At 38.7% G+C, this 144,179-nt stretch overlaps 1 protein-coding gene and 1 long non-coding RNA gene across 2 annotated transcripts in view; one reads left to right on the top strand and one right to left on the bottom strand.

The window, feature by feature from the left end:
* The window catches only part of LOC136866950 (uncharacterized), a 19,573-nt gene extending 17,735 nt beyond the window's left edge, over nt 1–1,838 (bottom strand). The window contains exon 1 of the long non-coding RNA XR_010859594.2: nt 1,685–1,838. This is a non-coding gene — a long non-coding RNA (uncharacterized lncRNA). The remainder of the gene's footprint in view (nt 1–1,684) is intronic.
* Nucleotides 1,839–53,212: 51,374 nt separating this feature from the next.
* On the top strand, nt 53,213–119,190 carry LOC136866949 (gastrula zinc finger protein XlCGF46.1). Its single transcript, XM_067144042.2, has 5 exons — nt 53,213–53,380; nt 58,332–58,455; nt 74,406–74,501; nt 98,202–98,284; nt 118,268–119,190. Exons 2-5 carry the CDS (start codon nt 58,402–58,404, stop codon nt 119,049–119,051), a joined length of 1,017 nt encoding a protein of 338 aa, XP_067000143.2. The 5' UTR covers nt 53,213–53,380; nt 58,332–58,401; the 3' UTR covers nt 119,052–119,190.
* The last annotated feature ends 24,989 nt before the right edge of the window (nt 119,191–144,179 follow it).

Below are 144,179 nucleotides of genomic sequence, written 5' to 3'. Positions count from 1 at the left end.
CAGAATGGTGACCGAAGTAAATTTTCTTCTTCTAGGGGTTTCAAATGTTGACTGTGGGTCCGGTGAGGAAAGGGGTGGGAAATGTTGTGGGTGGAGTTGGGGGTTATATGGTGAAGGGTGTAAATTCTCATTAGCCTCTTTGAAGGAATGTTATCTGTACACATGAGTTTCTTGATACTGACCTGATATTCAAGCACAGAACATTCTAGAGAGCCTGGGATGTAGGCCGGCAACATTTTTATTTGCCATGGATTCTACATTACCAAGGACCATAATGCATGCGGGGATAGATTTCCAGTTCTACATCGGGAGGATTATTCTCCTGATACATATTGGTAGATTGGTCAGTACTATTTAAATTATTAGTAGGAGGCGAGGTAGGAGGATTGAGATTAGAACTGGTATCTACTACTTCTTTGCGTTCAACGACAAGATTCGGCGGTCTATTGGTCCCACCACATCCACCTTCGGAATCCATCATCTAAAACACAGCACAGAAGGGCTCTGTTTCACAAATCAATTGCCAGAAAAGGACACTAGTATGGGTCTAAACTCCACTACACACTCACACGCACAAGAGAGCCTTACTCTTCCAGAACACTCGAAGAACTGTGAAGCACTTGTACATCATTAAAATTTTGTACAGAACATTACCAAAAACTCCAACCGATTAAAAAACTTCAGATATCGTACATAAACTTACGCGAACATGCAACCAAAGTCGACTGGAGCATTGCGTAGTGGAGAATGCCAACCCAATCTGTATTCAATAGGCCTACATGCTATGAGGGAGATAACACTTATTTTTTCTATTCGTTATGAAGCTAGTTATAAGTGTATAGATCTAGCACAAAATATGCGGAATTCTGAAACAGGTTAGCATGATTTCTGAGTGAGAATGATTATTATTTATTTCTTACCTCTACTGAGATCTAGAGCCTACTTTATGGTTATCCTGACAATGAAGGCAGAGTCTTGTTGACACTCTTTAGTGAGGTGTGGTGAGGAACATCTTCCACATCAAGGGGTTCTTGCCCTACAATGCACAGCCAAATGCCCATAATGTTGGCAAGTGTGACATATTAGTGGATTGAAAATGAAGGGTTGAACGTCCAGGACGACACTGAAAAGGGAAATCTGATGAGGTAATTTTTGAGAGCAAAAGGTCACCTTCACAGAACTCATTGGCAAATATTCAATGCCATTTTCAGTGACAACTCGTCGATTTAATCTTTGCACTCGTTTCCCTGGAAAAATCGACTCAATGTGCTCTTTAATTTAATGAATGGTCAAGGATTTGTCGACTCCTCTTACTAATCCAACCCTCAAGACATTTGAGGTTGGAATATAGGCTTTGAGATGATTGGCACATAATATGGGGTGATTTAGAAACTCACTTGCTTGATTAGCACATTGAAAGACTACGTTAGGAAAGCTCTTTTACGATACTAAAATTCCGGGCATTAAAACTATTGTAAGGAAAGGGCGGAATAGAGACCAGGTTGTCTGTTGTAGCGGAGAATGCCAACCCATTCCGTATTAAATAGGCCTACATGCTACTGAGGGAGATAACACTTATTTTTTCTATTCGTTATGAAGCTAGTTATAAGTGTATAGATTCTAGCACAAAATATGCGGAATTCTGGAACAGGTTAGCATGATTTCTGAGTGAGTTATTTCTTACCTCTACTGAGATCTAGAAGATTGGCCAAATTAAATTATTGAGACCTGAACTTTACCGTAAGTTGAGGACACGTTGTAAAATGACAGAAACCACAATTGCTTTGTGAAGAAAATCGTATGAGAAAAAACAGTTGACGGAATAAAACTGTGCAAGTCTAGCGATATGCCTAAGAGTAACACACATCATGCAAAACAATTACGGTTCAACATTTAACTAACAACGTACACACCACTTCGAAACAAAAACCGGACATAGTGACGTTTTGTCTATCAAAATATTCGCACACGAGTTTGGAGGTTGTTTTTCAAATAACCAAAAGGCCTGCGATAAATTCAATCACTCTATAATTTTCCTCGTTTCCTTTCACTTGAGGTCATATGGGTTAGAATTTTTAATTTACGGTATATTTTGTATCGCAGGTGGAAGTTGCCAGTTTTTAAACGAGTCAACTTTAAGAAATTGCTTCTCAAAACTCATTATCTGATCGAATCAATATTTTAACACGATAAATAATTAAATATCGCATATATTGTTTATATGTTTCCAAGAAAAAGCTGTTATCGGTTTTGTATGGGAACTTCTCGCCTCAGTGTGATTGGAATATTGTGTTCTTCATCGTTCTTATATACCCAATGGTTATTTCGTATGGCTGTCAACTACGTGAATTAATTTATATATTGTTGCATTCGTAGTAACGGGGTTGTGGGGCGCTACCATACGTAAAGTACGACCAACTACAATTACATCAGACCGTAATCCAGCAAATACATGGCGGACATCGGTGTACGATATTGGAGGTTGAGGGAAAGGTTATTCCGAGTCACCCAAAACAAAGATCGCAAGTCGAACGTCATGGAATGCAACTCACTAACTCAAAATATGAATAATTAAGCACCAAAACTAGCGTTATCGCGTATTGTAAGTCTAAATGAAATTTCAGATTGGAAAATAACGAAGGGAGAATTTAGGGGCTGACATGGGAAAGCACCTAAGTCCAAAACTGCAATTTTACAGGAGAAGCAAAAAAACTGTTTCAAAGGTCTTGTTTGAATGATTTATTCAAAAAACTGTTTCAAAGCCCATGTTTGAATGGTTTGTTCATTATAAAAATAATACCAAAACCATTGTTAAGTTTGAGAACACACCAAAACCATTGTAAAGTTCAAAAACATGAAAAATAGACAACGGATTGCATAAATAATTTGAATTTTAAACAAATGTTGCGGTAAAATTCCTTTTACTCATCATGTGAGTAATCCACCATCGAAAGTAAGTCCTTCTTCTTGGCCTCATTGATTGTTGGAGTAGGTACTCTGGATTGGTGGAAGATCTCGAAGATCATCATTAAGGGAACTGTTTTTCTTGAAGATCCTGTATCGCTTCCACTCCTCAATTGAGTTGAAAGTTTGTCGAGTTAGGATGATAGGGAATCCAATTTTCGTAATTTTCACCGACGATAGTACCGTATGCTTATTTTCATCTTGGTCGTGTCCAGAAGTCAGCCACATACCAAAGACAAGTCACGAAAATCTTCAAGAGTCATCTCAACAACATTGAAAGGGGTTGTCGAATTTGCAGTCTCGGACCATGTCTCCCAACTCGCTTGGAAACATTGCTCTGCAGATTCGTTTCCGCTTTTCAATGATTCAGAAATCCTGGTCACAAGGCATGTAAGAATGACCAGAAACTAAACATTTTAGTTCAATAGTTTCAAGGTAGTTTATCGCAACCAAATAAATTAGAGCCATCAGGACTGTTCCGTAAATATTCTTCCAATAGCAGCGTTATAAGAAGCGGTAGGCCTAGGGGCTGGATATTAAGGAGGCATAAACAAAATATGCTCAAAGTTTTATTTTATAAACAAATAAATTGCCTTCCTCCGTTTTCACAGAATTGACGTTATTTAACATCATTAAACCACTCACATTTAAGGAATGCTAAAACACGATAATACATAATAACCACCTTAAAACCACGAGGGAACCAGCCCTCATGAACAGGTACCAATAAACGAGGGAAGGTTTCTTTCTGCAAACAATTAGGGCATACTCTGGCTATCTGACCACATTACTCCAGAACTTACAAGGCGCTCCAAACTAAGCGGAGAACACTAAAAAATTGCATACCAAAGTGGAAGCAGGGTTTCCACTGAACTAAGTTAGTTAATAGCCTCCGTTTTTTTTGAACTTCAATTATCCAAGGTATAAGTTTATAGTAAATAACATTCTACACTAAAATGAACCTCGATGTAGACCTAGCAGAGGATTACCGTACTCCTCTACATACGGAGGTTACAGACTGCCCATAGCACAGACACTTACCTGAAGGGGAAAACCTTAAAAATATCAGTTGTTTCTAAACACCAATGAGTTTACCCCCTTAGAGCACTGAAAGAATAGCTACAAACGTTACCAGTTTACAATAGATACATGTTAATAAAAGGCGTTTTCTAATACCTCAGGCCTATCCAATACGTAAACATTACAAGGAAGGAAACGAAGTCCCACTCTCTTACCTTCACGCTACGTGACCGGGGACGAAAGGCTAGAGAAAAGAGCCCGTCAAGGGAGCTCACAGCTCAAGTGCCAGCAAGCAATTGCACGAGGCAGAGGCTACACCACAAGTCGCCGCCAAGGTCAAGTCTGACACCACTCCTCAAGGGGCGAGGAGAGAGGGGAACAAGGGCAAAATTTATTATTTAAAAGGTAACCGCATAGCTGAATAACAAATGCTAGCATGTTTTGATTTCTGTAAGCCGTGTTGTTATCAAATATTTACGGAAATTTGAGTATTATTAATCGTACATTATATTTATTTATGGTCTTAAGAATATTATAGATCCTCTTTCAGGGCCGTAAGAAGCTGTTTGTTCTCAAAGAGCTTATTTATTCCAACAATATCGGTGGTGATTAGGTTAATGTTGATTATCGTGTTCTTGTCTGAAAGTATTTTCGTCCTTTTTAGTTACCTATGCAATATGTTTACAGTTTAACCCCTCAGCTGCCGCCATTATGAACAGTTTCGATAGGTCGGTTAAGGTCTGAGATATTGTAGTTGGTCTAGTGTAAAGGGGGCGCGTTGCCACGCCTACATTTATTTTACAGTGGGTACTAAGTATAAAACCAAACCAGACCCAATGGCTCAGCAAGCCCGAAGGGCCAAGGTCTTCCAAGCGACAACGCCACAGTACAAAGGCATGCAGATTACGAGGTACCGTGAGGCTGTCAAGACGAATCCTCTCAGCCGTTATTCTTGGAGCAGCTATCTCACCGTCGATTAGCTCCACAGTCCTCAGTTCTCACGTAGGCTGAGCAGACCTGAAATCATCCGACAAATCCATACAAGAATCCCTGACCTGGCCGGAATTCGAACCCCGGCCTTCAGGTAAGAGACAGGCACGCTACCCCTGCACCGATACTAAGTACAAGACTAGAAATTATCACGCTTCCGTATGTTTATCACAGGCATGCCTAATTGTAGTATCCAAAAGAGGGAGGATAATTAACCATATATTCAAATGTAACAAGAAATGTCAGCACTCTAGTACCCCAGACTCTAAAGACCTAAGTTCATGACGAAGTCATCATGCGCAGGTGTGAACATAATATCAAGATCTTCAAGCAGAGTTCTTTAAGTATAATGCCTGTTGCTCACGAAATAATTTTCTGTCACATTTCTTGTAACATAATTTAATTTTATAAAATGTCTCTTGCTCACGTCCGAATTCCAGTTTTAGAAAAACCTTTCATAAAACTTTTCATAACATAGGACATGTTCTACTTTGTAAAATTAATTTTGCGAAACGAATCAATCAGCGAAGGTGACATCACGATGACGCTGGCGGTACGTCGTGAGAAGATTGTGAAGCTCGAATGTAAACAAACATGTTTTTCCAAAATGTTTTACTAGATAAATACCAAAATTATCCTTTGTTTGTATGAGGTTCAAACGCCACTTTAGCATAAGAGAAATGCAAGAAGAGAGGCAGACAACGCAATCACCAAATTTGTGTCACCAGTTCGGTAGAACACAGGCCAGACTAATGTGAAGAAAAAAAATAAACAGGCTTCGAACTCAGTTCACTAATGTGAGGTTAGTACTAAATTGGATCAAACGTATTTTTTGAGATTGAATTATTTTTCATTAACTTTGACATGAAGTTTATAATGAGGCAGGAAAAATTTCTGTTACTGCAACACTTCTTGAGTGCAGACAACTGGGCGAGATTGCACTGTTATTTATTTCCCGCCGATTTCAATAAATCACTATTGATCTGCATTTAGGACGGTCGCCCAGGTGGCAGATTCCCTTAATGTTGTTTTCCAGGCCTTTTCTTAAATGATTGCAAAGAAATTGGAAATTTATTGAACATCTCCTTCGGTAGGTTAATCCAATCTCTAAATCTCCTTTCTATAAACGAATATTTGCCCCAATATCCCTCTTGAATTCCAATTTTATTTTCCATGCCATCTCTCCACTGACAGTTCGGAACATACCACTTACTTGAGCAGCTCGTCTCCTTTCTCCCAAGCCAAAAACTTTGCAACATTTTTGTAACGCTACTCTTTGGTCATAAATCATCCAGAACAAATCAAGCTATATTTCTTTGGACTTTTCCGATTCTTGAATCAACTAATCCCGGTGAGTTTCCCATACACTGGAACCATACTCTAAATGGGGTCTAACCTGAGACTTATATGCTCTCTCCCTTACATCCTCACTACCACCCCTAAGTTCCCTCATAAGCATGTGCAGAGATCTGTGCCGTTATTTACAGTCATATTTATGTGATTACCCCAATGAAGATATTTACTTATATTAACACCTAGGTACTTACAATGGTCAACCAAAAGGAACTTTCACCCCATCAACGCAGTAATTAAAACTTACAGGACATCTCCTAATTGTGAAACTCACAACCTTACTTTTAACCCCGTTTATCATCATATCATTGCCTACTGTCCATCTGGCAACATTATCGAGGTCATTTTGCAGTTGCTCACAATCTTGTAACTTATTTATTACTCTGTACAGAATAACATCATCTGCAGAAAAGCCTCACCTCAGATTCCACTTCTTTACACATATATCATTGATATATACATATGTACCGTAAGGAAAAGTAAAGGTCCAATAGTACTGCCTTCAAACATTCCCTTTTTTAATTATTACAGGGACAGATAAAGCTTGGCCTACTCTAAATCTCCGAGTTCTATTTTCCAGAAACACCCATAGAGTCACTCTTTTTTCAAGTCCAATTGCAATTTGTTTTGCCAGTAGTCTCCCATGATCTACCCTATCAAATACCTTGGACAGGTCAATCGCGATACGGTCCATTTGACCTCCTGAATCCAGCCTACCTGCTATATCTTGCTGGAAGACTACAAGTTGAGCTTCGGTGGAATAACCTGTCCTAAACCCAAGTTGCCTTGTATAAGAACCAGTTATTAATTCCGCAAACATGTCTATTATAATAAAAATAATGCTTTCCCAAAGCTTACTTGCAATGCATGTCAAACTGACTGGTCTGTAATTTTCAGCTTTATGCCTATCACCCTTTCATTATGCAGACGGGCTACTATAGCAAATCTCCATTCATTTGGTATAGCTGCTCGTTGCAAACAATAATTAAATAGGTACTTCAGATATGGTACTATATCCAAACACATTGTTTTTAGTATATCCTCAGGAATCTTATGAATTCCATCTGCTTTTCTAGTTTTTTAACTTTTGTATCTTACTGTAAATGTCATTGTTGTCATGGGTAAATTTTACTACTTCTTTAGTATTAGTCACCTCCTCTATCTAGACATTATCCTTGTAACCAACAATCTTTACATATTGTTGACTGATTACTTCTGCCTTTGGAAGATCCTCGCATACACACTCCCCTTGTTCATTAATGATTCCTGGAATGTCCTTCTTGGAACTTGTTTCTGCCTTAAAGTACCTACACATACTCTTCCATTTTTCACAAAATTTGTATGACCGTCAGTTATGCTTGCCATCATGTTATCCTTTGCTGACTTCTTTGCTAGATTCAATTTCTTGGTGAGTTAATTCAATTTCTCTTTACTTCCACAGCCATTTCTAACTCTCTCTCTTTCAAAACTGCACCTCCTTCTTAGACTCTTCGCTTCTCTGTTGTAATATAGTGGATCTTTACCACTCCTTATCACATTTAAAGGAACCAAGGACTTCTCGCGATGGTCGTGACCGTGCGGTGCACAGGGCTATCAACTCAGGACTGGATTGGTTAGGTCCACCTAGTGAAGAAACCATTGTTCTGGATTGGTATTAATTTGGTATTCATTCTTTGTATTCATTTTTTGCATTAAAATATCTATTGCCCGTATTTGAAGCATCTCCTGAAACTGATAATGTTCATATGTTAGTGTTTACACCACTTCCTGGAGACAAATTTCAACAGATATTGGTCACGATATATTCTGTACATCTCTTTTAGAATCCCCGCAGTGTGCTTTTCCAGATCAGTTCCGGATGTTGGTAACGAACTTGGAAGTGCTCTCTCCTCTCTCTCTCTCTCTCTCTCTCTCTCTCTCTCTCTCTCTGTAACTGGCGATGCCTTGTGATTACAGTTTCTGATGTATTTAGGCAGGAGGTTAGTCTGCTGACAACACCTCTCTTTCCGGGTGTTCTTCCTTGAAGATCTTCTTGCAGCAGATGGTCTCTACTCCTCTTGTTGTGACCGAGGTGCTGAAACATTCTTTTCTTTACAGTGCGCAGTACTGGCTCATTTCTTTTCGTCCTTCGAATGATCTGTTAATTTGTGGGATAGGCATGAGACTCTTAGCATTCTTCTCAAAGCCTGTGATATTTAACCTTTTAAGTGCTGAGTTACCAATTGACGGTTTGGTACCTAAGTGCTGAGTTTTTTCATTCGTGTGTAAAAAAATTTGTAGAAGCCTCAATTTTTAACTTATCAGTTCTGTGATTACCTTAAAATGTTATAAATGCTGGTTGTTTATAAATCTAAATGCAAATGGCAAATCCTACACTTATGTTCAATATTATTTTTTGAGAGAAAACAAAATTACACTTATGTGCACATGCCTGCATTACCTTTATACAAAGTAAAGAGCCCAAAATAATATTATTTCCGAAAATCTGTAGGCAACTAATACATGCAAGTTCTTAGGAGTATATAAGTTGATATTTTAAAATAATTTCCAAACCTGGAATGTGGTGATAGTTAAATGTTTCCTACTGGTTCTTTGTGATGCCGATTTGTTCAACTATCTGCACCAACTCCACTGACACAAAAGTTTAAAAACGTCAATGATTTTCGGGTTGTCATCAAACACTACTTGGCCCTCGGATCCTGTCACAGTTACTTGAATCTCTGGTGAAGAAAAGTAATCCGTCCGCCACGAAAATAGTGATAAAATAGCTTTTGTACTCACTGTGTTTTTCTTCTTTCGTTTAGAAGCAGACTCTGCTTCTCTCTCACATACAATATTTTCGGCACTCTCTCTACCACTCTCACTTTCAAAATCGCTTAACAATTCATTAAGATGATCATCTCCATCATCACTTTCCACTGTGGATAATAACTGAAAGATTCTGTGATCCGAAATAACATCGCTGCAAGAACAAATAGATTGTTGTTCTGCCATGTTTGTTTTCATTACAGATGAACTCCACAGTCGTCTACGAAAAGCTCTGTAAGTTACTTCGCGAAGCTATAATCTCTGATTAATTAGTTCTACATAATGCCCAACAGATGGCAGAACATGCCAGAGATCAAAATCGCACTCGAAAGTGAACCGGGCAACTCAAAAAATTAAAATTCTCGCCCACCGTCTACAGTCGGGCATAGCACTCATCGGGTTAATTGAACGACTATGTCGAAGTCCATGTTTCAACACTGTAATAGAAAGAAAAACACATTGTAGCGAAGGAGTCTCTTTCCTGTTACTAATATTAATTGGCAAATTTAAAATAATTCCCGTTTTTTTCATTACTGTAGAGTCCTGCCTTTTCCAGTGCGCTACTCCACTTTATCCGGATTCTCCCACTCATCGTTAACACGAGGTTTCTGGTCGATTGTTAGATGACAAGTAGGGATAAAGTTGTTGCTAATGACCATATATTTGTTTCTTAATTACAGTAATTGCGAAACCACATTCTTGGCTAATCATTGCTACTCGTTCGATGAGCTACTGTAAACTTTCTGGACTATTTGAAAAACAACCGCATATCGAACGTTGTTTACATTTGGCGATTTGAAAGCACTCCCGTTTTCATCATTTCCCTGAAGATATATTCCGATCCCATACTGTTAAATAGAATTGGAGACAGTATAGAACCTCGCCTCACACCCTATTGAATATGTATATATTTTGTACTAGCAAATGTACCCGTGCTTCGCTACGGTATTCTGCACTGTATACGAATATTGAAGTAAATACTGTACATGCAGTAAATAAGATTGTTTTAAAATAGCATGTCTCTTAGCGTTATCCGAGAAACAATATGGAGAGGTCCCCATACGTTGTTTCCAGTGTAAAGTGCTTGCTACGGATTTGTGATGATAACGACAGGCTCACTTGCCTACTGCCATTCACAATCGAGTTGGGAAGTTTACATTATAATTGCAGGCCCCATTGCCTACTGCGCGGTCACAATCGATTTGGGGAGTTTCCGTTACAATGGCAGCCCCCTTTCCTACTTCCAGACATATTACAAATTGAGGAGTTTTTATTATAATGGCAGGAAACTTCCCTAGAACCACTCAAAATTGAGTTGTGCAGTTATCATTATAATGATTGGCCCCTTTTCCAACTGCCAGCCAGCTTCCTGCCAGTCACACCAAGTTGATGAGTTTCCATCAAAATAGCAAGCCAGTATGCCTAATGCCAGTCACATTTTAGATGGGTACATCTGTTTATAACTGCTGGAACGCTTGCCTACAGCCAAAGACTGTATGCTGCATGCTCCCTTGCCTTCTGAAAGTAAAATCGAGAAGTGAATTATTCATTACAATGGTAGGCCAGCCTCATTAATGCCAGTTACACAGGAATTAGAGAAGGACTCCATTCCTACTGCCAGTCATAGTCGGTGTGCGGAGTACTGATTACAATAGCAGACACATCCTTTCTCGATCGCTACAAAATCGACATCAGTGAATATATATAGTTCGACATACGAAAGTATGTGCTTGATTACAATATTGCAGACCTTCATTTATAGATTAACTGCTTCTAAACGGTACATCATATCGAGAAAGGATTGTACCATAAGACGCCGGATTTAGCGGCCTAAATTGCTGGTCTTATGGTATCTCATCTATTCATGGGTCAGATTGAGTTAGAAACTTGGAATAGGGTAAAATTTGTGTAAGATTATCTCACATTGCATTGCTTTTCGGATAATTAAGTGACTGCTAAATACATAGCATTTGGCTCACATATGGCTACTTGGTGGACCAATTTTCGTGTAGAGTATGATGATTCTATCTTTCCTCTAAGTGATGGAAGGTATGAATTATGTATGTGAAAAGTACAACTTTACTTAACATCGAGAAATACAGAAAAATCAAACGTAAAATGGATATAAATACGACAAAAAGTCGTAAGAGCAAGGTTGTAGATCACTCCAAATTGAACGGGGATTGTGCCATCCGTTATGTGATAATACTTCCCGAAGGTCTGCACGATCATTAAAATTGCCTCCATATTTCGATATTCTTCGGGATAGAAAGGGAAAAATTTAAAGCTCTTGGAAGTTTCCCGCCCGTTACAGGCTAAAACGTAAAATTTTGCCAAATTTCAGTTTTCTTTCTCGACTGACAGATTATGCCGCAATCTGGGTTTTCGGTGAGAAGTGTAAAAAGTAGGACTTTCAAGAAACTAAACCAAAAAATATGCAGAAGGTCATTATTACCCCTTAAGCGTGTAGCTGTACGAAAATTTCGACAAAATAGTCAATGTACAGGCACACAGTAGTTACGATTTTGTTTACATAAGGAACCTGCTCCACGTACAACACCTTGTGGGCTATATCCGCTGGACTTAAACGGAAAAACGGACCGTTTATGATATCTCCCTTATTAATCCTCCTGTCGAAAAAATGCACATGAAAAAAGTTTTAGAGATGGAATTCCATCACGTTTGGTCGATTTCCAGTCAGGTTGGTCTTGTACTGTATATATTGTGTAAGAGTAAAATCACCATTTCGGTTCCCTATAAACCGCCAGTCCATTCCGGGAACATGAAATGTTATTGACGATTAACACGTAGCGTTTGACAGGTGGATGTTAATGTAAAGTTTGACTCAAATATCTTCAGTAGTTTTCAAGTTGTGAAACATACGCTTTACACGTACCCGCTCTTGAGTTAAGTCCGGTGGGACTTGTACCGGAAAACGGTCCGTTAATGATATCTCCCTTATTAAACCTCGTATTGAAATGATGCACATGAGGAAAAAGGCTTAGAAATGAATTTCCATTGAGGCAGGTAAATTTACATTAAGTTTGGTTGTCTATATTTTGTGAGAATGCAAAATGACGGTTTCGGTTTCGTATAATCCCCCAGTCAATTCAGGGATTTAGAAACAATATTTGCCCTAAAACCTACCAAAGGACAGGTGGATTCTAAATATCAAGTTTGGTGGAATTATATCCAGTAGTTTCCAAGTTATAGACAAACAGACAAACAAACAAACAAACAGACAGACACCAAAACTGAATGTATGCAGATGGTCATTATTACACCTGAAACGGTTAACTGTACGGAAATTTCGCCAAAATTGTCAATGTACAGACACACTCTAGAAGTGCAGACCTTTATTTCGATAGTTACTGCTTTGTAACTGTACGACGTATCTACAAACGGACTTCACCATCAGACGCCCCTTTCAGTGCTCTACATGGTTGGTCCTATGACATCTTCTCGTATCTCCTATATTCATGGGTTATATTGAGTTAGTGTCATTGAATGGGGTGAAATCTTGTACAGTTTTTGGATGCTACTTTATATTTTTGATTCTCATGTGACAGCTAGAATCATAAAATTTGGCTATAACATTGCCAATGGTCATGTCAATGTGCGTGCCGAATGTCATGATTCTACCTTTCCTGTAAGTGTGCCAAATGATAACATATACGTGTAAAAGTACAAAATCAACTTGTATTTAATGTATTAGGGATTGAAATACGACGAAAAGTCATAGGACAAAAGTTGTAGATCTCTCCAAAATGAAACGCCATTTGCTTTGTGACTTGTGATACGACTTACTGATTAGCCACCAATTACCCCGAAACGAAGGTCTGCACCGCCGTTAAAATTGCATCCATATTTTGGAATTTTCCTGGGCCAAAAGTTATACATTTGCATAGCTTAGAATATTTCCTCAAAGGAAAGAGTGTACAGCATTCGGGATTAGCACTCGCATACATACGTGGTAATTAAGGAAGAAAATAATACAGTTTAGTAAGTTGAAATTAATAGAAAATGGATTATAACTGAGGACATCCGGATGACGACAAATATATAAATACCAAGTGAATGTATTGGAAAATCAAATGCTCCTCAATAAATTATGCCGGTGTGAGTTATGGATATAAGAAAGCGGTAATCGGAGAGAAATTTAGGGGCAGGGATTCTTAGGTAATCAGATAAGAAGATGAATATTTGTGTTATTACTTAAGCTATTCGAGGACGGTTATAACCTCCAATGATATTCCGCCAATATCCCGCAGAATGGCCGATTGACGACTCTCTTGCTTTCTACCCAAGGAACAACCACGAATTTAAAGGAATGATGAGGAAAATGGCAATACGTTATTTCCCTGCTGGCAAGCAGTCAGAGACGTTGCCATGGTAACCCATATATTCGTTATCGCTCTGTCGGTCACTCAATGCCGAGCATGGTATCGGCAGAAAATAGTAAATTTCTCCGTCATTTGAAGAGTAAGGTAAATTATGAACATAACGAAAGTTGTTTATGATGAAGAGACCTTTCACATACGGTCCACAGAGTTTGCAGAAAATCAATAGTATAAGAGAAAATGGAGGAAAACCGTTGTGGTTTTCCTATAAAACCCCCGTCTTTTCAAAGATTTTAAAATGATATGCATATCGAAACCTTCCCCGGGGTGAGTATACTTTAAATATGAAGTTTGGTTGAGATCTATCCAGCCCTTTCGACGTGATGGTGGAACAAACAAACATTTTTATTTTTTATTTTGCTAGTTGCTTGACGTCGCACCGACACAGATAGGTCTTATGGCGACAATGGGACAGGGAAGGGATACGAGTTGGAAGGAATCGGCTATGGCCTTAATTAAGGTACAGCCCCAGCATTTGCCTGGTGTGAAAATGGGAAACCACGGAAAGCCATTTTAGGGCTGCCGACAGTGGGGTTCGAACCTACTATCTCCCGAATACTGGATACTGGCCGCATTTAAGCCAAACAAACAAACAAACAAACAAAAAAATAAACAAACAGAAACGAACTTTATTTATAAGATTATTTTTATACCACCCCCCTCGCCCCCTGCCCATAAGGGTGCTAGGGGTGTCTTACCCTCACGCGGTTTGTCTCCTGATACTAACTGATAAGTGTACCACGTTTGGTGAAATTGCTCCAGTGGTTTAGGAGGAGATGTGTCATATACACACGCACACCCACACACCCACGCACACACATACATCAATTTTTATATATAGTAAGAAGAAGACGATAACATTTTATATATAGTTTTTCGATTAATTTTATATCTCACACCCTTCGCTCCCCACTTGGATTTGCAAAAAAATCCGGAGTAATACTATTCATCTCAGAGACCCTGAAATCTATGGATTCGAAACTGTTTTTAATTATTTCTATATCTCACCCCCCACCCTTTGCTCCCCACCTAAAAGGGGGCTGGACTTTAAAAAATTCTAGAGTATTACTTTTCAACTCAGCGACCCCGAAAACTATGAATTCGACACTATTCTCGATTATTATTGTAACTACCCCCCCCCCCCCGACCCTCTCCCTTAAGGGCGCTAGGGATGGCTTAACCCCCACAGTGCTCGTCTCCCGATAGTAAGTGATACGTGTACCAAGTTTGGTTGAAATTGCCCCAGTGGTTTAGTTGGAGATGTGTCATTTACACACACACTTCCATTTCTACATATAGTAAGATTTTTACACTCGTACTTCACCCCCTTTCCATTCCCGCCCAAAGGAGTCCTATGAGTGCCTTACACAACAGTGTATTTTTTTCCAGATATTAAGTCTTATTTGTACCAGTTTTGGTTGGCAGCTATGCCCAAACGTACATGCATAATCTCACTGCTCTAGAATCCTGGAGCTGACGTTGCCATGGTTACGGCAGTTCATTTCTTTATCCGATTCCTAGAGCAGGGGTAGTGTGGTGCCAATATCTCCGTAACGGTTGGTTTTAGGGCCTTAAAACATGGTTTTCGGGCCGTAGGGCTTACCGAGTTTTGTTCTTTGCGTCAAGAGGATTAAATTGAGCTTTGTCTCGTCCTTATACGACAAATTCGATATTTTGTCTATAATAGTATAAGAGAAAATGGAGGAAAACCGTTTTTCCTATAAAACCCCCGTCTTTTCAAAGATTTTAAAATGATATGCATATAGAAACCTTCCCTGGGGTCAGTATACTCTAAATATGAAGTTTGGTTGAGATCTATCGAGCCGTTTCGACGTGATGGTGGAACAGACAAACAGATAAACAGACACGAACAAATTTATTTATAAGAAGATTATCACCTCCCAGCCTTACAGAAGTAGTCTGAATCGAGTATTAGTTGGGAATCATTCTCAGATCATTGTGATATAGTACACCCTTCCTAGGCTTGACTAGGAGACCCACGCATAATAATGCATCAGTGTAATCTGACGAACAACCACGGATGAAGCTACATCGAAGAACGACCGGAATCGCCAGCACAGGCTTCGAACCAAACTCTTCGTACTTTCTTTCTGAGTCTCTGTATACTTGGGCACTTGGGGGTTGGTGACGTTTTAAGAAAATAACGAATAAGAAAAATACTTAGAAGGAGTCTTATCTAATGTGAAAGTAAGATTTTTGGCTCAACTATTTACAGGATACTGCTTAACACTGCTAGAAATGACAAGATTCATGTAATGGGGTCATGAATACCAATTTGTTCCTGGATTGCGACATAAGGAGGAAAACAAATACTATCACACTGAGCTCAACTCATCATATACATCATCTGGCAATGAAGTATAATCGAAATCTCGAAATTAAATATCATATATCTTTTTATCCTTTCTTTCGGTAGATCACCATCATACTATTTGGGAAGATGTCCCCTATATAATACACTCTATTCTCAGTACGGAATCAATCGGTCCCTACGCTACATAATTAACACATAAGAAAAATATTTGCATAAGAGAACACTACTATGAGCAAAATTCTCCGGACTCTAATCCCTGACACCAAGACCAACAACGATGAACATCGGTTGTTTGAACTCAAAGAAATGAAATAATACACTGAACAAATCCTATGTACAATTTATGTACAAATGGGGCAATTCCTGTAAGAAAAACACGGATATTACTCTCCTCCGCCCCTACGCCCTGGCGACATCTTGAGGCAAGCTTGCTCATTCCAGCTCATCCTGGCCGCAACCTTGGTTGGAATAGGGCTCCTTCTGACTGAGGGGTACACATCTGAAACTCCCTTACTATCTGTTGCTAGTCTGAAATCCAATGGTCGACGGCCTTAAACGATAATAACACGGCATGCCGCTCTGCACACAGGAAGAAAGAACGAAAGAAAACGTTTATCCTCTATAGTGCTCGGCTAGATCAGTGGGGAGGTCCTTCCGACTTAATGGCTATATGGGCCCTAAGCCTTCAAAATTGCAGGGGCTAGGTTTCCTCCAAGGATACACTTATAATCGCCCCAATTCTTTTATTTATCCCATTTATTTCGTATCACCGCAAAGTTCCCAAGAAATAAAATTCAATTACTCTCTATTCTCTCATTCTTCAAGTCGATTAACTTGGGGCATTATAACATTCGAATTCTTCATTTCATATTCCATCGTAGACTCTTTTGGGCATTCGGCCTTCTCGCTAGATATCATATCGTGTATCCTCGTTCCTTGGGCATAGGGTTTTCACTATTCCTTTCTCAACCCTTCATATTTCTCTTCGCTCACTTTCTCAAGCCCCCGATACCACAGCACTTCACACTGGTTTCGCACAAAAATAGAACACTACAGACAGATTCTAGAAAAATCAAAAATCAAGGGCAATTTGGTGTATTGTCCCTAACACTATCTACCTTAATAACACAATTTTGTACCCACCACAGTCATAACACTTCACTCTTGATGTTCATGCCTTAATGCTAATGTACGTGCCAGCTAGGCATGCATCATGATGAATAGAATAACAAGTCTGATAACTCAGCCGTTATAGCATGGTAGTTTGTGGGTGCACCACTGCAAGCACTGCAAGCGACGGTGTCCAACACGTGCTCCAGTATTATCGGGAAGCCATGTGTAGGAAAGTGCGGGAGACGTTATTTTGCGAGGTATTTCAAGTCAATGAGTTGAATTTTCTTTGCATTCAGTTTCTAAACTCAGTTCATTGTGTGTTGTGCACTTAAAGGACGTGTGTTACGTGGCTTGATTAAATTAATATTTCAACATGCCCAACTATTTTGTGCCTGGCTGTAAGTCAGGCTATGGTAGAGTAGTTAATGGCATTAAGATTATTTTCACCACCGAAGGATATAAATAAAATTGAAAAAATGGGCCAGAGCTATTCGACGAAAGGATACTGTGTTAACGCGTAATAGTAGAATTTGTCAAGTTCATTTCTCTGATGATTTCATAGTAAAATCAGATAATTTTTAGTGAATGGTGTAAAAGTCTTGTGTGAGATGGATATTACGTCCAGGAGCAGTGTCTCGCATTTTCCCTAATTTGCCGAAATACCTTTCAAGTGAGATTAAGTCCCGGGAAACTCCCAACAGGAAAAGAATCTAGACACCACTAGGAAAAGAAGAGAGAAAATTGAAGACGGGAGTGCATCAGGGAATGGCGAATTAAAAGGCAGTCTAATGTTGAGCAAATTTGGGGTATTATTTTAGTGTGCTTTCTGATACCAAAAAGATCTTTTCATGGCCATTCGTTTTAGATTCTAGTTGATACATCTTGAATTTTCAATTTTAATTTGCTTTTCGTTGCACCTCGTACCATTAGGGGCAGATGACCTAGCTGTTAGGCCCATTTAAACAACAATCATCATCTTTCTAATACCTATATCAGTGTTCGAAATGAGTAAACTTCTTTTCGTAAGAAGGCTCTTCCTTGCTCGTGCATGTCCTTACTTCTGTGATCGTTACTACCCAAGTAACAATATACATTTAAGGCTTCGTTTCCTAATCAAATATTGCCTAGATCACCTGACAAGGTACGACTGCACTCCATTACTTTTGTAAAATCTTGTACTCCTTACCCAAGACTCCGTCCACATCATTAAGCAATTTCTCCAGGCCTTGACTGGGTGCGTTGTTCGCCCTGTGCCCATTCTCTACGTGACAATAATCAAAGTTCATTCTCAGTTCTCCCCGAAATAACAAACTACGGTTCAAGCAAGACCGACTACAATATATCAGACCTTAATGCTACTATCGATTGGGAGGAAAATGGCGACTTCGTGGGCGAGCTTTTGAGACATGTGGTTGGTTCATATCTGTGTTTACATTCTGTTAAAGAGTGTTATTTTGATCGAGTTATTGAAGTATAAAGTATATGTTTGGTAAAATAGCAATCTATAACGATTTATCAGTATGGTGTTTTGTTAGAAGTTTATTTGATGGTATTTTTAATGTAGGCTATAATAGTGTTTATATTGCCGTGCTGTAACATAGCACAAAATAGGTCGTTCCTGCTGAGTTCGTGGTTGTAGATCTAATTATACCGTTGCTGAAGGTTTTAAATTCCCTGAAGATAGATCTCTACATGAGAAATGGATAAGGAATATTCACCGGGGAAATTTGGAAGTCAAAGACCAAACTATCGTAGGCTATGTGTGTAACCAAAATTTGTGGTTAGGGAAGATCTCTTTCCAACCGATAATGGTGAGCCTATTCGTTTTTGTTTTCTTATTCAGTCGGAGTAATTTCATGTAAGTTGACGATAAGTATTAGTAGAATACAAGTGTGTGAGTGTATTTATATGGGTCATTGGTCAATAAGATCTGTAATTACACGCAGTCATGTGAGAATATGTTTGTTTTTGATCGTGTTGTGAACCGGATTTAAATCGAACTATGGCAATGCCTCTCGTATTTTTTTTTTTTTTTTTTTTTGCTAGGGGCTTTACGTCGCACCGACACAGATAGGTCTTATGGCGACGATGGGATAGGAAAGGCCTAGGAATTGGAAGGAAGCGGCCGTGGCCTTAATTAAGGTACAGCCCCAGCATTTGCCTGGTGTGAAAATGGGAAACCACGGAAAACCATCTTCAGGGCTGCCGATAGTGGGATTCGAACCTACTATCTCCCGGATGCAAGCTCACAGCCACGCGCCTCTACGAGCACGGCCAACTCGCCCGGTATGCCTCTCGTACATCTGTTCTTAAGTTCGATAAGGAATGAAACATTAAGAGAGAAGTGGATCAGGAACATACATCGTGAATATTTCTACAAAACAGTAGTGTGCATATGTCATCTGACAGTAAGTCTGAAATTAGGGAAAACTATTTTTCTAATTCTAAATGGTGGACCTATTCGTATTCTTCTACCAAAACAAATCATTTAGATAGTGATAATTGATATAGTGTCTATGTGCTTCAAAGTGTCGTGTGATTTAGATGCAATTGTATTTTGAAAGAATCTGTGCTTGCCTGCGGGAACATTTGGCTAGATCTTGGTGTATAACAAAACTTATAGTGTGACAGATGGAGCAATCTGTACACTGTTACACAGAAGAAATAGTGACTTGCAGGAATGGTGGTGGTGGTGATTATTGTTTTAAGAGGAAGTACAACTAGGCAACCATCCTCTATATAACACTAATCACAGAGAAAGAATGGAAGGGGTCCGACACTTCGAAAAATGAAGGTATCGACCGAAGGAAGACAAGGGGCACGAAGGGCATGAAAATGAAAGACTCCCTAGGAATCCATACGTAATACCGTTGGGGTCTGAAAAGAACAAGTGTTGACCAAGGGAGGTCGGATAGGATAGATGAAAGTGAGGAGCCAGACACAAGTGGAAGCAATGCCAGGACTCAGCTGAGGGCCCCGTGATCGCCAACCCACGCTCCATAGTTCAGAGCCCCTAGGGCCCCTTTTAGTCGCCTCTTACAACAGGCAGGGGATACCGTGGGTGTTATTCTACCGCCCCCACCCACAGGGGGGACTTGCAGGGATTAGCTTTGTTTGTAACTCAGGGGTTTTATTGTACCAATACCTTCCGATTCATGCTGTGGAAATCTGCTATCAAGCAGTCTAAACCAAATTGTAGCTCGTCCATGTAGGTTAAAGACATCATTGTTTAGAGTCAATAGAGTTGTTTTACTCATGTTCTTCAATGGGGAAAATCCTACTATATCTTTAGTGTTTGAACGCTTCATTTCTAAGTTTACCATCATGGTTGGAAGTGCTACTATATCATATGTCAACATACGATTTAAGAGTTTCCAGTAAGGAAGGCTTAACATCACCGGGGCTGTTCATTGAGCTGGCGTAATCATTTCGGGTGTACTTCATTTTCATCAAGTGCTGAACATCAGAAATTGTCCAACACTTCGAAACTAAGGCAACACGTTATGTTTCATAGTTCTTATGAGAGTGAATAAATTGAGGAATTTCGAACCTTAAATTATTTGTAAACATTCCAAATGATGTTATAAATATCATTTTAACAGTTTTATAATGTATTTCCATCTATCCAGTGAAGTGTAATCTAAGAGAAAACGTTATTTGACTAAGTGAAATTTCGAAATAATCAGCTTGTTGTTCTCTTTTGCTGTGGGGTTGTCCATCTATTCTAGCACAATATGTGTGATTCTAGTTGTTTATATGTGATGAGTACTTGTTCGCGAAGCGTTTTCATCGGTGCAACAGTGATTTTCCCTATGATGTGGTAGAGTGTCTGCCTCCGGATCCCAAGATAGCGGGTTCAAACCCGGCAGAGGTAGTCGGATTTTTGAAGGGCGGAAAAAAGTCCAATCGACACTCCATGTCGTACGATGTCGGCATGTAAAAGATCTCTGGTGATACATTTGGTATTTACCCGACAAAATTAATTAAAATCTCAGCCATAGACGCCCAAGAGAGATCCGGTTTACTCTAGGTCCGCTAGATGGCAGACAGAGTAAACCGGAACGTCGGAATTGACGAGCAGACAGCCAGATGGCGTCAAATCGAAATGTCTGCAAACGGTAGCTGAGGCCATACGATATTATTATTAATATTATTATTATTATTACCTACCACCGTTTGCAAAATATGTACGTGATCTTTTCGTAATTTATGGCTGATTGAACCAGATATTGTGTAGCTCTTTCAGTGGTATCAACACAATAATTTAATGTGACGCTGGGCTGAGTGGCTCAGACGGTTGAAGCTCTGGCCTTCTGACCCCAACTTGGCGGGTTTGATTCCGGCTCAGTCCGGTAGTATTTGAAGGTGCTCAAATACGTCAGCCTCGTGTCGGTAAATTTACTGGCAGGTAAAACAACTCCTGCGGCACTAAATTCCGACATCTCCGAAAATCGTTGAGTTGGGTTATCGTCGAAATGAAGTTTTGCGTGCTACCCTAACCTTCATCAGTCGGCAGCTACTGCGCCCACGACGTCCACCATCTTGGTTTTGATATTACGGTCTGATATATTGTAGTCGGTCTTGGTTCAAGCAATAATGGAGTACATTTAACATGCCCTTCGAAAAGTATATGTGACATTCTTTTCCAGGCCGAGAAAGTAATTCGTGAAAAAATGAACTTAAAATCGATGTGGGGCGAAATATTTTAATTGTATCGATTCTATAGACAATATTTCAATTGATCTTCAGAAGCTGGCTGTTGTCTTCAACATGTTATGGATATGTGCTGGGAGTTATGTGTTATTTATGTATATGTAACTTACACTCGAGTAACTTGTGCTTTTCTCAACATGTCATGAAGGTCGTGGCTCTTATTTCCGTGTATGCTATTTTTCCGTTGTTCTCTGCCGTGGTATTTTAATTGTAATCTCTCATTTTTTAAAAAGACAGCGTATATACTTATCAGTTACGGAGTAATACGTTTCCTGTGCCACCATTTCTAACACCAGCTTATCGGTACTGTGGACTTACCACACTCTAGCGATGCCTGGCAGGGCGCGCTTGAACTCGATGAATCATCACACTTGATTCTTCTATTCGTCATGCATGCATTGTGTGAATGACCCGTGAGCTCCCGGCTGTCTGTCTTCGCACGACAACCATATTGAACATGAACAGCAACTTCTTGAACATGGAATCCCTCATTCATCCCTCACTACTGTTTCCATACCGCTTCGGGAAGCTCGAGGTGTTGTTCTATCCCTGTTTCCCATACTCACTTGCATATTGCTATTACTAGCAGCGAAACTACTACTCATGAAATACCACCAAGAAAAATGTGGTTTCATTCGGAATATTTAGCTCTCTTAATTTTATGTTTACATGACATGACATTTTCCATATTACGACATGCATTAGTTACAGTATTTATCTACTAAACACAAGGAAATCCTACATTTTGTCATCCCGGTTATCTTTATAGCGCTGGAAAATAAAATGACATCAACACATCTGTTTGGTTGTCGTTTATCCTCCCACGGAAAACCCACGGTAGAGTTCTACTCGTTCATCCTCTCGGTGCTGTAGAGTATTAGACTTCGAACCTGGTCTGCGACGGTCAATCATGAAGATCAGCTCGTCCGACTGCTACAAATCTTGAAATAATCCAATATCCCATCAAATTCAGCACTCGTCACACGTTCATTTCTGTCTACACCGACACATGCACAGAATTTAAGACATGTGGAGGCAGGTCACTCTAGTCGAGGATGGCACACACTGACTAGAATGAGTGGGGTGACTCATAAGACTTGAGAAACCCTTACTCTGAACAGTGAAATTGTCCCTGTCGGCGCTATTCTACCACCGAATTTTACTACTCTGAATTTGATATCACTAACTGACTAATATCGGGTTGTAATTTTACGCCGGGCATTGTTCATATTCAAGCCTCGCTATTTAATTTTTCAAATACTTGTAGCAGCCTACTTAACTATGCACAGCAACTCAGACGTTTGGTAGGTTCGATCGGCTGCTGTTCAAGAACCAAGTACACAATTTACAAGACGCACTCCCGTATTATCTCCTTTACGATCGTGACGGACAGTAACTTCGTATTTTGTTAGCTGCACAAAGACTCGCAAGCGTGGGCCGGAACGCCGCCTTATATTGTCAAATCGCTGGCCCTTGCGATGGGAAGCTCCTTCACACTGAATTAAGAAAATCTGCTCCGTTAAAACTGGAGTTCAAGACTTGTAATGGATGCGTATTATAGACCTCCAGTTCCTCTTACACATGAGCCTTTTGCGATCGCAATTCCATCAGGCATTTTTGGGGGAATCAAGGTCCAGCCTTTAATTAGAGAAGTCGCCTCCCTTTGTGGGTGGAGTTATTTGGGCGCAATTCTTGACTTAGGGGCGTTTTATTTACCCGTATTAGCAATACATTATAGCCGGACACCTGGTGGCCTCAATTCGCCCCGTGGCTGAAGTATTTCATATCTTCAATCCAGAATACACAGAAAATTCAACTCTATTATTTGATGTGCCGTACACAGTTTCCCTGTGTCTGGATCAGAATATCACATAATTTTGTGCGCCGAATTTTGTCGTTGGCACTCGTGAAACATGCAGGAAGTTTCTTCTGTTAGTGTAGAGCCCTGTAAATAACCCACATCTCTGGGCGTATTACACTGTTCATTGTGTCGAGTCTTATTCCCTACTCTGTCTTGCAATAGAGAGCGCTTTTCTCGCGGGGGCTAATTTCAGTTCCAACTTTCCATTGTCTACTGGGCTATCTTCCGCGGGTCCGGATCTAGATACACGCCGATCGAGCACAGGGGATGGTCCTTTTGCCCAACCAGTTGCAAGTAACCCGATTTCTTAAGTGATTTTACGGGATGCAAATATGCAGATTCTCCCTATGAGCTGTACAGGACACTGTACGGGTTCGGTAGGCCGATACATTTCAATATTTCGATTACTTTGTGATGTTGCATTATATCAAAGGCCTTTTCATAGTCAATTAAACAAGCACGAATGTCATACTTTCTACCTCTCTACTGTTAAAATGATAAACATAAGCTGAATAGAGCTTCCTGTGTTTGGGGATCCAAACCATGTAGTTGAAATTCTTTCTTCACAGAACTTGAATATTCCAACCTGAGTTTTAGTGCTACGGTTTTCCGATTTTAGCCAGTCACGAGCAATATTGCGAAAATAGTGGATGTCATTGAATAATACAGCCATCCGCTTCACATGGCCCTATTGGAAAGTTTTCCATTCATGTTTTCTGGGCCTGGGTATGCCATCATGAATTTCTTTCTTTCTTTCTTTCTTTCTTTCTTTCTTTCTTTCTTTCTTTATTCTTACTTCCTTTACCAAATTAATCGTCCCTGCTTCACGGGTTATCTTTGGCGGTTTTAAAGAAACAGTTGTTTTATGTAACCCTTACATGTAATGCTTGGTTTTCTTCCGGGTTAGCAAAGACTTTCCCTTCGCTATCTACCAATTTTCTTGCTGTCCTTTCTTTATATTTTCTGTCAGCTCCCTAACTTTGCGAAGTATGTTGTAAGTGTTATGTTTTTTGTTTTAACAATTTCAGCACCTTCAGCCTGCATACCGTGCACCGAACATGACGCATTCAGAGCAAGTATGCATGCACTACGCAAGCAAATTAAATTACTGTGAAGAAAGCGATCACCAGCTACATTCTGGAGACTTTAGCAGAACAATTGGGACATGACATATATCTCTCCTATTGAAGGAGGAATTATTTTATATGGGCTCGATCGCCTAAAATCTGCACCTCAGATATTTCTGACATGAAAGGTGCTATTGGTGTGTTGTTTTCGTAGAAATGAAGTGTAACCATCGACTCACAATATTATCTAATATACAGATTTTAGTAACTATTAGAATGTTACGTGCTTAAAGTGTGTGAAGACTGGCATTAAGAAGATAAAAGTGAAAGAAAATTAAATTAAAATGGCAATGACCGGGCAAGTTGGCCGTGCGGTTAGGAGCGCATAGCTCTAAGCTTGCATCCTGGAGATAGAGAGTTCGAATCCCACTGTGGGCAGCTCTGAAGATCGTTTTCCGTGGTTTCCCATTTTCACACCAGGCAAATGCTGGGGCTGTACCTTAAGAAATGCCACGGCTGCTTCCTTCCCATTCCTAGACCTTTCCTCTGACATCGTCGCCATAAGATCTATCTGTGTCGGTGCGACGTAAAGCAAAATAGCAAAAAAATGGCAATGGAGTTATTTTCAGGATTCTAGTACAAGTATTTTACGACTTATCATAGTATGAATATGGTAGATACCAGCAAATGTCCGCTCCATGTGTCTACACTAACTTAAGGAAAACAGTGTATTAGTAAATTCCATGGATTCTAATGAAGACAGAAAATTCGCCTTGATATGTTGTATTCAAAACGACGATCATCAGATCCAGTAAAGCTTCCAGTCTGTCATTCGAGAGATATTGAGTTCGAGCGACACTGTCGGCAGCCCATTTTAAATCCGAGTAATTGCTGGGTCTGTACTTTAATCGAATTGTGAAATAAGTTCAGTGGTTTGATTTTGATCCATTGTTATATTTATGTACATTAAGCAACAGTCATTAGAACAAATCAATAACAATTATTATTGTATATCTGCTAAGTTTATGGATAATTCTCTGCAAAGTGATGCAAAGGGATCAAATTTGAAAGTTCTAATAAATGCGTTTCTACATTTCAATAGAAAATTCGAAAAATCATAATTTGGAACCAAAATAAACATAAATCATTTTACCAATTTATAGAATACACATGTTTATAAAAAGTGGTTTTATTAGAAGTTGGAGAAGTATATTTATTTCTAAAAATCTATAAATGTTATCCGTAGTAATATTATTAAGTAATTTTATACATTGTGAAAACACAAGAAATTGTGGTTTCATACATAATAAATCGATATTTTTTTATGTGCGTAACTCACTCTTAGGTCTATTTTCTCTTTTCGTGCATTTCGAAGACATTAAACACAGGCCTGTCAATTGATCCATTACTCTAAAACGGGAGTTTCCTTTCCTCAGGTTGGGAGGTCAAAGATGGCAGTTTGTTTTTAAAAGCCGTGTCTCATTGTCTCTGAAGAGACAAAACAAAAATCCAGAAATGAAGGAGAACTTCACAATCAGTACCTTTTACTATTTATTTACTCCAATGAAAGAAATGTTCACATCGAGGGGTATCTTACTGTAACCCGTATTAAGGACACAACACTATTATCATCACCATTATACCCAACTGGAAAATTTCCCATTGAAAACGGCAAAGAAAAAGAACTGGTGGAAATCCAGACCTACATTCCTTACGAGCACAAATACTTCTGCACAGAATCCTTTCTTAGCCAACCGAGCAAGAATAGGGCACAGAATAATAACACTAATAAAAGAGCAGTTTGGAAAAAATATTTCTGTTTATATTATTTTGCTGTCTGATTCGTTCTTTATAGTTGAAGCAACAGTGATATCAAAGTATTAGTTTCTTTTGCTGAATTTAAATCTTACGCGAACATCTTTTCAGAAAATTTGGGACTGAAGAAGAGTATGTTTCTAAGTACTAAAATGTGAGGCTGAATAATAAGTTATTTATTACCTAGAATCCTCCGAATGTATCGCCAACTTGACGAATGCAAAATACATTTTGCCGGGTATTTTGGAGGCTTGCGTGTTCTAATGATCGTTAGAGCTATGCCGGCGGGAGCATTTGCCCCAGGTAGGACCACTTAAGGCGGACAGCTCTAAGGTGATGATTCAGACTATGAGTGATAACCTGGCCCTCCAGGGTGGCGTTTGAGCATAAGGTTAACCCCCCTACTGCGTAAAAAGTAAACTGTAGCAGAAACCGTATGATTGCCTAAAATAAAATTGGAAAACTTCGTGACGACTCGGCGAGAAAAACGGCTTAAGAGAAGGAAAACTCATATCGTCTTAGCAACTTGGAGTGTGAGGAGTTGAAGAGACCTGGCAAGTTGAAGGCATTAGGGAATGAATTGGATAAGTATGGGGTGAAGATAGCAGCATTGCAGGAAACAAAGAGGAACGGACACGGGACGATAGTGGCTGGACAATATATCCCGATGTATAGTGGAGGAGAAGATGGCTATAACAGCAAACGATTTTTCATACAAAATTCTGTAAAGCAAAGCAATCAATGATAGGATGTGCTCTTTGAGACTTCGTTCATAATTCCTCAATGTTACAGTGTTCTGTGTGTATGCCCCCAGAGAGGAGGCAGAACGTGAGGAAAGAGATGCATTTTACACCAAATTTGAGGAAGAAATCAACAAAGTTTGAAGACATGACGTGAAAATGTCGCTTGGAATTATAAATACAAAGGTTGGAAGAGAAGAGATGTATAAGCACATAGTAGGAAAAGAAAGCCCGCACGAAGTCAGTAATACTAATGGATTGAGACTGATTTACTTTGCGAGTGGAAAACACATGATAATCAAAGGTACTTGATGTCATCGGAAAAAGATAAGGGAGGAGACGTGGATATCCCCAGTTGGAAAGAGAAGAAATCATATAGACTATGTTATTATAGACAGGTGGCAAGCACCAGACTCACGGATGTCAGAACTTGCAGAGGTGCTGATGCTGACTCAAACCACTATCTTGCTAGAGTCAAGTACAGAGAAAAAAATAGACTTGGAAAGAATCATAAATTGATCATATATCATATCATGAACAATTATTAGCACGTTCTTTTTATTTACCTTATTATTAGGTTTATATCACGAATGAAATCAAGGTGCTTTACAATGAACATATTAGGGTTGTAGTTAACTGAAACATTTGATTTGCACTCAAAAAGTATGCAGATTATTGGTGATCAGTAGCATGATCCGTTTCTTAATTTACCAAGCTGGTCTAAACTGTGAAACTGCATTTGGCTGAAATCACTGGTTTAAATTATTGAGCCACAATATACATCGCCCCCCAGGAGTTCATCTTCCTACTATTTCATTGTTTCATATCATATGACCAAATTATTGAAGTTTTCTTTCTTTGATCGTATTCAGAATTTCAACTGTTTATTCATAAGATCCAAACCTTCTACATTGCAGCTTTCCATGGCATAATACCCTGTGATAGTATTTTAATTTCCATGTAACACAACATCGTACTTCTACTGAAATCTGTTTGATATTTTCATGCTTTGGTCAAACGCTACCGTTCTTACCCCCTATGCTTCCCTCGGAAAGTGACTGCTTTTTTCCTGGGTATCTTCTGACGTGCCCTAATCGTTCCTTCTTCTGGACAAAACTTGCAAATCATTCTCCTATCACCAATCCGATACAGTATCATTTCATTCGTGGTTCCATCCCCCTGTTTCACCTTAACCATTCTTCAGTAACACTGCATTTCAAAGGCTCTTATTCTCTCTCTATCTGAGCTGCTTCATCTCCATAAATATCCACGTTACACACACACATTATTTCTAATTTGCGTATCGATATTTGCTTGTGCTGGCCTGTATTTTGTGTCTTCGTTACTTTTGCTGTCTTTAGTCCTAATAACCGAAGTAACTACGAGGGCAGATCAGAAAATAAGTTGCACTTCCCAGTTATGGCCATTTATTACACCACCTATACAATAGCAACACGACTATAACGACATACACTGTAACGTCACTTTTCCACATAGTTTCCAAGAGACTCCAAACATTTCTGCGAACGCACAACCACTTGTCGATGCCGGATGCATAGAAATTTCCTCCAGCGTTCTGTAACCACTCGGGGACAGCGGCCTTCATCTCCTCATCGGTCTGGAAAAGTCGACTACCGAGCTCCGTTTTGAGCATACCGAACAGATGAAAGTCACATGGCGCTAGGTCGGGACTGTAGGGTGGATGTTGCCAGACCTCCCACTTGAAGCGCTGCAGCAGTTCTCTCGTTTGGCGGTCCTTGTGAGGTGTTGCGTTATCGAGCAACAAAATCACACCGGCGCTCAATTCCCCCCGGCGCTTCTCTTTAATCGCCTTATGCAACCGGTGCAACGTTTCTGGTAAGACCCCAACTAGAGTATGGTTCCAGTGTATGGGACCCTCACCAGGATTACCTGATTCAAGAACTGGAAAAAAACCAAAGAAAAGCAGCTCGATTTGTTCTGGGTGATTTCCGACAAAACAGTAGCGTTACAAAAATGTTGCAATGTTTGGGTTGGGAAGAATTGAGAGAAAGAAGAAGAGCTGCTCGACTAAGTGGTATGTTCCGAGCTGTCAGCGGAGAGATGGCGTGGAATGACATTAGTAGACGAATAGGTTTGAATGGCGTCTATAAAAGTAGGAAAGATCACAATATGAAGATAATGTTGGAATTCAAGAGGACAAACTGGGGCAAATATTCATTTATAGGAAGGGGAGTTAGGGATTGGAATAACTTACCAAGGGAGATGTTCAATAAATTTCCAATTTCTTTGAAATCATTTAGGAAAAGGCTAGGAAAGCAACAGATAGGGAATCTGCCACCTGGGCGGCTGCCCTAAATGCAGATCAGTATTGATTGATTGATTGATTGATGTTTGACAATACGACGCCGCGTTGATATTGTTGTTCCTTTCGGCATGAATTACACGTGCAGCAAACCCTCCATGTCAAATAATACTGTCGCCATAACCTTACCCGCTGAAGGTTAAACCTTGGCCTTCTTTCGTTGTGGTGATGAGGAGTGCACCCATCCATTGATGTTCGCTTCGTTTCAGGGGTAAAATGGTGGACCCACGTTTCGTCGTCTGTGACGATTCGCCGCAGAAACCCGTTGCCGTCTGCGGCATAGCATTGCAAATATGCCAGGGAAGATTGGAAACTTTGTCCCTTGTGCTCATCGGCGAGAAGACGTGGGACCCATCTTTGACACAGCTCACTATATCCAAGGTCCTCGTGAGCAATGGCGAACACACTGCCATACGACATGTTCAGCAGCGTCACGATTTATCTCAGTTTAATGCCCCGGTTCTGTCTAATGATCGCATTCACACTGTTGACCTTTGCACGGGTCCTATACGTTGCGGGCCTGTCTTCGCGATGGTTGTATGTGATATCCGTGCGTCCGGCTTCGAATTGCTGACACCACTTTACGATTCCTTGCCAGGAAATGGCCCGCTCCGCATACACAGCACTAATTTCGCGGTTAATGTCCGTGCACTTCCTCCTTTTGGCCCATAGGAATCGGATTGTCGCACGCACCACATATTTGGAGTGAACGTCCAGTTGACGCGCCAATGCATTTGACCGCTATTCACACAATACTAGACGAGACACCACAGGGACCTGCCTAACAGACGTGTGGGCAGTGTCTGTCCCTTTCTCCGCTGTGCCCACGCTTGCGACACACAGCGCGCTGCTGCGGCGTGTTAGTGCAACTAACCTTTTGATCCACCTACGTATATTCATCTACTTCCATTAAGATTTCAGTGCCAATTGTAATATTTCTTGCATCACCTTACTTTCTTCGACTGCTAAAACTAAATACATAAAAAATGTCCTTGCAATGCAAGCTACTCAGAAATATTACTTTTTTTGTATTGTCAGTTCCAATGCACTTTTAGCAAATTCAGTAGAGACAATACGCGACACTTCCGGATTTAGCCTTGTTAAAATGGGAGACAAGTCGCAAGTGGCGCTCATAGTGGCTTGACATGAAAATTCGCGCTAAATTCAAATATCAATGGAAATGCATATACGGAAATGGATAAATAAATCACGTCTATAAAGAAAGTATTACTAAGATATTAACTTCAAAGTTTCTAAAGCAATTCTGGATAAATGAATGAAGAATTATTTAACAAGTTATTATTTAAAGACTTAATTAGCCATGTAATCAAGATGTGAAGTGGACTGCTGTTCAAGGGCTTGATCCTTCATTTATGGATTGCGTTTTTAGCTTTAGAATTTCTGCCTGAACGTTCACGGCTACATGTTTTTTTCTCATTTAAAAGCACAGTGTCATGATATTAAAGCACAAAAATATCGCCACATTCCTTACACACATGATTCAATGAATTTACATTTAAGAGCTGGACAATTTTCCTTTTAACTTGAAGCCTACTAACAGAACGCAAATCTATAAATTTAGCCTCAAAAATATTCAAACTTTCCCTATAAGCAATACTTGCCATAATGCCATTACATTAGAGTAATGCAAATTTGCATCATCATATTGTTTCAACAAAATATGTACATTTCTTAAATCACTCATATTTTCTTCAGTGCATGACAACGCATTACGGCATTCCAAATGGGGTAATTTGGAACACAACCAGCCACACTCATATGCATATGTATTTTACTGAATTAAATCAAACCCCCAGATCACACCTACAACAACACATCGGTATTGAAGGTTAACTTCTGCACTATACAATAAAATATGCGTATTATATTTTAAGCCAGTTAAAATATGGGTCGAGCAGGTCAGAAGATTATGAAGTACTATCAAAATTTCTTTGTCACTGGAAGAATATATATGCAAACACAATAGTACTTATATACATTTTCTTGTCAGTAGGGGAACGGAAGAAAGACTGCGCATCTTCTCTACTTCATAGTTACTGCAGCCAAACAGAGCACACACCTTTCCCCTCATGTTGAGAGGAGATATCAAGGAGTGACACACGCTACTATTTAATTACGTCAACTGACTGGAAACGCATAAATAACACCAAAAACTTCACACACCAATACACGTGCTCTTATGACAGAATCAGTGGTTCTCAGATCAATCCGCTAGGGAGAGCTCGATATCTCGCTGAGTGTCGCGTATTATCTCTACTGTATTTGCTTTTAGTGATAAGTATGAAATGCCGGGGAGATTATTTCAGGGTAATGTTGTGTGCATTATCCTTTTTGTGAATATATTTTTTGATCCACTGGACCGTGATATGATACGATTCATCACATTAATGCAGGCTGGATTGTTATCCTTGGTAAATGTTAGATTAATATTAAAGTATTAAAGATAGCTGACTCCATGACTGAATAGTCAGCGTTGAGGCTTTCGTTTCAGAGGGTCCTGAGCTTGATTCGGGGTCGTGTTAGTGATTTTAATCTCCTGTGATTGATTCTTCTGCTTTGGGGACTGGGTGTTTACGTTTGTCCCAAAATTCCCCCTTCATATTCAAAAAACACACTACACTACCAACCAGAACAGAAAGACGCAAAGCTTTACGTAATAAGGATTACATTTCTCTTCATATGGTTAGCATCAGGAACGGCATCGGTCGAGAAACAGGGCCAATCAGCATGTGCGACGAAGTTCCCATCCGCGATCACACAGGTGCGGAAAAGTTGATATATTCAGTGAAGTGTAACCTCAGTGTCAAGCTCTCGCGAATAAGTTATGTTAGAATCGTTACATAGCTTGCAATAATTGACAGTGTGTATAAATCAGAATACGATGTAATAAGTATGGTAATCTTGCTATTGATATCAGGAAATAGCAGAATTTACTATGACAGAAACAGATCAGTTATTGAGAAGTGGATGTTATAAAAGGATCGAGCAGCCTAACAAGTATTTGGAAATCAGAATGATATGGTTAGGTAGAGATATGCAGTAGATATGTGTTGTTTTCGTCAATGGGCAAACAAGAAGGAATATTATGGTAGACTAGAAAGTTAAATATCGTCATGATGAGATAATATGTGATCCAGTAAAGTGAAGATAGATTTATTTGAGTACTAGCTGATGTACCCGTGCATCGCTACGGGATTCTCAGAAGGGCTGTTTTTGTGGTTTTCTTAACTAAAGTCAACTTAGGCCATTACAAAAACGTCAGTAGGAATATAGCATTTAAAAGCAATGTTATCATATAAAATACTCGATCAAATGAAAAACCGCACATTTTCTCACATTTAACGAACAGTTCTACGGTGCCGAACTAACAGTCCAAAGTTCCAGTGCTGGAATGACCAGGCCGCAGACAGCCGTGAACACTCCTCTGCCATTGTTCTGTTAAATGTACACACTGCTCATTCCAATCAGTGCCTCAGAGTAGGGATTGAATAGCTCGAATGCTATGATGAACCAGTTTGTTACGTACCAGTAGCATCAGAACATTTTTGAACCAGAGAATTTGCATGCTAAAGAAGAAAGTTATCTAACTCCCCAGCTACCTCCAGCCAATATTCAGACAGGCTGTTTTACTTGGTACGACCTGGCGAGCTGGTCGTGCGGTTAGGGGCGCACAGCTGTGAGCTTGCATCCGGGAGGTGGTGGGTTCGAACCCCACTGTCGACAGCCCTGAAGATGGTTTCCTGTGGCCTCCTATTTTCACACCATGCAAATGCTGGGGCTGTACCGTAATATAGGCTAGTTCCTTTTCCTTCCCACTCCTAGCCCTGTCCTACCCCATCGTCGCTATAAGAACTACCCGTATCTATGTCAGTGAGACGTAAAGCAAATTTTAAAAAATAGTCGGTACACAACAGTAATCCCATCTATCGGAGATGAGTGTCAAGAGAACATAACAACAAACAATGGTAAATGTGATGTTATTGTCGATCAATGTTATAAGCTTTCTCTATTGTAGGTCTTCACATTTAGTTTTCTTTCGACTCTCTGATATTAGGGTGTCTTACAAAATTATTTACGGCATAGACTGTAGTTCCTTATTCCCCTACTTTACATACCAATTTTCATTAAATTCTGTTCACCCATTTTCTCGTGACTCTGCGCTGATATGGACTTAGCAACAAAATCCGAATTTATGCATATCTCTGTTATTATAGTCGGTATGGTAAAAATGTATAAGACATAAATGATCGATAATCTATAGGTATGTAGTATTTGTCGATATGACCTCTAATAACACAAATATTTGAGAATTACATTTTAGGCCTTCCTCTAAACTACCATTTCACTCAGCGTGAATAAAATTATTTGTAGCCTAGATTGTAGCGACTTATTCCCCGACTTTTCATACTGATTTTCATTAACGTAAGACCACTAATAACAAATATTTGAGAATTAAATTTTAGGCCTTCCCCTAAACTACCATTTCTATCAGTGTGAATAAGATTATTTTCGGCCTAGATTGTAGTGACTTATTCCCGGACTTTACATACCGACTTTCATTAGGATAGCACCACTAATAACATAAATATTTGAGAATTATTTTTAGGCCCTCCCCTAAGCTACAATTTCCCTCAGCCTGAATAAGATTATTTATGGCCTAGATTGTAGCGGCTTAATCCTTTACTTTTCATACCGATTTTCATGAAATTCTCTTGAGACGTTTCCTCGTGATGCGTGTACAGACAGACAGAGAAAAATTACGGAAAATTAAAAAGTGCATTTCCTAGTTACTATGGACACGACCGATACAGAAATACAATCATTTTTAAATTCTGAGCAATGTACAGAGAAAACTCTTATTATATATATATAGATTATACGTCGACAGAAATGTGTCTATGAGAATAGATTAAGATATTTAAGAGGAAATGGCTACGTTAAGAGAGTGTAATGGTTGAAATAAGTGAACTATGAATTATCGGCGAAGAGAACTGATGTGAGAAAGGCACAGAAGAGATGGAATTTATGCGAAATATGTGTAGCTTAAGACTGGATTTTGTACAGGCTCTACTGAGATGAAAGGAAATCTCATCGAGGGAGCACAGAAGTATAATGTTGACATATCTAACCTATATTACGGAACGTAAAGCCAAGTCCATCTTATTACAACCACATTCATGAAATAATGTTATGTAAGCTAGGAGTTATCCATGATAAACATCCCATATGTTTGTTTCATATGATAGTACACAGAGTATACGGTTGAAATGATCAATATTGATATCAGCAGTCATAGTTAAGCTCTTCAATGGATTTAAAGAACTGAATATATGTTAGAGGAAAATTATACTGCATTGATAGTTGAGCATACGTTATTAGATGAGAGCTGTAATCAATTAAGAATGAATAGAATCAGAATTCCGTAACAGATTTCATTTTCTGAGGTTATGGCATATGATTCAAGTAGTCAAATAAACTACGGTTAGGCTAATAGATGCAATACTTTTGCTTGGAAAGGAAAACTATGAGACTTAGCATATCATTCGAAGGTAGTCATGATAAATAATCATGTTTGGAAAATAATTTAGCGGTCAAGACTAATTTCAGATTTAGAAAACTGGTAGACGTATGGAAAATAAGGTTGTTTGAAGTTCCTGTTTTGGAGACATTTTAAAGATTTGTTCGTATCTTATTTTAATCATTTTCAAATTATCAAGACACTTTGCCGTTTTCTTATTTTTATATTTTTACAAATATAAGATAATTATCAAGGCTGTATCTGTTCAGTTTTTACTGAATACTGGATTTGCAGCTAAAACCTGTCATTTGGTCAGACTTCGATCTTTCTAATTGTAATTACTTAATCGCCAACTTGTGACTAATATTCTCTGTTACTCATTTTTGGAACCAAACGTAGCTTTCCAGTGTCAGGCATCGGTATTTATACTGTAATTGTAACAATCGCTGATCTTCAGCTCAAGATTAAGTTTATTATCAAACTCCATTTTCTAGGCCATGCATAGTCGATTTTAGAAATCAAGTCTTTATCAGAGTCAAGTATTTAATAAATTGTATATATTGCACCTGTCCAGGGCTCCAGTGCATAGGTAATCATTCGAGTTCATAAGAACGGCGGCTGAATGGAATATGTTAGATGAGAACTTCGGAAAAACCCAGGCATCGAAGTCCCATCGCTCCTACTTCGTAGTATCCGCGACTGAGCTCGAGAGCAAACGGGTCGATGGTCTGTTCATATAAGTGGGCACTATATTAAATATCTATGAAGTAAGGGAGTCTAAATATAAGAGGAATACAACTTCATTACTAAATTAGAAGAATGGCGACCTTCAAAATACAACCTTTAATGAAACTGAGGAAACACACATAAAATTCTATATGGAAAGAGGTGCCATAGAAATTTACACTGAAAAATATATGTTGGATTTAAGGTCGGTAATTCAATGTCTATTGTCCTTTCTGAATCGCATTTTGTATCTTATAACTTTATAACACTGTAGAGGCTTTCCGCTTATAATTAACACTCGCTAACGCTCTTCATATAATTACACATTAATTAATGAACAGATACACATAATAAAGAGGCACATTTCGCAAATATACATTCTCTCTGTATCATGAATTCATATTTTGGAAATTCATAATAATTCATGGTGTCATGATATCATTATGATTGAGACGTTCGACAAAGCTATAATAAGTACACTTCGGGACACTTGAAAATCATATCATAATATTAGCCTGTTAAACCCTATCTGAATATTATTTACAAATGATCAAACTGTTGTAAACGCTTATTTCACCAGGATATTAATAAATACTGTTTGACAAGACAAATTCCAAACAACACATTCGACAAACAATACCAGAACACAATGTACAACATGGACAATAACACTAATCTGAAAGAGAAACACATAGAGCAATACATTTTACGTATACAAAGGCGTATGGAAAGTATGATCCCTCCATGATCAATAACAATGTCTGTGGTCGTCACTGTCGAATGGGATCAAATCCACGCTCCTCAGACATTCAGGGTGCATGTCCTAAAAATTCCTATGCTGATTTAATTAAATAAAGAGAAAAATTGGGAGGAATTCATTCATCTCTTGAAGTATCGATCCTATCACGACGGCGGTAATCCATGATTTTGCATGTAAAAATTATATCGTGATCAGTCAGAAAGAAATGTTCCACTTAGCGGTAAGGCAAACATCTACCAGTCGCCCCTTTCTCAGACAAAAGGCCATAAATCCTTCAAGGCTCTCCCAGCTGATGGGCACTTTCACTGTCATTCCCTGAATACAACGGCAGTTACAATACTGCTATTATTATTATTATTATTATTATTATTATTATTATTATTATTATTATTATTATTCTCACTGTAGAATATCTCTCTTCCTTTAATCATGCGGCTTTTATCAGCTTCAATTTTATTAAGCCTAATTACCATTATCATCGTTGTGGAATGACACTTCGCCCTTAACATAAATTCACTCGGGAGACTCACATTTTTATTTACGATTCAGCTTACCAGACTTTGACACGCAAGCCGACTCCTGCTCACATCCCGATATCTCAAACACATGCACATTTATATAGAAGAATCTACACTTAACACTGCCATTCATGAATCTAGTCGTTTTACTCCCGCCGAACTATTTTTGAGCAGAATACCTAATGATCCGCGTATATTGCAGTGGAATATTGAATATTTATCTACTCCTTCCCGTCACATGACTGTCCAAGAGAAATGGAAATTAGCCCCAGCACATCTAACCAAGGTGGCCCAGGGATGCAATGAAGGAAAAAAACTCGTTCATTTTCAAGTTGGAGACCTTTTCCTGTTAAAAATGTTCCCCGTCAGTTCTGCAGTTGACCACGTCAGTGGGTGCGATTGCAAAGCCGGACTTTCACAATGCTGTAATCATATTGGTGCCTTGTGAATTTATATCAATACTGAGAGGTAACGTTTCTTCCCTACTATTTTGCTTTTATTATCTCCTTGAAAAGGAGGGGAGATTTTAACAAAAAATGGTGAGACGGTCTTATGAAATGTGTATGATTTGGTACAAATGGTTTTTTGAATGAGATGCAAACCTTGCCTTACTTAATTCCCTGTCCTGACTTTATGTTCAGGATCACTTAATGTGTACGGAATATGACCCCAGGTATTTGTTATTTTAGCTTTTCCTTGGGTTGCCACGTCTACTTGGTTTAATGTATTCGTGGTCCCGTTTGTGTCATTTCTCATTTTATCTTTGCGATGTGATATTCTGTTTTCCTTTCGCATTATTATTAGTCCTGAATGTATTTATACTGTTATGTAAGGACAAGAAGGTAATGCAGACCCATTTTGTGTGTATGGGTGCACGTAATGGTCTGTCTGCCTTGGTTGTGTATTCGAGACTTGTACCTATTTCTCCTTCCTCAACGTCTCATCTTGGGCACATTAAGTAATGTGTGCATATAACGTTATCTTGGGTCAATTCATTTTCGCCACTAGAGCAGATATGAATGTGTCCCATAGCGTGATTGTTCTGTGATGTTATACGATGGGGTGAGCCTTGTCTTATATTTACGGCCACCCTGAAACTTGAATCTAATCTGTCAGATCGAGCCCATGCTTGTGCTGCTACGATTTCATCGTAGTGTGTCTCTGTTTGTCTATAATGATACCTTGGACATTTGGTCTACGTGTATTCTTGTATGTATGGATAGTATGAATGACGGGTTAGTGCTATCTTGATTTCTCGTATTACCTTACGGGTGTTATTTTCTTTGTGTGTTTGGGTGGGCATGTTGCTTGTATTATTCACCGTCTTCGGCTGATTCCGCCATTTCTATTTGTAGTTTGGGACTTCATCCATTTCTATTATTTTATGCTCTGGGAGTATGTTTATTTTCTGTGTAGCTGTAGCAGCCCTTGGACCAAAAATCTCCCTGGATAAGGAGACATACTTCCATCACATACCAACAGCCTCTTCGGAGGGTGGAAGAGCTGGTGCAAGGTTTGGGCACTTCCTTGTACAAGGGGTGAGAAATAGCCTTTCAAGGCCAACGGCATGGGAATGCAGAAAGCAAAGAGAAACTACTGCATTCAAGATCCAAATGGATTTCTCTAATGTCAAATATAACAACAACATCCGATATTCGGACGACACAGGCGTCTTTTCTGATACTGAGGATAGTTTACAGTACCTTGTAGATAGACTTACACAAACGAGCTCTGAGTATGGTCTAGATGTCAACAATCAAAAAACGAAAACAATGATAATCAGTAAAAACACTGTTCTGGCATGTCATCTTAAGCTAGACCAGAACAACATTGAACAAGTTCGTAAGTACACGTATCTTGGTACCACCATAAATGACCAGTGGGATTTTTCTGATGAGGCGAAGACCAAAATTTGAAAAGACAGGGCTGTTTAAGAATTACGCGCTAGAAATGTCGACGAAGATCAGACTTCTGCGCTGCTATGTGTTCTGCACTCTCTTCTATGGTGTTGCAACATGGACTCTGGCAGAATCACTGGGTAAACGTTTGGAGGCTTTTTAGATGTGGCTATATAGCGGAATGTTAAAAATACCGTGGACATCGCATGCCAAAAATTTCGAGATTCTACGAAAAATTAAGAAAGAGAAAGAAGTATTGACCACTGTGAAAGCAAGAAAGATCCAGTACCTGGGACATATCATGTGGAATGACAGCAGATACATTCTCCTTCAGACCATTCTGCAAGGAAAAATTCCAGCAAAAATAAGCGTTGGCAGAAGATTATCGAATATTTAGGACCAGTCACCGTCAGACTGGAGGACGTCGCAGGCCAGCTTTAATCTAAGGCTCATACTTCACAACTAAAAGATTGTATCTGCTACTAAGTTTTCAGCCCACTGAAATTCTTGTAACACTCCAAAGATATGTTTTAAGAGAGAAACAGCATAACTGTCACCGCTTACATCACTGAATCTGGTAAAATTCTTGAATTTCGCCTTTGGGACTACATACCTAAATAGAGTCTAAAGATTTCCTCTGTTAGAGACGTCTGTACTTTCATCCTAAATAACGGAAGTCAAGTTTCCTTCCTTAACCACGTACTTAATTTCGCTGGTCATAAAAGTAGCTATATTTAGCCTCCGTGATTCACGCGGCAGCGCGACGGCCTCTCACCGCTGGGTTCCGTGGTTCAAATCACGGCAGCCGGCACAATTCCTATCCTCGAAGCTAGATGGGGGCCTCATTGATTCCATTCCTGACCCGGTCGAATGACTGGAAACAGGCTGTGGATTTTCATAAATGTAGCTATGGCGTCTATAATATCTTGTTGAATGTATGATGAAAGTTCTGAGAACACTGTAGATGTTTCTAAGTTGTGCCAAAAAGTCATCTTGCTTAGCAATTAATGCTGCAGTAGTAAATACTCCCTGTAATTACCCCTGTTATCAGCTTCTTCAGTTTCTCGATGACCAATGAAAGGAAGAAAACACACAGCAGCCTATCTATTAAAGTGCTGATAATGTATGTTATTTTTACTAGTTCATTATGCTCGTTATTTTCCTTTCTGTGAGCTGTACTCTATTGTGGACCTTCCGAACTGAATCATATCGGTACTAGTAACAACGTTGATATGTGCTGGAGACAATTCATGGCTTCTCTTTAAAGCTCTGAAACTACCGTTTTGATTCCAAGCATTCTTTCCTGAGGAAAATAGAATGCATGGCCAACCCTACGGTTTATTCATTTTCGCACAACCACATAACCAATCCAGATCTATGCACCACGAGTCATGAAAATATCGTACTGTTCTTTTCGATTCATTGACTAAATTTTTAAGAGAAGGCATGGGTCTAGACTTTTCGAACTATGATTTTTTTTTCTTCAAAAGTTCTTAACGAAAATGGCGTGTTCATTAAGATTTCTATTACACATGAATATTTTGGGCCCGCCAACTCACTTACTGTATTTTCGAGGTGGAAGTGACAGCACTTATGTTAATATTTAATACGTTTTGCAATACTATAGGCCAGGGCCTCTCAAACGCTCAAAATCTTACGCGTGCATATCCAGGCGCAGAGACTCCGTGCACTGTGCATCGTTCCGACTCGACTCAACTCGGCTTGACGCGGATGGTGTAGTGCGCTGAGAGCGACAAAGCGTTCGGTGAAATAGATAAGCGCAAGACAACAGCATAATAATAGAGCAACCAGTTTCAAAGAAAGCAAAGACTTCCGAAAGTACATTTCACTCGAACTGCGAACTTTCGTATTTCTTTGTCAGGTGTGACGATAAAGCCAAATGCTTAATCCGTGGGACAATAATTATGTGATAAGTTAATCAAAAAGGTATATTTTCCAATACAAAGGCTTTGTTCAAATTCTACAAGAATTTTTCGAAGGAAGATTTTCCTAAGCTGCATCGAGAAGCAGCTAATATTATTTCAATATTTGTTTCCACATGCATATGTGAAAGGTATTTTTCCTGCTTTGACTTGTACGAAAACTAGATTGCGTGCGATTAGTCCTATTTTTGATTGTAATTTAAAGAAGGCCCTCAAATTGCTGTCAGCATGTCCCTTGTTGCAGGCATAACTGGTATCATTGCAAAGATAAAAGAAAAAAGAACTAGAGAAGATAAATTGTCTGCTCGAACCAAATTGAAAGAAGAGTGTTTTAACACAGCTAACGTTGTCCCATACAACAGTGTCACCGCTCACCGCACATAAACATTTCGCTGTGAGGGGAGGATCAGCGGGGAAGGTGGAGAAGGCGAAGACAGGCCGAACGGGTGAGACAGGTGTAGGGGAAGCGGAGTGGGGGTTTGCACTCTGGTAAACCTAGTGAAGTCGTCTCCTGCACCTTGCGCCCGTGCACTGCACGGCGCATGCACCCTGAGAGGCCCTACTACAGGCTATCCTTACCTAACTTAAAGAAAATATAAATGCTCACTTTTACAAGAAAAGTCACATCGTATTATAATATAAAACAGTACCGGTAACAATAATATAAAAATGCATTGTCGAGCGTGGCGGAACGAACGGACGGAGAGGCTCAAAGCTTGTGTTTCCATTTTCGACAGTGGTAACACGACCGGAGAAGGTAGCAGGACACATCTCAGTATCGAGGGGAGAGGGGTCCTAATGTTGGTGTCAGGAAGGGCATCCTGCCGTAACATTGTGATGAATTCACACAAGTGCCGAAGCAACATTCCCTAGTTCGGTATACGGGGTTAAAGGGGCGCAATATGATCACTTGAAGTGAAATCTTGGAATCATGGCTAATCACAGTGATAGCGAATAAATTAACAGTCGTTACTCGTAATTTGTTGATATCAATTAAAAAAATCACAGTTCGCGAAATATCGGCCACCACTAGTAACTACACCTTATATTCCCTGTATTTCATTTCTCATGGTTTTGTTAACTTTTTCGAGCTGCAGCCTTGTACCTTCGAAGGTAAGTTACCTTTCTAGACAAACAATGTCCCTATTTTGAGCCTCCAGGTAGTTTATCCACGCGCCGCCGCTGGTAGGTGATGTTAGCTCCATCGGCCATTATTCCTCTTGACTCCTATGAAAGCTTCCCGAAAGCGTATTCGAAAGTTATGAGGGCTGAGTTTACGAGAAATTCTATTTCTCTGACGCGACACCTCTTTTCACTGGTATCTTGTTCCGAGCTGTCAGCGGAGAGATGGCGTGGAATGATATTAGTAGACGAATAAGTTTGAGTGGCGCCTTTAAAGTAGGAAAGATCACAATATGAAGGTAAAGTTGGAATTCAAGAGGACAAATTGGGGCAAATATTCATTTATAGGAAGGGGAGTCGGTGATCTGAATAACTTACCAGGGGAAATGTTCTATACATTTCCAATTTCTTTGAATTAATTTAAGAAAAGGCTAGGAAAACAACAGATAGGGAATCTGCCACCCGACGACTGCCCTAAATGCAGATCAGTATTGATTGAGTAGGACTCGAGTCACTGTCAGGTTTGACATAAAGTTCAGATATTCATTATGTTTTCTGACGAGCTTTGTGTAACTGGAGTCGATTCCTGCCTGTTCCATTGCTGTGAACACCTCCCGTGTTTCAACTGAATCGAATGCTTTCTGGCAGTCAATGTAGGTAGTCTAGACGGAGGGATATAGAGTTCGTGCGCATCATGTTATTTTAGTTGCTGGCGCTCGTAGTGCTGACTTGTGTAGTCTTTCAGGTGGTCGATAGTATCTTGCGCAACTACAAGCACAGGGAAGAATTGAATGTTCAAATGTCGTCTCTAGATATTTGTGTAGGATTTCGAGAAGTTCAGTGGGATGCATCGTATTTCAGATCTTCTACTTTAAAGAAGGGTGCAAAACTCTGTGACAGTCATCACACATTACAAGCAAGAGGAGAGTTGCGAGAGACAAACACCCATCAGCCGCCTTATGCTGTTAAAATTAAAGTAAACATACGTTTTCTCTTTCTGTATAATGACGTAGCATAGTATTTGTGTCTATTGCAGTTTTATCTGTTTTTACAATTAATGTACACAAGATTAAAACCTAAGCTGAAAAAGGCAAGGCAAGAGTTCCAAAGAGTCTGGTTGCAATGATGAAAGGCCGTTAGACACGTCGTAAGGTTTCGATGGAATAAGGCTCAGGATGGTAGGGGATGAGCCGGAAATGCTTTACGCCCCAAGAAATACACAAGTGACACAGGTAAAAACAGAAGAATTTTCTGACACCAATATCTTGGGAGGGCCAAAATTAGCAAAGATTGATTAGATAACAATTTCACCGTGACAGTAGAATTAATTTTCTGCACAGAGGAAAGCCAGACAAACTTGGAAAAGCCGTTGATGGCAGAAAGAATGCCAATATTCCCGTTTGTTGATCTTGCAAGAGGCCCGAAGGAATCAACAAATCATTTCTCCCCCAGGAGAGTTTGCAATGTCAGCAGAATGGAAACCGTCATTAGAGTTTTGAGCAGGTTTGAATTTCTGGCAAACTTCATAACTCGTAACGTATTCGAAGACGTTCTATTTTAGAGTAGGCCAGTTTTAATTTCGAGCAATACTGAGAGATTCTTCCCAGACTTCCTCTCTGCAACTATGGGAGAAATCTAAGAATATTGTTGAGGAGTATTTTAAAGGAGGAAGTATAGAAGAAATACTAAATGGACTACCAAATAATAGACCAATTTATTACGCGTCGGAAGTTAAAACGCTGAATCCTTAAGTAAAAGAAAATGATTCGAAGAAATTAAGGTAATAGACTGTGCTTTCTCAAAAATTTTGAAAGCAGAGTGTGAAGGCGAATCTTTCTTTATCTCAACTTGCAATGTTCAAAACATCGTTGGAAGCGCCGTAGAGCTAAGCGAAAAGAACCTCTTATTTCAGTGTCTTAACCAATTGGACAAGCAAAGAGTTAATAAACTATTTAGATGCTAGGTCGGGAATAATTTGCCCGGTTGTAACATATCACTAGCTTCCTCAAATTATGAGTGCATGTTGTCAAATAATATATTGAAGTTTTATTGTGAAAAGGTTGAAGTAACAAATTCACAGAAGCATGCAATTGCAGTTGAGACAAGGGAACAATCTTTATGTCCTTCCTGGTTCCAGCAAAGGAAGTTACGCATTTCGGCCAGCCAGAATGTACCCCAGATCAAACCCCTACAGAGTGGAGATTACGGAAGGCTGACATCAGCGTTTCCTTTATCTAAGTATTTAAACACTCCTGCAGTGAGATATGGCAGAGTTAATGAACGGAAGGCACTTGAGGAGTAGCTTATTAAACGAATGTCGTGTGGTTTAACTCGGGTTGTTTATAGAAGAACAACAACCATAGTTAAGTTGCAGTCGAGATGGGATAGTTGTAGGTCAGGATTTTGTTAATCTTCTCGAGATTAAGTGCCCTTATTCATGTCGAGGAAACCCATAGTTGAAGGCAAAAGTTGCAATATTCCGTATTTATATATAACTACTGGTGCTAACGTATTTATTCTACAAAGGGAAGTGTTAAAGTGAACGTTTCCAGAAATGATGACTTCCTTCCCAGTACTATTCCTTCAGTATAGACATTTTATTTTGAACATTACTTTTCAGTAATATTTAAAGATGCTACAGTGATGGCACTATAACTATATTAAAGTGTGAATTATCACTAAACGGATAATGGCTGATGTACGAATTGTGTTTCTCAATACTGAGAATTCAGCTTGAATTTATTATGTTGATAGCATAATTCAAGCACAAATTATCTTGCTGTTGCAAATTCCATTACAATATCGAATTTTATGACATTTATCTCAAAAATATTTAGTAAGCCTAACAAAAATAGTTTTGTGATTTAATTATTAGAGTTTACCAAGACACCTATGATATGAACAATTTTGTCTATATGAGGAAGTAAATCCGTAGTGAGTTTGTTGCTTAATATTTTTTAAATTTTCATTCTCTGAATAGCTCCTTCAACATGACTTCTTATTCTTACTGATGCAAAGTCGTATGTTGTTTCAATTTCTACAGCTGAGAACTGAGGGTTGAACGTAAAAGTTGGCATTACCATTACAGCATTTCTGTTCTCAATACTGTTTCTTATCTGCCAGTATCATTTGTCACACATAACTATATCCGCTGGCTGAATAAAGTTTAATATACCGGAATTAACGGTGATGCAGCTGTCAGTAGCTCTTCCACCATAGCATTTGGATATAAAACAAATATAACCTGATGGAGTAATGGAAACAAGAAATTTTACCGAAAATGAATTCTTGTAATGAGGAAACGTTAACATTCTTTGACGAACACCGTTAGGTAGTTCACAGGGCACTTCACTGCAATCTATAATGCACCTGAAATTTTCATAGTGTTTTTAAAAGCATTAGGCATTGTGCTTTAGATAGTGGATCGCTTTAGCCAGCAAATCCACTCCTGGTTTTTCTCGAAAAATATGATGGAGAGCGAATTTAAAAGTAGCAGAGGCAGTTAAAAATTACGCCTAGAGCGGTGAAACTAATACCGAGTTTACATTTCATTATCAGTAGAAGCAGAATGTTTTCTTTAGTAAATGTACAGTTCTGAGGAAGAGAGGGTAACAAGCATAACAGGATATGAAACACTGCAACCTTGCTACTTCAAAAAGATGCTGTTCGTTGTCTTTCACTGAACTGTAGATTTGGTGTCAACGAAGTACACGTGAATACCGCAATCTCTCTTAAAGCAAGTGTCAGTCGTCGTCTGTTTATTCACTTGAGGCAGTGGCAAATTAGTTTGAACTTCCGCTTCACAATTATTTTTCAGAGCAGAAAATAACACGTTCACACTGGTTTTGTTACCATCGGTGGTCATCACTTCAGTCTGCGTGCTTGAATCACTGTATGATTTCGAAAAGTCTTCCATGGTACTAGTTTCAACATGTTTATGTTCCGTCTTCACCAATCGGTGCTGACGTTCGATCGAAACAAGCTGTTTTATAAACATTCTCGGTACATAACCAGGACTGTCAGGATCCCTCGAAGGCATTCCATTCACAACATGCCAACTACAAACCGTCGCTTACGAGATATACAAGGCCGAGACATAGCTATTAATTTGCCGCTGAAAACACGGACCGACCGTGTTCACGGTTTGGCCGCTAGATGTCAGGTTTCGATTATGCTCTTGGCGGACTTTAACATTATAATGTACGGGGTAATTGTGATTTTGAGTTGATTTTATGCAATTTAGTGTGCGTATCTTTCCTGTCAGTGAGTGTCCGTGAGGTTGAATAGCATGGTGCAATGTTGTGTACCGATACCTCTATATACTTCGGATACCGCTGAAAAGCAAGAAAATGTGACGTTCCATTATTTACCTTCGGAGTACGGTTTAAGAGAGAAATGCAGGCAAGCTATTTCGAGGCACGAGCTTGCATTTTAATACATCAGATTTCATTGTGAGCATATCAATCAAACGAATTTTCCCCAGCGAAGTTCCTTCTGTTTTCAGTGTATATCCTGTTCACAACAGAAACGTGTCATACGCATTAAGGCTCCACCTCCAAGAGATGACGTATTGCCATCATAATGTAGTAAATTTTTCAATTCTGATAACGATGAGCATACCATATCTTCAGCATGTAACTGATCTACGTCACCCGCAAACAAACAAAAAAAAAGTACAAGTCTCGTGTCAATGTCAAGGAAAAGCTACGAGTATCTCTGTTAAATTTAAATATATAACGATGAGATTTCAAATGCCAGATTACGGGAAACAATCTTTATATTGAGAAGTAGGATTCCGTTCGGTAACGAAATTAGAAAAATGCTCTAAGGTATTTGAACTTGACCATAAAGTAAACCAAATTGAAAATAATGGTACAAATGATCATTTAGGAGCTTTATTCCTGTTAGAACAAACTGAATCTTACGGGAAGAAAGAGTGAAATACGGAGAATCGACGCTAAAAATTTGCGTCCTCTGGCATAGGAAAGCACCTACCGGCTACAGATTTGAGATCCTTGCACTGCCTAACTGTACCACATCGGAAGATGCTGGAAAATTATATATAGGATTTTCTAATGGCGAAACGGGCATAACATCGCTCTCCAAACAGCGGTTTCAGTACGAATGTCGAAACATCAGATGTGTGGAGGAAAAGGTAGGGAATTTATAAGACAGTGATTAAACCTAAAGTTATTTATGACCGCAATCCCGATCAGTTTATCGGAGACACTGAGGTAGAATTAGAGAAAACGGGAAGAAGCGACAAACTGGCTAACAGACTTCTCTGCTTATTTCGTGAATTACTTACCGTATTTCGTTTAAGCAAAGTGTAAGAAATACATTGTAGAAAGTAAGGCATACAACTGCTCTTGATTTATTTTTTCTCTCACATCTGTTTGGTGTCTTGTGAAATTGCTAGTTTTGATGAATTTTTATAGGTTTTCGTACTGGAACGTGTTGCAATGACCGGGCAAGACCAAGGTCTGTCTAGGGAGGTCTGGTCACGCTACCACAATCCTTTGCGGTGGCGGCCATATTGGGTCTCAAATATCGTTATGTGGGCGTGCCTGATGTAATGATGTGAGTTATTACTTGTATTTTGAAGGAAAAAGGGATACTGCGCCGCTCCAAATTGTCAAAATAAGACAACTGACGGAATTAGAGTGTTTCCCTTCCCGAGAGATAAATAAAGGAGAGCTCAGTGGGTACAAAATTGTAGGAGTGACAAATGGCAACCTACAGATAATTACTTCTTGTGCGAGGTTAGCGAAGCTATACATTCGTATTATTCCTGAATAATAATGTTTATATTTATAGATCGTATTATGTATTTTCTTCTAGCTTCATTTTGAAGAATCGCAATTTGAACTAAAGAGAGCAGATGGACGGAAACTACTCAAGTGGAATTCCATCCCAACAATTTTCAACGTCCCTAATCCACCTAAGTCTTGGCATATAATAGGAAACCTCCCAATGAAAGAGAATTGTCTTTCAAAACAAGCAAGAAAAGTAACAGGAAATGTGTAATAGTAGTATTGATGTTTATGAAAATTTCCTTTTCATATGTCCGGCTCCATGGCTAAATGGTTAGTGTGCTGGCCTTTGGTCACAGGGGACCCAGGTTCGATTCCCGGCAGGTTCAGGAATTTTAACCATAATTGATCAATTTCGCTGGCACGGGGGCTGGGTGTATGTGTCGTCTTCATCTTCACTTTATCCTCATCACGACGCGCAGGTCGCCTACGGGGGTCAGATCAAGAGACCTGCACTTGGCGAGCCGAACTTGTCCTCAGACGCTCCTGGCACTAAAAGCCAAACGCCATTTCATTCCATTCCTTTTCATGTAAACTACAGACAGTATCATTCTAACCCTACATGCAACGCAGAAATGTTTCACAGATATTTGAAATGCTTGTTCCTGTTCATTTACGAATTATAATCACAACAAACAATAGGCCTATCATTTCAAACCAACAATTTTTGTCCAGCTGGCCATCATTACAACAGTTTTATTGATAATAGCAGTCTCATACTGTACTGTAGTTATTTCTTACAGCTAAATTTCATTCATCTTAAATGCTTTATAGAGTACATTATATGGCTGGACAAATACTTAAAGATCGCAACACTCGCACTAACCAACTACTGTAATTTAATATACCGTAGCCTAACATAATATCCTAATGTAATCCCTAAAATAGCCTAACCTAGGTTAACTCAACTTAATAATGACTGAATTTCTATTTCTTATGGAATCGTGTCTACCAATGGCATTAATTTTCTTAACCATTATTATTATATGCATGAATATTAGGACTCAGCTAAGAGCTCCGTGGTCGCCAACCCACGCTCCCTAGTTAGGAGCGCCTGACGCCCCTTTCAGTCGCCTCTTATGACAGGCAGGGGAGACCGTGTGTGTTCTTCTATTGCCCCCACCCACGGGGGAAATCTATTTGGGTTGTGACTACGAGGCCCTTAGCTGAGTCTTGCAATTGCTTTCACTATTCTAGCCCATCCGACCTCCCCTGGTCAACACGTGTTCTTTTCCGACCGCGACGGCATTAGCGCATTGGAGGGCTAGGAAGTTTTTCATTTCCACGCACTTTGTGGCCTTCATCTTTCTTTTGCCGATACCTTCATTTTTCGAAGTGTTGGTCCCCTTCCATTTGTTTTCTTCTGATTAGTGTTTATAGAGGAACTTCCTCTTAAAACAATAATCACCACCACCACTTTGTACTATATAGATGCATGGGTTATCATTAAACTAGTTAAGAGTAGCTAAGAACATCACTCTTGTTGCATATGTGCAGAATATTTTTGCCTTAGAACCCAAAGAAATACCACATGAATGGATAACAACAGTTACCATAATTTAATGCACTCAACTCAAGAGGCATTCAGTGTTAGTCAACATACTGGGGTAACCTTTTAGAAACTGGTACCGGAAATTACTTTCTTAATAAAGAAAATGCTGAAGGTAATTTATTACAACCGTCGTTTAGTACTTTAAATACAGTACTTCAAGTTCAGTATTTCATGTACCAGAAATCGTAATATGACAGGTATTGTACAGATTTCTGTGTTTCAGTCAGTAAGATTACGTATTTGACAGATGATATTAATAAGAAACACAGTAAGACCAAATTGTAAAGAAGTAAAAGAGAAGAACATCAGCTTTTCTGTTGATTCTTGTTTCTCAAAAAAAAAAAAAAAAAAAAGAAAAAAAAAGAAAAGAAAGAATTTCAGGCTCTTAATTATCTTCCTATTCAAATAGCTGTGAATCTATTAATATCATTTAAGTGTTATACAGTTACATATACATGACCAGTAGATGCCCAATTAAATTCTTTATGAAAAATTGTTGGTATTTTGTTCTTATTTCGATGTACGATACTAAAATCCTCTAAATTCAAATACACTTGCCTTTGGTTATGCTCGCTTAAAGACCCAATATGGCGGCTCCACAAGTAGCATTCGTGACTTGACCTCCCTAGACAGCCCTTGGGCGAGACCAAGGTCTGTCTAGGGAGGTCTGGTCACGCTACCACAATCCTTTGCGGTGGCGGCCATATTGGGTCTCAAATATCGTTGTAATGTGGGCGTGCCCGATGTAATGATGCGAGTTATTACTTGTATTTTGAAGGAAAAACGGGATACTGCACAGCACCAAATTGTCAAAATAAGACAACTGACGGAATTAGTGTTTCGCTTCCCGAGAGATAAGCAGAGGAGAGCTCAGTGGGTACAAAACTGTAGGCGTGACAAATGTCAACCTACAGATAATTCTTCTTGTGCTAGGTTAGTCAAGTTATACATTCGTATTATTCCTGAATAATAGTATGTTTATATGAACGATGTTCTATATTTATAGGTCTTATGTATTTTCTTCTAGCATCATTTTGAAGTATCGCAATTTGAACTAAAGAGGGCAGATGGACGGAATCTACTCAAGTGGAATTCCATCCCAGCAATTTTCAACGTCCCTAGTCCACCTAAGTCTTTGACATATAATAGGAACCTCCCAAAGAAAGAGAATTGTCTTTCAAAACAAGCAAGAAAAGTAACAGGAAGTGTGTAATAGTAGTATTGATGTTTATGAAAATTTCCTTTTCATGTGTCCGACTCCATGGCTAAATGGTTAGTGTGCTGGCCTTTGGTCACAGGGGTCCCAGGCTCGATTCCCGGCAGGTTCAGGAATTTTAACCATAATTGTTCAATTTCGCTGGCACGGGGGCTGGGCGTATGTGTCGTCTTCATCTTCATTTCATCCTCATTACGACTCGCAGGTCGCCTACGGGAGTCAGATCAAAAGATCTGCACCTGGTGAGCCGAACTTGTCCTCAGACGCTCCTGGCACTAAAAGTCAAACGCCATTTCATTCCATTCCTTTTCATGTAAACTACAGACAGTATCTTTCTAACCCTACATGCAAGATAGAAATGTTTCACAGATATTTGAAATGCTTGTTCCTGTTCATTTACCAATTATAATCAAAACAAAGAATAAGCCTATCACTTCAAACCAACAATTTATGTCCAGCTGGCCATCATTACAACAATTTTATTGATAATAGCAGTCTTATACTGTACTGTAGTTATTATTTACAGCTAATCATTCATCTTAAATGCTCTATAGGGTACATTATATGGCTGGACAAATACTTAAAGATCACAACACTCGCTTAACTCGCACTAACCTACTACTGTAATTTATATCCTAATGTAATCCCTAAGAATGGAGGAACGGAAAGGAACTGGCCACCCTACTGCATGTAAACTCCGGCTCAGGAACACCTCTGCGGAGGTTCGGACCTGCCTTCGGGCAGAATAACCCTTACCTACCTAATCCCTAAAATAGCCTAACCTAACTCAACTTAATAGCGACTGAATTTCTATTTCTGATGGAATCGTGTCTATCAATGGCTTTAATGTTCTTAACCATTATTATTATTATTATTATTATTATTATTATTATTATTATTATTATTAGTATTAGTATATGCATGAATATTAGCACTCGGCTAAGAGCCCCGTGGTCGACAACCCACGCTCCCTAGTTAGGAGCGCCTGACGCCCCTTTCAGTCGCCTCTTATGACAGGCAGCGGAGACCGTAGGTGTTGTTCTATTGCCCCACCCACGGGGGGAAATCTATTTTGGGTTGTGACTACGAGGCCCTTAGCTGAGTCTTTACATGGTTTTCACTATTCTAGCCCATCCGACCTCCCCTGGTTAACACTTGTTCTTTTCCGACCGCGACGGCATTAGCGCATTCAAGGCCTAGGAAGTTTTTCATTTCCACGCACTTTGTGGCCTTCATCTTTCTTTTGCCGATACCTTCATTTTTCGAAGTGTAGGTCACCTTCCATTTGTTTTCTTCTGATTAGTGTTTATAGAGGATGGTTGTCCAGTTGTAGTTCCTCTTAAAACAATAATCACCACCACCACTTTGTACTAATACAGCTGCATGGGTTATCAATAAACTAGTTAAGAGTAGCTAAGAACATCACTCTTGTTGCATATGTGCAGAATATTTTTGCCTTAGAACCCAAAGAAATACCATATGAATAGATAACAACAGTTAGCATACATAATTTAATGCACTCAACTCAAGAGGCATTCAGTGTTTGTCAGCATACTGGGGTAACATTTAGAAACGCAGTAGATATCGGCAATTACTTTCTTAATAAAGAAAACGCTGAAGGTAATTTATTACAACCGTCGTTAATTACTTTAAACACAGTACTTCAAGTTCAGTATTTCATGTCCCGGTAATCATAATATGACACAGGTACTGTACAGATTTCTATGTTTCTGTCAATAAGACTACGTACTTGACAGATGATATTAATAAGAAACACAGTAAGACCAAATTGTAAGGAAGTAAAAGAGAAGAACATGAGTTTTTCTGTTGATTCATGTTTCTCAAAAAAGAATTTCAAGCTCTGTTAATTATCTTCCTATGCAAATAGCTGTGAATGTATTCATATCATTTAAGTGTTATACAGTTATATATACATGACCAATAGATGCCAAATTAATTTTTTTATGAAAAATAGTTGGTATTTTGTTTTTATTTTAATGTACGGTACAGAAATCCTCTAAATTCGAATACACTTGCCTTTGGTTACGCTCGCTTAAAGACGCAATATGGCGGCTCCATAAGTAGCATTCGTGACTTGACCTCCCTTGACAGACCTTGGGCGAGACAGCTCAGTAAAGAGAAATCTAGCGACGCTTTGCGGAAGTATCTCGAAGCCAAGTATAGTGTGGTGTATTTCCCGGCCTTATGTATCTCGTAGGCAACGCTACAAACACACGTGGGTTCCCATGGTTTACCATCACTCGTCCCTCGTTTCAGTGCCGCAATCCAGGCATTTCTTCTAACTTCATGCTGCTTTTTATTCGGAAACACAAAAAACATAGTTCTTGGAGGACAATTAATATACCGTACTGTACGTGAAGTTGCAACCAACCACAGAACAAGTTTTTCTACTGTTTCGAAAACCTTTTTCCATGTCTTAGTTGAATCAAGCATATACAAGACCATTCAACACAGACACATGCACTCGACTGCGACTCCCCCCTTACTGTTTAAGTGACTTGCAGCCAGAGCGTAGCACCCGTCATTCGCACGAGGTTTATAGTAGACCTACTCGGTGCTGTTTTCACTAAATGTTCGGATACTCTGGAGGTGGCCAGTGTTTATAATAATTCCTTTTCTAAATACATCCTCTTCTACTGGTTGATAGAAATCAGATTTGTTCGTGAAGGTTTTGGTTTCAGTGATAGTAGGTTACAATTCACGATTCCTGTCCTACATCACAATATCCGGTTTGGTTTCGAAGTGGTTGGTATGTTGCAATTGTTTGTAATATGCGCTTTAGACATAAATTGCGATACGTTGTAAAGTTTTATTTCGTTAATCATTTAACTTCTCTAAGATATTAATTAATGAATACCTAGTTACCGGTATTTCTATCATTTTACTCTGTATCCTCTACGTGTTAGGTAAGCAAAACTCTGCCTAGTTGAAGTCTCATTCATTTACTTTTGCTAACCACGTACTGTAGATCTCATTAGAGATATTGCGCGTCGCAAGAATCAAGAATCATTATAGTTGCAGAATTATATACATTTTTTTGTAAGCTGCGTTTTATTTTTGGTTGAGCATTAAAAATGTGTACCCATATGACTTAACTTTCTCTTTGAAAATTCATAGCTTTTGCGTTACAAGTGCCTTCTTGTGTTGTACCGGTAACAATGTAGCGGTATACCGGTACCTGAGTTTCACTCCATGATATAGGCTACTATCTACATTTAATGATATGGAGACAGTGGCGTATACTGAGTGCTACCAACCAACACCTAGATATAAGGCCTCACAACCGTTCTGGGAATATACTGTGACGTCAGCATCGGCAGGCAAGCTTGAACCTTTTAAGTAATAACACAGCAGTGAGTTTGGCCATGTAACGCTGAAATTAGAAGAGTTGTAATTCGTTTAATGGTGCCAATTGCTAATACCGTTGTACATAATGGTACTGATGTGTTGGGTACTCAACTGTAAGGAGAAACTTGTGAAAATTTAGATTTTATAATTCCACCGTTACAATCTAAATTTTCACAAGTTGTTACTTTGACAATGCAGGCTCTAATATGAAATTTAAAACGTGCAATGTAAGGAGAAATGTGACAGTGATAACGAAGTGCATGCATTAAGTTTCTGAAAGACGAGGTTATGCGGCAGATTTGTTTACGTGCAATTCTGAGACAAGACTACAGATTTATTAATAACTCAGTGGTGAATAACTATTATTATTACATTCTCACACAGTCATAATGAGCATAGGCCTATGACGTATTTAACTACACGCAACAGCTGGTGATATGTAGGCATATTTACTCTTCAGTGATATAAAGTTATGTTGGCTCACAATCATGGAATACAGTATTTGAACGGTATAATTTTTTATTAATATTATATGCATTAAAACATACCACCTACAAGAGCTGCTGGTGTAGGCCGATTCACTCCATAAATGCATGAATTTTGCTCACGGTGATACATTATTTTAAGGTATGCCACAGACATTTCAAAGTCGGTGATATTTTATGGGAAATAACTGGTAGGCTACTGATTGTCAGGAAAAACGTTTAACTACTCCTCGTCCTAGACCATGACTGCCCATCATATTTATCGTCACATTCTGCCAGGTGAAGAGAAGAACCAGGCAAAAAAGTAGAATAGAAAGAGAAGCAATAAACAGAGCCGTTGAAGGTAGTACATATCTCATACCTTACACAGAATTTCAATCCACAATCTTACACAGCTGAAAAGTACAATAAACATGTTGTTACCTGATGGTGGCTGCACTGTAATGAAGGGAACGTAAGTAATTTTTCTGTATGTCGATATGTCAAGGCATATAGTATATGTAATCATCTAATAAGACGTGGCCTTTATTCTAAACGGGTTTTATTAAACTATAAAATATTTCTAATGTATATGTGAACAAAATTACTAATACAAATGCGGTATATTCTTTAGTTCCAAAACATCATAGCTGCATTACAAGGAATGAGTGTAACAATGTGTAGAAAGATTCAAGAAATAAGTTAATTCTAGTCCTAGTTGGTGAATTGAACACCGAGGATGATGTCCCCACAGTGAATTTAATAGTCGCAGTTAAAACATTTCTTAGTTCATAAAGGAGTATGTGTATGATTTTCTTGTTATTTGTTCAACCTTCTGCTTGATATCTCCTCATGTTTACAAATTTACGGCCGACCCCGTGGTGAAGGGATATAATGCCTGCCTCTTACCCGAGGCCCCGAGTTTGATTCCCGGCCAAGTCAGGGATTGTTACCTAGATCTGAGGGCTGGTTCAAGGTCGACTCAGCCTAAGTGATTACATTTGCGAGCTATCGTACAGTGAGATAGCGGCCTGGTCTAGAAAGCCAAAAATAACGGCTGGGAGGATTCGTCCTGCCGAACACAAAACACCTCGTAATCTGCAGGCCTTCGGGCTGAGCAGGGCTGTTGCGCCGTGCGATTTTTACAAATATATAAGACATAGTAGCAATTTAATGTTGCCACATGTCAGTACTTTTAAAAGAGTAGGCTCCGGTCTGAATGGTAGTCCAATATTTGGACAGAAACTTTCTGAAATGCATAAAACATAAAGTTCAAGGTTTCGAACAGAAAGACAAATTGGTAACATCGATGGTAGGTGAAATTCTCATTAAGCCATACATGAACTTCAAGGGAGGAAACATTGTAGGCTCATGTGCAAATGCTGCCAGTGATGCTACGTCAGTTTAGATGTTAGGCCTATGCTAATATTATACGTGCTAGTTTTCTTTTAAGGTCATGTAATGCCTATTTAAATTGAAATATATTTGTAACATCCTGTTGTGCTGTTAGCAATTCGGCTTAAGTAAGTTAACATTGCAAGATGCTGTCATGTTTTACAACTGTTTGCTGTTTATCTTTAATGGCAGAGTCTCTAAAGTACGGTAATAATGTCAGTATAATTCAGTATACTTTAAATTTTAAACGCTATTTGTTATTAAATAAATTATTCCATTGGCAAAAAATATTAAAATCATGTCTGTGTTTAACTATGTTCCGCGTTTCTCTGCATTGCCATCGCCTCCGTAGTGTGATGTCACCACGCTGTTGTTAGGCCTTATTATCTAGGAGGTGTTGTACCAACGCTATCAGTGAACCCTGAACCTCAATTGAGAATGATGGAAATGGGACACATCTGACACATTGTTCCTTTTACAAAACTTGAATGCAATGAGAAAAAGCTCCACACGTATTTCTGAGAGCAACACAGCGGAGACTGAAATTGCAGCCCACACTCTCGTCCCTCTCCCCTTGACTCACCACGCGCGGCTTGCTGCTGTATGATATAGATGTTGAGTCCCATTGGGAACCTGAAATATTTGTCCCGAATGAGTAAATTTATAATACTTATATAAATGGTCCATTATTTGACATAAAATATCATGTCCAATAATGAACTGTTTTTATTGGTAATTATTCCTGCTGTATATTGGACAGGAGCGGGGACCGGTGAGGGATAGGTGTTGTAGGCTTCCTTCTGTCAGATTGCCACTGCTAACTATCAACCATGCGCTACTCATCATATATACTTCCTCATCTCATACTTCTGACTTAATTATATAGATAACAGAGTGCTGGTATTTAACTCACATTTACTCTACATCATAGGAAGACACTGCAGGGCTGCTGTTATAGGAACAATATAGTTTTCTTTTTATTGGCTGATATGCTAAAAAGAAACACAATGTTTCAGATTTAGTGTTCTCTTTTGTTGGTTGAAATCGAACCCGTGATCATGGATTCAACACCACCACTGATCTTCTGAGGAAGCTAATTAAGCAGTGAATCATAGGTACGACCTCTGTAAAATTCAACATTTTTATTTAATAATAATTGTGCATGGCATCTGCATAGGTTTGGTGGTGACATTATGAGCATAAAATGAATGACAAAGACGTCAGAAACACCCAGTCCCCAAGCCAGGGGAATTAACAGTATGAAAGGGTTGATCCTAAAAATTGGACCATGGCACCAGACCAAAGGAAAACATTTTATCCATTTAACAACAGAGCCTGACTTTAATTTGCTAAATCTTGGGCTACTATCTCCACTGATCAGGGGTTGAACATTGGCATTAGCAGAGGTGTGGGCAGTAGCTTCTGAAGCAGCCTTGACAACACAGCAGGCTTTTTGTAGGCTATTGACTGCAGCTCAAAACGCTGAAGGCTTGACGTTCACTAAACCAACCATCGAAAAGGAGTAACCTAAGTCTAGTGGTAGCCCAAGCAAACCAGATTAGAGTATATGTAGGGTCAAAAATAAGATTCCTAGATGGAAACTATAATTTAATTCTATCAATTGCAAATTTAAAAAACGTTAAAGCTCTTTACGCTTTTTGTAATTGATGAAATTATGTTGTGGTTTCCTTCTAGGAACCTTATTTTTGATATAAAGGCCAAAGGCAGGCATTTATACAAGTGGAGGTACATGGTTCCCCTAGAGCACCATCACTGCATTGTCCTACATGAGAAGCCTGCAATGGTGTCTCAACGGCCCACCAGCCGCCAGCATCTTGGAAAGGTGTAGCAATCCAATTGATGAGCCCACTGCTACACTGAGGAGAAATGCTGGTAATTTCACGATTGAAAGAACCTAAAGAGCTTAAATGTTTATATGCAGGATGTTATGCTTCTGTAAAAGTGAATATAATGTTGTAGAGAGCTGCATATGGACTGGGTGTACAGTGGCCTAGTCGTTGGACTTTCGTGAAGTTCGCTGCAATTCCATCTCCTAATCATTGCACAAGGATTTTTTAAAAAGAGAAAACATGTTCTTATGGTTTTAGTTCTGTGTAGAACTTAAGGTCATATGGTTATGATCGTTATATTAACAAGCTGCGTGAAAGTGTATGTCCTAGAGCAATAATCATGATATCAAACATAGATAACTTGAGGTCTGATAGCTATGATCATGATATTGACTGTCATTTAAAAATTTGGTCTTTTTGTTGCGATCATGAGATCAGCAGTTGTGTAAAACTTGAGGTCCTATGGCTGTGATCGTGGTATTGACTACCATGTAAAACTGTCACTTAGTATAAGTACTGATGATGATGATGCTTGTTGTTTTAAGGGGCCTAACATCGAAGGTCATCGGCCCCAGTATAAGTACTAATGTCCTAAACAACATTAGTAATTATGTTTATTGTAATGATATTTTTTTGGTCTCAGTTTCAGCATGGGGCCATTGGAAGTAAAATACAACCCCAGCACCTTCTAACTACTTCATTTGCAGTGTGCAATGGAGATCAAAGAGGAACCAATCTGGCTTGAAGAAACAACAAATAGTTCACTTGTAAGTGCTATTCCAGACAACTTAGATATTAGAATTTAACCCTTAGTAATTAAATAATGTTGGCAGGTTACTCTCAGTGTAGCATGTCTCAAAGCAAATACCCTGATGAAGACCAAGTTTCCGTGGGAGGTTCTGGAGAAAAAATTGAGATTAATTATCATTCATACTTCTTGATTGCACTTTTGAATGTTCGGCTGTTGAGAGTGCTCTTGTATTATTGTAGTGATAAAGTAGTTAAAAGCTATTGAAATTGTGTAATTTTGTGTGTGTGTGATCCATTTAGAGCTGTTTATGTATTGGTGTGTAATGCTTGTTGTTAGAAATTTGGAGTAGTGATATTTATTTGAATTTTATATCACGTAGTTCAGTTGGTGTTCAATAGATTATGTTTTCTAGGTTAAGTAGGCTAGCTAGATGTACTTTGTTTCGAATTTAGGTTTAGGTAATAATATTAACTCTTTTTTAAAATTATTTTTAAATATCATTAGGTTCGTTGGTATAATACTAACAAATGCAGATTATTATAAAGAGTTGTAACATCCACAGCTTTTCCGGTATTTCATATAGATATCTGTTCAAACTATCACAAAGTTAATTTATTCGATTAAATGACATGATACATCTCTAAACTTTTATTTAAAATGTTAAAGAGAATACATGGTATTTCACTGGACAATTACTCAACCGTCTTTGGATTGTTGATGATTGTTTGCTGCATTCCAATGAGATCAAAGTACATGAATCAGCTGATTACTGTATTCTGATAATTTGTAGGCTTTGTACCTTTGTTTATTCATCGAGTAAAAGTTAATAATGAAATTCCTGAATGAATAAAAACCTACAACCTGTTGTCCAGTCATTGACCGGGTCAGGGATGTAATGAATGAAACATATATAGGCTGTTATTACAATGGGGTTGCCACTTCCTAGGTGATTTATTAATGAGTGATAAATGCTATGAAATGATAATGGAGAGTGTTGCTGGAAAGAAAGATGACAGCAAAAACTGGAGTACCCAGAGAAAAACCTGTCCCGCCTCCGCTTTGTCCAGCACAAATCTCACATGGAGTGACCGGGACTTGAACCACGGTATCCAGCTGTGAGAGGCCGACACGCTGCCATTTGAGCCATGGAGGCTCCTAATTAAATTCTTATATCCCAACAGTATCACAATTCAAGCCCCTGGCGTAGTTTTGACAAAAATTATTGTAGACAACCTCTTTTTTATCAACACTTAAGGACACCTCTCTCTGTCCTGTGTAGTAGGGAAAATAATAGTAATTCACCATCTGTAAAAATCATATAACCACATTTCAATTGAGAATTGTTGTGTAAATATGGTATATTTAGTTAGTATCTTGCCTGCTACATATATTCGTGTGTACCGTATCTCTTGTGTTTACCTATGAGAGCATAGTAGGATAAAATAGTACTAATAATAATCTGTACAAATTTAACTTTGTTGGTAAGACATGTGGTTGACTGTTCTATTGGGAAGGAGATTGCAGGCTAAGGGCTCTATTCAGGATCAGTATTCAGGACAGGTGTCTGTGAGAAATTGGTACGAGTCACTGCAGGTAGAACTAAAGAAGGAAGATAAGGAACAGGGAACTATTGCTGAGAAGTTTGGAAGTATAATAAAGGGGAAAGATAGGAAAGGGAAATGTAGAGTAGAGGATAAGAAAAATCAGGCAGAGCAGGATCATGGGGTGGGGGGAGAAAATTTAGGAGGAAGTAGGTTCTGCAGCTGTCAGAAAAGATAGGGCTGAACAGGAGGGGATGGGATCAAATGAGGTTGGTAGGTTTGAGGCTATGGTCATGAGGGATTCCATTGTTAGACATGTGGGGAATGTGTGAGGAGGAAAGGGAACTAAGGTAGTGTGTTCTCCAGGAGTTAGGTTGAGGCACATATGGTAGTATTTCACATTGGTACCAGCAACGTAAGACAAGCAGGTGAAAGTACCAACATAGTTGGGGGTGTGTGGAATCTGGTAAATGCATCATGGGTGAAGTTTAAAGAACCAGAGATTGTTATCAGTGGAATACTGTGTAGGAGGGATACTGACTGGAAGGTGATTGGGGATTTAAATAAGACTGTGGATTAGGTATGTGGGAAACTGGCAGTGAGATTTCTAGATCTTAATAGGTGTTTATGCGATAGGAATCTGCACTCAGATGGCCCTCACTTAAACCGCAGTGGTACGTAAAAGTTATAAAATTTGTTTAGAAGGGTTGTAGGGAGGTACATTCACAGAAACGGGGTGCTCTAGCGAGTGGTAATAAGGGTACCGGGATCTGGATGTCAAGACGGATGAGATAAAAATTGTAGTGTTGACCTATAGAAGTATTGTAAAGAAAGGAATAGAATTAAGTAATTTAATAGATATATACTTACCAGATATTTAATAGGAGTTGAATCATAGCTGAGAAATGATACAATGTTTGCAGAAATATTGTCACAGAACTGATGCTTGTTGTTTAAAGGGGCCTAACATCGAAGGTCATCGGCCCAAGGTGTCACAGAACTGGAGTGTGTATTGTAGTGATAGGATAGGAATGGTAGGAGGGTGGATATTCATTCGGGTGAAAGAAGAATTTCTAAGCTACCAAAAAGTTAAAGATGACGAATGTGAAATTCTAGGTTTAAAGCTCATTTCTAAAGATAATAGGCAACTTAATATCTTTGCAGTGTACAGATGGGGATGCTGATTCAGAATTATTTGATAAGATAATCAGCTATGTGGGAAACAACATGGGAAGGAATGTGATTTTATCAGGGGATCTCAGTTTAGTAAATGTCATTTGGGAAGGTAATTCGAATGACAGGAGGCACGACCAGAAAATGGCAAATAAGTTAATATTGGAAGGACAGCTGATTCAGAAAGTGATGGAACCAACTAGAGGGAAGATTATATAGGTCATGGTGCTAGTAAATCCAAATGAGCTCGATAGTGAGACCAAAGTCATGGATGGCATTAGTGATCACAAAGCTGTTTTTGTTGTAGTTAAAAATAAATTTGATACAAAGGAAGGTCTCAAAAGTAGGAGTATTATGCAGTACCATATGGCTGATGGAGCTGACATGGGGGAGTTTTTAAAAAGTAACTGTGATTGGTGGAAAACAATTAGTAAAAATGTAAACAGATGGGTTTAAAGCAATTGTTGAGGAATGTGAACACAGATTTACAAAAATGTTACAAAGTTTGGGCCGGGAAGACTTAAGAGAAAGAAGATGAACTTCTCGATTAAGTGGTATGTTAAGAAGTAGTGTTAGGTTTAATCTGTATCAATACTGATCTGTATGATGAAGTTTATAAATTGTTAGTGGTATGTTTCAAGCTGTCTGTGGAGAAATGGTGTGGAATGACATTAGTAGACGAATAAGTTTGAGTGATTTCTTTAAAAGTAGGAAAGGTCAGAATATGAAGATAAAGTTATAATTCAAGAGGACGAATTGGGGAAAATATTTATACAAAGTGGAGTTAGAGATTGGAATAACGTAGCAACGGATATGTTAAATAAATTTCCAATTTCTTTGAAATCATTCAAGAAAACGCTAGGAAAACAACAGAAGGGGAATCTGCCACCTGGGCAACTGCCCTAAATGCAGATCAGTAGCGATTGAAAATTCATTGCTCTGTCTGTTGCTGAATTCAGCACAGTCTATTGTAAACTTCAGAATATGTGGCTTTTTGTTCAGTGAATCTTCAACTCGAGTGGAGGAATGTCAGTCTGAGTAGAAAGGTAAAGTGATGGCTTGCTAATTTCATGTTGGTGAGTGTGATCCTGGTTTGTTGCAGTGGTATTCAACGAGCTATAGGGGTGGTATGCATGACATCAACGCTCCTTTATGAGGGAACTTTATTAAGGGCAGCCATGTTTCGGGTTGTCGAAACAAAGTGAGTTGGCCCGGGAACATATGATGAGGTTATATGGAGATTGTGGGTGGCGATTGAACATCGTGTGTTTTCAGAAGTAAAAATTTAGATTCTCACCTTCAAGAAAGCCAGCAAGCCGTATGCTCGGTGTACAGCTGCACTAATTGGAGGAAGTTGTTTGATAATGTTCCCGTTTTTTTTTACCTAACATAAGTGGTGATTTCCTGGTACCTACTGACAGGTTCTAGCTCTGTTGAAGAAGCTAAGGAGCTTCAATGAAAGATTTCTTCTATGCTTGATGGTGAACATTTTCATGTTAGAATGTGGATGTGAAATTGTCAAAAGCTCATGTCAATGTCCCTGTAGAGGTTAGGAAATGTTGTCACCTTGTAACCTCAATAAGGATGAAGCTGTTAAACATTAGGTATTGTGTGGCATCCTAAATGTGATGAGGTTCTGTTTCAAGTAAATTTGAAAAAAGTGACTAAGGAAGTCACTAAGAGAAGCATTCTCACTATTATTGCTTCCATATTTGACGTTCTTGGATCGTAAAGATACATCGTGGTTAAGTGTAGACTCATCCTACAGTCTTGTTAGCAGTTGAAAATCGATGTTGATGAGCTGTTAGAGCCCTTATTTGAAATGATTGAGATTTGGAATAATGTCTACAACGAGCTGCCCCTGTTTAATGAGCTGAACGTGCAGAGAAATGTAATGCCATTTGCTAAGAATATGGTTATTGAAATTCATAGCTTTCCTGGCCCTTTCAGAAGCTGAGTATGTTGCTGTCAGGACAGTATCTGATAATGATGAGGGTATCTATTGAAACAGCAATGTATTGCCTGCTTAGAGCTCTGTGCTGCTCTATTGCTTTCTTACCCCATGAGGAAGTCACAATCTTTGAAATTGCAAATTTCTTTCTCTACATACTGAGGGACTAACAGCACAGTAGTTGGTTACAGAAACCTGCCAATTGTTGGAAACCTTTGTTGTCAATAGATTTGCTAATATCATGTCCTGAGGTGTTTTACCCTCACAAATGTTTTCTCTTGAAGTATGGTGGCATGGTCCCTCCTGGTTTGCAGGAATTGTCCCCAGTCTATCCCGATTTTGTTGTTTGTAATATACCATCTGCTGTGAATGCAGAATCAAAACCCTCTTTGACGGTCCAGCTAGTTAAAATATGACCACCCAAGTTAGAGAAATTTTCTTCTCTTCTCAGACTCTTAGCAAATTTATGCTATGTTCTGAGATTTATTATCAAATTACCCTAACAGAAAACATCACTCCTCCAGCATTGCTGGGGTTGAAGCAAGGGTAACAACCTCGCTCCAGAAAACAAACTTGCGAAGCCCCAGAATATGGCTCAGAATGGTGGATTTAATAGACGACGAGCTAAGTTAAAGGCAGTGGACTATGCAATTGGTACATGGAATGTACGCATCCTTCTATGAGCCAGAGTATTGAAAGTATTGACGCAGAAACTAGAAGTCAACAAAGTGGATATAGCAGCCATCCAAGAAACAAGATGGTCAGGAAGAGATGAGATCTGGGACACCAAAACCCACACAATATTTAGTAGTGGGAAGCCAAGGAATGCACAGGAAGGAGGAGTTGCATGTATAGTACGAAAACAAGCCAAAGGTGATGTACTACAGTTTTTGGCAGTGAATGAAAGATTGGCAACACTGAGTGTTCAAAATGCAATTCTATAATTTAACAATTGTTAAAGTATATGCACCAGTGAAAGACAAGCAACAGATAGTCAAGAATCAGTTCTGTGCTGAAGTGGAACGAGTGCTAGATTCAATCCCATCAAACGATGCTAAGATGATAATAGGAGACCTAAATGCACAAATTGGGAAGGAGGAGATATATCAAGGAATAATAGGGATCCATAGTTTACACAACAATATTAATTATAATGAACAGATTGCTTGAGCTTGCTACCAGCAGAAACATGAAAGTGATGTCAAATTGTTTCCCTCACAAGCAAACATGGATATCGCCGGATGGAAAGACCTGTAATCAAATAGACGCTGTAGTGATGGAGAAAAGATGGGCATCCAATATCATGGATGTCAGATCTTTCAGAGGAACAAGTTGTGGCTCCGACCACTTTGTAGTTAAGGCAATTATGAAAGCAAGGAAGGAAGGGGTGAGTAGGATAGAAAAGTACAATACTAGTGACCTGAAGAATAAGGAAGTATCAGAAAGATACAGGGAAAGATTGGCAGAAGTTCTGGTAGAGAAATATAATAAGGACCAAGCAGCAACGGTCAAAACCAAATGGATTGCTCTGATGGAAAGCGTTAAGGCCGTGGCAAAGGACACGCTTGACATTGTACCAAAATGGAACACAAAGGAATGGTTTGATGATGAATGCCAAAAAGCCATAGAAGAAAGAGATAAGGAATATAAAGCATACCTAGAGAGACTAACAAAGGTGAAGAAACAAGAAGTTGAAAACCAGAATAAAGAAGTAAGGAATGTATGTTGAAGAAAGAAGAGAAGAAAATTAAATGAGAAAATGGCTAGAATAGTGGAGGAATTTAAACAAGATAATAACTGCATGGCTTACAGAGAAGTTAAAGAATTGAAAGAAGAATTCAAGGCAAAAACAAACATGTGTAAGGACAGAGATGGACAACGTTTGGGAGATAAAGAAGGGATCCAAAATAGATGTATAGATTTCCAACACCTCCTGAACCCATTAGAAATGGAAGGGAAAACACTATCTCAAGGAATAACAATGAGACAAATGAATTGGAAGTCACAGCACCGTCTATGCAAGAAGCGATAGAAGCCATACAGCAACTGATAAACAATAAAGCACCAGGTATAAATGGAATCCCTGCAGAGTTGTGGAAATACGGAGGAACCACACTACAAGAAGCTATATATGATCTAATTGTAAGTGTGTGGAATTCAGAAGAAATGCCTGAAGACTGGCGCAAAGGCATCATATGCCCAATATACAAGAAAGGGGATAAGTTGGTATGTAGCAATTATAGAGGGATCACACTGCTGTGTACAGTATATGAGCTGTTCACTTCCATTCTGAAGAAGAGACTAGAACCCCTGGTGGAAGACATTCTAGGAGAATACCAGGCAGGGTTCAGGAAGGGAAGATCCGCTATCGATCAGATATTAATTGTGAAACAAGTGTTGGGAATGGGGCCTAGATGTAGTACAGATGTTTATCGACTTTCAACAAGCGTACGACGCTATTGACAGGGATAAATTAATGGAAATATTAAGAGAGCTCAAGAATTAACTATGAGAAATACAACGGTGGGAGTGAAAATTCAGACTGAAGTAGGCAGCTTCTTCGAAATGAATCAAGGATTGAAGCAAGGAGATGGCTTAGCACCAATTCTATTTAGCCTGACACTAGAATCAGTGATTAGAAAGTTAAGGGTGGACACCAGTTGAACACTTCTATACAAAACAGCTCAACTAGTTGGATATGCTGATGACATTAATTTGATGGGAAGAACAACAAGGACAGTTAAAGGAGCATTTGAAGAATTGAGTAGAGAAGGCAAAGAGATTGGACTTACAATCAATGAACAAAAGACAAAGGTAATGGTGCGGGCTCGGTGATGGAAATATACAAATGACCAAGTTGTCCCTGAAGGATTCAAAGTGAAGGTGGTGTATGAGTTTAAATATCTTGGTGTACATCTGAGCAACAAGAATGAGGAAATGGTAGAAATAAGGCAAGAATTCAAGCTGCCACTAGAACATACTTCGCAGTATTATCTCTTTTCAGAAGTAGAGATATAAACCAGAGCCTAAAAGTTATGCTATACAAAACCCTCATTCGCAGTATAGTGATGTATGGAAGTGATATGTGGAGCCTCCCAAAGACAGCCATGGAGAAGATAGATTCCTTCAAAAGGAAAATCCTGAGGAGAATTTATGTTCCCATGTGCGTACAAGAAGAATGGAGAATTAGATATAACAATGAACTATATTCCCTGTATGGGGAGGCACCCCTGTCACATGACATTTGAATTAAGAGACTTAAATGGGCAGGTCATCTAATTAGGATGGAAGAACACCGAATCCCAAATAAGTTATTCTTAGGAGACTTTGGAGGAGGAAGGCCTGTGAGAAGCGCACATAACAGATGGGAAGATGGTGAACATCAGGACGCAGCACACATCCTCAAGATCCGGAATTGGAGAATCGCTGCGCAAGATCGACAAGTTTGGCAGAGAGCAACTGGGGAGGCCAACGGGCCGTCGCGCTATAGGTAAGGTAAGGCAACAATAAGTTATTAAGTTTTATTAAGGATAGCTGTACTGAAATAGAAGAATACTCATCTAATTTGAATGTAAAATGGAGGTTTATTCCACTTCCCAGTCCTCGTTTCGGTGGGCTTTCGGAGGCTGGAATAAAGTCTGCAGAATCACTTTTGGAGCATACCATAGGAAATTCCATTCTGTTACGAGCTCCCGATCTCAACATTTTTCTTACCTTAAGCATACTGCTCCGCTCCATTCTGCTACACATTATACTGCTCTGCCTGCTTGCTAGTCTGCCTCACTACTGCTTGCGCTGTCGCTTCTCCCCATGCCACCACCTGACGTCACCTGTCTCCAACATTTTCTAGACTTGCCTTCCCTGGCGTATATATACTCGCCGCTTTCCTTCGACCAGCGATCAGGTGTCTTCGTGTTTTGTAATAGGCAGTGGGAGCTCCTGCATTCCGCACGGCTGGACCATGTGCTGTTAACCTTCTTCTTCTTTCTCTTCAGACCGGGTGAGCAGACTTAGTATTTTACATTATGTTTTCAATACTTGCTTTTTCCTTGCCTTGAGAGGCTTTACTACTATTTGATTCTGAACTCTAGTCCCTTCAGGACTCAACGTCAAAATACAATTATGGTGCACAAATTTTCGTTCTGAGACTTCTTCTCCGAGTGTGTAAGAAGGGAGTGGTGGACTGCCAACCTTATCTGTGACTTTAAACTTTACGTGTGGTGTGATCAACGTTGTTATTTCTAACTGGGACTATGCAGCCTGATCCCTACTTATATTTTCATCCTCTTTGTTTCGCTTCCTAACATATTTTTCTCTTTCTCGTGTTTTCCCTTGTCCTTTTCCCTTTTCTTTCTTTCTACCTTTTATTATGAAGATTTTAAACTAATCACTGTGAAATGGTGGTCTGCGAATCGAATAGTGTATTTTCTCTGGTCTTTGAAATGTTCTGTCATCTGTTTTATTTGAAGCAAGCCTTTTTGACCTTGGGGGTTAGACATTGTTTTTACTTGCACTTATATTAATTTCCGGAATGTTCCATTCTATTTATGAAAGATTGAGTATGCCTTTTCGAAGTTTTGGTACTTTAGTGTGAATGACTCCAATTTATGTAAAAACCTGTCCAAAACTAGTCCTTGGTAATTTAACTGGATAACCATTATCTTAACTTATTTCAGTACCTGTGTAAGCCAAAGATATCTATTTTTACTCGTTGTATAATGCTTCTTGTTTCCATTCTGTTGTCGTTACAATATATCTGTTATTGAAACCTGTTATTTTGGGAGTTCTCATTTTTTCATTCCCTCTCATTATACGTGTACCTACTACAGAAATTCTCCGGGAAAATAGGGCCCAAATATTATTTGTACGCTACTCAGTTGACGTCTTGCTATCTTACCTTCACTGCTCATGATTGTTCGGTCTCGATAATTTGACGCCACAAATATCTTATACCACGCTTCCCTGCGCTCTACTTGTTGTGTGGCACTATTTACACGCTTTAGTGTATATCATCCTTTCCCTTTTTTCGTAGGAATAGTTATTTGTTTTCGACTTATAAATACAAGGATCACCACAATTCTTAATTTTGAAGAGTTGAGTACTCTTTTTGTATCAAATTGAGTCTGTGTTGAACTCGAGATCTCTCTGTTCATTGACTGATGACTCCAATTAAAAGTGCTATGTGCCACCTGGACATTTTCTAGTAGCAAGAGAATTGACCTCTGTCCCCTTGCCAGACATATCCAACTGCTCCTACTCCTGTCTAACTAAATGGAATTATGTTCAATAGCTGTATCAAGTTTTCTGGCGGAGGTGGTCAGAGATACATGCAGTCTCTCCAACAAAGATATAAATGTTCTTACACAGGAAAATGGAGTCCGGCTGTAGGATACTTGGTTCTTCTAAGGGAGGATAACCTTCCTCCGCTGGTTTGGAGGACTGGCATATTACTCGTGTGGTCACTGTGAAAACAAAAACTGGCCTCTTTTGCCGTGCCATAATAAAATTGTGTGCATCGCCCGAAGAGTTTGTTTAATTTGAATATGTTTTATATTTTGCACATGTTGTACACATATTGTTCTTCATTCATTTGTAATGTGATTTTGTGTAAGACATTCAACATTGGTTTTGAGTGTTGAGATTTCTCAAAGGGGCGAATATATTTCAGTTTTTGTGTTCGCAGTTCACCTGTTGCATTTCATTTTGTAATTTTCACAGTTGGCAATATGCTGCTGCATATTTTATTTCTTTATCAGACAGAATATGGTGACCACAGCAGTAGACACATCTAAGTGCATCTCTACATTTTTCTTTGTATGTATGTGTAAATATGTTGTGTTTATTCATGTGGAATAAATATTTTAAATCGCCTGCTGTGTGATGTGTTGTGTCTGCTCATGTAGGGCAGTCTAGTCCTCCATTTGACTTGCATTAACTTGTATTTGTGCACTCATGAATATGAACTTTGTTATATGCTTCAGATATGTTGATTCATCTGTCACAAAAATTTGAGTACAATAGTCCGACCTGTTTAGCCATACACTTTGGCAAGTTAGTTTAGTTACTTAGCTCAGCAGCTTGGGATTCAGGTAATGGTTGGTTTCATCCCTATCATCAGGGAACCTGTTATGTTTTTCTATTTTCTCTCCAGTCAAATGTAAATTGCTTGGTAGTAAACTACCATGGCATGTCCTAATATTTACCCACTCGCTTAAGATTACTTAGGATTGTGAGTGTGATGATATAGACCTATATGAATGAATACCCTTAACTAGATAGAAGGAGAAGAAAACCAAGGAGGAATACCAGGAAAGTATAAGATTGAACTACCAACAGATGATACAAAAACAGGGGAGGAGGAATGGGAAAGGTTTGAGAGGACATTAGTAAAAACTGCAGAAGAAGTTAGTGGCAGAACTAGTACCAGAAAGAGATTCTAGGATACCCCCAGTGGAATGACAGGGTCAAAGTGGCCATTGGGGAGAAGAATAAAGCTTTTAAAGTATGGTTTCAACAGAGAACAATGGAGACAAGGCAGGACTATAAGACAAAAAGGAAGAAGCTAAAAAAAGGTTGCAAAAGAGGAGAAGAAAAAATGGATCATGGACAAACATGATGTAAGAAGATAGCAAAAGAAATAAAAAAGTACTGTATGGAATGGTCAAGACTAAGAGAAAAGGCATGAGGAAGATGTTATAATGATATATAAAATGGAAATGAAGTGCAGGAGAAAGAGAAACTCAAAAGAATGTGGAAGGAGTATTTTGAAGATTTACTAAACCCAGAAGGATGCATTGAGGAGGAAAGTAGAAACAGGGAGGAGAGAAGAAACACAGTAAAAGAAAAAAGACTTAATGTGGGAAGAATTAGAGGTAGCATTGGGCAAGTTGAAAGGAGGAAAAGCCCCAGGTTTAGATGAAGTGAATGTTGAGATGGTGAAAGGCAGAAGAGGTAAGGAAACAGTGGCTTTATCGTGTGTTGAAAGTAGCATGGATGGAGAGGAAGACCCCTGAAGACTGGAAGAAGGGGATAATCATACTCATCTTCAAGAAGAGGAATATAGAAGATTTTAAGAACTATAGGAGGGTTACATTAATATGTCACTTTGCAATGGTGTTTGAGAAGATTCTGGAGAATAGAATCAGAAAGAGGGTGGAAGAGAAGTCAAGAGAAGAGCAGTATGGCTTCTGATCAGGAAGGTCCACGGTTGACCTTATATTTACAGTGAGACAGTTACAAGAACATCATTAAGAGCGAGGTTAAGATCTACTGATGCCCTTCTTGGACTTTGAGACAGCATATGATCATGTGTGCAGGAACAAGGTATGGGAAGTCAAGAAGCAGACATTGGAAAGAGTGAGGAAGATGTAAGAGTGGAGTTTCAGTTGTGTGAAAGTAAGAGAGCAGAAAACAGACTGTTTTGAACAAAGAAGCAGATTAAGAGAAGGAAGTACTCTGTCACTCTTGCTCTTCATTGTAGTAATGGACAAGCTAATGATGATAGTTGCAAGGAAAGTTGAGGAAGGGAAAATGAAAGTGATGATGTTTGCAGATGACTTGTTAGTCTGGGAGAAAAGGAAGAGGATATCTAGGAACAGTTAGATGCATGGGAAGAGGAGGTGAAACAATATGGAATGAAATTAAATGCCAAAAAGGGTAAGATAGTGACCTACAAGAGGGATAATGCTTGGAGGGGAACAGCTTAGGAAGGTAGAGAATTTCAATACCTGGGTAGTATCAGAGGAAAATGTAAGAAATGATTATAAAATAACCGAGCATGGAAGACAAGCAGGAGCATTCCTGAAAAGTGCAGAAGCCTGGTTTGGAGCAAGAATGTCCCTCAGAGAAGCAAAAGAGTGATATACAAGATGTATTATGTACCTATTCTGACGTATGCAGCAGAAACTTGGGTAATGAAGCAAAGAACTGTAACTAGGATACAGGCAAGTACCAACCTCGATAGCTGCAGTCGCTTCAGTGCAGTCAGTATCCAGTAATCGGGAGATAGTGGGTTCGAACCCCACTGTCGGCAGACCTGAAGATGGTTTTCCGTGGTTTCACATTCACACACCAGGCAAATGCTGGGGCTGTACCTTAATTAAGGCCACGGCCACTTCCTTCCCATTTCTAGGCCTTTCCCATCCCATCATCACCATAAGACATATCTGTATCAGTGCAACATAAAGCAAATAGCAAAAAAATTGATACAGGCATGTGAAATGAAATTTCTGAGAAGCAGAGGAGTGACAAGAACGGATATGAGAAACAAGACGATTCAAGATATAGTAAGAGAAGAGCCACAATAGACCAGGATAGAGGCATCTAGATTTAGACTGTATGGATACATGAAGAGGGGGATGCAGGAAGACTAAGAGACAGATGGATAAAAGAAATGTAGGAGTGTGTACAGAGAAGAGAAGAGGACTGGGGAAGAGTGACAAGGGAGAAATGGTAAGAAAGCAAAAGGAATTGGGGAGGCTTATGTTCCCAGCAGAGCTGGCCAACAGCTGGAAACTCCATATGTAAATGAACTTGACGGATATTGATTACATAGAAAAGTACTCCCAAGTTCCATCATCAGCCCATTGTTAATATTAAATTTTCAAAGACTTACAAGTTATTGAAGGGGAATATTTCATTTGACTCAACATCTATGTACTGTATATGATGTCCAGTTTCTTGGCATAAGGGTCAGCTTCAATGCCTTCAGTTCAGAGGGTACTGGATTTAACTTCTGGTTGGGTAAAGGTTTTTAACAGAATAGGGTTATTTCCTTTCATTTGGGGACTGGTTATTAGCCTCCTTTTCATATGTATGGGCTTGGTAGTGAGAGTGGTAAAAAATACTTTTATTAGCAAATTGCATATTGTTTTTAGGGGTATTCAGCCCATAGGCTGGTTTGTGTCCCTCATTGTTCTGCCAACAGCTGTCATAGACGTCCTAGGCAACATATTTAAGAATATTTGCTTTTTTCCCCACAGCCCCTGCCCCACCTCTATAGCGTTGACCAGGGCTGAGTGAAGTACTCTCACACATGGCTGACTCACTGTTGATGGACAGAGCAGAGAGAATGCATCCTCAGTCGCATCACTTCAGTTCTTCCCTGAGCACTGCATCACATCCTTGCAGTTGTAAAATGTTTTGTTTTTACTTGCTTTGAGCCTGACCTACATCGCATCTTTCCCCAGAATGTGGAGTGTAATAAGGTTACTTCTTTCACATTCATTTTTTATTCTAATGGAATGTCTTAACTGATCAAGGAATTAGATTTTTCACATCAATAGAGCACATCAAAGTTGAGGTGTCTGGCTCTCTAAGTGTGTGCTGTAAAAACCAGCATTTCATCTTTGTCCTGACACCAAACTCATCAGATAGGACCTACCCTCTGACGCTGGGTGTATTCAGGTGAATTTATGAGAAGCCTATTAGTAGAGGCACAATCCGATAACTCTTACTTCCACTCTGAGGAGTCTTGTGTCAGGCTGGTTATATTAGAGTGAACATCTGAAAAACATTACATTTAGATATGCTCTATTGTGTAAAAACGTTTATTTAATTGAGCAACCCGGTACAAACTATGGTGTCCTCCCTCCTCCTTGTTTAACACACTGCTGCAGCTAGAGAACCTGCTACAAAACTGTTGTGCAGTGGTGGGTATATAGCAATACATACACTGTGCCCTCAACACTATCCGTTCACTCCCTTCTTTCCTTTTTGGTACTGGAGTGGCCTTCAACACTACCCCTTCACTCCCTTGCCCTGCTTTTGAATATTGAAGTGTCCTTCAACACTACGCCTTCACTCCCATCCTCTCCTTTTCAGTACTGGAATGGGACAGATGATTGCTTATGTCAGGACACCATTTCTGTGCAAGCGTGTACACCTGACATCAGTGGGTAGGGTCTGATACATCCCACTCTGATGAATCTAGTGTCAAGCAGGTTTTATGGAGCAAATGCCTGAAAGGCCTACACTTTTTTTTTATGCTTACAATCCAAACATGGAGAGCTGCTGTTGTTAACATAATGGCCTGAAAGCAGCTGTGAGCTCAGCAAAACCAGAGTAGAGGAAGTGAGTGAAATATTTCAAGGGATTTAAATCCATCAATAAATACGCTCTATAGTGAATAAACAATATTTCTCAGTAGATGGCAAATGATTGAGAAAAGTTTTCACTCTTGGAAGGGGTTCAAACAATTTATAAGATTTGTTTGCTATTATTGGACACTTATGTGCAGTTCATGAAGTTTAGGGGTTATGTCCATGATAACTTGCTTTCAAAATTCTGTGCGAGATGTCCCCATAATCATCTCTGGTGAGTTTAACTTTACATTATGTCGTTTGATATGGGCTAGAAGTAGTTTGTCTCAGTCTTGTCCTTGCTCTGACAGTATGATCGTCACAGAAGTGTGAACAATGCTAGTAATGACATCATCATTATAGCCAGTCCCTGTAACATGTGTTGAGAAATAGTTGCTACTGGTGTATAGATTTCAGTGGGACAAAGTGAGTTGGCTATGTGCTCTGGATCACAAAGATGTCAGCTTGTATTTTGGAGATATTGGGTTTGAAATCCTTTGTTGGTAGCCCTGTTGGTGAATTTCTGTGGTTTCCTTTTTCTGTTCTTTTATTAAAGCTATGGTCGCCTTTTGCCAGTCCCAGCCCTTTCCTGTTCCATCGTTGCTGTAAAGATTGTCACTTCTGGTGTGATTTCAAACACAAATTTCAAACAGAGTGTTTCAATCGGCTTTACAGATTAATTTGAAAAAGCACTTTCTGGCTAGCAGAGGAAAATCACTCATCTTATCCTTATTATGATTTCATGGTGGCACCTGGGCTCTCTATGGCAGTTGATTGTAGATCTGTTGAGGATAAACTAGTCTTGTAGCTGGAGATTTAAGTACAACAGGTGAGATAAAAGAGACATATTTCATGCTGAGTTGTGCTTGGCAGTGTAATGTTTGATGCTGTGAACTACAGAGGGTAATTTTGTTTAGGATGAGTAGAATAAACATCTCCATTTCCGAACATTTTCGTGAGGTCACCGTGATATTTTAAAGAATTTCATGTGTGATATAATAGCTTCTCGATAAAAAGTATTCCTGAGCATTCTAACAGAATGCTTTTTGTCTCTTTGTTTTGATGTATCCTCTTACATACACATATTTTCCCTAAATATTTGTGAAATCTTGAAATCAACTGAAATACTTGCAGGTAATGAATTATCATGCTCATCTCGTGATGAATAGATTGGCAGATGTGTGCAAAGGGTGTGCCTAATATAGGTATTTTCTTTCCACAGGAGCATTTTGAACTTGTATCAGAAATGATACCCCTGAAACAAGAAACCAAACCAGAGTTAACAGAGCCAGAGCTAGCACAGGAAAACACATTTGAGGTAATGTACATACTTTGATAAGCCATTGTTTGTTAGTGGAATTAGCTGAAGAGATTTCAGTGGGCAACAATTTCATTGCATACGATTTGTAGTTCTTAGCGAAGATTTAAATTCTTGTAAGATTGACAGGTTTTTTTACCTAATTTTCATATTTAGTTCAAGTGGTTCCAAGATCTTGCACTAGGGGTCATATGACAGATGGTATAGTTCCAAAGTCCGCGACTACGTATCATTTGGGAGTTGCCATCATTGTTACTAGTACTGTGTTAATGTCTTTGAACTCAAGAGTTTCTATAAATTATTATTCCTTTGTTACTGTTATTGATGCTGTGTAGAATAACATAAGAAAACTTTAAAAACAATTTCAGCCTCATTAATCATGAAGTGTAAAGATCCTGTGAAAAGTAGAAGTTTTTATAGGATTCTGAGGTTTCCTACATGATATTGTAAATTTCTTCAAAGAGTTCTAAGTGTTGCCTAATGCATAGGTGGGTGATGTGTAGCAACTAGCATTGTTCCAAGGCCCTCTGCTCCATACCTTACAACAGTTGATTTTTTTTTTTTGAGTCAAGAATTTCATCTTTGGTGCGTATTGAATAGAGACTTCAAAACAATGAATTATATTGTGAGAGATCCACCTTTTCAATACAAGATGTGTTGTTGGTTAACATTTTTTAGACAGTTTTAATTATGAGGGTCAATTTTGTGTGTTTAAACTTTATTATGTATCTTAGTATAATTACCCTATTTGGTTGCTGATGACGTTCATGGATGTTGAAACCGGTACCATAAATAAATTAGGTTATAATTTTAACCAACAACACATCTTGTATTGAAAAGGTGGATCTTGCACAATATAATTCATTGTTTTGTAACAGTTGATGTGGTTCGAAGTTTCTTTGCAATATACATAGTGTGTGGCAGGTGGTATCTTTGCTATTTGCAGGGCCTGGATTCTGATGACATGTCATCTTTCAAATGGCTCACCACAGACATTGTTAACTCACTGGTTCATGGCCCCCATATTACAGAAAGAAATATTTTTTAAGTCACTTTTTTGTCATTTTCTATTTTATTCTTAGGTCATTTTCTCAATTTTCATGTCATTATTATGTCATTTCATGGAATTTATTAGAATATTTTATATGTTTTGATTCATTTTGTCACATTCTTAATCGTTTATGATGCATTTTTTGCACATGGTACTGGATATTAACAGAACTGAAAGTGAGGATGAATACGAAGACATGAGAGTCTTCACAACTTTGTTCAACACTTATTTTTTGGAATATCCGCATTCCTGGAGACACACCTGCGCTTGCAGCTAATCCAGAAGCAATGTTGAAATTGAGGGGTAGTAAGACAGACAACAGTGGTCCCAGTAATGCCAGTCTGATTAAGTACCTCCTTACAACCAAAGGTGTGCTAAGTGGATTTGTGTTATCGGTGGCAATTGTTTTTCGAGTGTATTTAAAATGCCAAAGTTAAAGCCATCTAGGGCTGTTCATTTCAAACAGATAATTTTAGAATTCAGTGAGGATACTTTTAACACCAATGGTGAAATTCTTTGCTGCAAAATATGTGAAATGAAAGTGGCAGGAGATAGGAGATAGCGTTCAGCAACATATCAGTCGAGAGAAGCACATAAGTGGAGTCCAAGATAGTAGCATACTAAAAGTTTCTCATCTGTAACTCTCACAGTCATCCTCTGATGGTGGCACTTCGTCTGTATTTTATAAAGACTTGTGTGAAGCTTTGCATTCTTCAAACATTCCACTCTAAAAATTGGACAATATTAAACACAGAGATTTCTTAGAAAGATATACGGGCCTTGTAATTCCGGATGAGTCTGCTCTGAGAAAGAACTATGTGAGGGGTGTAGATGCAAAACTCACATTCTCCACTTTTCCAAACTTTTGGAAAAAGGCAAAAAACTGTTTAATGTTAAAGGCCATGGTATTGTACTTTAATTTTTTTTGTTACAAGTTTGTTTCAATATGAACTGTGTGCCCACACTGCAAAGCATTGTTTAAAGAGGGCTCTTTTGTAATTTTAAAGTAAAATTTGACAATGTGAGTTTTGAACAAAACTGTGGTCAACTGTGAGTTTTGCAACAAACTTTTATGGATAATGTTAGTTATGAAGCAGAACGGTTTAACAATGAAAACGAACCAAGGAAAATATCGTGGGTTGGTATGCTGTTATAGGTTGTGTTAGCAAAAAAGAAACAAAAAGCATTAAGAAATGAACAAACTTTAATATCTAAAATGTTAGAAACTTTAGTAGACTACAGGTTTTACACATTAATGACACTGACTTCTTCAGTCGGCTCACAAACAGGTTCCTCTTCTTCAGTGTCATCAGCCCCATCAATAATGTTTTTGTAAAATAGCAACTCCTCGTTATCTCTCCAGTGGTCCCCGTAATGTTTTGTCAACAAGTTGTTGACATCAACCTTCTTGGTTTCTTTTGTTGTGTTTGACGCAGGAATAACATTAGGACTCATGTTAGAAAGCAGTTTCCCTGGCTTTGTTACAGATTTGGACACTCCAAGGTCTGACTTGTATGTGTACTCTCCCCTAACACGTACGTCCTTCGCTTTAGTTCTTGTCAGAACAATCCTCCTGCATGCCCCAAGTTGAAAGTGAAATTGCGCCGGTTTCTTCATAAATGTCTCTTTTTCTTTTTTCCAGTCAAACATTTGACAGTCAATGCCAACTTTAACTACTTTAGTATGTTCACTAATAATATCAATGTACTCTGATGGTTTGTAAATTACTTCTTTTTTCCTTATAGACTTTTCTATTACCCCAAACACTCGGTCTGGTGGCAGAAAACTGTGGCCTGTTATAGGAAAATAAAGTTTCACTGTTCTTACATTTTTCGGCGCAAGTTTGGAAAGCCAGTGGCAAGCCATGGCCAGGACAATAGAATTTTTGTTTTGGCCTCCACATCCGTCACACACTAATCGCACAGTAGTAATAGGGCTTTCCATTTCTGTTGCTATGAGTGTATCAAAAACCAAAGAAGCAATTTCGTTTGATCCTTTGCCAAACTTGTTTTCTGTCCGAATGTAGGCTGTCACATTTTCTGGAGTCAGTTTATTTTTTGAATCTCCTTTAACCACGGTGAAGTTATGAAGGTAAATTTGCATACTGTAGTACGTGGCTTGGTCAGGTACTTTTGGCAGGGGTAAGTTCTTTTGGCAATCATAACTAAAAGTCACAATTTTTGGGTCAGTGCATTTGAGTGATGTATAAAATGCCTTAGCACGTAACTTATGCACACGTTTTTCAGTGATAATCTGTTGCTTTTCCTCACCTGGACCTGAATGTTTTAATCGTTCATCTAACTGTAGGCAAGTAGAACAAACGTCCACCCTTGGTGAGCCAAAGCCAAGATTGTATGTTTTGTTAAAAATAGATCTAAAGTACCACTGTGTTACTTTCAAACCACTCTGACCTTCTATGAGTGAACGGTTATACATTTTCCACATTTTCTAAGTGTTCAACTCAGCAGAAAGATATTTTCTGCCCGTGTGTTTGGCACAGTAGTGAGGCTCTGAACATTTGAATTTATGTATAAAATTCATTACATTCTCTTTCTTCGGCAAATTTTTAGTAGAAACCCTGTCACCACCTCTGTTTTCTTTGCTAAGCTGCCCGGTTTCTCGGAAACGATTCAAAACACCATTTATTCGAAATCGTAAAACATTGAGAACACGTATGAATGTGTTAAGACATACAGGAACCATGGATTTGTCTTTCGAGCCTATGAAGTATTTGGTCCTCACGGGTTGTCTTTTGTAGCGTCCAGAATTTGGTCTTCTTCTTTTAACTTCGACTGATGAGGTAAACTTCAGAATAAAGTTATCTTGGTACACTTTATCTTTTTGGGAGTAGAAGTTTTGATGAAACCTTCGAATGTCTTGTAAAGGAACCGTTGTGCACTTAAATTTTCCCCCATTGTGGTTACAAGTGGGGAATCCCGGCAAACCTTTCACTGAATACCTAAAAAAAAAAATATTATTAGCATTTTCATATTCAAAACCTGACAATGTTTTTCTTGGTTCTGGTTTATTAAAAAGGCCACAAATCTAACCTCGCTACAGCTAAAACTAACCTTGCTAATTGGGATTTCTTTCATGTCCACTTCTCAGGAGTCTTTTTCTTCTTCCTTGTATGACCAGTTGATGGCTGAACTACTTCCTCCATTGTGCAGTAAATTAGTTCATGAACTAGTAAGAACCAATGAGCTGTAAGATTAATTAATTAAAAACTTGCTGCGTAAACTGAGAGGTTAATGCTAAGAGTGAGGTGAACAAAACATCAACAGAGTGAAGACAGTCCCATGATGCCCTGGGCGCACCACACGCTCTCTGATTGGTCGGAATGGAGAGTGTAAATTTTGCTGAAAAACATCTGTTGGATAATGTGACTTATGTTTCAAAACGCCATTTTCAGTTTTATTTTTCAGTCTTATAATGTGCGATTTGGTTCAAACTACCATCACAGTTCGATGCGCCTTTACAAGACGAAATGGTGATATGCATAACTCAATACCTTAAAAAATTGGAGAATGTAAGTTTTGCATCTACACCCCTCATGTATCCCAATGCAGATTGCAAAACTTCGGTCATGAGCATCAATAGTGTTCCTGGCCTATCTACTTCTAATGACGACACAGTAAGGAATATCATAGACGACATCTGCGGAAACAAAATATTTATTTCAATCAATAAAACGAGTGATGTAGAGGGCTGTTACATTGCCAATGTTATTGTGGGTACATTAGAAGTAGATAGGCCAGGAAAAATATTTTTGTTCACAACCGAAGGTTTGCAGTCTGTGAACCATTCTACAGTATGACACATTGTCACCTCTTCGATAAATCGATGGGACTACTATGGCATGACTAAGAAGGTATTTGCTAAGGCTCCATCACGCAGGGAGTTTATCGGATCTCAAGCACCCAACATTCCATTACCAACACAGCCTTGCATCACACGGTGAGGTATGTGGATCGACACCTGTATTTATTATTGTGACCACTTTTAGACAGTGAAGCATGTAATAGATTCCTTCGATGTACAAGATGCCAAGGCCATTCAGATGGCTCAAGAATTGTTTTCGTATACAAAAATGGAAGGAAAACTAGCGTGCATCAAAGCAAATTTCAGTTCCTTGTCATCAATTTTTACACGTCTTCAGGAGAGAAGTGTGGCTCTAGAAAAAATTATCAATTTAGTCAGAACAGCCACAGATGAATTAAAATGTATTAGTGGCGATTCCAGTGTGGCAGTGTCAGACAAACTGAAGCGTGTTCTTGACAAGAAATTGGGTTTTAATGTTTTGTGTTTTATCTCTCGGATTTTGGTGGGTGAAGATTTCTGCATTATTGGCATTGCAGAAGAACTTACATCCAGTGTTTTAGTGCACTTCAAGTATGCTCTAATAGCATCTGTAGACATTGAAAGGAGCTTTCCAAAGTACAAAAATGTGCTCGACAGCAGTCGTTGTTCTTTTTCCTGTGAGAATCTACAAACGGCCACTGTAATGTGGAGTGAGGAAAGCCTATTTTCCTTATTACCTCTAATCTGATAAAGAATTTGAGTACCTAACATTGAAATTCTCTCTTTTCTGTTTTTCAGATGTTCATACCTGCCAACTTTCACAGTTTATCCGTAAAGTTATGGAAATTGCAGCATTTTACGGTTTTACGGGTGGACGGTGTAATTTTACAATTTCGCGGACAAAAATTTGAAATAACATTCGATAATCATTCTACGTCCATACAATCAATTATTTGCATGGGTCAAAGCACGCTTGGTCTTGGTTGAAGGCAAGTCCACGATAGTCAATAACTCATTCTTTGATATGATTGGTAGTTTTACCGTGTGTTGTTTGTGTCCTTATTGGAATTGAATTTAAAGCTGGGATAACAGTTCTTCCGTGTGAATCTTAGGTGTCGACAGGCTCTGTTCTGCCAGTTCTTTGTTCCACTCCGATCGCTTGTTGTGATTTAACCTATATTCTTTGACCACACGAGTGTCATTCTTTATTTACGAACAGTACTTCCAGATATTTAAAGAATCGTATTCTGTTGATTTTCCGTGCATACTAAAATCTAGAATGTTTTGGCCTTTTAAGGGTATGATATGTATTTTTTTTGTAAGTGTTTCGGTTTTTGTGTTATAACTTCGTGCTTTGCAGTTTCCTGTATTTGTTGGATTAATTACATTCATTCCAGTGACTTAGTATACCGCTGTTAGCGAAGCCAATTAATTTATAAAGAATAATAATAATAATAATTACATTCGTTCCACGTGTGTGTGTGACATGTTTTAATGAAGTGTTTTACTGCCTTGAGTGTTTATGTTATAATTTTATGTGACGTTCAGTGGTTCAGGCTCCTTTCGATGTTTCAGTTTGTTCTTGGACATTTTCATTCACTATATTCCTATTGTAGATTATCGTGAATAAATCCAGCAAGAAACAGTACTTCTAGACATGTAAAGAATCATATTCTGTTGATTTTATGTGCATACTAAAATGAAGAAAGGGAGAAAATTTGCCTTTTGCACAGTATGTGAGTGTGATATTAATATTGCACATGGTGGAGGCAACAGTTTAGGCGATGGTGAGTTAGTTATTGGCATTCAGACTTCCAACATAGTGAATGATTTCCAGGATACAGATAAATCCACTTTCTTTTCATCAGTGAGAAACTACTTTTGTAGTGCCTGTGAGTACATCATCATCAATAAGTTTCCGCTCAAGGTTGATGTGTTAAAGCATGCTCAAGTTGCTAGGTTAGACAAAATTTAAGATGCACAGTGTTCTTCCATTCCTTTTATTCTTGCAAAGGTTTCCTATCATGTTATGCAAGGAAGAAAATGAAACTACAGATGAGGTGGTAAATGAGTTCAGGTTGACAACTATTTGGTTGCAAATCACGATGCTGCAAGTGATTCTAGTTGGGCACAAATATCAAGAATTCATGGAGCCAATGGACTTCTTAAGTAAAACCAAATTTCTAGAGTATTGCTGTCTATTCTCACCATACCCCATAGCAATGCAGAATGTGAACCTGATTTCAGCCTTGTGAAGAAAAATAGAACAGAGTTCAGATCATCCATGTCCAATGAATCTCTGGAGTCTATTTCTATTTTAAAGACTACATCATCAAGAACAAGCTTTCATTCAAGGTTGATGTTTTAAAGCATGCTCAAAATGCAAAAACATTTTCTCAAGACTTTTTGCAGGAAGCTAAAAAGGCCACAACTATGACCTTCAAGTCAAACTAGCATTTGATTTGCAGTGTGTATTTTATTATTTCTTGCCTGTGTTACGTTAAACAAGTTTTATTGTGGAAAGCCTTTTTCAATTATCGCATATGTGCTTAATTTATCAAGGAAGTCCTGTTATGTATGCTCCAAACTAACATTCACCACGCCTACTGCTGTTTAACATGGATTTCTTCTTGATTGTTATATTAATCTACAAATCAGTGGCGTATGAAGTATCCTGCCTAAAGCATGAATTCTTGTATTTTGTAGTCCAGAAGTATTATTATTTTCATCAAGCCGGTGTACAGAGTTTTACAATAATATAAATTTTCCACCTTTTTGATACTTTTATATGCTTTTTAGCAAATTAGTTAATTACAAACAGTACGTGTTTCGTTCTTATTTAAGAACATCTTCAGCTGATACATAGCTTAGGTGAAATTACTAAGTTTTTAAGTACATTATTATCAGGTACCTTGTTACTCTTAAAAACTATTTAAATATAAATTGAAATTAAAATAAAATTAAAAAACATACATCGAAAATCGTTAGATTTTTGTCGCGCGTGAGTTTTACTGATAGCCCTTTTCAAAAGTTGGCAGGTATGGATTTTGAAGATTTAAAGTTCCGTATACCATGATGTGTTATTTTCCTTGAAGAAAAAAAAAAAAAAACCATGGAACTTGGAGTGCCAAACAATGGACTGAAATAATAACCAGTATTTGTGTGCAAATAATTCATATTTGTCAAATAATAATTAAATTATATTAGGTACCTATTAAAAACATTTCAACATTCAATGACTTAGTCTGTTTGCATTTTTTGTGTGATGAAATTATGTCATTCAAATTTTTAGATTTTTTAGTTTTCAGGTTATTTTATGGGATATTTTCAATCATTTTAGAGGTTATTTTTTAAACATTTTCTAGGTCATCAAAATCCAGGCCCTGGCTATTAGCAGTGTATTGAAGGACCTTCCTACTTCAAACAACGACATGTTAATGTGCCATTAGAACAGTGAATTATGTATAAGCTGTTGCTTGAATCTTTGAGTTTACAACATTTTTGTTTTAATTCATTGGTCATGATGTGGGTTATTTTAGTCCTGTCCTAGTTCGTGAATATGGGAAATGGCTGAGTGGCCTAGTAAGCGGTCCTGAGCGATGGGATACCCAGTTGCTATGGAATGGTACTGGGCATCTTAGATATGTTCTGAGTCATGACCCTCCTTGTGTTCAAGCTGCTAGTACTGTACAATCTGCTGGTGGTCCCTAATGCATTACAGGAGAGATCTTCACTGGGACTATGTGTCAGTAAGTGTAGCATCCTCCTTCACAGAATTTTCATCCAGCATGTTCAGAAAGATAGCAAACCTTGGACCTATGAGAGAAACAGAGTTCCACTCCCAATTGACAGGCAAGAGACCCTTTAGAAACAACTTGCCAACAAAATGGAATTCAATGTGGAGCTAGTAATATAATGGGGCTTATGAAAGGAAGAACATAGAACTAGCTTGAGTCAGCTAAGAGTATGTGTCTGGATGTGTTAGGAGTTAATGATATTTGGGTAAGGGGAGGTAATGAGGAAGAGATATGAGATTTTAAAGTGTACGTGATGGGTGTTAAAAAGGAAAGGGCAGAGTGTGAGGTAAGACTGTTCATCAGCAATACCATTGCATTAAACATTGGATCTGTTGTGCACATAAATATGTGAATGATGTGGGTAGATTTGACAGTTGGAAGAATTAGGACGAGAATTGTCATCATGTGAGGGTGCAGATGAGAATGAAGTTGACATGTTTTACGAAACGTTGAGTGACATCGTAGTCAGGATCAACAGCAAGGATAGGATTGTGCTAATGGGCAATTTCAATGCGAGAGTTGAAAATAGACCTGAAGGATATGAAAGAGTGATTGTGAATGTAGGGAAGATACGGAAGTTAATAGGAGTGGGAAACGTTTGCTGGACTTCAATGCCAATATGGAATTAGCAGTTATGAACACATTCTCTAAATATAAGACTGTTCACTGCTACACATGGGAGAGTAGGATCTCCAGATCCTTTATAGACTAAAATGTAACTGACATTGAATTCAGGAAATCTGTTAGGATTGTGTGGGTTTTCCAGGGATTTTTTGGTAATACAGGCTATTTTCTAATCTGTAGTGAACCAAGTATCTCTGGTCCTAAGATAGAGAAAGTTAAATACATCTGCAGAACAATAAAGGTAGAAAATCTCCAAGACAAGGAAATTAGACAGAAGTACATAGAATCTTAGGAAGAGAAGGAAAAAGGAAATTAAGAGTGTTTGGGTAATTCAGGTCTTCTCATAATAGATCCCAGGGATTCACTGGACAGGTGGAGGGAATGTTTTGAACATTGTTACCTCTCCAAAGGGTAAGGTTACAATTAATAGGTTTAATAAAGATAAAATGTTTGCTGCCGTAATGCATTCACCAAAAGTACTCTACATTAGGCATGTCAACATGTACGAAACTAAATTTGCAAGCACATTAATCACAGAAAATAAACAAACAGTTTAACCAACATGACTGTTAAGAAAGGATAACCGGGAAGCGGCTGGGAACCATATCCAGGCGGTGGAAGGTATTGGTAATACTGAAGAAGCGAAGTCAATGTAATCCTAAACTTTACTTAACAATTTAGATTCAATTTCATATATAAAGCAATAGCCAATATACCATTAGAGTTTTGACGGCATTATTTCAACAACCATTGCAATTTACAGTTTACATGAGGGTAGCATTTAGTAATGAAATTTCTTTTACACCGGAACATCACACATGACGTTCCACTGTCGTGGCGTTACCTTTAAAAACCCAAAACAGTTTGAAATAAAAAAAAGGAAGGTAACGTTATACTAAAGTGAAGAGATACATCTAAGGAAAAAAATATTTACGTATAATCATGGAGCAGAGCATCTTCAGTGGGTAGCCCCCTCAAAAACACTTCTGAGAAAGGGCACCCGACCTAAAGATGAATATTCTACGATGAAGCGGAATGAATGAGACAGTCCCGAGAAAAAAAAAATTACTTATAAAGGTTACTTCGAAAGGCGTATAACATTTACTTTACAAAACAACAAACGGGAACTATCTCTTAACAAAGTGAGGTGACTTACCGAAACGGCTAAGTCATAATGATAACATTTGGAAGCAGAAGGAAACACGGGTACGCTCCGGCAAGATAAATTAAATGAAACACTACATCTGAAACTGAATACCTGAAAAGTTAAAAAAAAAAAATCAGTGCTTACCGGATGGCGGGGCCAAGAAGACCCGTACCTTGGAAGATGACCATTCCCTTCAGTGGTCAAACAGAAAAGACGCCCTTCGCAGAGCAAGGCTCCAGCGACAACGCTTCTCCCCGGAAATTATGAAATCCTACCACGGCCAATGAGCGTACGATGTTTTCCTTCACCTACCAATCACATCTCCTTTTATTTTCTCCAATAGGAGCGCAGAAAAAATAGTGCTGACAAAGAACATTTAGGAAGCCTCTAGAAATTACGAAATTGATGCATTTTTACGAAACCGGAAATCTCCCACGCCAATGTGGCGCATGTGGTACAGGATGCACCAGAATTACCATGACAATCAAATAATTTTAAAATTATATCAACTTCAAACAAATCAAACAATTCCAAAATTCACATACTGAGGAGAAACCAAAACAAACAATTGAATAAATACTTTACATACACAATTCACCACCGTCTTCCGAGTCCAAATAATCAAATCCCAATAATCACAACATACTCCCCCCCCCTTTAATTTGGAGCACAGCTCCAAAAAAATAAAAATTTTATTCACAATTTTAGCAGTCCAGTTTCTGCATAGTTTAGCAAAATAACAAAACACCTTAAAAATAAAACGACCGGGCGAGTTGGCCGTGCGCGTAGAGGCGCGCGGCTGTGAGCTTGCATCCGGGAGATAGTAGGTTCGAATCCCACTATCGGCAGCCCTGAAGATGGTTTTCCGTGGTTTCCCATTTTCACACCAGGCAAATGCTGGGGCTGTACCTTAATTAAGGCCACGGCCGCTTCCTTCCAACTCCTAGGCCTTTCCTATCCCATCGTCGCCATAAGACCTATCTGTGTCGGTGCGACGTAAAGCCCATAGCAAAAAAAAAAAAAAATAAATAAAACGCTGAAAAACAAAGGAAAAATGTCACTGAAAACAAAGGACATATAACAGTGTTCGTTGAAACAGAAACCACATAAAATATACACTAAAGAGATTTTTTTAAAATTTCTTTTTTCATGTTCTTATGTTCATAAAACACCACACTGAAATTATTTTCTTTAAAAAACTTTAACGTTCCCTAAAAAAAATTTGACACAAAATAAGAGACATCTTTGGATTGAGTTCTTGTTTTTTTTGTTTTATTTACACTGTAGCACCACGAGTTCTTGCTGTTGATGTGACTGGCGACGCAGCCACTGTCTTCAGCCTCCACATTACAGTTCAAACTAGGTGACTGCGCACAGCCTTGCACGACTGGCGTCATTGGCATATCTGGTTACAGCGCTGTAAATTGACATGTCCAAGTACAGGTGATATCACGTGCCACTAATGGCCACGTCAGTGTATGTCTGGTAAATATTCAGAATCTTGGCATGGGATGATGGTCACCACCATGTGGACGGTTCCCTCATGGACTAGGGACGTCAAGTTGTCAGGCAGGAACAGTAATTGTCATCTGTACCTCAGGTCACTGGAATGCAGTGCAGAACGGCAGGGCCCAAGACATAACGTACCTCTTCACTAGGCACGACAGCAGAAATGGGGATAGTATCCCCCTCTGGCCACTGCAACAGAAATTTATCCGCAGAAGAAAGGGAATATAAAGCTAAAGCCACCCTGGTGGACAAGAGCTTGGAGGCACCTAACCGGTGTCTTCTCAACCTTCATTTGGGAGGTTCCCCCACAGGTTTGGGACTATCTTAGCCCCCCCATTCAGGCAAGCACTATGGATACCTTAAGATGAAATTTCGGAAATAGTTTAAAGAAACTCAAAAACTCTACCGGAGTTTACCCTGATTTCACAATTTGACAACAATCCCTAGTTACGAAGATCTTAATTCTACCCCACAATACATACTAAATTATACCTAACATGATCATAAATGACCTTTCCATTACAACTAAAGAGACTTAACTAAATAATAAACTATAAAACCTGAAAAATGGCGCGCACTAATTAATTAAAAATTTGCTTACAACTAATTCCTTATCACTACCCCAAAACAAAATAGTTTCTAAAGTATTATCTCATAACTAGGGAATTTTTATCTGAGATAAATGCACATGGCTGATCCTCTTTCTTTCAGGATCACTGACTAACAATGACACAGGGGTTAAAAATTTCAAAATTGTGCAGGGACCTCGAAATCTGGGGGATAACTTGCTAATTACATGGTCCGCAGCACTAGTAATGGGATGAGTCTTTACATAGACCTGGTCACCCACAGACAGATTGTGCGGTCTTCGCCCGTGATTATAGTTACGTTGAACTTTAGCGTAACAAACCTTCAAATTTTTACGCGCATGTTGCCGAGCAGCACGGATCGTTTCTGGATTAGCGACATCAGGCAGGAGATCGTTAATGGACCACAGATTAGAAAGTGGAGAATTAGGGGTGAACGCTAGCATTAATGAAGCAGGAGTTTGCTTGTGACTTTCATGAACAGCAGTATTGAAAGCAAATGATAGCCAATTAAGTGAAGAATCCCACTTTGAGTGGTCAGAAGAATGGTATGCAATAAGAGCAGATCTTAGGTTCCGATTAACTCTTTCCGCATAATTAGGCCTGGGATAATAAGGTGTGGTAGTCACATGAGAGATAGATAGGCAAAACAGAAATTACGGAATTGCACAGATGTAAAAGCTCTAGCATTATCACTCACCAAAATTTGACAGGGTCCAAATGAAGCAAAGATCTGTTTTAAGCAAGAAATAGTAGTACTAGCATTAGCCATGCGAGTAGGAAACAGCCATGTAAAACGCGAGAACGCATCAACACACACAAGTATGAAACGATGGCCGGTCCGTGAACGCGGAAATGGTCCAATGTAGTCGATAAATAGTCTCTCCATTGGGCGAGAAGCTTGCTCAGATGACAACAGACCAAGGCGGGTATTAGGAGCGGGTTTACTGATGTTACAGGTTTTGCAAGATTTTACCTTTGAGCGAATTTCACCATCCATAGATTTCGAAATGAAATGCTTACGAATTTTCTCTCTGGTTTTAAATACACCAAGGTATCCGCCAACAGGGGATTCATGGAAATATTTGAAAAGAGCAGGGACTAAATTAGAAGGTACAACAATTTTGGGGTCTCTGCGCCCACGAGTAGGACAACACAGAACACCATTTTTGAGGACATACGGTTTGACATGTTCACCAGATTTAATCCTGTCAGTAATACCCTTCAATTCAGGATCGTCTTCCTGATGTTTAGAAATATCTTTGAAAAGGACAGGGGAATTGGTCAAAACCACATTAACAAAGGCCGAAACTTGTTCAGGAGAGGGATCAGCGGATTCTAATTGAGGATCAGAACTGCCAGGGTAGAACATCCTACTAAGAGTGTCAGCAATAACATTTTGAGTTCCACGAATGTGACGAGCTTCAACTTGAAAAAATGAGATGCATACTGCCCAACGCGCAAGACGACCAGTTCTTCTTGGCTTGGCCAGTACCCAACTCAATGCCTGATTGTCTGTTTCAAGATCAAAAGATAGATGTTCAAGATACATTCTAAATTTCTCCAAGGAGAAAACAACAGCTAAGGCTTCCAACTCATATATAGAATAGTTGCGTTCAGCAGGATTTAGACTACGTGAAGCATAAGAGATAGGACGACGTCCATCTTCAAATTCCTGAAGGAGAACACCAGATACACCTGTAGATGAGGCATCGGTTTGGAGGATGAAACGTTTAGAAAAATCTGGCATCACCAGCACAGGATCATTACATAAAGCAGATTTCAGATCATAGAAAGCTTCAAGTTGGGCATCACCCCACTCAAATTTAGCATCTTTTCTCCTCAAGGCATTTAATGGGGCTGCTCTTTCAGCGAAATTGGGGATAAATTTACGGAAGAAATTGACCATACCAACGAACCTAGCGACAGCTTTGACATCTTTAGGAGTAGGAAAATTTTGGATAGCTGCAGTACGAGATTGGTCAACCGAAACGCCTTTCTCGGACACGATATGGCCTATGAAGGACATCTGAGGCTGTGCGAAAGTAACTTTGCTAGCCTTAAGGGTTAGTCCTGCTTTACGGAGTCTTTCAAGGACTTCATTGGTATGAGCAAGGTGTTCTTCAAAAGTTTCGTTAAAAATTACCAAATCATCAAGATAATTATAAACGAATTTGAATTTAATGTTTGACAACACGTTATCCAGCAGCCGAGTCAAAACAGCGGCTCCCATTGCCAGTCCGAACGGCACGCGCTCAAATTCATAGGGGTTCCAGTCAGTAGCAAAAGCTGTGAGATGCTTGGATTCCTCAGCAAGAGGTATCTGATAGTATGCCTGATTCAGATCAAAAGTGGTAAAAATTTTGGCATTAGCAAACCAAGAGAAACAAGAGTGCAAGTCAGGAAATGGAACAGATTGAAGCACAACTCGCTTATTCAACATTCGATAGTCTATTACAGGCCGAAAACCACCCTGTGGTTTAGGGACTAGGAATATGGGAGAAGATTACGCAGATTTAGAAGGACGTATTACACCATCAGCAAGCATTTGGTCAATGATAGCCTTAAGGGCTTTCATCTTAGGAGGCGACAACCGGTACGGAGGAGAACGAACAGGCACATTGTCAGTTACTTCAATTTTATATTCCAAAATGTTGGCCACACCTAACTTGTCAGTGAACACATCAGGAAATTTATCACAAAGATTCCTAAGCTGGTTGGCCTGGTCATCAGGTAAATGATTAAAGTCAAAAGCTTTTGGTTCACTTGTGTCCTCAGACACAGCACTGACATGATAAGGAAGGATAGGAGAACGGTTACACAATTTAAAGATCCTCATGGAAAACTTAAACTGGAATTTATTATATTGAAGATCCAAAACCATACCAGTTTTGGCAATAAAGTTTGCACCGAGAATGAAAGGACAAGATAAATCTTTCACCACTACTACGGGCATTTTCCATGTGAAATTACGTATTCTAATTTTGAGATTCAGGCTTCCAATCAAATTCAAGAAATTAGAATTAGCCGTATGGCAGGTTAAAGACACAGGTTTTAAAGCAGGGAACTTACAAACAGATTTCACAGAGTTATACAAATTTTCACTCATCAAGGTGAGGCTACTTCCAGAATCAACTAGAGCACAAACTGGTTCATTGTTCACTTCTAGGCAAATGTAAGGTAATTTACATGGAGGAATAGCAGAAATACCACAAGATTTTGGAAAATTGACACTAGGGTCAGACTGGAGCTTATAATCGACTACAGGGTCGGGTAAATCATCAACTAATTGACAGCGATATCAGACGAAACATGAAGGTACACTATAAGTTTTGGTACCAGGATCGGCGGCTAGTCATCTGGGGTTACTATTACCAGAACGCCCAGAACCGGAAGAATTGCGAGGACACTATCTTGAAAAGTGTCTATTTGACCCACAATATCTGCAAGAACTAGTGGAGGGAGAAACTATTCTCATTCGGATTTGAATTGCCTAAGGGCTCAATCTTAGGACAATTCCTTTGGAAATTTTGAAGTTGACCACCCATGACAGGTTTTGAATTGCCTAAGGGCCCAATCTTAGGACAATTCCGCTGGAAGTGATCCGTAGAACCACAACTATAACATGCACGTGAATTACATGGCTTGGAAGAAGTAGAAACGGTACTAGTGACCTGAGAAGACATGCTCACAGGAGGAGGAGCTAACGCGACTCGTAACTGGTCGGCATACCTAATGCCTTCAGCAGAAACAGTAATAGCTTCCAACTGAGCGAACGTAGCGGGTCGTGGTGACAGAACAAGATACGACCGGTAATTTGGTGCAAGACCCTCAATAATGCTAGCAACCATTTGAGACTCAGAATAGTTAAGCATGACGATCCGAGCATTGAACTTAATGTCCTGGATGTACTCCGACAATGTTTCATTCAAATGCTGTACGCGAAAATAATGCTTTTGCACCAAAGAAGACAAAGCACGGGAAGGAATAAAAAAACTCAAGCACATGTGCATGAAATTGGTCAACTGTCCACTTTTCTGAAATGGCTCGTATGACATGCTCAGAAAGAGCTCCAGATACATGTGGATATAAGACTTGGAAGAAATTGTCACGACTTAAGGAATACACTATACTCTGATCTTTAATTTCAACCAAAAAACGTAGAAACACTATGACTTCGTCAATCGAATTAGCGGTGAACTTAGATACACCCTTAAATATAACAGTTAATGGGTGAGGCAAGTTTGAAAAAATTTGAGAAGCAGCAGGAGTAGTAGGTACCTGAACAGCACTGGATTGGTTACAAGAAGGCATCACAGTAGTAAAGAAATCTTGATTTGAACGCCCCTGGGATAGGGTAGGAGTACTAAAAGTGAGGTTAGGACTGAGGTTAGATTGCTTAGAAACCGGCACAGATATTCGCATTTGCGAAATATTTTTACACGTTTGTGACACGCCTGAAGAATTTACTACAGGTGACACTTTGACATGGGGATATCTTTGTACAATAGGAAGAGAAACAACTTGGGTCGTAACCGGAGGATGAGATAAAGACACAGTAGAATTAACAGTTCCCATAGGAACAGTTGACATAGCAACTTGCGTACAAGAAGCACCACTATCATTATTCACGGGCAGAGAAGCACTGGTAAATACAGCAGGAGAAGATTGTACGGGAATATCATTACATGTGACCACTGCACTAACTTGTGAAGCAATAGATACAGATAGAGTGTCACTGTCACACGTTTCAGATTGGACGGGTACATTAACTATTGAACTTTTGCTAGCCAAAGAATTACCTTCCAGCAATCCAATAATTTTATCAAAAATATCACAAAACTGCAATAACAACGATTGGCACTTACATCGCTCATCTTCAGATAAATTATGCGCCAACAGATCGCGAATCCTGTCCACGTAATGCTGCACTTGGCCTTTCGCACGTGTTAACTGTGCATCGGATGGTTTAGAAGAACAAAATGACATAATAATGGCTTTATATTCTACAATTTTATCTCTGACAATCGACAAAGATGCGCACACTTCACCTGTTGATAACCCTGGGACGAAAACAGGTTCATTTAGCGATTGTTTCAACAAGCTCGTATCATCCTTAACCTTTCCTGTCGAATTCAACTTACGAATACGAAGTTCGTAAGCTAATTCCTCCTTTCTCAAATGGAACGGACCTGGGATAGCACGAGACATGTTGATAAAAAAGGAAACGCTACGAGATAATACTTGAATTAAATTTTAGGTTATAATCACCGAATTATCGTCAGCTTTGCTTCTTCAGCAACCCAAAGCTCTGCTAACATACTGTTATCTCTCCAAAGGGTAAGGTTACAATTAATAGGTTTAATAAAGATAAAATGTTTGCTGCCGTAATGCATTCACCAAAAGTACTCTACATTAGGCATGTCAACATGTACGAAACTAAATTTGCAAGCACATTAATCACAGAAAATAAACAAACAGTTTAACCAACATGACTGTTAAGAAAGGATAACCGGGAAGCGGCTGGGAACCATATCCAGGCGGTGGAAGGTATTGGTAATACTGAAGAAGCGAAGTCAATGTAATCCTAAACTTTACTTAACAATTTAGATTCAATTTCAGATATAAAGCAATAGCCAATATACCATTAGAGTTTTGACGGCATTCTGGGAACCATATCCAGGCGGTGGAAGGTATTGGTAATACTGAAGAAGCGGTCAATGTAATCCTAAACTTTACTTAACAATTTAGATTCAATTTCATATATAAAGCAATAGCCAATATACCATTAGAATTTTGACGGCATTATTTCAACAACCATTGCAATTTACAGTTTACATGAGGGTAGCATTTAGTAATGAAATTTCTTTTACACCGGAACATCACACATGACGTTCCACTGTCGTGGCGTTACCTTTAAAAACCCAAAACAGTTTGAAATAAATAAAAGGAAGGTAACGTTATACTAAAGAGAAGAGATACATCTAAGGAGAAAAATATTTACGTATAATCATGGAGCAGAGCATCTTCAGTGGGTAGCCCCCTCAAAAACACTTCTGAGAAAGGGCACCCGACCTAAAGGTGAATATTCCACGATGAAGCGGAATGAATGAGACAGTCCCGAGAAAAAAAAATTACTTATAAAGATTACTTCGAAAGGCGTATAACATTTAATTTACAAAACAACAAACAGGAACCATCTCTTAACAAAGTGAGGTGACTTACCGAAACGGCTAAGTCATAATGATAACATTTGGAAGCAGAAGGAAACACGGGTACGCTCCGGCAAGATAAATTAAATGAAACACTACATCTGAAACTGAATACCTGAAAAGTTAAAAAAAAAAAAATCAGTGCTTACCGGATGGCGGGGCCAAGAAGACCCGTACCTTGGAAGGTGACCGTTCCCCTCAGTGGTCAGACAGAAAAGGCGCCCTCACAGAGCAAGGCTCCAGCGACAACGCTTCTCCCCGGAAATTATGAAATCTTAGCACGGCCAATGAGCGTACGATGTTTTCCTTCACCTACCAATCACATTTCCTTTTATTTTCTCCAATAGGAGCGCAGAAAAAATAGTGCTGACAAAGAACATTTAGGAAGCCTCTAGAAATTACGAAATTGATGCAACTTTACGAAACCGGAAATCTCCCACGCCGATGTGGCGCGTGTGGTACAGGATGCACCAGAATTACCATGACAATCAAATAATTTTAAAATCATATCAACTTCAAACAAATCAAACAATTCCAAAATTCACATACTGAGGAGAAACCAAAACAAACAATTGAATAAATACTTTACATACACAATTCATCGCCGTCTTCCGAGTCCAAATAATCAAATCCCAATAATCACAACAAACATCTTCTCAACGTAAAAGGAAATCTCTCTGGTGGTGTCACAAACAACGGAGCTCATGGGGAGGAAGAAAATATGTTGGTGTAATTACGCTTCTTCAGGAAGTGGAAAGGATGGTAAATAAAGCAGCAGGAACTGATGAAATTAGACCTGCAGTTGTGAAGTATAGTGAGAAGGCAGGGATGAAATGGCTTCATATAATAACATTAGCATGGAGTGTTGGTAAGGTACCTTCAGATTGGACAAAAGCAGTAATTGCCCTATGTATAAGTAAGGAAGCAGGAGGGATTGCAACAACTATTGAGGTATCTCATCGATTGGTATACACTGGCATCTTGGATGCAAGGTTGCGATCAGTGGTTGAGAGTAAGTTGGATGAAAACCAGTGTGGTTTCAGATCATAGTGGGGCTGTGAGGATCAGATTTTCAGTATGCACCATGTAATTGAAAAATGCTATGTGAGGAAAAGACAGTTATGGTTGAGCCATGAATTTTATCCCCCCACCCTTTTCAAAATCTTGGTGTATGTTGGTGTGATCTTTAGCTCATTTGGTATCTGTTTAATTATGCTTGCTTCTTTTGCATCACGCCTGTCGATGTGTTAAAATAAAGTTGGCCTCTCCCTGTTCCTAACTTATGGCTCCAGAGTAAGGAATTTTTCCATCCTGGGGTGCCATTCTCGCCCATCCCCTTTTCTTTCTTTCATGCCCCACACGCTTGCGCTCACCCCTCCTGGTTCTCCAAGAGAGGCGGCACGCTGACGTAGCCTTCGGCATCTGTGGCCAAGGTTTAATGAATTTTTATGGGTAAAAACCAAATGTGTCATCAGAGATCTTTTACATGCTGACATGGTACAACATGGGGTGAAGTCAAATAAATATTAAAGTTTATTTATTCCACCTGTTCAATACATAAAAAGGATAATGAATTAAACAAAATTATAGGGACATGTTTCGCCCTTTAATTATCGGCATCTTCAACCTTAATCTCAAACTGAAAGTTGATTAATCAGGTACCTGATTGTAATTAACTTACATATGAATGTGAAGGTAATGTTGGAAATGTGCAAAATGGTTGACAATAGTTATGAAATTCTTAATATCAGGCTTTAATAAAGTCTTAAATACAAATATTCGTAAAATAATACACTTTCTTGAATGTAGTTAAGAAATTCTTGAAATGAGCCCTTAATGAAGTTTAAAATACACATAGTTGTGAGTTTATACACTAGAGGAAAATTTTTTTTGATCTTAAACAGATTGAATGTCAGTATAATAATCACATCAAGTGGGGTTTATGATAAATGTGAAGTGATAAAACTGTAGTTTTCTACAAGCATGAGAGAAGAAGGGTGCTTGAAGGTAAGTTGCTGAGTTAAATGTTAGCAGGAAGGAACGGCTGTAGTCTCTTGTGTAGAGTCGTAAGGGAAGTTTGGATTGAAGTCTCTTTATTAACGTTGAAATTGGTTGACATAAAGGTAAGTTGCTGTGTTAAATATTAGCAGGAAGGAACGGCTGTAGTCTCTTGTATAGAGTCGTAAGGGAAGCTTGAGTGAAGTCTGTAACAATAGGAAATTTATGTGTTAAAGAATGAATTTGAATGAAAGGAGAGTTTAAAGAGAAATCGAGGTGTGTAAAACCACTTACCTCTTTATTAACTTTGAAATTGGTGGACGTAAAGAAGATTCGGAGAGAAAACGTTGTGTGTAATTTCTTTTATTTTCATTTGTAATAGTATTAAATAGTTGCTATGGTGGCATTGAAATGATTGATATTTAAGTTACCAGTGTTATAGATGATGTGAGATTAATGGAGGAAAGGGTCGAAGGGGTGTGCTAAGTTTATATGTTATTGGCCGTGGCGGGTAACGGGAAATGAGTTCAATTCTTAGAACAATATAAAGAGAAACGATATCATCAGTATCAAGTGGAATTCAAATGTAAGTTAGAACTAGTCTATAGTTTATCTTTTGTGAGGAGAAAAATTAGCCTTCCTCTTGAATTATGATGCGGGAGCGAGGGAAAGTGTGACAGTAAACATCCAAAATTATAAAGTTCAATAAGGACTCAGTTAATTTCGCTAAAAGGTGTTCTGTAAAGGGTTGATGGTATAAAAAATCAAATTGTAGCATTAATAGTGTGGTGAAGCAAAGAATTTAAAAAAAAAAAAAATATATATAGAGGTAAGTTTAGTCCTTTCAAAGTACGTAAGGGTGAAAGAGAGTATTTGATGGTAAGTAGGTTTTTTTTATTTATTTATTTATTATTTTGTTTTACAGAGATTTGCTTAGAAGTCTGCAAAAAGGAGGAGAATTTAGTATTAAAAGTATGAGATTATAGAGTTAATTAGTAGTTGTTATTTGTTACTTGTGCTTCTGGTAATATAACGGTGTGAGGATATGGGAGGTAGGGGGGGGGTAGTTGGGGCATTAAGTTTTTTTTTTCGACAGGGCAGGCATTGTGTTATTTGAAATTAAAAGGGGCTTGGAAGTTAATAATTTAATATTATTTAGAATGTAATGTTGATTTAAATTTAGTGATTGCAGTATAATGGGTTTTTTACTTCAACTATGTCATTGAGGTTACGATTTTTGTTATAGTATTGGACTAAAAATATATAGAATGTTTTCGAATTCATTCATTAATTTTCCTTTACTATTTTTTTTTTTTTTTTACAGAGATTTTGGTTAGAAGTCTGCAAAAAGGAGGAGAATTTAGTATTAAAAGTATGAGATTATAGAGTTAATCAGTAGTTGTTACTTGTTACTTGTGCTTCTGGTATTATAACGCTCAACCAATTTCAATGTTAATAAAGAGGTAACTGGTTTTACACACCTCAATTTCTCTTTAAACTCTCCTTTCATTCAAATTCATTCTTTAACACGTAAATTTCCTATTGTTACAGACTTCAATCCAAACTTCCCTTACGACTCTACACAAGAGACTACAGCCGTTTTTTCCTGCTAACATTTAACACAGCAACTTACCTTCAAGCACTCTTCTTCTCTCATGCTTCCAGAAAACTACAGTTGTATCACTTCACATTTATTGTAAATCCCTCTTGATGAGATTATTATAGTGACATTCATTCTGTTTAAGATCCAAAAGTTTCCTCTAGTGTATAAACTCACAACTACTTGTGTTTTAAAACTCATTAAGGCCTCATTTCAAGAATTTCTTAACTACATTCAAGAAAGTGTATAATTTTATGAATATTTGTATTTTAGACTTTATTAAGGCCTGATATTAAGAATTTCATAACTATTGTCAATCATTTTGCACATTTCCAACATTTCCTTCACATTCCTATGTAAGTTAATTACAATCAGGTACCTGATTAATCAACTTTTAGTTTGAGATTAAGGCTGAAGATGCCCATAATTAAAGGGCGAAACATGTCCCTATAATTTTATTTAATTCATTATCTTTTTTATGTATTGAACAGGTGGAATAAATAAACTTTAATATTTATTTGACTTCATTGTACATTTCAATACGGACTTAAACCTGAGAATTATAATATCTAATACAACATGGGGTGTCAAATGGACTTTCTTCTGTCTTTCAACAGTCAAACCAGCCAACAGCCTTCCAAGTAGGCCTAGAGTAAAACAGAACATCGAAATTGACGAGTAGACAGCCAGATGGTGTCACATTAAAATGTCTGCACATGGTAGCTGAGTCCATACGCTTATTTTTATTATTCTGTATAATTGTGACTAATTTATCACTTGCTTTTTCCTTCCCATTGTTATTTTTACATTGGAAAAATAAAATTTATTCAGGGTCATTTCAATTTTGTATGGGTTACGATTACACAACTTCCTTGACTGTTGACGTTCTTACTTTTTTTGCCAACACTCGTTCATTCTCTGGCTCCATTTTGCTCATTCCTCAACCATGATCACCCTCCTTGTTCTCCTCAGTTTCTCTATGAACAGATCTGTCACCTCCGCAATTTTTCTTCTGAACACTGTTCTGTTTGTAATATATCCCACCTCAGTGCCACATTTTTTAAGATCCTGATGAAATTTTTTCAGCCGTGATACTTGGGTCTTTCTTCTTTCCTGGAAGATGAGAATCTTATTTGCTTGACATTCCAGTCCCATTCTCATGTGTCCATAGAAAGTCAGTCACATTTTTCTTATCAAGGTAGAAATGTTCTCGCATTTTTCATACACCTCTTGGTTTGATCTGAAATGAAAGGTAATCTCGTTCCCTGTTTCATTCTTGTTTCAATATGAAATTTATTTTGTTAGCTGTTTCTTATGTATTGAATTTTTATAATTCACCTTCTGTTGTCTGCTTTCCTATTATCTGACTTACAGCCTTCTGCAGACATTAAGGAGGAAATATCCATAGAGCAACATACAGTTGATCAACTGGACCCATGCGTCAAAGAAGAAAACCTGTAAGTATGCCAGTAACTCTACTTAATATGGAATATGTTGTTTACCTATGTTGGTGTTTTATCTCCATGAAGTGGGCAGTTTGGTCAATATAATGCTCTCTTTACAAGGATACATTTGAACTTTAATACCTTAAAATAATTGTGGTTATAATCAAATAAAATATTCATGTTCTTTAAGAACATATTAAATCAGTTTCTTGCCAGGCTGAATAGCTCATGCAGTACAGTGCTGAGCTCAAATTGGCTGGTTTGATCCCAGTTTAGTCCGGTGGTGTTTGAAGGTGCTTATATCAGCCTTATTTATTTATCGTATGATGTGCACAAATAGATTATATAAGTATACAATATACAATATATACACAATATATACAAGCAGAAGCCTATAGTTCCAAATCAAGTCCATTGATCCATTTTAAGGCCTCCTCAGTTGCGTTATGAATGTCCTCCAAAGGACCTTGAAATGCTCTCCGTGGACACTCGGCAATTACGTGGTGGATGGTCTGTGAGGTAGCTCCACAATCACATCCAGAAGACTTCTGCCAGCCCCATTTATAAAGCGTATAGCCGCATCTTCCTTGATTGACTCTAATCCTGTTTAGAGTCCTCCATTGGCGTCTGGGTAGATGGAATCCGGGAGGTTGAACATGAGGTAGAGTCACAAGATGTTGATTGGGAACAGAAGACTGCTGCCATTGGTGTAACCAGGCGTTCGTGATGGAGAACCCAGATTCTTCCAGTGTAAGTGCAGTGCGCCAGGGTGGAGATCTAGACTTAAGTCGAGGAGGGGCAGGTTGAGTAATATCCTGGTGAACGGGGAGGTTGGAGTCCTGGCTGGTCTTCTTCCACAGTTTTAGAAGAGCTTCAGATCTTCTTAAGCAAGGCGGAGGAATATTACTGAGTGTAGGCAGCCAGGCCACGTTTGTAGAGCGAATACAACCGGTTATGATGCGCATTGTTTGATTTAGTTGAGCATCAATCTTCGCAGTATGAGCACTGTTCAGCCAAGTTGAAGCGCAGTATTCGGCAACTGAATAGCAAAGAGCTAGAGCAGTAGATCTCAACACTTGGTTGTTTGCACCCCAAGATGTGCCGACTAATTTTTGAAGAATATTATTCCGACTTTTAATCTTGGCGGCTGTGTTGTTAATATGATGTTTATATGTTAGGGATCTGTCTAATGTGACACCTAAATATTTTGGGAAGGGACAGTGTTGTAAGGATTGATTTCTGAATGTTATTGAAGGCTTGTAGTTGGCAAATTTATTTCTGAGATGAAACACGGATACAACAGTCTTTTGGAGATTTGGACGGAGACACCACTTTTGGAAGTATGTATCTAGCTTTTCTAGATCTGCTGTAAGAATTTGTTCAGCTTCTGGAAAACTTGGTGTTTGGCTAACCAGTAGTATATCATCTGCGTAAATAAATTTCCTGGACTTAGTTGCTGGTAAGTCAGCAGTATAGAGGTTGAAAAGTAAGGGTGCCAGAACAGATCCTTGTGGGAGTCCATCATTCAGTTTGTAGGTTTTGCTTACTGCATCATCCGAGAAGATCTGAAAGTTTCTGTTGCTAATCATATTGCCAATGAGATTTGTAAGCTTGACACAGGGGATGGCAGAGATAAGTTTTAGCAGAAGCCCTTCTCGCCAAACAGTATCATAGGCTGCTGATAAGTCTAAGAAGACAGCCATACTAATCTTCCGATTCTCAAATCCATTTTCAATATGAGAGGTCAATGCAAAAATTTGGTCAGCGCAATTTCTTCCAGGTCTGAAGCCAGCTTGTTCTGTGGGAAGGAGATTATTGATGGTTTCTGAGATCCTATTGTATATTAGTCTTTCCAGGAGCTTTAGAGTAACACTTAGCAGTGCAATGGGTCTGTAGCTTTCCACTCTCAGAGGGTCCTTGTTGGGTTTCAAGATCGATATTACTTTGGTCTTCTTGAATAGTGAAGGAAGGTTACCTGTCTCCAAAATATTGGAGAAGAATTTGGTGAGCCAAGTGATTGTTGCAGGTCCAAGATGTTGCAGGAATTCAGGATAGATGCCGTCTATACCTGCTGCTTTCCCGGATTTTATGTTCTTGATGCCTTCTAGGGTTTCCTCTCTTGTGAAAGGACAAGAGAATTGGGATGATTGTTGTTTTGCTAATTGTTTTTTATGTTTCAGTGCTGACCGGATTTCCCTTACAACTTGTTTATCTCTATTGATCTTTGAGATAGAGATCATGTGTTTGGCTAGATCATTAATGTTAACACTCAGCTTCTGCCTGCCAGCTGGCTTTGATGAGTCAAGCTTTCTAATGAGAGACCAGGCCTTTCTACTTGAGTGGGTAAAATCAAGAGATGACACAGTGTCGTTCCAAATTTGTTTTCTATTGTCATTCAGTGATTGAATAAGTTTTGTGGCTGTTTCATTGTTGCCATTTTCCTCAAATTCCTTAAGAAGGCTCTCGCTCTCTGCAGTCCATCCAGGAATATATTCTTTACGGCATCCTCTTGGAATGCAGCGCCGAGCAGCACCTTTTATAACTCCAACAAATCTGTCATAGTTATTAAAGGTTGGCTTAATCCATCTTATATTTGCATCAGTTTGTTCTTTAAATTTTTTCCAATTAGCTTTTTTAAAGTTCCATCTAGGTTTCGGATAAGATCGAATGACAGGAATATACATGCCAATTTGGAGTATGACAGGCCGGTGTTGACTATGAGGGAAACTGTTGAGAACTGATCGAAGTATCTGGTTTGGAGAGTTTGGGGATTGGGTTATGAAGGAAAGATCTGGAGTGTATTCCTTACCCCATCGGGCGGAGAAGAAGGTTCCTTTTTCTTTAGCATCATAGATTAGTTTAAGATTTTCCATATCCATCCAGTCAACAATTGCCTCCCCATTTAGATCATTTTGTTGATAGCCCCAACATGTGTGATGACTGTTGAAGTCTCCTATGATTACGGTTGGGTGTTGTAAGGAGGGTAGAGGAGGAGTGGGCCACATTGTGTTTGGTGGCTTATATACGTTCATTATTGTTAGATTATTGATTTTAATTGTGACAGTGAAAATGTCATCACTTGAGCTACAGTCGACTACTGCGTAGTTAGTAATACTGTTTCTCACATAGGTAGCTAAGCCATACATCTCGTGATTATTGTGAGCCACTAACTTGAAGCCTGGGATCTTGCCTCTTGTTCTTAGTTGCATTTCATTGGCTGTATGAGTTTCTTGTAGCGCAATGACATCAATCTGTTGACCTTTCAGAATTTTAGCTAGACACTCGCATTTTGCTCTGCTGATGCCTTCGATGTTAAGATGGCATATTCGAATTGAAGGTCCGATTTTTCGGCTATAGGCTTCCGGGTCCTGATAAGGACCGATTTCTTCATTACTCTGTGCATTATGACCGAGAGGTCTTTTCAGACAGTTCGATCGCATCTCTTCGCCGTTGCTTTCTTAGCACCACCCGGGGGACACGTGTAGGGTAATTTAAGGTTTCACCTACGGACGTAAAGCAACGCTCGTCCCCCAGCCTCATGTCAGTAGATTAACTGCCATATTAATGACCTCCTGTGAGGAAAAAATCTGCCACATCCCTGTCTTGGAAAACTGAAAAAATAGGTGGTGGGACATAGTCAATAGTAATAACTTAATCTGTTTCTTGATATAGTTTTATTGAAGATATATCTGCAAAAATATCTGAGTCAGATGAAGTTATTTCTTCCTAGATTCACTGTCACAACATCGTTTGCCATTGCATTTTTTCATAAGAAATGTCATACGCAACTATTTCCTGTAAAGCATTGTATATTGATGAAAGTATGTGATACTTATGTCTATTGTCATATTTTAGCCAATGAAGATCTTGATGGTGATGATTTACATGATTAATATAGCTCAACTTAAAAATGAATCTGAGTCAACTATTGAAATCTTCCTGCAGTTTCATCTTTTGTGTCTTAGTTGCATCTACAAAAATTACTTCAGAGTAGTCAAAGATGTGTTACCACTGGACATGCCACGAAATCTAGTCCTTCCTATCTTTGACTAGCAAAAAACATACATCACTTATTCACAGTATTATTTTATACAGTTATTTTAATCATGATGAAACAGTTCTAAACTTTCTTTTCAATGGATGAAGCAAAGTAAGGATCTTCTGAAAGACATTTTTGGTATGTTCCATCGGTCATACTGTTGTACTGTAAGGATGATTTTATTGTTTCTTAGCAGATATGGAGCGCGTGTACTATTAATCATACTTGGTTGCTTGCATTTTAGATGAGATTATGAGAAGTCTGTTTGATTGTGCATATATGCTTAGTTGTTTTAAGTCAGCAGTCACGTTTTGCACTACCGGTATATGTGATAATTCACTTATTTTTGCATTGGCTACATATTTCAATGTCATCTGCATGTCAGTGGTAATTACATTATTTTAATAATGATGAGAACTCATTGAGGTGCAACAATGATGTTTTGGTCTTTAAACACTACTCTGTTAGGTGTCTACTTTTATACATTACCATTCTGAACTGCTATCAAGAGTTATTACCTGCTGCCAGTAATGATGCAAATAACATGTAAGAAACTTAAATAGTTCAAAGGTAAGAGTCCATTTTCCTAACTGATTATTGTAAGTCTGTTGTGTCAAAAGGCCACTGAAATATAACAGCATTAGGGCTGTCACTTTTCATTGTTCCATGGCAAATCTGATGTCTTCTATTGCTTTAAGGAGAGCAGCTTAAAGCTTGATTGTAAGGGGTCAAAGAGGAAATGGTTACTTAAATGTTGTGGTACATTTTTGTACACAAGTGGTTCCAAAGCTTTAGGAAATGCAGGGACAGTAAAGACGGGATGGTAATCAGGAGGTAGTTTAAGGTGAGGATTCTTTAGTACTGGAGTAACATTTGCGTACTTCCAAAGTGATGGAAAGGTACCACTTTTAAAACAGTTGTTGAATGTGCATGTAACAATATTATAATATTATGGATGAAATGTATAGGGATAATATCTATACTTTCAACTTTAGATCTTATTTTTTAAAGTACTCTCTGAACTTAGATGCAAGAGACTGCTTGGAAAGTAAAGTGTGCAGTAGGATGATGGGGTGAATGATTGGTATGCATTTATGCCTGACTGGTTAATTCGGTTAGGTAGTATTCTGAAAAATATGTATTAAGCTCGTCACGGGAAAAATACTGGTTCTACGTGTTGTTGTTGTTGTTGTTGTTGTTGCTGACCTTTACAATACCCAGTGAACAACGTTGGTTCCAAGCATTACTTTTGTATAGCCTGCGTGAGAGTTGAAGTATTTGTATTTCATAGGACTTGCTTGACTCTGTTCCTAAGGACATGATTTTCTTCAAAATCACGTTCATTAAGAGTTCTCTTGTACCATCGTATCGGCGAGCCATCATATTTACAACTTTGTAATTTAACCTCAGGCAGGGAGTTTCTACAAGTGGTAAACTTCAACTTGTATTTGGTACACAAAGTGGATAGGGTAAGTAAAAGGAGTTGCAAGTTGAGATTGATGGAAGAGGAATTTGGCTATAGTTTAGGAATTTTGGTGAATTGTTTGTTATGGCATGAACAGTCATTGTGTGAGGAGTGTGATTATTTTTGTGTGTATTTGATTAGTAGGTTGTAAGGGAAGACTAGGTAGGTCGTTGTAAGATATCACTTCTAGTAGTTTTTTATTCTGGGCTGATGTGTTCAATACGTTGATATGAAAGTCAGCTATGTTTATTACATGTTCAAGGGAAGGCTTTAGGTTGAATAAACAAGCTTCGAACTCAGTCATGCTCATTATGGTAGGGGTTTTAAAGAACATTCACCGTGCTAACACTAATCTCATCGAACGTGAACTCAGGTGCTCGATGAACACCATATTACTTTACGTTTGGGACTGTTTGTGTAGTGACTCTACTCCCTTATCTATCATCAGATCTGTCCAAGCAGACCAGCTCATAGCCATTAATTCCTACCATAGAGGATTTTATGGTAGATTTGAGTCAACATTTGCTGATACGCAGGTGAAAGATAAATGGGATTGGACAGATAGCCTATATTACAACTGTGCTAACAACCATTCCCCAAACAATGGAACACATCATTTGGATTGTTCCGTCTGTGCCTTCTCTGAAATTCTGGAGGACCTGAACTCAGCTACTCCTGTTCTAACATAATCTTTCAGTTGTGTGAGATATACCATTTCTGTTGATGTACTTACAGATCTTTATTATTTTCTTTTTATATTGTATTGCATCATATGCAAAATAAATAAATAAATCAACAATTGCATGTATATCTTCAGTATGCAGAGGAAGAGGGACTGCATTAATATGATGTGACTGTAAACATTGCAGTGTAAAGGAAAGAGCCTGGGAGGTGGGATTAGCATGGGGCCCCTCACCAAGGTAAGGGCCAGGTAGTGGACATTCTATTTGTGTGGCAAGATTCTTACAAACAGATTGACAGCGACAGTGATTACTTACCCCGATTTCCTGGAGAAAGAGACTGCTCACGCTTTCTTACATCATAAAACAATCAATATAAAATGAATTACAACCTTTTAATTCAGTTATCAAACACTTGGCAAACGTGAGTCATGAATCTCATCTTAATCACTTGTCCATACAATAGCATAAGATAGGAAAAAATTATAAGAATGCTGGGTTTTGGCTGAGCTCAATATGATGTTGAAAAGCAAAATATATAGCTTCTTAAAATATGCAGGACACCACTTACTCCAGTCACTGCCAGCCTTATATGCATTAGAGGCATTTAATTGTACATTTGAGTATTAAATTGCATTGGTAAAACATTGGCATATGAAATTCTGCTGATATTACCATACCATGTTCATTATGCACTTTGGTTTCTAAATAAGTAGCGGTATAGCCAGTACAGTATTCTGAGCAGCCCTAAATCTTTGATGAATTCCATCTGCTTCAGGAAACTACTCACCCCTTAGCGTCATTTATATTTTTGAACTCGTGGTAACAAATGATTTTGATATCAGTTGTCATAGGAACCTGATTTACACATTTACTCCATGAAATTCTATTGCTTCTGCCTAATACAATTATTTCTTTTTCAGAACGACAATTCCTTCATTATTTGACAGTATAGAGATCTTGTTCATTTCAAAATAGTATAGCTTCAGGTCACTCATATATTTAATGACTTTCTGTGGTTGTTTTGGAATTTTTTACAGATGGTTGCAGCCAAAATACTTACATAGGCAAAATAAAATACGGTGATTAATAAACACTTTACAGCTCTCCTCCCGATCATCAGTCGTGGCTGTTATTGTTCAGGTATTTCCTCATCTGACAAAGATATGTCCAGTTTTCTTGGCCCTTTTCTGCTTGTGACCTCTGTGTTACACAAAACTTCTCTTCCCATTCTTCATTTTATGTACTGATTATTCTCCAGTTTCTGAGATATTCATAGCAGATTAATGATCATATTTTTGGACCAGCTAATATGTAGCTAAAAACTTTTCCTCAGATAAATACACGGTAGCATGCTGAGATTTAGATAAGTCGTAAGATTTTCTTTACAGATGAAGAGTCAGCGCTACTGTTCTTTTCAGTGTAGCCTTAATTTTACATTCTTTCTTTCCAACTTGCTCTATTGCAGTTCCAAAGTCATCCATCGTGAAGCATTCTGAACACTTTATATGGTACTCACTTGAGGATTAAAGTTCCTTTCTTTGTCCATTTTAATTCTCCAGGATTCAAACTCTTCGGTGACTTTCCACCTTTAGAAAACTGAAGAAGGGAGATCATTGTACTTTTCAGGATTAGAATCAAATTACACGAAACAGAGGAATCTTAGACCTATCACTGATTTATTAGAGAGCTGCAAAAATGCATTGCGCACATGCTGCTGAGTGGTAGACGTGCGGTCATCTCCATAGTGTATCGTCATATTTTAATTCAGAAAACGCAGTTGTATTTCTATATTTAAGATTTTTATTTTCATTGGTTCATCATTTTGCTTGTGACTGGTTCTTAATAAACATAAGCATGATCACTGAACACTGGACAGTTCAAAATAAATTTCAATTCCTGCCAGATGTACAGATAAATGTTAGAAAAAACTCATGACAGATGGCAACCCAAATGTACAAAGTTACTTTACAACCTAACTACCCTGTGAGAAGTTTCCATAGATTCATTCACTGAAAACTCATCTTTATTATTCGCATATAAGTCAGAGTAGCCATCATTCATTAAAGCAATTTAACTATCCTGTTCTGTCTTACTTTTTTTTTCCAGCACTTGGTAACCAACCATGTTTGAAGAAATACAACAGCTGTTATAACAAACTGTAAGGCACTAAATTATCATAAAAATATGGTGCACTGATATGATGATTCAGTTGTCATCTTCAGAGGATACTATCAAGTGAGACCTCTTCATCTTGAACAGCAGAACTGGGGCATCATCTAATCTTGGGCTTGGGAGGGAGCATGGCATTTGAAATTCAAGTTAACCCATGGCTGCCAGGTTGAAAGATATGAACTGACTTCTTAGTTAACTCGGACTTGGGGTGGGAAATTCTAAAATATGAGGAATGTATCAAAAGTTTATCTGCAAGATTAAGGGCTCAAACCACAAGAGCAATGTTCTCAGAAAATGCAGTGTTTGTTAAAATCCAATTTGTATGCAATACTATGCTGTCTATGGTCTGATGGGTTTATGGGTTTTATTATCTAGAAAATAATTTGAATGCAGTTTTTGCTGTGAAATTTTAGAGATGTTCATGTACCGGTTGTGCAATTATTTCCTGCATTGGTATGAATTTAGCAGAAGATTGACGTGAACTGATACAAAAGTAATCACATTATTATGTCATCAGTGGATAACACCTGTCATTTGTCATGTTGGTGATGACTTTTTGACACATCTTCAGAAACTGCATTGCATAACTCTACAGTGATGGCCGTTAGTTGTGCCACTTTTTTGGGTTTCTAGTAGTGGAGGTGAAAAGTAACATGAGTTCATTCCTTGGCTATGAGGTGAACATGGAATCAGTGACACAGGCACATGTGGAGGTGAACAGTAATATCACTTGGACATTACTTCTCCTACACAGACGCTTGACATAGAAAAAGGTGAGTCTTAGGATGTCCTCGGGACAGAAGGAACAAAGTGATAACAAAAACATCCTAGAGTCACTGTAATATTAATAGCTCCTCCAAACAGGAACAGATCCTTGGCTTTCTGTACAGTGGTTGACTTAAAGAATAACAGTTGGGTTCTTCAGTCTGTTGAATCTAATGTATGAATTTAAAAAATTTAGAAAAAATAACATATAACAGCTTATAGCAGAAAGAGAAACAACATAATTAAAATAGAATGGCCTTATTTATTCCTGAATGAAAATCAGAAAATTCTATCAAATCACTGAGTTCATGAAAATTCTGTAGAAATATAAAAAGATTAATGTTTAAATCTTGTTTATACCCTTTAACACTAAAAAGTTGGAACTTATCTTAATGAAGTGCTTCCTCTCTCCTTGCTAGTCCAGCAGAGAGTGCAAGGTGGTGTGACGCTCTGTTATTGTTGTAAGGCGACCTGGTAATGAAGTGCTTCATCTCTCCTTGCTAGTCCACCAAAGAGTGCAAGGTGGTGTGATGCTCTGTCATTGACGTGAGGCGAGCTGGTAATGAAGTGCTTCCTCTCTCCTTGCTAGTCCAGCAAAGAGTGCAAGGTGGTGTGATGCTCTGTCATTAACGTGAGGTGTGCTGGCTACTTTGTCAGTTAACTTCCGTTTGTCATTTTCTCGTTATATCACTGCCTTTCTTGGAACTGTAGTTGAAATTTTATTATGATTATAACAATCATAATTGTGGGGTTTTTCTTACCTTTGTTCATACAGCAAATATCTAATAGTTCAAGATTTGTAGAAGGTCATATGCATGGATTAGTAATAGTTGGGAATGTTTTCCAATTCTTTCCTGTGCGAACAGTCACTTATTAGTAAATATTGACATTAGATGTCAGCACAATTGCCAATTAATTTCTATTTAATTTGATTGATTGAGGTTGTGTTCTTCTGAATGTAATATCTTATCATAATTATGTCACTCATTTTGACTGAGAAGCAGAAATATTTTTGCACAACATGCAAGGTATGAATAAAACAACTTATTTCAAAGTCTATATGATGTAAATTCTGTGGATTTTTACAGGATAGTATTAATTACTCAGTCTTTTGTATATGAAATATCATTGTCAATAATATGTTGCAATGAATGAACCAATTTTTATTTATATTTTACAGAAGACCTCCAAGTATTTTTGATTTTTCAAGGCTTGTCTGCATATAGTGATGCTATATATACATGGTCATGGTCACATGATAACATCAAACTATTAATAGACCTATTCAAAAAATATAGGAACAATGTAGGGTCAAATGAAATTAGGAGTGTGAAGAGATTCTGGGAGTTCATAGCAATGAAAATTAATAAAGTGTTCAGTCTGAAAATTTCCCCAGCCATCTTTGAAAATAGATGTCATGTAACAGAAAGTAATTACAAGAAATACATAGACAGTATTAATAAAACAGGGAGGGGTTGGAAGACCTTTGAGTATGCGAAGGAAATGGATGAAATTTTTCAGTAAAAATGGAAATAATTGCCCTGAACTCCTGTTATCAACCACTACAACTGCACATCTTCCAGTAACTGCATCATGTGAAACAGCCAAAGGAAGTTTTGCTTCCTGCAGTAAGGCAGCCTCTCTAGCATTTGATGATCTTTTACCAGCTGTAGCAAATCCAACTGTTAATAACATATTACCAACCTAAAACAGGCATTCAGTAAGATCAGGTGGAAAACAGTATAAAGGTGATGTGTTAGAGAGAGTTTAAAATATCAGGGTAGCTTAGATTTTGAGAATGCTAAATATGAAAGAAAAATAGAATTGCAAGAAAAGTCATTGCAAGTAAAGAAAAGAAGCAATAATCTCATTGAAGAGAGGAATAACATCCTGAATCAACTGATAGAGAACAATATAAATGTAACTTCCACAATTGAACTTATTTGATGTGTTTTGTACAATTTATCATTGTATTTCTGTTATTCATTAAATGTAAACTCCTTTATGGCAGCTAAATCTGATCGAAGTACATTAAAGGCAGCATAATTTCTCCTGGCTATCCCATATTTGTCATCTCTATCCTCGGCTCCTACAAACTCTATCTGCTCTAGAGTAATCGGCACCTCATAACCTGTTTGTTTATTTTTAATGGTATTCAAACTTTTCTTCAATATTGGGAATCTTCTTCAATTCTATGTGATATAATTGATGAAACTTTCGTTTTAGTAAGCCAAATCTATGTTCCATCTAGTTTTACATCATATTCCTCTGCATGCTCAGCTGACCACGGTCCTTAAAATGTGTCGAGTTGGGTAGACAAGGGGGCCTGTTCTCACACACAACTGGTAACTGAGGCAAAATTTGGTTTTGTGATTAGGGTCATCTTATTCCTTTGATAAAGTGAAACCATTTTACTAATTTGTTAGGTGTAAAATGATGGGCATTGTAAACTGGATGGAATAAAATTATTTCTCGTTAAGGTAGTTATCAGGATCATGTTTGGCTTGTCAGTGCGAATTTGTGTACCATCTATCACTATTATTTCTCTGGGAAAATGATTGTGCATAAAGTGTCTTTCAATAGTAGTGATTTCATCTCCTGTAGGCAGGCCACTTTATTATCTGACAAGATAAATTAATGATGAAGTACACCATACATTTTATGAATTTATGCAGTGTTCTTAAAGTTTTGTTGAATCTATCACTTACATCATGATGCTGTCTAATTACCAGCAAACCTAAAAATATAAGCATCCATCTGAAGCTACTTAATTTTCTATTTTCTCCAGCTTGTTAATTAAAATTAGGCTTTTGGAAAAACGCTCAGCCCAACTTTCTGCCACGTGTCGAATGACTCTAAAATGTTCCATGAACTCTTGATCATTATATTTAAACACAATAACCTCAAAAGAATTTTCATTCCTTGTCCTTGCTCTATTAGAATTAAAATCATCAGATAAATCTAGAGCGTCGCCATCAGTTGAAGATTCACTGGAGTCACTTGTAAGGCTAATGTCTGACATCTAGAAACATCCATGTTTTTATATCATTAGCAGCCTGTGATATATGTGATTAGTTACTAAGATCATTAAAATGTATCTAGTCTATGTACAGTACCTAGATAATTCACGTAAGTTTTATCGTGATATTGTTTTTAATTTAGGATATGTACTAATTGCAAATTAATCGTTCAGGTATGTCCATTAAACAGAATGCATGATTGCTACATTTCATAAAGAATTTATTTACCGAGCTCGATAGCTGCAGTTGCTTAAGTGCGGCCAGTATCCAGTATTCGGGAGATAGTAGGTTCGAACCCCACTGTCAGCAGCCCTGAAAATGGTTTTCCGTGGTTTCCCATTTTCACACCAGGCAAATGCTGGGGCTGTACCTTAATTAAGGCCACGGCCACTTCCTTCCCACTCCTAGCCCTTTCCTGTCCCATCGTCGCCGTAAGACCTATCTGTGTCGGTGCGACGTAAAAAACAACTACCAAAAAAAAAGAATTTATTTAAGAATACTTTTCTCAAGGAACATCATTTTCAAGAAAAATATGGAACAAATATATTTATAAAGGATCTGTGTTTTGTGTACCGTGTATGATAGGGACTGATGTGCCTGCCTTATTTAGAAATCAGGAAACAATCCCCAAATTCTGTTGACTGTTCTCAAACTGTATGAAACTATCCATGCTTGCAGGAACAGCAGAATAGCAGTTTGTATACCAATTCTTGCTGCACAAACATTTAAAAAAATGTAATCTATCATTTTGATAGTAACAATTGTACCAGGAGGTACACCTCTCTACGCTGCACGTTTAAATCTTGCGCCAATTAGAACTCCTCTTCTGGAGAAACACTGAACTTAAAACTAGACCTTAAACTTTTGCTCAGAAGATGTCACTACCTTAATTTTGTGATTATGAAGTTGCCAGTACTGTGTGAATTTCAACTTGTTTTGTTTTCCGTGATTCAAGAAGTGTGGACGTTCTCTCATAGATGTCTCTACAAAAAAAAAAAACTATGATCATGCACCCTGGTGCGAAGTGAAGGAACCTTTTTGAAGAAATTTTGTACTCATAAGTTTTGTTCTTTACTAAATTTTGTTCATTCTTTTGTGGGTTGGCAATAATTATCTTTTCCTTCCGCCAGTTTTGAATTTAGCCAATCCAGAATTTCTCTAATTAATTTCCTACCAATCACAGGCCTCTTCTTCGATTTGGTGTGTAACTTAAACTAGCCAATAAAATTGAGAGGGTGTGGCTGTTTTATTCATGAAAGGTCTCGAACTTTCCCCGAGGGTATATAAACTGCTGTTTTTCATGTCTCTTGGCCACTTGATCAACAGCTAACTAAGTGTGTGCACGTGAAGCAGGAGGCAGCAGGTGCCTCTTTCATCAGGCAGCAGGTCTTCAGCAAGGTAATGGCCGTTTAACATATTTATTTCTTGGTAGTTCAGCAGTTTAACCTGCGGGAAAGGTCCGAAACTTTTACCATGTAACCTACTTTTCTGTAATGTAATTTTCTGCCGGCTTATGTAAATATCTTTAATTGTAAATCGGGAATAGAAAATGCTTTACCCTTTCGAGCTCCCCTTCATGTTGGTTGGAGGTGACTACGTTTTGGTAACTGATTTTCTTCTCTTCCTTAAAGTTTTAAAATTTCTTCATTATACGAGTCACTTCCATAGTTTGGGAATAGCCCCTGTTTCATCAGCCTACTGCCTTTCAGTTTTAAAAATATTTAGGAGTGCAAGTACACGCCTCCATCCATTTTGTATTTTGGGCCATTTACTTTACCTGTTCTTTTTCTGCTAAGGCCCAGTAGGTTGGGCACAAGTTACCCCCGTGTCATTGTGGTAGGTTATGATAGGAAGGGGAGTTAGGGACTGAAATAACTTACCAAGGGTGATATTTAATAAATTTTGTATTTCTCTGAAATCCTTCAAGAAAAGGTTAGGAAAACAATAGATAGGGAATCTGCCCCTGGGCAATTGAAGGAACTCTTCCTTCACTCTAACATCAGCAAATACTATTCTGATAAATATCTACAGCTGTTCATCTGATATGTCTGTGCATTCTTGAAAATGACTTGAAAAATATAGGTACCGTACTCACAACTGGAAATCGCAGTATAACTGAACTTTCAATTCATCAGAAACATGCTTAGTCTGACTAGGAAGTGTTTTGCAAGAAAATAGAATATGTCTGATGGAGGAAACCAGTTCAGATTTACGTCTGCACCCCTTGAATTAAGATTCATTGGCACTGTTCATTGCTTGTTTAACTACTTTGTCATCACTGAAAAACTTCCTTCTTTTAGCTAACACATGGTAGATTTTATAAGAAAGTATTGTGGTATTGCTTGATTACTGAACAGGCTTTGTAATAATAAGACTGTTGCAATCTTAATGTGAATTTCAAATCCTTCACTTTTCCTCTCCTTAATTCGAAATTGATTGGGAATTTTCTTTTGAAGTTTAAATGTTTATTTAAAAATTTTGTTTGCGTTACCCTTTTGGGAATACTCACACTAGAATTACAAATGAAACACACCGATTTAATCAACAAATTGGTATTCCTCCTCTCATTCATTATTAGAACTGTTTCATCATGATTAAAATAACTGTTTAAAATAATATTGTGAAGAAGTGATTATGCTTTTTGCTTTCTGTATAAATAAAAATTGAGGTTGTGAGAATTCTATTTTTCATTGAATGTAAATAAAGTTTGAATCTGCAAGTTAAAGAGAAGAGCAAATAAAATATACGTATAGTAAATTAGTGCGCTGCTTGTTGTGACACAATCCAAATTAAACTGAGGACTCTCTGAAACTACCTGTTCCCAAGGTTGGAAACAACAGCTGCTTTAAAAGAATGTTGTGAAGGAAGGTATTCTGACTTGGAAATACAAAGTGTCAACATCGTTCTTTCTTTTTCAATAATGCCTGGCACTCAACAGGATGTAGGAATTAAAATGTACAGAGTTATCACCATACCTGACATACTTCAAAATCACACAGCATGTGAGACGATATTCTAAAGCATCAGGAAGTATGGTCTGTTGAATATATACAACTAAAATTAGGAACTGAAAGAGTTGAATCACAATTAAGTGTGGGAATGCCAGGAAGAAATTTAATCATCACTTGTATATTCAGAAATAATAGTGAACATTTAGTTATGGTTAACACATTGGAGACAAAGCTCAAGTGTGTATTTGGGTGGTGTAACAGCATAGACAGACCATGCTGCCATCATCCAACTTGTTTCAAAACCATATAAATCACTTTGTAGAACACTTATAACATCAGCACCATGCCTTCCTGTGCTCTGTCCTTCAAACTTATGGTAGGTTGTTTATGCCTGCACTTTCATTGTTTTGTTTACATCATTTCAAGTGGTAAGTCTATGATTTGCGATTGCTGTCTGCTATCATAAGTGTATTTTTGAATGAAAATTGAATTGTAGAAATGTTTGATAACACAGCAAAGAGGTGAATGATCATTATTGATTTAAGCCCACTTGGAATCACTTATGACTAGTTCTTTTCAAATGCACACTTTCATTGGCAATACCTCTTGAGTCCTGCTATTGGTTTTTCCTTTCTTTCCTCTAAAAGGAGTTTGTGAGACATAACAACATCTGGTGGAGGAGACCACAAATTTACCAATTTACATAATTGAGGTAGATGATTCAAATGCAGATGAGCTTTTTGTTAGTAATTAAGGTATTTATAACCTGTTCTATCGCAATACTACAGTGGATTGACATTCTACTTTGAAGTTTAGTTAGCTTATGTAATGTTTCATGATCTTTGTATTACTGGAGAAATAAAACTTTCATTAATTAGGTACTTATCTACTTATTTTCTTTTGGAACAAAGTGACACAAGATTATAATTCAAAGGTAGGGTATGTTTCACATTTGCCAAGTACTTCTGATGTTGTGGACGTGGTTTCTAATATCACACCTGTTCCAGATCAGCTTGTCGCAAGGTGACCTCATCTGATGTGTTCGCATAAGAGAGAGCACGAAAATTAAATCTAAACTGGCTGCTATCTTTGATAGCAGTGCCTGAATATATCTGATGGAAGAAACAAGTTTGGATTTATCTTTGCACCCTTTGTCATTGCTTGTTTAACTACTTTGTCATCACTGAAAAACTTCCTTCTTTTAGCTAACACATGGCAGATTTCATAAGAAAGTATTGTGGTATTACTTGATTACCAAACAGGTGTTGTGATAATAATAATAATTATTATTATTATAATATTACAATAATTATGTTGTATTACAAAAGAATGATGAAGGTTAGATGAAGAGGTAATGAATCAAATTTTTGGAGAAATCCTGTAAACAAAATGCCATCCTAGCCATTTGTTGGAGCGTGCACTTGATCCTGGTTGCTGTTTCAGATTTCACTACAAGAGGTATACCCAATTCAACCTTGGGCTGTTCTGGTTCCCACATCCATTTCCAGAGTTGCACATAGCCTTGAGGTTCACTCAGCCTACACCAAAAATGAGTACCAGATTAATTCCTGGGGACAAAGGTGACTGGGTGTAGAGCTAACCACTCTACCCCATCAAGTGCCAAGGTTATGGATATTGGAAGCCTTTACCTCCCACACCTCCAAGGGCCTTATGGCCTGTTTGGAGATGACTTTGGTTTGCTTTGCTTTTCATGGGTACTTTTGTGAAGACATTTTGATTAGGTAAATGCAGCACTATAGACCTATTGAAAACCTAGGCCCAATTATTCTTAGTTCCAAATAACTCAATGAGGTATACAAAGAAGGTGACTAGGTGTATACCTGAGATTATTTACACAATACAATAACAAGTCAAATTACTGGCACACAGGATGACAAAATGAGGCATTATCAAAGAAAGGAGCAAGACCAGTCATACAGCAAGAAAAAAGGCATACACATACAGAACCTCAGTGTGGAATCAATTGAACATTCAGGTATACAAAGTGCTACAAGAACACATTGAACACCAGCAGTATGTCTCTCTTTTCTCATCGATTTCCCATTGTCTGCTTTTCGTTTATCTGGTCAGGCTTTGCAAATGTGTACTGGGTATGCTTTCATTTCTGTCCAGAAAAGTTTCTCTGCTGCCTGACTTAGCCTTTCCAAGTTATTATAAAAATCTTCCCACGATTTCTTTTTGGATTCTACAACTATTTGCCTTGTGTTTTCTTTCATCTATGTGCATTGTCTTTAACATGTTCATATTATTATATTCATTAGCAAATAAGAATTAAAATCTGATTCAAAATAATCTGGTGATGTTTTAAGACATGCTATATTCTGTCTTCAACTCCTTTTTTTGGATACACTGAAAAACATTAGGTTTGGATTAACTTACTTGAAACTGAAAAAAAATGTTTCAACTACTACAAAAAAGATAACTAGCTCAGATAGAAAGAAAAATAGAATCTTTTCAAATGTTGTATTACAAAAGCATGGTGAAGGTTAGATGAAGAAGTAATGAATCAAATTGTTGAGAGGAGGTTGATTAGGCTAAATTTGATAAGAGAATCATAGGACTCATCTTACGACACCCAGAACTTGTTCATTTTCATTTTGAGGGAAGTGTAGGTGGTGAGCATGTTAGAGGTAGACCAAAGTATGAATGTGACAAATAGCTTAGAGCAGATGTAAGACTTAATTGTTATGTAGAAATGAATAGGTTAGCATAGGTTAGGATGGCATTGAGAGATGCATCAAACCCATCTGTGGACTGATGACAAAATGAACGACCTGAGAAATTAATTAAAACCTCCTCGGAGTGTTGTCTTGTCAATACGTAGTGTACATAATCGAGTACTTCCTCGCTGATTAAGTATTCCCTGATATTTAGAAAGATGCACTTGCAAGGCCTATTCTGGAAACCAATACCTTGGATTCTCCATCAGATTACTGTCCTGTTTCCTTTCTCCAACCTCTCTCAATAGCAGTCGAATGTCTCGTCCACAAATCACTGAATATCTGATCCAGAATTCTCTCCTTGTCTTTTCAATCTGGCTTTATAATGGATATGGCACGGCAAACAATTTTTCTTCTGAGTAACGGACAGCTGACTAGTATGAAGAGGGATGTGTGAATGAGTGAACAATTTCTTAAGAAATAGAAATTAATTTTGTTATAGATTGACATTAAAACTCCTTCCTTTATTATTACTGATGTTATTTTATATTTATCAAAATTTATGTACTGTAGTCGTATTGCATATTCCAGAGGATAATTAAGTGCATTATTATTACCAGTATAGTTGCTATTTATACCATCATACTTCAGTTTTTTCATGGTTTGTTTTAGTTTTAATATTCTTTAATACTCATGAATATTCTTGTAATTGTGTAGTTTTAATGCTATGATTTAGTGAAAGTGTTGGTCTTGAGATATGCAGTAGACATATGGTGTGTGACTTTAGTGAAGCTGCTAGACCTAAGTAGTGTGTTTAACACAGTTAGGCCTCCATTACTACAGCACAAGATCTGAAGTCGGAACTTTAAAGTGACAACTCTAAACATTTTAGCTCTGACCTCACCAACTGGTAGCAACAAGTACCAGTGGAAAAGGATGTACTAAGGGTGCCTTAACCAGTCAGTAGGTGCCCCATTGCAGTCGGTTCTGGGCCCTGTTTATTTGTTATTAGTGTGAACGACATAAGTTTCACATTAACGTTGGTACTACATCAATGCTGAATATCTTCAGATTTATTGTCACTTTTATCCACAAGACATTCATTTAGCCATTAATAGATTAAATGCTGATATACTATGACTCAGTGACTATGCCAATAATAACAGTTTATTAATATACACCAACAAAACTCACACTGTAATATTTTGTATCAGAAGAAACCTGACCTCAATTAAAAAGTAGACATGTACCCAATCATGTTAAATAATTCTGTTACTCCGTTATTTATTTCAGTAAAAAACTTAGGTTTTACAACAATTGAGACATGAAATTGGATTGAACATTTGACATATATATGTCGTAAAATTCACAAATTTCCTCTCAAACTCTACTATATATTCAAAACTTCTAAAATACAAAATGGACAATCTCTAAATCTTACCTGCTCTAGATTACTGTAACTCTCTACTCTCAGACATATCTCTATACTCATAAGTTGCTTGAATGGAGTTTAAACACCTGTATCATATATTTATTTATGCTGGAACATAATTTCTATATCTCACCAGATTATTGCGAGTTGTCATGGCTTCGTATGCACCAGTTTTGCAGCATTGAAATATCGTCTTTTAACTTCAGGTGTACAGAATTGCCGTTCTTCGAACATTCAATTACGTGTCCTGAAGTCATAAGCACGTTACAGGACCTGGCTCCTTTCTCACTATATTTCACGGGTACTGCATTCTAGTTACAAGTTACAACTAGATTTCCGAAATAACTTTATGAGTGCTTCCAACTGACTAGTATGAAGAGGGATGTGTGAATGAGTGAATATTTTCTTCCTTTATTATTACTAATGTTATTTTATAATTTTCTCAATTTATGTACTTGTATTGCATATTCCTAAGGATAATTAAGTGCATTATTATTATTATTATTATTATTATTATCTGTATGCTTGTTATTAGTACCACCATACTTAAGTTTCTTCATGGTTTGTTTTAGTTTTAATATTCTTTAATACTCATTAATATTCTTGTAATTGTGTAGTATTAATGCTATGATATAGTGTAAGTGTTGGCCTCGAACTCTAACGTTGCCACAGATAAAGACACGCTAGCCATCTATACTACATTTTGATACTTGTATTGATTTTTGTTAGGGAATCTGTGCTGAATTTTGTTCTGTTCTTCTTCAGAAGTGGTATGGTTTGATTACAGTGTAGCGAATCCTGCAGTATCGAGGCCTTTCCCATGTTCTGTTTGTGAAAAGACCTTTACGACTGCTAAAAACCTGAGGAAACACCGAGTTACGCACTGTGAAAATCGTCCTTTTGTTTGTACAATCTGTGGAATGACGTTCAAGATAGCGCGCTGCATGGAGGAACATAAAATGAGACATGGCGATGAGCGCCCGTTTTCATGTTCAACATGTCGGAAAACATTTAAAACCTCGTCAAATCTTAGATCACACTGTATCTCCCACCGTGAGATTCGGCCATTCTCGTGCCTAATTTGTAAAAAGACCTACAAAACGAAGGCCGACCTGAAGATACATAGTATCACGCACAGCGACACACGGCCATTCCTCTGCTCTATCTGTGGAATATCTTTTAAACATGCGAACGTCCTCCAGCAGCATAGCACTAGGCATGCTGATTCTAGGTCATTTAATTGTTCAGTATGTGGAATGGCTTTCAAAACATACAATGACCTCAGAGGACACGGAATTAAGCACAGTGAGAGCCGACCTTTCCGATGTTTAACTTGTGGGAAGTCCTTCAAGACTGCGAAAATTTTGAAGCAACATGGGTTAACTCATAGCGATGATAGGCCCTTTAAGTGTTTATTGTGTGGAATGACGTTCAAGACTAATTCTGGACTCAAAACACATGGTATGTCACATGATGGTGATAGGCAATTTCCCTGTTCTACGTGTGGAAGGACTTTTAAACGAGCGGTTGCCCTAAGACGACATGGTATTACACATAGTGATATAAAGTAAATTAACCCTATAAATGCGCTGAGGGCTACGGCCTTCTGCAGTTCAGGGGCGTAATTGTAGACCTTAAATTTGTTCCAAATGCGGAAATACGTACAGAACATTTAGATGACTCTCAGATTGCAAATTGCACCAGAATATACCCAAGTTAATTATAATTTATTCAATTAGTGGACTTTGCTTCAGCAGCAATGGAATATTGTTATCTTGCATTGCGATTCATATGAATTAGATGTATGTCGTTTTTATGCTTGATTGGGTGTATTCCAAAGTTCACGATGATAGCCTGTCTCTATCTTGAAAATTGCCGGGCTGAGTGGCTCAGACGATTGAGGCGCTGGCCTTCTGACCCCAACTTGGCGAATTCAATCCTGACTCAGTCCAGTGGTATTTGAAAGTGCTCTTATACATGAGCCTCATGTCAGTAGATTCACTGGCACGTAAAACATCACCTGGGAGACTAAATTCCGGCACGTCGGCGTCTCCGAATTCCACAACAAGTATTTAGTGGGACGTAAAGCAAGTAGCATTATTCATTATTCTAGAAACATGTGAAATGTGCTCTTTACAAATGATTGTTTTCAAAAACCATTCTATATATATATCCTGACAAGTATCCTAATTCCTGTGTAATGTGAGGTTTAGTAATCAAGGTGAAGAATACTTCGTGAGTACGTCTTTTTAAATTACAAGGATTTAATATTTCCTTGCAACACCTGTGGGAAGATCTCACAACAGAGAGCATTAAATCATCACGGAAAGGAACGTCCAGAACATCACATTGAGCCATGCAAACACCATAGCCGTCAAATGCTGTAAAATTGTATATAAGTCATAGTGTCATTCCGGACTACAAGGAATGAATATTCCGAACTGAAACATATGCTTGTCTTTTTGTGGAGATTCATACACACAAATTAATAGTTTTCCATTAATCTGGTACTAGGTCAGACTGTCATTTATGTGCTCATGGCAATTTAGCACTGTATTTTCAGATTTTTCTTTACATTTGGATGAAACATGAACAGGCACTCGGCTTGCCTTTTTACCCTTTTGTTGTGAATTATCTTTTCTTCAATGTTGAATGTCTATAGATTGCTTCTTATTGAGAATATTTTTGATAGTATGGTATAACATTTTATGATGTATATTTTTTGGTATGAATGAAAGCACATGACCTCAGATGATGTGATTTATTTGAAAATGCAGCCCAATTTTGCTTCACACCCCACATGTGTTATACACCTTAGTTTATAATTTACATCTGATGGCGTATTTGGATATTCTTGTTGAGGAAGCTAACCTTATTTTATTTATTTTATAACATACTCTGTGATTCATTCTTCATGATTTACTCCTTTCTTATTATATGTATGGATAAAAAATTGCACCATCTCAGTTATGTTGTTGTTGTTTATTAATGAACAAAACAGGCGTTCAGCCCCGAGTACATGTTCACAATAATAATAAATAAATAAATAAATACTAAATACTGCTACTGTACACCTTGGCCATGCCATGAAGCCTGTCAGATACTCCGGAAACGTGACCTCAAAAGTTAGGTCACCACGGTAGTCATCTTCCGTCTCTTCATGCCACGTCCAGCTACTCCCCTGTCTAATTCTAAATTCACACTTAAAACATCAATAACTAATAAAATTAATAAACGTAGTTCAACCTAAGCCACCCCTCTCCACCATATACAAAATAAAATGAACAATAAAACAAAAAGACCTAACGCTACAGTTATAGACCAGACCTCCTCAGCCGGGCCTATATTTACATTCTATTGCTGGTGTTGCAACTCTCTGCTTGTTATCATTCACACGTACCCACTCATCACGCAAACCTTCATGCTTCAGCATTTTCATCACCTTTATTGTTCCCTGACCTACTCCAAAATAAGCTACAACAGCAACATTACACGATTGCATACCAAACCAGCCATCTTTCAGATTTTGCTTACTCTCACACATACACATAGACCGCTCTGCCAACTTCTCTAATTACAATCTAGTTAACAGACATACTTCTACTCTCACCACATTTTAACAATGAATACCCCATCATCACAACATTTCAGCCTCCTCAAATAAATACCCTAATAATAATAATATTAATAATAATAATAAACCACTCAGATCACAAAAGAAAAAGAAGAAAAAATTATCGTATCCCCTGGGCATGTCATAAGGCTCGTTTGGACACTCCGGAAACGTGAAACCCCTAAAGTAGAGCCACCACAGCAGTCATCCTCAGAGCCTCGTGCCATGCCCCTCATTCCGTAGAATTAACCCCCAGAATCAATAGAGTAGAACTAAAAAAAGAGAATCATAGTAATAATAATAATAGTAATAATAATAATTAAATACTCATACCAGACACCAGCCTCCACACATAAATACCATAATAATAATAATAATAATAATAATAATAAACCACTCAGTTCACCAAAAAAGAAAAAGAAGCAAAAATTATCGTAGAGTAAAACTAAAAAAGAGAAACATAGTAATAATAATAATGAAAGTAATAATAATAGTAATAATAATAATCTATGTATAAGAGTATTATTCGTAACAGTCATTTGCTGTAGCAGTCTCTTACTCAATATTCAAGCATGCTCATCAAGTGTCCTTATTTCGTTCGCGCTTTCGTCACTTTATTGTTACTGACCTACACCTAATCAATACTGCAAACAACACAAATACCAATCACGCATATACCAACACCTCTCCAACCTCATATTTCTTTCTCCTCTCCATACAAACAAACCAAAATTTACAAAATGATAATAAACTCACCTCTCTCACACTATCACGTCAAATAAATAATTAGATGAATAAATAAATAAATAACTAAATATACAATACCCCCTACCCACATATAAAATAATAATAGTGATATCAATAATAATAATAATAATAATAATAATAATAATAATAATAATAAAATAATGGTAATACTCATAATAATAATAGTAATAATAATAATAATAATATTAATAATCAACTGGCCAACGGTAGATTTCCTCTATGAACCGTTTGCCTTACTTACAGTAAATAATAAACTTAAAATATCCATATGCGATCCCGGAGCACCCCATAATACCTATTCCACTCTCACATATACATATAGGTCCCTATGCACTACTTCTCTGAAATACACTATAATTAAAAGACTTCTTACCCTACACAAGTACTCTATATACCAATGTCCAAACCCTACCAACCATTCTCGCTTCTCATCTCTACTTTCAGTAACCAAACCACCTACTACTGTTTTTTACTTCTAGTAACTGTCAGATCTCTGTTCCTGTATCTGGCCCTACTCTGGTCGAGGCTCCCCAAGTTTAACCTTGCCGTTACCTTTTTACCTTGCGCTTCCCTTACTTCACTGCATACACTTCCTTTACTTCCCTCTTCACTGCAAATAGCCATATTCTCACTTCGCCTCTCTACCAGCACTTCTTCACTCCGAACACTGTTATTTGTCACTTTAGCACTTGGCACTTCTCCCTGCCTCTCTTCACACGGTACACTGATACTTCTGGTATTTTGCCTATCATCTCCACTAATCGCTGCACTACTCTCTTTTTCTTCGGCCTGCTTTGACTTCATTCCTACGTCCATCCTCAGCACACTGTTATTTGTATTTCTCCTCATTTGCCTACAGTTTATTGCACTATTCTCCTTTTCCTCATCTTGTTTTAACTTCACTTCTAAATCCATCAATCTATCCACAGACCAGATCCTCTTCCAGCTTCTGTCTGACACCACTAGATTTTGACCTCTAATAGTTGCCTTCAGCCCCTGTTTTACAGCCAGTATCCTGTGTTTTCTGAGTATCCTCTCGTTTTTGATCGCGTCACTTCCCACGTCTCTCTTTATCCATATTTTCTCCCTCTGTACGTTTCCCGCATTTGTTAACACAACATCCGCCATCAACGTTGAAAACAATTGTAACTTTATAGGCCTGTTGCCTCTAGTTCTCCCCACTCTCTGCACATCATCAATATCTACTTCACTAAAGTTTATTTTCATTTTTCCCTGTATTAGATCCACTACTTTATAAGTAGTAAGTACTTTGCTTTCTCTCGACTCCTCAGGCACTCCATAAATAAACAAGCACTTCTTCCTTCTGTATAAAGTATTTGCTTCCACTCCTGCTTTCAGCCTGCAATTCTCCTCTTCAAGTCGTCCTACTTTTTCCCTTAATGCTACCACTTCCTCGGTGTTATTTCTCGCCTGTGCATCCATGTCGTCCGTTTTTTCTCTTATCCATACTTCCATTTTTTCAATCTTGCTGGTTTGTTCTTCAATCATCTCTTTTATTTGCCCGAAAGGGCAAACTTCTGTCAACACCTCTCTTACAGCTCTTTTGATAGCGTCCATATTTTCCCTTTCCTCATTTCTACTAGATGACGGGCCTGGGTTCAACTCGACCCCCCCAATACATAGTAAAATTATAATCACCGCTGCCGATAACAATAGTTCTCCTTTCCTCTCCATATCCATTTTACACCCACCTGGCTTCTTTTCTTCTTTCTTCATTTTCCTCTGCCATCTTCCTATCGTCACTCTGTACTGTTCTATACCAATCATTGTCGGCCCACTTCTCGGCGACCTTCCAACACTCCACACTCTCGAACTCCACTCCCCTCCCGGGACCCACAACTCACTGCGGCCTCCTTCGTCCGTGGCTTAGGCAAGACTGCGATCTCAGTTATGTGATATAGTACATTCTTTATCTGTAGCACATACTCATCATTCTTTGTAATTGATCTGAGTCATTATGATTTTCTTAGTTTCAACAAAGCAAATCCCTCCTTGTTGTAGCACAGCATATTCACGACAGCTTTGACTGATGCATGTGTCAATACAGGCATAGTTGATGTCATACCTTAGGCCGAGTAATTTCTTGTGAGCACTCATTTGTACAATGGTATTGCCAAAGAGAGTAAAATGATGATCTGCAGAAAATTGGACTCTGTTGAAATTGACAGTTTGGAATATATGTGATACAGTTGGTGCTTACAAGGGTTGTACAGGTGAGTTGCTATAGCCAACTTTGCTTGTGGTATGAGATATTTTAGAGCAGCAAACTGAATATGACGTGGAGTTCAAAGATGGGATAAAACAAATCCTGCTGTTAGTCAGATCACAGTTTGATAACTGTAGTGTTGATAATAGAATTGAATTCACATAATTCCTCGTAATGACGTCAAAAGACATATTACATTAGCCAATAGCAAAGCTAGTATAATAACCGTCCGTGGTCCGTTGTTATTGAGGGTTCGTAGGTGTTGTGAATATGCCTTGGCTGGAGTCAACAGTGATACATGAAGTTCTACTCAAGGCATGGACATTCAGTGAGCATCGATGAATTTCTATTTACATTTAACACAAGGCCCTTATTGTCGTAACAAGTAATCATTCAACTAACTATGTAAGGCTAAAATATTTCTCAACCAAATAAAGAAAGATATCAAAATGTTAGTTTCTTGGAAGGATCATCCCACTTTAACGAAATCATAGTAACTAGAACTAAATGACAATAATATTTACATCGTTACGTGACTAGAAATTTTTAAAATAAAAAATGAAATCAAATTCTTTGTGGGCTAATACCATTACAATTCATCACATCATTAAAATTTAATTTTAAATTCAACATCCTAACATTATGAAATCCAACATGGAACTTGCTGAAGTCTTAGTGTCACTCACAAAATTATTCCATTTTCATTAAGTATCCGCCCGTTATAGAAATAAAATGAAAATCTTAAACATCTCACTTATTTTTATCATTTATTGATCCATGATTTTATCTTTCGATACTCTATCATTCTTACTACCTTTCTCATAAATTGCCTAAGTGCTAATCAACTTGAGTTTCCTAATGATAGCCTATCATCAATGTGGCCATCCTTAAATAAGCGATCATACATTATTTAAAGACATTATAACTGGATTAAATAATAATTCAGTCAAATAAGAACAGCATCTCCCAGGAACTCATGTCCGCCACCTAAAAAGTGCACAATATCTTGCTAATACCATCATAATCAACAAAATCTAGACAAGATTAACAGCAACTGGTCTCGCCGGAACTGTCCTCCTGAAGAATCGTGAAGATCTACCATTTACAAGGATCCATGCTACAAAGCAACTACTCAAATGAATACAACTTACACTACGCCAGGTGATAACAATTTGTCAGTGTTATTTAATGTCAAAGACCTCCTATCAGAGATTATCCGTTCAAAATATTCAGTATCCGCACCGCATCATGCCGTAAATTAATGTCTTGATGATCGTACATCTATCTACACTTATGACCTTCGGAAATGTTACACGAAAAACATTAATGACAGCCTTACTGCTTGTCTATCTCTGGATTCTCTTCATTCGCATGATGAGCACTTAAATCCATTTCTCATTCCTAAGATCTTGAAGATTACTTATTACACTTTCGTAATACCTTTTCTCAACAAATCATCTACCATAATAACTTCGTTTCACCATCTAAACACTTTATCGACGACCCTATCATTTGTCATTCACCATACATTCAAACGCACCATGCTTACAATTATTTATCCCAAGAAATTCACAAGCATCTTATCGGAAAAACTATTATCATCATTACAAGACATGTCACAATCATTACGGCACTAATCTCACGAAATACTCGCAACCATACAACGTACGCACATGTAAAAATTATCATGTAAGAAGACCTTCTATAATGGACATTAAGTCATATCACCTCACGAAAACATCTACGCAGTCCTAGCATGATTCAAAATTATGAAGAAAACATCTCTTTTTATTCACGATAATTATAGAGGAATACTGGATAACTCATGATAAAGATGCGGATTTTACAAATCGAATCTCGCACGTGAAAAATGATTTCAAGACTTTCACATCAAACTTAACTGCAATTACGAATATCACTGGGCGCTTGCGACGATCACATCAGGTCGCTCAAGCTGTTTCAATTAATGTCATCTCATGATAAAATGAAATAAAATCTACTCTACTATTATGCGTTCCACAAGATGGAATACAAAAAGATGATATATTGGGTACTTATCATTGAAGATCACGAAACACTGCTCTCATCTCTCCATTTCATCAGTCTCAGTCTGGCATTCACTTCAGCATCATTCCGGGCCTTTCAGGACACTACTCCCGTTACACCCACGTGTTGACTCTCATCATTACATTGCAGGAATAATCTTCAATCATTGTGAGCTATCGGACCTGAAACTTGTATAGACAGAATTAGTACAATGATATAGGCGTTATATAATATATCACTGTTAGCCCAAAACACTCGCCTTGTTCTAATAACAAATATAGGGTCTTATTATTTTATACAATATTAGAATCTCCTAACATGTCTTTCAATGTGTTTTCTTTAATCAACAAACTCAGTCACTACTGATCTGTATTCAGGGAAGTCGCTCAGGTGGCAGATTCCCTGTCTGTTGTCCTCATAGCCTTTTCTTAAATGATTGCAAAGAAATTGGAAATTTATTGAACATCTCCCTTGGCAAGTTATTCCAATCCCTAACTCCCCTTCCTATAAACGAATATTTGCCCCAATTTGTCCTCTTGAATACCAACTTTATCTTCATATTGCGATCTTTCCTACTTTTAAAGACACCACTCAAGCTTATTCGTCTACTTATGTCCTCCCATGCCATCTCTCCACTGATAGCTCGGAACATACCACGTAGTCGAGCAGCTCGTCTCCCAAGTCTTCCCAGCCCAAACTTTGCAATATTTTTGTAACGCTACTCTTTTGTCGGAAATCGCTCAGAACAAGTCGAGCTTCATTTCTTGGAATTTTTTCCAGTTCCTGAATCAAGTAATTCTGGTGAGGGTCCCATACACTGGAACCATACTCTAGTTGGGGTCTCACCATAGACAAATATCTCCTTTACATCTTTACTACAAGCCCTAAATACTCTCATAACCATGTGCAGAGATTTGTACCCTTTATTTACAATCCCATTTATGATATTACCCCAATGAAGATCTTTCCTTATATTAATACCTAGGAATTTAGAATGATCCCCAAAGGGAACTTTCACCCCATCAACGCAGTAATTAAAACTGAGAGGACTTTTCCTATTTGTGAAACTCACAACCTGACTTTTAACCACGTTTATCTTCATACCATTGCCTGCTGTCCATCTCACAACATTATCGAGGTCATTTTGCAGTTGCTGACAATCTTGCAAATTATTTATTACTCTGTACTGAATAACATCATCTGCAAAAAGCCTTATCTCTGATTCCACATCCTTACACATATCATTGATATATATAAGAAAACATAAAGGTCCAATATAACTGCCTTGAGGAATTCCCCTCTTAATTATTACAGGGACAGATAAAGCTTCACCTACTCTAATTTTCTGAGTTTCATTTTTCTAGAAACAGAGCCATCCATTCACTCACTCTTTTGTCAAGTCCAATTGCACTCATTTTTGCCAGTATTCTTCCACAATATACCCTAACAAAAGCCTTATATAGGTCAATCCCGATACAGTCCAATTGACCTCCTGAATCCAGGATATCTGCTATATCTTGCTGGAATCCTACAAGTTGGGCTTCTGTGAATAACCTCTCCTAAACCCAAACTGCCTTCTATCAAACCAGTTATTAATTTTGCAAACATGCTTTATATAATCAAAAAGAATGCTTTCCAAAAGCTTACATGCAATGCATGTCAAACTGACTGGCCTGTAATTTTCAGCTTTATGTCTATCACCCTTTCCTTTAATACAGGGGCTACTATAACAACTCTCCATTCATTTGGTATAGTTCCTTCATGCATACAATAATCAAACAAGTACTTCAGATATGGTACTATATCCCAACCCATTGTCTTTAGTATATCCCCCGAATCCTTTTCAATTCCAGCTGCTTTTCTAGTTTTCAGCTTTTGTATCTTAATGTAAATGTCATTGCTGTCATAGGTAAATTTTAATACTTCTTTAGTATTAGTCACATCCTCTATCTGGACATTATCCTTGTAACCAACAATCTTTACATGCTGCTGACTGAATACTTCTGCCTTTTGAAGATCCTCACATACACACTCCCCTTGTTCATTAATGATTCCTGGAATGTCCTTCTTGGAACCTGTTTCTGCCTTAAAGTACCTATACATACTCTTCCATTTTTTACTAAAACTTGTATGGCCGTCAATTATGCTTCCTTCATGTTATCCTTAGCTGACTTCTTTGCTAGATTCAATTTCCTAATAAGTTCCTTCAATTTCTCCTTACCTCTACAGCCATTTCTAACTCTATTTCTTTCCAACCTGCACCTCCTTCTTAGTCTCTTTACTTCTCTGTTATAATATAGTAGATCATTACCATTCCTTACCACCTTTAAAGGTACAAACCTATTTTCACATTCCGCAACAATTGCTTCAAACCCATCCCAGAGTCTGTTTACATTTTGATTTCCCGTTTTTCACCGATCATAGTTACTTATTAAAAACTCCCTCATGCCTGTTTTATCAGCCATATGGTACTGCCGAATAGTCCTAATTTAGATATCTTCCATTCTTTCACATTTATTTTTAATTACCACAAAAACAGCTTCATGGTCACTAATATCATCTATTACTTCGGTTTCTGTATAGAGCTCATCTGGTTTTACTAGCACCACATCCAGAATATTCCTCCCTCTAGATGGCTCCATCACTTTGTGATTCAGGTGCCCTTCCCATATTAACGTATTTGCCATTTGTTGGTCATGCTTCTTGGCATTCGCATTACCTTCCCAATTGACATTTGTTAAATTGAGATCACCCGCTACAATCACGTTCCTTTCCTTATCGTTTCCCACTTAGCTGATTATCTTATCAAATATTTCTGAATCAGCATCTGCGCTACGCTTTCCTGGTATTTACACTCCAAAGACATCAAGTTGTCTATTATCTTTAGAGATGAGCCTTACCCCTAGAATTTCGTGTTTGTCATCTTTAACTTTTCCGTAGCTTACAAATCCTTCTTTCACCAGAATGAATACTCCCCCTCCTACCATTCCTATCCCATCTCTACGATACACCCTCCAGTTCCGTGAGAAATTGTCTGCATTCATTTTATCATTTCTCAGCCATGATTGAACTCCTATTACAATATCTGGTAGGTATATATCTATTAAATTACTTAATTCTATTCCTTTCTTTACAATACTTCTACAGTTGAGCACTAATATTTCTATATCATCCCTACTTGATTTCCAGTCCCCTGTTCCCTTAACACCGCTCCCTAGGCCACCCTGCTTCCCTGAAGGTATCTCCCTATAACCCTTCTAAACATATACCCTAACTTATATGTACCACTCCGGTTTAAGTGAACGCCATCTGAGCGCAGATCCCTATCTCCTACCCACCCATTATTATCTAGAAATCTCACTCCCAGTTTCTCACATACCCACCCCATAGTCTCATTTAAATCCACAATCACCTTCCAGTCAGTATCCCTCCTACACTGTATTCCACTGATAACAATCTGCGCTCCCTTAAACTTCACCCGTGCTGCATTTACCAGGTCACACACATCCCCAACTATGTTGGTACTTATACCTGCTTGTCGTAAGTTGTTAGTACCAACGTGAAACACTACCACCTTCTCCTTTCCCTCCTCCTTCTCTTCTACTTTCCTCAACATCTGCCTTAACCTAATTCCTGGATAACACTCTACCCTGGTATCCTTTCCTCCACACACTTTCCCGACATGTCTAACGATCGAATCCCCCATGACCAGAGCCTCAACCCTACCCACCTCATTTGATCCCCTCCCCTCCTGGTCAGTCCTATCTTTCCCGACAGCTGCAGAAGCTACTTCCTCCTCCCTTCTCTCCATCCCATGACCCTGTTCTACCTGTCTTTTCCTATCCATCCACATTTCCCTTTCCTACCTCTTCCCTTTCTCCTACTTCCACACTTCTCGGCAACAGTTCCCTGTTCCTCATCTTCCCTCGGTTGCTCTACCTGCAGTGACTCGTACTGATTTCTCACCGAATGCTGAAGTCGTCTCTCTCACTGAGTTACGGTTAAAGATAATCCTACCGAGCTCGATAGCTGCAGTCGCTTAAGTGCGGCCAGTATCCAGTATTCGGGAGATAGTAGCTTCGAACCCCACTGTCGGCAGCCCTGAAAATGGTTTTCCGTGGTTTCCCATTTTCACACCAGGCAAATGCTGGGGCTGTACCTTCATTAAGGCCACGGCCGCTTCCTTCCCACTCCTAGGCCTTCCCTGTCCCATCATCGCCTTAAGACCTATCTGTGTCGGTGCAACGTAAAGCAACTAGCAAAAAAAGATAATCCATCCGGTCACCGTATGCCGAAGTCGCATGTTGCACTTAATTCTTCTCCTGCTTTTTCTACCGCTTCTCCTACATCTGTGGGGTCGCGGGTGCATGTCCCACTGAATTACGCAATATATATTGATATGATAACACTGAAAAAACTTTTACAAGAAAAGAAAAAGCTAACCTTTTTCACTCGCTGTGTATCATCCACGTCATTTTTTCGTGATTAGGAAAGCCAGATGTCCGAGAGACTTCCTTCCATTCAGCATTGTTTGGCTTCGTATAACTTGTGAACTAGGGCTGCCATCTTCAATTGTAAATAAAACCATTCCTGCTATAGCTTATGCATAGAGTGTACAGTGCGTTGTTTGTATGCAGCCTACAGCAGAATCAGTTATCAGCTCTTGCAGTCTGGGTAAACAACATTGTGTCAACCTAATAGAGAACTTGAGAGTGCTAGAGTCATTATTTTCCTGCTCTGTCAAGTAATAAATATGTAATAGCTTCAGTGTGTTTCTTTTTAATTGCCGTGATACAGCTAGCTCTTTGCCACACTGTACATAATTCCCAGATGAAATTATAATTTTGATTTCCTCCTGAAAAAGCAAGACCGGGCGAGTTGGCCGTGCGCGTAGAGGCGCGCGGCTGTGAGCTTGCATCCGGGAGATAGTAGGTTCGAATCCCACTATCGGCAGCCCTGAAGATGGTTTTCCGTGGTTTCCCATTTTCACACCAGGCAAATGCTGGGGCTGTACCTTAATTAAGGCCACGGCCGCTTCCTTCCAACTCCTAGGCCTTTCCTATCCCATCGTCGCCATAAGACCTATCTGTGTCGGTGCGACGTAAAGCCCCTAGCAAAAAAAAAAAAAAAAAAGAAAAAGCAAGAGCTATACAATGAGCAGACCTGAGTGGCTCAGACGGCAGAGCGGCGGTGTTCTGAGCCAGGTTCACAAGCTCAGGTGTTCCTGTAAGTCATTCTCAGAACGTTCCGTCATCTCGGTGTCTCCGATAACCTTGAGACGTAAAATCAATAATATCCTTGTTAAGATTTACAATAAATCAGGAAGGAAATATCAAAAGATACACAAGTTTATCTTGTAAGCAGTTATTTGAATGTGGTGTTGAGAATTGTGATAAATTGCGCATTGTATCATTGTTCATGTAGGGTAACAGAAAGCAGCACATATTCGTGAAGTTGGGAAAGTGAAATGCGCACTTAGATATTTGCCCATTCTTCCTCCCACGCCTGTGGGATCGCGGATGCGAACTGTGTTTCACAGCCGTATGCCCTTCCTGGCGCAACCCTATATGGAGGGATGTAATCATTATTGCGTGTTTTTGTGGAGGTCGTAGTGTAGTGTGTTGTCTGAACACGAAGAGCAAAGTGTTGGGACAAAGACTAACACCCCGACTCCGGGCCAGAGGAATTAATCAGAGGCGATTAAATTCCCCGACCCAGCCCGGAATCGAACCAGGGACCCTCAGAACCGAAGGTCTCAACGCTGACGATTCAGCCAATGAGTCGGGCAGATGTTTGGTCACTTGTCAAAGAGACTGAATCATTCTTTTCTGCTGAAGATGAGTGTGTACTTAACTTTTGATGGCTTTATCCCCGGCGTAAATACTTTTAGAGTACCAGAGAGTGATAAGCCGTGTTATCGGCCAGCACTTTGTTCCATCTCTGGGCTGCTTGAGAGAAGAGATAAGGAGATGTGGCAAGAACCAGACAACGAGATGTAAGGTAATCAGGCCACAGTGTGAAGGTTGAGAAACGGAGGGGAAAGAATAAGTAGGGTCATAATTAGGGATTTGATTTTACCAATGTTATTCCTGTATATAACAACGTACGCTTTTAAGATAAATCGGTTTAGCATTTTTGAGCAAGAATTAGTTGGTTCCGTTATGCCTATAAACGCCTATTCCAGTGGTTCGGGCCTAATTATCACGTTTTGACAACCTCTTGAAGAAGCCAGTTTTGGTCGACAGAATTAAGTTCTCGTTTCACAACATCTGTCTACCAACAACAAGGAGAATACTCCGACGACTCAAGTTTAGTTTTCCCTTTTATTTTTTGTAATTGAGGAGTACGATCGCAATAATAGGCCTGTTAATTTATGCTTTGTGGCAAGTAGTTTTGTCGCAACGCTTTCTCACACGTTATATGGACACGCAACACAGGAACAGAAAGTACAAGGAAATGCCTCCTGTACAACCCGCCATCACAGCAGACATCAGCGGATCCAGGATATCGAATGATAAGACATTTTCCACAGTTATTTCACACAGCGGTCTCTATTTTCGTGCCTATTTTGACTACTTTAATGTCTATAAGCCTGCCCATTTAACTGTTTACATGGCTCAAACACTGGTTTAAGTAGTAACGAGAATTAACCTGAGTGTTTTACTCAACAGCGGTGTTCTGGGCTACCGTACGTGTATTTAGTGAGTGTCGTTAAGAGACAGAAGTGTTTCCTAGAGGGAAAGTCAATAAAAGAACACCAAGCAAGAGGACTTAAACAGACTTGTACTTACGTAGATCGTCAGCCAGAAAGGAAGGGCGGCCGATAATCTATACGGAACAGACGTATGTTCATGCCTTGCACGTGCTGCAGTCAGAACACACGGGCCTTCCAGCTTCAAGTTTTGAACCTCAGCTCTCATTGTTCAAGCACTCTGCTCATATTAAAATCAAACGTTAAATCTGAAGATCGCCATGAGGATATGAACTTCATTAATTATGAAATGTGGCTAAAATCTTCAAGAATACTCAACCTCTCCCCTCAGTCTGTCTCAGCAACTGATAGTGCTCCTCACCACAATGCTCAAGTTAATCTCGCATCAAGTTCTTCAACCGAAAAAGCAGGTATGATTGACCGGCTTACGACGCAAGAAATTTCTTTCTTGACCAGAAAATATGAAACATGCAGAACAGAATTATATTGTCTGATTTCACTCACACCACCTGCCTTAGTCTTCCCCTCATCATCCGGAAAGAAGCGAGCTTTTAAGAGATTACGACGGTCTCCGGTTACAGGATTCATTTCCTGGGTACACAATTCTTCAATGACGGACGTGCTCATTCCTTTCCTTTCCGTGTCTTGTTCGTTGTTGCTTCATTTCAGGGGCTAGGTAAATCGAAGATCGTCAGCCAATAATAATAATAATAATAATAATAATAATAATAATAATAATAATCATAATCATAATCATAATCATAATAATAATAATTTTACCGCGAGGTACACCAACCCCATGCATTCAAATCAAGCGCCTTTTATAAAGCATATCTACACCTAAATCTTGAAACTACTAGTGCAAGAAGTTCTGACTTCGGTCAAGAGATGTCTCTACTAAATTAAAATAGTAATTCTGTATTCCTAGGTTATTACACGGAGTCCATTGTTGTTTGTTATTGGCGTATCTTAGTTAGCAACACTTTGAACTCTTTCCGCAAACTTCAAAATTAACCAATTAGAAATTTCGGCTATTTAATTTTCAACCCATCAGAGCTTTCTTGCTGATTTTTGATTAACCAATAAAAACTAGGGGTGTGTCAGACTCTAGCCTAGATTTCTCTCGAACCTTCCTCTCGGGAATAAAGGCTGATAATTTTCGAGCTACCTTGTGTTCTTCATCGTACAGTGTGTGTGTTAATAGTGGAGGCGCGGGTGTTTCACCCTTCATCGAGCAACCCAGCGTAATAAGGTAATGGCAGCCATTTAATAACTATGGGATAGCCTGATGTAGCTGACCCGAGGGGAAGGTTTCCGATCTTTAAGTAGGTAACCTAGAATTTCCAACCTTCTGAAATGTATGTTTCTATTTCCAATGGAAATTTCAAACCAGCCGGAAAAGCTCTTAGCTAAAATTCCGAAATAGGGAGTGCGACACCCTCTCGAGTTCCCTATCAACTTGTCTTTGAGGTGACTATATTTCTGTAACCGTTTTCCATCTGTAGTACTCACTGATCTCTATACATGGATCGCTGATGGCAGGTCTTCACTGCAGGAGAAAGTACGCCAAGTTGAACGCGCGGTTCGCCATGTTGGCGTACCCAACCTCGAGCTCTCCTTATGGGGAAGCAATGATAATATAGTCAATTTTAAGTCGCAATTAATGGCGCATTGGAATAATTAAAAATATAGAGACATGTTCACTCAAAGCATAAGGACATTGGGATCACTGACACGTCATTCCGAGGTCAGTAAATCTCCGGGATAGCAATAAAAATGAGTGTACACTAACGGCCGGCAAATATTAACTTAGGTGCTGAATACATGCAATTAGCGATCGGTAACACAATACGAATAAAAACCAGTTTCTGGAAACATTGCTGTAAATTGTATACATGTATGCCACGAAATTATGCATTCTTAAAATGATGTACCTATAAACGTAGCTCAATATACAGGCCTAGATTCGACATATCGTAATCGGTGCTTGATAATGAATTTCTGTTTCCTGTTTCCAAGAAATAACGCGCATATTATCAAATTAAAATATCATTGAAGCAAATGTACACATTTATAAAACCAGCAAATATTCAAAACTAGTCAATATATCACATTACCTGCAGCTTAATGTACTATTACAGACCTCTTTAATTAAATTCAGCTAGCAAAGCGATATTGATAGTCATCATCAGAAATATGTAACACCAGTTAAAAGAGTCCCAAATACCACGAATAGTATAATGGAATAGCCCCGAACACCCACCACACTTTCCCTTCTCCCACCACTCCAGTGTCTGAAACCCATAATTATTACTGATGTAAATAAGGTCTAGAATTCCTCCAGACTTCATTTTCTAAGATTGTTATAAGGTCACGTCAAATATTTAATCGAAACCGTCAGTTTAATTATGAGAAATAAAAAAACAATATATAAGTAAATCTTTACTTGCAGTTAATGTTCAGCAAAATTGAAAACAGTTGGTTGTACATCACTTCTAAGGTGTACAGTTTGTCCATTTCTATCAAAACAGTCTTCCTCTAAGTGATCCGAGCAGAGAACACCTGTTTTAGAAGGCTCCCAATTCTCCCGCCTGATACTCCTAATCGATGATCTTAGATGTTCGGGTCTCGAGAAAGGAAACCTACAAAAATTAATTGCCATTTTGCTCCCGGAATATGCGAAATAAGATACAATAAACCTAAAACTCAAAACACTACCCTGGGAAGATTCTTATGTACAGTATAAAACTCCCCGAGCCGGGCTGAATGGCTCAGCCGGATAAGGCGCTGGCCTTCTAACCCCAACTTGGCAGGTTCGATCCTGGCTCAGTCCGGTGGTATTTGAAGGTGCTCAAATACGACAGCCCCGTGTCGGTAGATTTACTGGCACGTAAAAGAACTCCTGCGGGACTAAATTCCGGCACCTCGGCGTCTCCGAAGACCTTAAAAAAGTAGTTAGTGGGACGTAAGGCAAATAACATTATTATTAAAACTCCCCGATGAAATGATTTCTCCTTCTGCTGATCGGTTCTGTTTGTACATCCATAAGCTGAATACTGCGGTATGTTAATACCCCGTAGAATGTTTCTTCATTCATATTTCAGATAAACACATACATATTTAAATTTAATCTTGTAATTCACAAGCATACTACAAGGCAACGAACCTAAATTCGTAAAATACACTACTATTTACTTTGCAATAACACAGCACAGAACACTCGTGGAACTACAATCAAGAGGCCTGGCGTCACTGAACTAAGCATAAAAAAAGCAAGCGCGCTCCTCGTGGTCTATTGCACCATGCGCTCGCTGCCATCTTACGACGCCAGTCATCTTCTATTCGGCTTACTGCTACCCAAGCTACCAGCCATCCAGGTATAGAGATCAGTGGTAGTACTGTAACGTAAATTTGCCTCCACGTAGTCACCTCAGTAGAATGGGATTAGCCTCTGTATTGTCAGGCTACAAGCACAAATAGTGTTTTAAGCTTGGATTTCAAGGAGCGCAAGCTTCCGCCTCCATACTTTGGATTTTTGGGCCAGTAATTGAACCTGTTATTTTCCACGAAAGCACGGTAGAATGGGTACTCGATACCCCTGTGCAAAGTTAAAAGACTATTGATATGGTCTTGTAAATTGTAGGTTGTGCCTAGAGAGGCATGAAAGTGTAAAATTTACTGAGCAAAGTCGCTCTAATCTGAAATGTAAAAGTTAAAGGTTGCCTTGAATATGCTGTAAGGGTTTGGGAGCGCAGTCTCCTTTATAGAATTATAGAGGGTAGAGGCTCTTTCTTGTAATTTGTATAAATATTGAATAGTGCCTTTGGAAGGCCGTTACTTGTAACCTTTGGAGCTAAGGGTGCTCTTGAAAATTGTGATGTAAATTTCTTGTAAACTAATTGGGAGATTCGTCTCCTTGCCTACCTAAATAAACACAACTGTAGTCGTGTTGGAACCTTTGCAAATTGGGAGATTGAAGCTCATATTGTAACTAACCACTTATTGGTTTTTCTTTTTTGTTGTTCTGCCTTGTATTCAAACTACTGTACCTGAAATTTGGTTCCATCGCTGAGTGACTTGATTGTTAAAATTTAAGATTAAAGATGGGAAAAGCAGTTCCAGAGAAATATAACTTTGAATTTTAAAAATTTTTTAATTAATCTTTTGATTTTAGTAGATAGACCCATTCTTCCCAGTACCTTCTTTCACCTCTTCGCTCCACGAAAACTACGAAATGAGTGGTAGCAGAGCGTGGTTGAATGGGACTAGATAATGCCCCTTTCGACGGCTAAAATTTGTAATCCAAATCGAACTCTAGGAATCTTTCTCGGTTGCTGGAAATCTTCAATATTGTTAAATTTTTCCATTACCATGTCCGGTCCTCGTGAAGTCCTTGCATCCGGATACTTGCGCAAGGAGGAACTATGAGCTCCTAATTAGGAAGGTCCAATCTGGAGGCACGGTTGTGGCAGATATTGCCTAACTTAAGGAATCTTTGGAACTTCCTAATTGTATCCCGGTATTTGGGGAGAAAGAAATTGATGAGGCTCTATCCACGATCACTCTAACACCACCGAGCTAGCTTCAGTAGTTAGTTTTTTGAAGTAAGCTATCAATCTGCTAATCAATTTAAAACTGTTAAAGCTAGGCTAATTCATTTTTAAGACCCTTCAAATAATTTACCCCTATTCTGTTGGTGTCCTTTCGGACAAAATAGTTAAAGCAATAGCTGATAGATCTTCGATAGAAGACTTCCATGCACATCTTTAGGCTAACTTCATTGCTGCCAGAGCTATGTCATCTTTAATCCAATAGTACTAATTTAGAGTACAGCGGTCGGACGAAAACCTTGGCTGCTTTATCCAAGATATTTTGTTTTATAGCAGAGTATTCGCTCTTCTTTTTCCCGAAGATCAAATTATCCAAACCATAGTAGAAGGAATCTATCCGCCCTATTGGTCGTACCTAAGTTTTGCATCCCTACCCCAAACCTTCTCGGAACCAGAGGCAATGGCTTTGTCAGCCGAAGGAGTAAGGTACGCCGACACCTTACGCGTCACCAAGGACCCCTCTCGGCCTCCACCTTGCCCAACATTTAGCATGTGGATCAACAGAACACCTTGTCCCTGGTCAAATCGAGCGGAATTAGGAACGGAGCCGGTCCGTGTGTGTCGTTTTCCCATCTGACTAAGAATTGTCTTTCAAGTAACAGCACACCATCTTGTTCGACTGAATCCTAGCGGTAAAAAGTGACTAGCGTCCTTGGCTGAGTCACAATTTTCACGTCCCCTAGGTTCAGCCCCGTTAGATCAAAGATAAAACGTCATATAACTCTTCATTTGAATGCCGTAGGGAATGCCTCAAGATTGCGGCAGAGACCCAAGGATTTGCGCCATTTCTGAAAATTGAAGTGAATAATGTACCCGTCACGGCTCTATTAGGTTCAGGAAGTATGAGTCCCATCATTTCCGAAGAATGGTATTCTAAATTAAAAACCTATTGTAAATTTCTACACTATTTTTCATCTTCAATTAAGTGTATTTCGGCAAACTCATCACCATTGGAAATTTTAGGCTTCCTTTTCGCTAAAGTTCGCATTTCAAGGAAAATTATAACTGTAATATTCTCCTTTTGAAATGTGATTCTGTGTAATTTTCATCTATTTCGCTTACACAGAGTGAGATGTCGTTAGACCTTAGGCATCTTCCTGAGGACGAGGCTGAAAGTATTAGAAGGTTGTGTCAGTCTTATCCTGATGTATTTTCCGAATTCCTTGGCGTCACTGACATTATTGAATATAAAATTGAACTAACCGATTCTATTCCCGTTAGGTTTCCTCCTTATAGATTATCGCCGCCTAAAATGAAGGATCTTTAAGAAATTATAGATCAGATGTTAAAGGGTGGTATCATTCGACCTTCCAAGTCGGCTTACTCATCGCCCATTTTTCTCGTACCGAAACCTCAACGGGGTTTCAGGCCCATGATCGATTACAAGGCTTTGAACCGTAAGGTGGTATTACAATCTGTGCTCCTTCCGGGCCTTCAATATTGTTTTTCAGGGTTTCACAAGGCTACGTTCTTTACCATCTTAGACCTTAACCGGGAATATAATCAAATTCCACTGGCCGAAGAATCCAAACATCTAACGACGTTCGCCACGGATTGGAATCTATATGAATACATCCGCGTGCCTTTCGGGCTCCCCACGGATGCGGTTGTCCTTAGAAGACTACCGGATAGAGTCTTCTCTGATATTAAATTCGAATATCTGTATCATTACCTCAATGATATCGTCGTGTTTTCAGAGACCTTCGAAGAGCACCTAAATCATCTGAAAGTAGTCCTTATTCGTCTTAGGAAGGCGGGCTTGACTGTTAAATTATCTAAGGTAGCTTATGCTAAGCCTTCTTTTTCTTAGGGCATAGTGTGTAGCCCGATGGTGTTTCTATCGACCATTCCAGAACACAGGCCATTCGTGATTTCAAGCCTCCTAAGGACATCAAAGGAATCGCTAGATTCATAGGTATGGTGAATTACTTCAGGAAATTTATTCTAACTTCGCTCACAGGGCGCCCCTGAACGTACTCTGTAGGAAAGGTGTTAAATTTCAATAGAGGCCGTCGTAGCAAGCCGCTTGTGAAGACCTTAAATTAGCTCTTTGTAACGCCCCTGTATTAGCTATGGCAGATTTCTCCGAGAAATCTATTGTACAAACTGGTGCCTCATCATTTGCTGTTACTGCTGTCCTTTTGCAGGAAACGGAACTCGGAAGGCGGCCTATCGCCTATGCGTCTAGGAACTTATCGGCTCCAGAAGCCAAGTATTCTATCACCGGGCGAGTTGGCCGTGCGCGTAGAGGCGCGCGGCTGTGAGCTTGCATCCGGGAGATAGTAGGTTCGAATCCCACTATCGGCAGCCCTGAAAATGGTTTTCCGTGGTTTCCCATTTTCACACCAGGCAAATTCTGGGGCTGTACCTTAATTAAGGCCACGGCCGCTTCCTTCCAACTCCTAGCCATTTCCTATCCCATCGTCGCCATAAGACCTATCTATGTCGGTGCGACGTAAAGCCCCTAGCAAAAAAAGTATTCTATCTATGAACTAGAGGGTTTGGCAGTTTTGTTTGCTCTGGAGGTGTTCCGCCTTTATCTGGAGCATGTAAAATTTGAATTAGAAACAGACTGTCTTGCCTTAAGTTGGGTTTTAGCTAGGCCTCGTCGTACCGGACGTATCGCCCGTTGGGCTATCAGGATCTCTGCGTTCCAGTTTGATATTCGACACATTGGGGGATCTGAAAATGTTATTGCTGATGGACTAAGTCGTGTGTTTTCCAGTAATGTTGAGATCAGTGTAGAGGAAGGTAGTTCTTCTCTTCCCTTCCTCCTGGTAGTAATGCTCTTTTGACGGATGCTCCTTTGCTATTCCGTGACATTGAAAAATATCAGCGTGAAGATCCAGTTCTGGCTCCCATCTTCTGGATAACTTGTTGTCCATTATGTGTTAAGAAACGGAGTTTTGTGTTGCCATTCGAGGCATGATCAAAAGGTGAAAGTGGTGGTTCCAACTGTTCTTGTGCCAATGATCTTCAAACACTATCACGAGACCCCATTAGGGGGCATTGAGGCATCTTTTATGTTTATCTGCAAGAATATGGACGGTGAAATCCGAGAAATGGTTAAAACTTGTAAATCTTGCTTGCTTAGTAAGCCCCTTATTGTCTACTAAGCTAGGACTGTTGTCAACGAACCAGGCATCTGGCCCCATGGAACGTTTATACATAGAGTGCGTCGGACCCTTCTCCCAATCAAAGGGGAACGGGAATAAATTCATCCTTGTATGCGTAAACGACTTCACTAGTTTTTCATGAATGTTTCGGACTAAGCTGGCGACCGCTCAGTCTACTATCTCTTGTCTTAATACTATCTTCGATTCTTTTGGTCCCTGTCAATATATAGTTTCGGTTAATGCAAAAGTTTTCACATCCAGCTTATTCCGAAAATTCTGTTCCGATCTCTCCGTATCCCACGTAACAACTTCTTCTTATTACCCTCAACGATCTCTGGCTGAGCGGGTCAATCGTAATCTTCGAACTGCCTTGATCGCTTTCCACCATGAAGATCATTCCAGGTGGGTTACTTCTCTGCATTGGTTATCTTTTGCTTTAAATTCTGCCGTTCATGAATCCCACAAACACACCCCTCCGTCTGTCATGTTTAAATTTGTTCCCAACATTCGGCTGTCTAATCTTTGGTCATTGAATGACATATTGCTGGAGACAATAGATCCTGAGAATATTAGAGACCTGGGGAAGAAGGCTAGAAGTAATCTTAATGTTTCTCATGAAAAGGTTAGAGAGCGATATGATCGTGGACGGAGACCCACCAATTTAAAGGTTGGAGATCAATTTATGGTTAGGAATTTTGTTCCTGCCTGCAAGCTTGCCCCCAGATTTCATGGGGCATGCATTATTTTGGATTTCTTATCTCCTGTCACTCCTTCATTCAGCAACCCAGCCACTGAGAGGATATTTAGAGTCCACCTTTCGCAGATCAAACCAATATAAATATTTGCTTTTCTGTAAAGGCCGCTAAGTCATGGCAGAAATAAAATGTTACGTTTCTTTTTAAAAACAGTTTTGAATCTAAACATTTTTTAGGTAATATATATATATATATATGTATACTTTGAAAGATGGAGGCCTTCTGTCCCTGTGATAGATCAAGTGTTTCACCTCTCATTGTTCTACCTATGTACAAACTTCCCCTCTAGTAAGGCTGGCCTGTTTCCGTTCCTGACAGCCTTTACCTTAGCCCCCGCCTCCAACACTAAGCCTGCAATCACACACTCATTCTCTCTGCAGCCATCACCTCTGAAACCGCAACTTTGAAGAATTACTCAACTGTCGACTCTCCACGAACAATCTCTGTAGCCAAGTAAATGACTGTTTCAGTGCCCTCTCTGACATCGGCAGCCGAGTCGTAACATCTGGTGTGGGATGCCGGCGTGGGGTGAGGGTCCACTCCGCTTTGGCCAAGTCTCCTGCATAACGGTGTACTGGAACTCTATCCTTTCTGGCCAGGGCTGTGGTGCGGTAATCCACCCGCCTACACACCTTGAGGCAGTATCTCTATACCTGGTCTGCGGTGGCCATCACCATGGCTACCTCTCTCATGGTAGCGGGAGAGGAGTATTTGAGGGTACTTGGGAGGTCCGGAGGATCCCACCAGGGTAACGGCGGCGGCGGCCGATATTCCCATCAGCATGAACGTTACATCCCTGACTTCTACAATTACAAGAAGAATTCAAGAGTGGCTGTGACTTCAAATTTTTCTTCCTAAGGAACTTTTCAAGAAAATGTCTGTAAATTTGTTTTTCTTTCCTAACGAGCAAGTTCAATTTTCACTTGAATTAGACAACCAGGGGGGGGGGAGGTCTGTACCCAGAGGTACACCAATACAGTGCATTCAAATCAAGCGCCTCGATACCCCTATGACAACTTAAAAGGACTCTTGATATGGTCTTGTAAATTGTAGGTTGTGTCTAGAGAGGCCTAAAAGTGTAAAATTTACTGAGCAAAGTCGCTCCAATTTGAAATGTAAAAGTTAAAGTTTGCCTTGAATAGGCCGTAAGGATTTGATGATGATGATGATGATGATGATGATGATGATGATGATGATGATGATGCTTGTTGTTTAAAGGGGCGTAACATCGAAAGTCATCGGCCCCACTGTAAGGGTTTGAGAACACAGTCTCCTTGATAGAAATATAAAGCATAGGGGCTCTAAATTGTAATTTGTATAAATATTGAATAGTGCCTTTGGGATGCCGTTACTTGTAACGTTTGGAGCAAAGGATGCTCTTGAAAACTGTGATGTAAATTTCCTGTAAACTAATTGGGAGATTCGTCTCCTTGCATACCTAACTAAACGCAACTGTAGTCATGTTGGGACCTTTGCAAATTGGGAGATTGAAGCTCGTATTTTAACTTACCGTTTATTGTTTCTTTTCTTTTTTGTTTTCTACCTTGCATTCAAACTACTGTACCCGAAATTTGGTTCCATCGTTGAGTGACTTGATTGTTAAAATTTAAGATTAAAAAAAGGGAAGAACAGTCCAAAAGAAATATAACATTGATTTTTAAAATTTTTAATAAATATTTTGATTGTAGTAGATAGACCCATTCATCCCAGTACCTTCTTTCACCTCTCTGCTCCACGAACACTACGTATTAATAATAAAAGTAAAAATAAGCGTTTAACTACTATTGCGGTTTCGGAGACGCCAAGGTTGTGGAATTGTGTCCTGTAGCAGTTCTTTTACAGTTGAAACACAGACACGAGGCTGTCAGCGTTTTCAAATAACATTCGAATAAGCATCTGATGGAGCACATGTTATGCGATCCTACTGTCACACAGTAGCCAGGGTGTATGGGTAGGCGAGGAGGCGAGTACCTTCCCCTCTGCTAGATCTCCCGTCCTGTAAGTGTGCTTGGAATATGGAGCGAGATGAGAGGCTTGCAGACTGAATCGTGAAATGTATTAAAGTTTACAATGAAGGCAGTAATAAAATAACAATTACAACAATAATTTGATGCAAGGTTCCAGTCATATCGTTATAATTTGGATACATTTCACATGATCCAAAGGATATCACAAGAAGAGGGCAAAATGAAGGTTTGTCAGCGAAAGTAGCGAGAACTGACTTATTGACATCTTTAACAAGCTACGCAACAGTCATCCGCTGGGGAACTCTGTCTCTCACTAAATAGAAAAGACTTGACTGTAATACTGGAAGTCAAAGAGGGAAAAGTTCTTACAAAAGATCCTGGCTTCGTTTCTGGAAGATGGGAAATACCGGAGCTCTACTACCCAATGGAGCGGCTCTCATTGTGGTCATGTGACGAGATTGTCTCCCAACCGCCTGTTCACCTTCTATCGAAAGAAGAAAGCCCGTACCACATAGAACCTGAAGAAGGGCCTCTAAGGAAGAAATGTGCCCTCTGCTTGGAGGAAGGAAAGGGAGAAGATGTGAGAACACCGGACAATATTTGAAGAAATGTGGGCCCCTATAGATCTAGAAGAAGAAGAAGTGTGGCAAGCGTGAGCTCTCGGTTGCACTCAATGGCGGCTGCAGGTGACTGGACCATTCTATATCTTATCGACACTTCACCTTTATCTTATCGCCCCAAAGTGTGTGTGGAGACTTGACGTCAAGGACTCTTGCCCCACCCATGACCAATAAAAAGACAAATAATCCTGTGACTTTAGCTCTTCGGTAGCAGGAAGTCTTCCTAAGCACTTCGCAGCTAGTCATTGCCTGTTTTCCGTCTGTC

The sequence above is a fragment of the Anabrus simplex genome, chromosome 3, assembly GCF_040414725.1.
Source record: "Anabrus simplex isolate iqAnaSimp1 chromosome 3, ASM4041472v1, whole genome shotgun sequence".
Lineage (NCBI taxonomy): Eukaryota > Metazoa > Arthropoda > Insecta > Orthoptera > Tettigoniidae > Anabrus > Anabrus simplex.
The sequence above is the reverse complement of the archived record's forward strand: the minus strand, read 5'-3'. Positions and strand labels throughout refer to the sequence as shown.

What these genes read in the sequence shown, in the direction of transcription:
- LOC136866949 (XM_067144042.2), top strand. Translation starts at nt 58,402, where the DNA reads ATGGAGATCAAAGAGGAACCAATCTGGCTTGAAGAAACAACAAATAGT. An exon ending in CACAGGAAAACACATTTGAG is followed by an intron (nt 74,502 to 98,201) that starts GTAATGTACATA and finishes TCTGACTTACAG; the next exon opens with CCTTCTGCAGACATTAAGGA. An exon ending in TGCGTCAAAGAAGAAAACCT is followed by an intron (nt 98,285 to 118,267) that starts GTAAGTATGCCA and finishes GTTTGATTACAG; the next exon opens with TGTAGCGAATCCTGCAGTAT.